This window comes from Nansenia antarctica (assembly GCF_963989245.1).
Source record: "Nansenia antarctica genome assembly, chromosome: 2".
Taxonomy (NCBI): Eukaryota; Metazoa; Chordata; class Actinopteri; order Argentiniformes; family Microstomatidae; genus Nansenia; species Nansenia antarctica.
Window position 1 is genome coordinate 63,615,615 of NC_137675.1, and position 117,500 is coordinate 63,733,114.

The 117,500-nt window shown below is 42.9% G+C and overlaps 9 protein-coding genes across 11 annotated transcripts; 4 read left to right on the forward strand and 5 right to left on the reverse strand.

The window, feature by feature from the left end:
* Positions 1 to 9,816: 9,816 nt before the first annotated feature.
* On the reverse strand, positions 9,817 to 11,611 carry LOC308151118 (uncharacterized protein). Its single transcript, XM_080523938.1, has 3 exons — positions 10,877 to 11,611; positions 10,615 to 10,732; positions 9,817 to 10,284 (listed from the first exon to the last, which is right to left on the reverse strand). The coding sequence occupies exons 1-3, from the start codon at positions 10,891 to 10,893 to the stop codon at positions 10,036 to 10,038; spliced, it is 384 nt and encodes a 127-aa protein (XP_080380064.1). The 5' UTR covers positions 10,894 to 11,611; the 3' UTR covers positions 9,817 to 10,035.
* An 873-nt stretch (positions 11,612 to 12,484) lies between these two features.
* Positions 12,485 to 20,132, forward strand: hid1a (HID1 domain containing a; the record flags this gene model as incomplete). 2 transcript variants are annotated; one of them, XM_080523885.1, is made up of 19 exons in its annotated part: positions 12,485 to 12,550; positions 13,450 to 13,599; positions 14,335 to 14,505; positions 15,070 to 15,228; positions 15,776 to 15,882; positions 16,070 to 16,183; positions 16,356 to 16,563; positions 16,693 to 16,749; positions 16,867 to 17,007; positions 17,110 to 17,200; positions 17,436 to 17,587; positions 17,811 to 17,889; positions 18,184 to 18,348; positions 18,577 to 18,804; positions 19,034 to 19,185; positions 19,312 to 19,398; positions 19,579 to 19,670; positions 19,800 to 19,958; positions 20,069 to 20,132. In XM_080523885.1, the coding sequence occupies 19 exons, from the start codon at positions 12,485 to 12,487 to the stop codon at positions 20,130 to 20,132; spliced, it is 2,442 nt and encodes an 813-aa protein (XP_080380011.1). The 2 variants fall into 2 exon arrangements, with proteins under 2 accessions (XP_080380011.1, XP_080380012.1); XM_080523886.1 differs by having other exon boundaries at positions 15,070 to 15,186.
* A 2,208-nt stretch (positions 20,133 to 22,340) lies between these two features.
* Positions 22,341 to 45,571, reverse strand: LOC308150419 (proton channel OTOP2-like; the record flags this gene model as incomplete). The annotated part of the gene is made up of 6 exons (XM_080523253.1): positions 22,341 to 22,511; positions 22,659 to 23,521; positions 23,815 to 23,939; positions 24,055 to 24,113; positions 24,237 to 24,373; positions 45,235 to 45,571. The coding sequence occupies 6 exons, from the start codon at positions 45,569 to 45,571 to the stop codon at positions 22,341 to 22,343; spliced, it is 1,692 nt and encodes a 563-aa protein (XP_080379379.1).
* Positions 45,572 to 54,689: 9,118 nt separating this feature from the next.
* Positions 54,690 to 57,249, reverse strand: LOC308150420 (proton channel OTOP2-like; the record flags this gene model as incomplete). Its single annotated transcript, XM_080523254.1, has 6 exons — positions 54,690 to 54,860; positions 55,016 to 55,857; positions 56,147 to 56,292; positions 56,405 to 56,463; positions 56,592 to 56,728; positions 56,901 to 57,249. 6 exons carry the CDS (start codon positions 57,247 to 57,249, stop codon positions 54,690 to 54,692), a joined length of 1,704 nt encoding a protein of 567 aa, XP_080379380.1.
* A 7,480-nt stretch (positions 57,250 to 64,729) lies between these two features.
* LOC308150421 (proton channel OTOP2-like) lies at positions 64,730 to 67,395 on the reverse strand (the record flags this gene model as incomplete). Its single annotated transcript, XM_080523255.1, has 6 exons — positions 64,730 to 64,900; positions 65,051 to 65,898; positions 66,275 to 66,444; positions 66,553 to 66,611; positions 66,739 to 66,875; positions 67,047 to 67,395. 6 exons carry the CDS (start codon positions 67,393 to 67,395, stop codon positions 64,730 to 64,732), a joined length of 1,734 nt encoding a protein of 577 aa, XP_080379381.1.
* An 18,192-nt stretch (positions 67,396 to 85,587) lies between these two features.
* On the forward strand, positions 85,588 to 93,510 carry ush1ga (Usher syndrome 1Ga (autosomal recessive); the record flags this gene model as incomplete). Its single annotated transcript, XM_080524592.1, has 3 exons — positions 85,588 to 85,751; positions 92,064 to 92,517; positions 92,704 to 93,510. The coding sequence occupies 3 exons, from the start codon at positions 85,588 to 85,590 to the stop codon at positions 93,508 to 93,510; spliced, it is 1,425 nt and encodes a 474-aa protein (XP_080380718.1).
* A 2,513-nt stretch (positions 93,511 to 96,023) lies between these two features.
* LOC308150423 (tripartite motif-containing protein 16-like protein) lies at positions 96,024 to 99,041 on the forward strand (the record flags this gene model as incomplete). The annotated part of the gene is made up of 6 exons (XM_080523257.1): positions 96,024 to 96,479; positions 96,900 to 96,995; positions 97,189 to 97,422; positions 97,788 to 97,959; positions 98,048 to 98,131; positions 98,277 to 99,041. 6 exons carry the CDS (start codon positions 96,024 to 96,026, stop codon positions 98,861 to 98,863), a joined length of 1,629 nt encoding a protein of 542 aa, XP_080379383.1. The 3' UTR covers positions 98,864 to 99,041.
* An 819-nt stretch (positions 99,042 to 99,860) lies between these two features.
* Positions 99,861 to 101,288, reverse strand: amn (amnion associated transmembrane protein; the record flags this gene model as incomplete). The annotated part of the gene is made up of 1 exon (XM_080523787.1): positions 99,861 to 101,288. One exon carries the CDS (start codon positions 101,286 to 101,288, stop codon positions 99,861 to 99,863), a length of 1,428 nt encoding a protein of 475 aa, XP_080379913.1.
* A 565-nt stretch (positions 101,289 to 101,853) lies between these two features.
* LOC308151026 (Golgi apparatus membrane protein TVP23 homolog B) lies at positions 101,854 to 104,188 on the forward strand. 2 transcript variants are annotated; one of them, XM_080523835.1, is made up of 7 exons: positions 101,854 to 101,891; positions 102,195 to 102,262; positions 102,386 to 102,530; positions 102,981 to 103,070; positions 103,185 to 103,310; positions 103,534 to 103,662; positions 103,835 to 104,188. In XM_080523835.1, exons 1-7 carry the CDS (start codon positions 101,880 to 101,882, stop codon positions 103,859 to 103,861), a joined length of 597 nt encoding a protein of 198 aa, XP_080379961.1. In that variant the 5' UTR covers positions 101,854 to 101,879; the 3' UTR covers positions 103,862 to 104,188. The 2 variants fall into 2 exon arrangements, with proteins under 2 accessions (XP_080379961.1, XP_080379962.1); XM_080523836.1 differs by lacking the exon at positions 101,854 to 101,891 and having other exon boundaries at positions 102,217 to 102,262; positions 102,439 to 102,530.
* The last annotated feature ends 13,312 nt before the right edge of the window (positions 104,189 to 117,500 follow it).

Sequence of the window (117,500 nt, forward strand, 5' to 3'; positions counted from 1 at the left end):
GAGCAAGATGGGAGAGGTAGAGAATTGAAAGAGTGGATCACAGTAGACATGAGGGAGGGGCAGCAGCAAGGGCAGAGGGAAAAGTTTCACTGCACTACCAGGGCAATATGAATTGACCAACAGCTGTGGTCTACATCTGCACTGTGAACAAACCCAATTCAGATCCATGTCATATCTGTGCTATGCTGTGGCCTGGGGTTGTCCACTCCATGCCAGAGTGTCATCCTAGTGGTCAGCAGAGTGACCACAAACCCACCCCTGTCATCAGAATGTTGGTGCGGTCTGGGAGAGGGCTCTTACAGCTGCTGCTGCTGCTGCTGCTGCTGCTGCTGTCTGCTCCTCACTGTAGGAAGGATATCTGGTCTGAGAACACATTCACCCCTCTCTCTGCTCTGGTAATAAGAGTGAGGGAGTGAGGAGTGGGGAGGGGGTGCGGCGGGGTGGGGTGGAGGTGGTGTGGGGTAGGGGGTCAGTGTGAAATAAATGTAAGGCAAAGCAGAGCAATAAAGGAAATCTGGACCTCAGGTCTGTAAATCACAAAACACAAAGAGGAGGCTGTGTAGGAGACCGTAAACGATTGATTTGGGAAGATATTTGTTCCCCTCGGTCAAGCACGATGGGACATTTTGTCTGGGTGGGGGAACTTCGGGGATCCCCTCGGGCGTGGGCTTTGGCTGGGGTAGATTCAAACATGGAAATGGAAATGGAAAAGGAGAAGGTCAGTATTAAAAAAGTGGTGGCTGGCTCTCCTACACCACCTGGGACTGAACAGATGTGTTCACAACTCCTGCTGTGCCAGATGTGGGTGTGGGACCATCTGTGCTGTGTGTGTGTGTGTGTGTGTGTGTGTGTGTGTGTGTGTGTGTGTGTGTGTGTGTGTGTGGGTGTGTGTGTGTGTGTGTGTGTGTGTGTGTGTGTGACTGTGTGTGTGTGTGTGTGTGTGTGTGTGTGTGTGTGTGTGCGTGTGCGTGAGCATGTGTGTGTGGGTGGGTGGGTGTGTGTGTGCGTGAGTATGTGTGTGTGTGTGTGTGTGTGTGTGTGTGTGTGTGTGTGTGTGTGTGCGTGAGTATGTGTGTGTGTGTGTGTGTGTGTGTGTGTGTGTGTGTGTGTGTGTGTGTGTGTGTGTGTGTGTGTGCGTGTGTGTGTGTGTGTGTGTGTGTGTGCGTGCGTGTGTGTGTGTGTGTGTGTGTGTGTGTGTGTGTGCGTGTGTGTGTGTGTGTGTGTGTGTGTGTGTGTGTGTGCGTGAGTATGTGTGTGTGGGTGGGTGTGTGCATTCCAAAATAACTTCTTCCTCACTTGAAGAAGGATGATAGGTTGCAGTGAATTCATAAAAATTCACTGAGAAAACTAATGTTGAAATTAACAGAAATGTAGTCCCTTGGTATTACCCGTTTTTTCAGGTCTGTTGTGAATGATAAACACAGCCAAAGCCTCATAATAATGAGGCAGCAGCAAAATATCCAAATGTCTTTTTAGGTTTCATGGAACATTGATTTCATATATGGACAACATTGAATGCACACAGTGATTTTAGATTTTCCATTTGAGTTCTGGGCAATTGGAACATTTTCATGCTAATACTCTTACATAGAAAAACAACATTAGCTATGTCTGATGTTCACAGCGGTGTATTCAGACATTTCTTTTCAAGGAGATATTTTCACACTTGACAATTTGGCCTGGGGTTGAATATTCCAGTGGTAAAACGCCTTCAGTTCATCCTTCAACTCCTTCATTATGAGTGTAATGATGATCTGACACTACATATTGGCCATGTGTTATAAGACTAAATACTTTCAGAGATTAAATATTTTGGAATGTGTCCACAACTATTCTACCATGTGCCTCATATTCGTTATAAATCACAGCTCATAAAAAAAATAGTTTTAAGAAAGATGCTTTGATCTCATGTGTAACCAATTATTTGAGAGTATTTCAAGAAGACTGACTCAGTGGCCATATCATTGTGGATTCACTGTGATATGGCTAAAGATGTATCTAAATTATTGTTGAATTTAGAATCCTTGTACATTGTGGCATGTCACCTTTAGTGTATTGATCTGTGTCTCCTCACTGATTGTTTTGCATGGAGGTCATTTTACGTAATTGAACAACATTTGTGAATGCTTCAAAAGAGATTGATAGATTCATAGAAAAATAGAGTGTAAAGAGGGTAAAACATTGTATGTGAAGAAAGAGAGGCTTTATCTTTTGTGGGATCATAAAAAAAGTGAAACCTGAGGATACATAATAAAAGCATAAACTGGGATATAAGACCATGGGGCATGTAAGATTAAATGTCTGAGGTCGATTTCCCGAAATCATGGTTCAGGCTAACTTCAACAGAAGCAGCTCCACCGCTGTGCAACACAAAGAGAAAGGCCTGAATAGACTTCTCTAACCTTCATAAAACCAGGACTACAGCTATGGCACAAAAGGGAGTGGAAACCAAGCCGATCAATTAATGCCCCCTCCAATGACAGTCATTGACAGGAAGAAATGCTTTCAGACCTGGTACACGTCTGAAACTCTCTGGGGCCTTGAGTGCTGAGGCATTGAACATGGGGAGTCAGGGTCTACTCACTCTGTGTTCACTGCTCCTATTCTTCATGTGTGTGTGTGTGTGTGTGTGTGTGTGTGTGTTTGTGTGTGTGTGTGTGTGTGTGTGTGTGTGTGTATGTGTGTGTGTGTGTGTGCTGAAACTGCTATTGAATGAGCACATTCAAGAGAGCGGTGCGTTCTTTAAATGCCAATGAAAATAAAGAGAGGGAAATTGTAGGCACTCGGAGCAACAGGGGAAAAAACCAACAGAGCGAGACAGAGGGAGCAAAACCCAACACTGCCAAGAGACTTCATAAGGTTTAGCAGCTCTCGCCTCTAATATATGGTGGCTGTAAATTCTCTAGTTAATGTTCTTTGGGCTCCACTTTTATGGGTAGCGACAATGACAGTGAGTGACTTTCCCTGAAAAATCCTATGTTAATCAACACAGCAAACTTTAGTGTGACTGTCTGGATCACCTCCAAGTTTTAGGAGGCGTTATGAGCTGGCTCACTGATAGAGAGAGAGGTCCTGCATGGGCCATCACAATGGGACAGATGTAGCACATGCTCAAATGACAGTATTAATGGACTGAAATCCTAGGGCAAACTTGTGAGGACTTTGTCTGAACCAGACACCTGAGAAGTTGATATCACTTGGCGTCCAACTTTCAGGACAAATGTGCGGAGTACAGTATGTATTTTAATCTGTAGCAAATCAAACACATCCCAGTTGTATTTCTATGAGGGCACCGTATTACCAGTAGATAAATCTAAATGCTGAATCTGTCATACAGAACTGCAAGTGGTTGAGTTCCAAGCCAGCTTCATCACACTTTCTCAGCCATTTACCGTGTTCCATAGGATCTATCCTCAACATCTAGGTCATCATGTGTATCATCTATAATGAGATCATTGCAGGGTTGTCACTCACAGTGATGTGAATCACTCACTCTGACATTCTTGGAGGATGTGTTACTGAGGGGTGGTTGTGAAAGCGTCAGATGAGAAAGCATGCCCTTGTTTGTACTGTGAAGGGACACAGGGATCTTATTTTCTCTTATATTACATTATTTCCCCACTTATCTCCTGCTGGTGGGGGTAAGTACTCATATTTTCAGTTTACTGACCTTGTAATTGATCGAAACAAGTGTACATTTTATACTGCATCTATACCAGCGTCTTTGAGCCTCGGAAAAGCGTTATATAAATGTAATGAATTATTATTATTATTACTTGCCTCAACGATCATGCAATACTGTCCAACACACCATTGCCATTAGGCCCACAGGTTCTTACCATGTTCTCAATCAATAATACAGTGTTTTGATAAGAAATGTCTTAAGCTTATAGTCTTCACAATACTGGTGTTCATATTCAGCCTCAACGGGCCATCCAGTTGTCATGGCGTTAGATGCTTTTACAGCATTCCTCTCTTTATGTTCTACAGGCTTTTTTTTTTTTTTTTACCAATGCATGCCGAGCTGTAAAATGGTGCCAATGAATGGCCATGAAAACTTTGTGGAGCACTCAAGGCTTTCTACCTTGTGTTGATCTTAGAGGAACCCGGCCTCCTTTTTCGCAAGACCAGTGGGGAGTCCAAATCTTCCAAACTCTGGTTTGCTTTTTGTTTAAGTGTCGGAAAACAATGGACCTCTACAGCATGGAAGAAAAAACACTGACAGAAAAACACTGTGATGGCCTTGAACAACAGGAGGACTTGAGTGACTGCTAACTGACATGATAAATGTGTTTAATAACTTCACTATGCTTAGTTAGCGTCCCTTCAGGATGTGCTGTTATTAAGACCCAGTTCTTATTATGATGACCAAACCTTTTCATCATCTCCCACACCGTGCTGGGCGGGGCCCAGACAGTCACAATAAACACAAGTCAAAAGCCCCTGTATTTCTGCTGATGTCGTAGAAATGTTGATGGTACCAGCATGTCTCATTCTGGAGACCACAGAACAGGAGTTACAGAACATGAGACCTGCATGTGGATGAGGACAGGATGAGGAATTAGCCCACTTCTTCAACACATAAAAACGGTGGACGAGTCCATTAGTACCTACGGTAAATTACATAATATTACATTAGCCAGCCTACGAGACAACAAGATCACATGTTTGTGTACTGTAGATAGTAGTGCCATGATAGTTTTAATGATCGGCTCTGTTCCCATTATCCACAATGCTAGAGGACGGGGAAAACTCTTCTCATTACATTTGGGACTGTGGGAGTCATAACAACCGTTGCTCTTCTCACCACCGATAGAGCAAATGAGAATATTTGATTGTACATCCTCCTCTTTGCAAGCAACAATCACCTACCCCTCTCCCCTTAGTATGTCTAAGTAGCCTTAAGCTTTTATACAGGCATGCATTTGGGTGTGCATGTTTTATTAATTTAGCGATGAGCTCAGCTATTGATGGTGTTGGCGGCCCATGGGTTCAATTAGGATAATACAGGGAGAGGAGAAGATTATGGGCGGCTATTTAAGTGAGGGTATATCTCTTCTTGACAGTTATGGTCCAAATGCAACAAATTGCACCTCGGTGGCAGGCCAGGCACTATGAGGCCTTACTGTGAGAGGCTCCATATGACTCCTGTCCTGATGAGACATACCAGGCAGGCGGGGTATTTGTATGGAGGAACGATGTCAGGCCATTGGAGCTGTTAGCCTGCCTTTACCGGCCTGCCTGACGCAGGCTTGAGTGCACTCTCTAACAGCAGCATATTCTCATTCATCTAATAGGCTCCATTTAGAAAACAACTGGGTATATGTTTGAGCCAGGCACTCCTTAACATTACCTCTCCGCATGTATCCGCCTCAAACACCACTTCCTTGCTCCTGCCTCTCTTTAGATGAAAGACCCCAGACGTCGAATGGCTCAAAAACTAATTAAACACCCAACCTTACAATTATGCTGTTGTGAAGGTGGGATCTGGCAAGTTGGTTTAGTAGGGGGGGACCATCTCACATGGCGCCATAAAAGGAGGAATTGTTGAACGTAGGGAAAACGAGAGACCTCTTTCAGCGTTCCGCTCTTTGAGGGTGAACTTTTATTGTGATTGATTAGGGCCTTGACTCTGGCTTTGCTGTGCTAAGAAAACAGTCTACTGTAGATTGTCTCTGCTGCACATTGTGTGAAATTGAATAGGGAGGCCATAAAGTGAAGGCAGCCGGAGACACTGACACAAGCACCCTGAAACCCGATGGTAACTCAGCACCCAGACCAGCTGAGAGCATTAGCAATGCAGACAGTAATGCTCTATAGAGAGTGGGGGGGGGCTGTTTGCTTTCTTTACTTTTCTATCAGGGGGAAATGGGGACTGCCTGGGCCACTTAGACAGCATGTAAAGCTTACAGTCTGTGAGATAACCCAACCCACCCCTTCTCTCCACTCCCTTAACACATGACGGGTCCAGTCGATGAACTTCCTGACTGCAGACAGGGAGAGGGTCCCATCACACAACATAGTTTTGGTATTAACATTAATAATACAACAAGAACAGGAGACCTGTTTGTTCAGGGATTGGGAGAATGGGTAGATATCTCATGCCAGCCAACAGCTGCCCAAATACTTTTTGCCCCAGTATGGCACAGGGAGAGATAGAGAGATAGACTAGATACACTTTATCCCACCACCACACCCAGTCCTCCTGTCCCCTTATCTCTAAATCCACCACTGGTCACTATGAGAGTAAAGGCATACTTGTCTCATTACACCCAGGTCTTGAAATTGGAGATCAAATCCTCTGAATTACAAAGAGAAAGAATAACAGTTTACCTGCCAAATCATACAAAATTAAATAAACTTTCACTGCACAGCTTTGATTTCGAATACTTTTGAGATTCTAGAAGAGATAGACATGGTAGCAGAAAGGACACAGGAGAAGCAAGGCATTGGCTGTAACCCAGATTTTTGCTGTTCATGGTAAAAATAAAACAATGTATGCGCATACATACACCTCAGAACAAGGACAGTTCATTTAACTCTCTCCTGCCTCTCTGCACGACTGATAGAAGCCATTCATCACAGACGCCCACCTTCATGTCTGTGTGCTGCACAGAGGACAATAGAAAGTATGTGTGTGTGTGTGTGTGTGTGTGTGTGTGTGTGTTTCTAAAAACAGCTTCAATTTGTATTCAGTGTTCCTCTACTTATGTAAGTGCATTTAAAACTGCACTCTGATCATGTGCTACAATTCTCCTGCATTCAGAGAGTTAGGATTGCTTTAATTCAGTGTATTCTCAAAGTCTGGCACCATCTTGTGGTATTTGGAGGTACATTTGTGCTGATAAAACAATGCATGTCCAAGACCGAAATACTGTATGGTGTGAAGCTTGTCTTAATATAACAGCAATTCACTGGCTTGCATTATAAACAGACCCAATGTGTGAACAATTAGCTATGTTTTTTTTGGTTCTGTTTATTACACTACACCCTGGTTGTTCTGTGCTTCTCCTCATCCCTTATATCAAGCAATGCCTCCATCTCATTCCCAAATTCTGTCACTTAACGCTGATCCCATGGTATAGTAGTGTGCCACTGTCCCTCACAAGTTTGGTATGCCACGCCTCATGACTGGACTGGGGTGACCAGACATTCCAGTGACAGACAGGAAATAAACTCAGCCTTGTCTAGCCAGCCAGTCTGAAGATAGAGTCTAGACTGAGCTTTCCTCTATGACTATTGAGCTTATCTCCGTCAATCACATGACTGCAGTGACCTGTTATTTACAAGACTGGCAATTAAACCAGAAGGTCCTTATCATTTTTTAACCAAATAAACAGCTCTGATTACTAAAATAAGGCCTGTATGTTTTACAAATTCAATTAGCTATTTAGAAATATGTATTCAAGCTGCTGGATGCAAGCCATTGTCACATGCCTAAATTAATTAGCACTTAAATATGAAAGCCTGAGCCTAAATGGAATGTAATGCTTGTTTATTAAATTAATGTGAGGTTTATTGCCAGGACAAAATTCTCCCTGAAAAAAGCTTGTATGGCGAACAAGAAGGCTGAAACATTTTCTTTTCTTGTGTTTGATCCTTTTGTTTTGCTGCACGGTTTGCTGTTATAAGAGCAGGGGTGCAAACTGGTGATGGCCCAAAAAGGTGACCCTTTTTTTGCGGGGGGGGGCTGAAAACTAAGAAAATGCGCGGCTTACCTTAGGGGGGGGAGATAGCACTAGTACTAATGGTGTTAAATGGATATCAGCACTAACGGTGGTCTAACAATGATGCGTGTGTAAGTAGCGGCAGCCCTGACCTTAACACCTGCAGAATTACTTCGAAAACAGTTTACTGTTACTGTGTTTCTCCACGCTGTCTGGAACTGTACCTAGTTGCCTGAAGCTAAAAGTTATTTCAACAGCAGCGAAATAGGAGTTTAGCAGACAGGGAGATTAGTTAGCTCGCACATCATGTGACTTGGATGAGACTAAGACCCCCCCCCTCCCACCCAAAATATTTTTTTTGCAGATCTACACGATTCACATGGATGACCTATTTTGAGATAAAAACGGCTAATTTAGCAGAAAGGTGACAAATTTGCACCCCTGAAGAGGGTACGAGGTGGTACCTCCAGAACAGGCAGAACAGGGCACCCACCTACTGTCATAATGCAGATACCTAATCATGGGTTATCATTGACACATCTATCATTTCTATCAGAGTACAGGGGAAGTATGTGGGATTCAAGGGAGGCTGGTAATGAGGACTCACAGTAGAAGGTAAGGTAGCTGTGGTTACGTGGGGTGCATTAATGTACGTAATCTGTTACAATGTGCCTGTGACAAGACAAGGACATGTAGTGTGCTAATTAAAGGGACCTTTCACTGCTCCTCCTTCAAACACAGGTCATATCTCATTAATGTTGGGCTCAGTGCAAGGGGAGTCATTCATTACTCTCCAAATGAGAGAAAATAGATATACCTTCAGTATATTACTTTGTAACAATAGTATTAAGATGACTTACAAAATGAACAAAGTAAGAGCAGGGGCTTTATTAGCAAGAATCATAATAATAATAATAATAATAATAATAATAATAATAATAATAGTTTCAACCACCATGGAGAATAGCAATAAACATACTACAGAAACAATGTATGAAACAAGGAAAATAACAAAACAGTGATTAAAACAGACTAAGTCTTATTTCATTTATTGGTTGATTAACACACAACACAAACATTTCTTCGAAAACATCTAATTTTATTTTCAAATGTAGGTGAATAAAAAATAATAAATCCAAAACTTCAATGGCAGGTAAAATGTAATGTACAATTCTAAATACAAAAAAAAAAATCTGTCATAAAAATAAACCACATCTTCATGATTTCTGATAGCACACCAAACACAGTCTTGAAAGAGGAAGAGTTGAGCTCGCTATCCAGGAGCAGAGCCAGTGAATCCCTCTTTAGGATAAGGGGGAGAAAATGGGACAGTCTTATGGTCAGTGCTCTTGATACCTGGATGTTGAGTGCAGTGCACAGAGACTGGATCAGACAGCAACCATGATAAGGTGTCGCTCCAGCCATAATCAAGTAGTTTGTTTGCAGTGAGGACAGTTTTTAGTGGCTTAAACCAAACTGCAAACAAGTCAGGGCTTAGGGAATGTACAGTACTATCCTCCCTGAAAAGAGATGTTTAGCTAGGGTGTGGAGCCCCAAACCCCACTCTTTTCTATAAGCAGGGCACACAACAGAGGGTACATTTCTTTGCATGCTCACTTGTCACACTTACAGTCCCTTCCTCATTACAAGGAGAGTTGAAACATCCTGGGCCAGTTTCACAGACAAGGCTTAAGCCTAATCCTGGACTAAAAAGCATCTTCAATGGAGATTTTACATTGAAAGTGTGATTTAGTCCAGGACTAGGCTTAAGCCTTGTCTGTGAAACCGGTCCCCTATTGATTAAGTTCCACTATGATGATCTGATTCTGGATAGCTGTTGCTAGACCCTGTAACAGTATGGAAGCAACAAGATAATCCAAGTGCAAATTCTCACCGAGACTGATCCATGTTCTCCGACATAGTGCCTCAGTAGCATAGCCAAACACCAGTAACCCCATAATAAGACTAAACAAGTCAAATAGACTGGCCTAAGATTATTTGGTTGCACTTCTGCAGCCCCACCCATATCTTTCAGCCATGAACTCACATTGGAGGACAAAACATATGGATTCATCAACAATCACTCACTATGAGGCTCTCTGAGAAGCATGTAAACCAGACTGATAAAAAAAAAGGGAAAAAAGGGAGTCACAAAAGCTTCAGTTTGATCAAACAGTTATTATTGCTAACGTTATGAATACTTTATTCTAATTAGCCAAGTTTAGGTACTACACCAGAGGCTGTGAGCTATTATGGAAATTGGAGATGAGGGGTAGAGCTGAGTGACGTGATCCACCATGTAATGCTCTGGCATGCCTAGGGCGTAGTTCTCTCATGCCCCTGAGAGAGGCATGCTTGGTGAGGGGAATCATGTGTCTCTGGACTGGCCTCGGCTCTGCAGGCTCTGGAAGTGGGCCTCTCGCAGGATGCGGTTGATCTGGTGGTAGGAGACCAGGTTCATGGGACCAGCTAGCTCTGAGGAGTGAGCTGAGCCGAGGGGACTGCAGGGGCCAGGGGCACAGGGGGCCCCCAGGCTGTCCACAGCACACTGACTGCTGCTGCTGCTTCCTACAGCATGCTCTGGACTACTGGTCCCACTGCTCCCACTACTGGATGACTAGAGGAGGACACAGCGGTATACAAACGTTAACAGCGCTCACCAACCATGGTAATAATATTTATTAAAGGTAACATGGTCCGTCAACCTCAGATAACCACACAGAATGCTCTTATTTTTTTTTACATTGAACCATCTCTAAGCAAACTGCTAGCTATGTGGTAGTTCCAGTGCCATTATCAGTTCTATTACAGGAGGAACTGTACCACTCTGACATTGCAATACTGTTGCCCCCTAACAACACAATGTTAACTTAAGAGACTAGAGATGGAATGGATTGACAATGGCAGGTAAAAGTAAAACACATCTCTTCTCCTTGGGTGCTGTTACCTCAGAGGTGTCCCAGGCATCCCGGCCCAGCTCAGGACAGAGGGGGTGAGCTCTGCTTGACCTTTTGGCCAGAGACACCAGCTGGCCATTCTCCTCATCAGGGCTGCGCTGGCGTTTCCTTTTTAAAGAGATACACACACTTAAGAAAATGTCTTTACACACAATGTGTTACTTACAAATTCGGAATGTCACACGTTGCAACCAATAATGGCTTAGGTTTAGGTCTAGACATAAGGATCATTGAGAATGACAGTCAACTCACCTGTTGTCAGTTAACATATGACAACGTCAAGTGTAGCTTGTCTGAGATGAATACCCTTCTTGTTTTTCCGAAACACCCAAGGCTTGAGCTGGGGCTGTGTCGTGGTCGATTGATATACCAATGACTTGGTTGTTTTTCCTGTCTTGGGCCTAATGTTACTCTGGCAATCAATAAATGATAGCTAGCTGAGGGCTGCGGCAATTAAACTAATGTCCCTGTCAAGAGATGGATTTGAACTACCCCTGGATGCAATTGACCAGTGCTAAAGATAATAGCGAACACAATGAAGCACATCCCTGGCAGAGACTAGCCGAAAATGACAGTTCAGCCACTTCAGATTCTAGTTAGCTTGCCAGCTACTGGTCACAGGGAATCGATAACTAAAATGCTAATGGTATACTAGCCATGTTCGCTCCAAAAGACAAATGGTGGTACTCGGCAACAATCAAGCAAAATCTGAATCAATCAAATGATGTCATAGTCTTATGACATCATAGTCATAACACTAGGATGTAAGTCAGCTATACAAGAAGGCCCCCCAGACTCAGTGCTAGCCAAATAGGTTAGCTTTTAGCGAGCTAGCTTTCCCGACTGAAAAACAACAAAAGGAGGAATTGTTGAGATAATATAGATAGCTGCCTCACATGCCAGATTGTCCAGATAGCTCTTAACTCGCAAAGGGAAAGAACAATGATAGACGGCTATACTTCAACAACGTTTTGCCGGTTTCCACGCCCAAACATCCCTATGCCTGGCTAGCTAGCTGCTGTAACCTTTGACTCTTTCAAGTGACAACCGCTGCTGTTTACATGACACTGCGGCTGCGCAGTAAAGACACCACTAAGAGTGACTAAAAAGAGCTTACCTACACACCTTTAATAAACCATCTCAATACAGTATCGGCCTAATACAAAACATATTTATATGATAGTCTTGAGCCTTAACTGAGTCTGCATGCCACAGAGAGTCGACTTCTTGTCAAGGCAACAGTTCCCATGCCTTGTGTTACATCTGCCACACGGTGTCGCTGTTTACCTGCCAAACACGATGGGACAGATCTCAATAGTCTCTCGTTCTCTGTGCTCGTCTCCTTCTCAACGCTCATTGGAGGAGTAGATCTGGGGTTCCTTCTCCTCCAATGGGCTTTGAGAAGGAGGTGAGGAGTGAGGACGCACGGAATTAAGGACAGACTTTGAAGATTTGACACTATCTTGTTACAATGATATATTGTAGCAAATTCAGTGATATCGCTACAATCAAGCACATAGATACACTTTTGATCAAGCATGAATGTGCTTAAATTAAAGCAGTAGTATGCCTACACATAACAATATATATATATAGTATTATTATACTTATTATAGTATTATTAAGTATTATATCAGTTGTAGAGTAGGCCTGTGCACAGTTCCATGCATATTTTATTCACCTTATAATTATTATACATGTAGATTGCCCGTTCAGAACCCGGAAGTTTACAGCCAAGTGCACTATCCAACCAATGATGTAAAAACGCCTCCGCGAATGACTCAAACGTAGGAGGAGGTGAATGAGATTAGGTTGGATTCACATTGGCAGCAACGCCGTACAGCAGAAAGGAATATCAAAATGGGTAACACCGACTCTAAACTGAATTTTAGGAAAGCAGTGATACAGCTGACAACCAAAACACAGGTAGGTTGGACATATTTAAATGGCATTGAGAAATATGAGGATAATAACAAGAGCGACGACTGAATAAAGCGCACTAGATGATCCAGGTCCAGCATCACTGAGGAGAGGAGATGGAGAGCTTGATCGAACAACAGAGCTTGCACAGACAGACAGTCGACCTTTTGCAATTGATGTTTGTAATGGGTGCCATATGACTGCACTAACATGTTGTTATTATTTGTTGTTATTTTTATTTGTATACTGTTTTAAGGTTGCTGTTGTTATTATGAAATCCTACTCTCCGGTAATTCAGTGGTTCCACCAATTGCATTATTCTGCCGCATTATTATGGGGGTATTCTGTCTTTCATTTTGTAAAAAAAAAAGTAATATTCTTCTAAACGTATATAATGTCCCATCGATGATGTAAACAATGAAGCTCACAGCAAAACATCATCAGCTGATAACAAAAGCCTGATCGTCGATTATGCTATTGCTTCTTAGTATGTTACTATTTTTGACTTGGTTTGATATATATATTCATTTATTGTTAGATGGCATATCTAATCTATCCATCTATGTTAGAATGACGTATTTGAAAACTACCACCGCCCCCAGATGCGGCAGGTGGACTGTGCAGAGATTACAGCGAGCAGTATCATATTTCCTGTTGTCTATGGGCAATTAGAAGACGTTTACATTGTCAATATTGTCCATCTGTTGTTACGGATCTGTGAACAACATAGAGCATATTATGTAATTCACATCACAGATTGAGCAAGTTGTTTAAAATGACCCCCCCCCCCCCCTTAATTCTCGATGTTTTCATAATGCTTTATTTGTTAATACTATAGTATGTTGCACAGTAATAATGGGAGATGGGAAATGTAGTCTCCAAGCAACTGTGTTTATTTCCCACAGCCAGTGGAGGCCACAGATGATGCCTTCTGGGACCAGTTCTGGGCAGACACTGCCACCACTGTGCAGGATGTATTTGCCCTGGTGCCAGCCGCAGAGATCCGAGCTGTTCGAGAGGAGTCCCCCTCAAATCTGGCAACCCTCTGCTATAAGGTATGAGACGAATAACTGCAGAGAATTGCATTAAAACAAACTGAGAAAACTCAGATAGCCTATTCATTATATATTCTGGGTTTGAGGTAGCTAACTACTACAAGCTGAATACTAAAAGCAAGTGTTTTGCATTACACAGTCATGCTATAACATTATTATGAAACAATGCACGTTTTTGTGAGTGCCTGGCAGAGGCTTCTGTCAGTTGAGTCAGTGCCCACTGCTCTCAGATGCAGGAAAGAAGCAAGGCGCCGCCTCCCTTCCCGTCTCCAACTCCCTGTTTCCTTTTGAAGCTGCCTATCAGAAACAAAACAGACAAACTAGGGGTTTAGTGGTCCCTAGTGGAACATGGAGGGGGGGAGCTTAAAGAAGGCCTGACATGTCTGACATATTCATTCACCAGACGTATAGGTCTCTGTCTGCTGTAGTGTATGCCTTTGGGAGGGTTTTCATCCTTATTAAAGACATTTAGATTTTATCCTTTCACTTGGGTTCATAAATGTTATTATACCATTCAGTAGCTGTGTATTGTTCTTGCAAAATATCACTGTTGTGTGTCATTTGTGCATGTGTGTGTGCGCATGTGACTGTGTGCATGTGCGTGTGTGTGTGTGTGTCTGTGCGTGTGTGTGTGTGTGTGTGTGTGTGTGTGTGTGCATACATGTGTGTCTGTATGTGTCTGCGCTTCTGTGTGAGTAGATGTCTCTGTAACATACACCCTTGTTTCCCCGTCAGGCAGTGGAGAAGCTGGTACAGGGGGCAGAGTCAGGGTGCCCCTCAGAGAAGGAGAAGCAGATCATCTTGAACTGTTCGCGCATGCTGACTCGCATCCTGCCCTACATCTTTGAGGACCAGGACTGGAGGGGCTTTTTCTGGTCCACTGTGCCTGGGGCTGGGCGGGCTGGGGTAAGTGGGCATCGAAGAGAGAAGGAATATTAGATTACGATTACGAATGCACTTTCCATCCATATAGCAGACCAGCCAATTCTAACCTCATATGACTGCAGATCAGGTTACAGTGTATGTTGACCACTTATTGACCAGATGACTTGTTTTTTGACATGTATTGGTCAGATTATAGCCATCCCTCCAATTTAGAAAATGCTGACTGGTGAACATCAGCAAAAAGGCTGCCTGTTTATTTAATAAGTGTTTTTGCCTAATTTGTGTGAAGGAATGGCTTCTGTTAATCAGTTAAAATCTTTCAACCACCGACCTAGATTTAGTGGGTAGATTTCAAAGAATGGCCACCATTGTTTCCAAAGTGTTTTCCCAGTGTTTTCCCTCCCTGGAAAGATAAGAGGAAACTTATCTTAAAGTGAAATGAGGCTACAGCTCTTGAAATTCTTGTAAAGGAAACATATGTATACACGTGTACTATAGGACTGTTCGTTTTTAGGTTATATCTATGCTACAGAGAAGCTAGAGGTTCATAGTCATCCCTCTGTATGTCGTCTCTCTCACTTCCAGACAGATGAGATGGACGATGATGAAGGAGCTCGTCCCCTGGCCGAGTCTTTGCTCCTGGCCGTTGCTGACCTGCTCTTCTGTCCTGACTTCACTGTGCATAGTCATAGAAGAGGCCCTGTGAGTATATTGTACGCCCTCTCACTCAGTAGATCCTTCTCAGTCCAGTTGAATAGATGATTTCACATTCACATAAAAACAAAAAACAAGTGGCAATTGCTCATCTGCTTTTGTCAAAGCTATTTTAGGCATCTTAATTACGTTTCCACTGCTCTTTCAAGGCTAAAGAAACTTAGAGGCAGTTTCCTTCTTCCTGGTGTTTGACAGCCTCATCTGACTTGTCAGACAAGTTTACAAAGATTTCAGATTCTAAAATGTGTCTTGACGCTCGCTCCAGGAAGAGTTATCTTGTCACTGATCAGCTGGAATGGAATTCTTAAAAAGACTTCCCTACTGCATGGGGAAACTTTCTATGAGGAAATACATTTCACATCTGTCTTGCATATCCTGCTTATGTCTACCTAAACACTCTACAACAAGAACCTGTTTGTGTTGTATAGTCACAGATAATACAGTTGGTTGTTTTTTGTATGGACTCAACATGTACAATGTTCAAGTACACACAAATACATGGTATATGTAGGAATAATAATTCTTTCCCCCAGTGGTTGTTGGGTTGAGATTGATAGTCTTTTGATGTCACACATAGGACTCAGTGGAGGTTATGCAGTCCTTAGACAGCTGTGAGTACATCTGGGAAGCAGGGGTGGGTTTTGCCCAATCCCCCCCACTCAACTACATCCATGACCTCAATAGGTGAGTGAGTGCTGCTGAGGGACCTTGTGTTTGTGTATGTGTCTGTAATTCTGTTATCTATGACTCTCTCTCTCTCTCTCTCTCTCTCTCTCTCTCTCTCTCTCTCTCTCTCTCTCTCTCTCTCTCTCTCTCTCTCGCTCGCTCCTTCCTTTTACTCAGCATTTACTATATTTTCTTGCACCTTCAGGACAGAGTTGTTGAGGCTGCTACTAACCTGCTTCTCAGAGGCCATGTACCTGCCCCCCTCAGACAACAACATCCTAAACCCTTGGGTGACCTTCTTCTGCTCCACAGAAAACAGGTGAGAGAGGTGTACACAGACACACACACACACACACACACACACACACACACACACACACACACACACACACACACACACACACACACACACACACACACACACACACAAACACATCCAGACTTCATATTTCCGAACAAGTGTCACACATTGTTGTTATCTCTGTCCCTAGGCATGCCTTACCTCTGTTCACCTCTCTGGTCAATGTGGTGTGTGCCTATGATCCTATTGGGTACGGCATCCCCTACAACCACCTGCTTTTCTCCGACTACCGCGAGCAGCTGGTGGAGCAGGCCGTGCAGATCCTCATCGTCACCCTGGAGCATGAGGGAGGGGTGGCCTACCGCTCTGCCTCCCCTTCCAGTATGGATGACCAGGAGGTAAGAGAACAGGACAGGACCTTGTCGTGGCCCTTAGGGATGGGTAGATGCCTACTGGTACCAAGAGAATGGGACATTCATGGGTTTTGTGTTTTGTTGAGAAAAATGTCCCTGTCTCTGTCTTTGTAGTCTGCTGGCCCTGAAAACCTGTTTGTGAATTACCTTTCACGAATTCACAGGGAGGAGGTAACGCGCTTTGCTTCATACATTTACATGTACATTTACACGTTATTACATTTCCTCCACTAGTGGTTCATTTCTAAAGGTTTTCTAAAGGTTGTCTTATGTCACTGTCCCCCCCAGGACTACGACTTTGTGTTGAAAGGCCTGGCTCGTCTGCTGACCAACCCTCTCACTCAAACCTACCTGCCAAACTCCACCAAGAAGATCCAGTTCCACCAGGAGCTGCTGGTGCTCTTCTGGAAGCTGTGTGACTTCAATAAGGTAGTTATTATACCAACTGCATAGGATTATTATTGTGTTGAATTGCTGCTGCCCTATGACAGTTTTAGGATCCATACCACTCCTCTCTTCCACCCATTACAGAAGTTCCTGTTTTTTGTGCTGAAGAGCAGTGATGTGCTGGACATCCTGGTACCTATACTGTTCTACCTGAATGATGCCAGGGCTGACCAGTGTGAGTACATGCTGAAGGGATTGGAGTGACTTTAAGGTCGTGCCTCTGGATGCCATGGTTGTATTTTTGGTTGATAGCGTGTGTTTCACATGTTTGTTAAAGTCTGTATGATGTGTGTGTGTGTGTGTGTGTGTGTATGTGTGTGTGTGTCTCTGTCTATGTGTATGTGTGCGTGTGCGTGTGTGTGTGTGTGTGTGTGTGTGTGTGTGTGTGTGTGTGTGTGTACCTACTGCAGCCCGCGTGGGTCTCATGCATATTGGTGTCTTCATTCTGCTGTTGCTGAGTGGGGAGAGGAACTTTGGTGTCCGTTTGAACAAGCCCTACTCTATCCATGTGCCTATGGACATCCCAGTGTTCACGGGGACCCATGCTGACCTGCTCATAGTGGTAAGACTCTGCCACAGAAAATAGAAATACAATACACGCTACAGTATGGCTGTATTTTACTAATTTAGACTATATTCTATTCTCTCTGCTGTAAGGTATAGTCATTGGAATATAGTCACTAGTCACTTAGTCACTTAGTCACTGGAATGACTACTGTATATGCTTCTATGAAGCCATTCCACTTATGGATTTATTGTGTGTATCTGACTCTGTGTATCCTCAGGTGTTCCACAAGATTATCACTAGTGGACACCAGCGTCTACAGCCTCTCTTTGACTGCCTGCTCACCATTGTAGTGAATGGTGAGTAGCACTTGCGCCATCTCCTGGTTAAAAATGCACACTCTTTTTTTTTTTTTTACATGGCTCTCACTAAAAGTGTTGTTGGAATTGTTTACTACACATGAAACCTCAACAAGTCCTTGGGTCTGTTTGCACTCCAAATAGATAATGATATTTTTGGATGAATGCCATGTGCTTTACATTACAACATGCAACTCCAAGCTGTGTCAGTGTGTAGATCAGTTCATTCTACATACACCTATATTATGTGACGTGTGTGTATCTCTAAACGATGATCCTTCCTCTCCTCCACAGTGTCTCCCTATCTGAAGAGCCTGTCCATGGTGGCAGCTAATAAACTGCTCCACCTCCTGGAGGCCTTCTCCACCAACTGGTTCCTGTTCTCCGCCAACCAGAACCACCACCTGGTCTTCTTCCTGCTGGAGGCCTTCAACAACATCATCCAGTACCAGTTTGACGGTGAGACTTCTCCTTTCAGCATGGATTGTAGTTCTGACACCAAAGCATAGACCTGTGTAGTCTTGTGCAGAACACTTTCTTTTTCTCCTCTGGGGTACTGAATGGGTCCGCATTATTGACACTGTCTTGCTATGAGACTATTAGGAGAGTATGTGTTTGTGTGACAATCTTGGTTTAGACATAGCTCTCTTGTTTTCTTTAACCTATACTGTTTTTCTCTGACTTCAGGAAACTGTAACCTAGTGTATGCCATCATTCGCAAGCGTAACGTGTTCCATCAGCTGGCCAACCTGCCCTCTGACCCCGCCACCATCCAGAAGGCCCTGCAGAGGAAGAGGAAGACACCCGATGCTATTTCCCGCACCAGCTCCCAGGAGACGGTCTCCATGGAGGGATCCCGTCCTGCCGTCCCCGCAGAGCCCGGAACGCTGAAGACCAGCCTGGTCGCTTTACCAGGTATACACACACACACACACACACACACACACACACACACACACACACACACACACACACACATGCCCTTTCCAACCATACTCACTGTAAATACTATGCTGAATGTAACCTCTGGGCTATCCTATAAAGATGGTTCCAAAGGCCCATCCATAGTTGTCAGCAGTTACCATCCAGGGGTGTTTCATTCAATATAAACTGATGTTATTGTCTCTCGTGACCCTGCCTACAGCCATTGATAAACTGACAGAGCAGTCCCAGGTGTCAGAAGATGGGACCATGGTCACATTGCCAAAGACAGATCTTCCACAGACCCCTCAGTCAGATCACAGTGCCATTGCAGGCGCCAGCGACACAGAGTCAAATTCAGGAAGGGATAATGAGGTAAGCGCTTTTTGAATGTGTCTCTTTGCGCACGCATGTGTGTATGTGTGTGTGTGTGGGGGGGGGTGGGTGTGTGTGTGTGTGTGGGTGGGTGTGGTGGAACTCATCCGTGTCCTTTTTCCCCAGGATGTTTTCTACACTGAGGCAGAGATGGAAAGAAGACGTTTGTCAAGTGTGTCTTCTGCTTCATACTGGACACCCACACCAGACTGGGTAAGTAGGTTTTAGGCAACCCTTATCAGCCTCAACCTGAGACTCTCTTGATCAGAAAGGCTAAACCGTTGATCTAAAACTCAAGTCAATGCCTTCTCCCACCTTTCGGAAAAGTCCTACCCCCTTCACAGCTGTCAGTGACGACTCACAGCCTGATCAGATGTGTCCACTGTCCCTCAGGTTCTCTCCTGGAAGTGTAAACTCCCCCTACAGACCATAATGCGCCTGCTGCAGGTGCTGGTACCTCAGGTGGAGAAGATCTGCATTGACAAGTAAGACCACACCACCATTCTTGTTAGTCTTGAAGGGTATAAAGGTTTCGGTCTAGGGTAAGATGCCTTTGACATAAAGCATCACCAGATGATCATGTGACGATGTCACGCTCTAATTTTCCCTCCCAGGGGCTTGACGGACGAGTCTGAGATCCTGAAGTTCCTGCAGCATGGCACCCTGGTGGGCCTCCTACCCGTCCCTCACCCCATCCTCATCAGGAAGTACCAGGCCAACGCAGGCACTGCCATGTGGTTCCGCACTTACATGTGGGGTGTAGTCTACCTGCGGTGAGTAGGGCATGGCAGCTGAGTTGTTTTCATTACCAGTAGGAACAGCATAGCAAGTATCAATATTGTTGTCAAGTGTATTTCCCTGAAACCTTCATTTGTCTTTATAGCAACGTGGACCCTCCTATCTGGTATGACACGGATGTCCGTCTCTTTGAGATCCAGAGAATGTAGATGGGAAGGAGATGTTGACTGATGATGGGACTGGGTGGTTCTGGGTGGTTCTTTTCCCTGCCATTCCTACTGGCACCCTCGCAAACCTCACCATGTTCTGGCTTCCTCATCGTCATGCTTTACCCCTCACACCTCCACATATCCTGGGCTGCAGAAGTGTCATGTGGAAGAGAGACGGGGAAGCTCACACTCCCAAAGCAGAGAGGGAGTTGGAATTGATTTGGCTGGCTGGACGGACAAATATCTCTACTGTCAAGTACACTCTCAGACCTCAAGACCACAGAATGTCTGTCTGTGAAAGCACTGAGATACAGGAGTGTTATCAACAGGTTTTCCCTTCTTCCTAATCATGGACTCGATGTAAAGGCTCTACGTGAAAATGCTGGTTTCATAGGGATTTTCACATATTTTGGTAAGTGAAAGTATGGGTAAGTATGGGAGACATCAACATACATGCTTATCTATAGAGTGCTGTGAGCTTTTTCTTGGATAGCATTGATATTTAACATTCATTGCTTTCATAAGAGAAAGGAAGACTGTGTCATGCTAGAAGTGAACTTGCACTCAAATGAGACGTTAGCTACTGTTATGTTCCTTGTAATGTGACAATGTATTTTGTCTGAAATTTAACTGGGACATTATTACCCATTCAAGACTGAGAGAACCCAATATCCAAACTGACTTTGTATTACTGCTTACAAGTATGCCTCATTGTCTAACTTCCATGTACTTTGTTATGTTGTCTGCATATCAAATCTGCAATTATCAACTGTATATACTGTGCTTGATGTTAAACGTAGTATTTTCTCTTAAATTATACTGAAAATAGTTCATAAATTATTCCAACAAAGACTTTTGAATTCCATCATTTATTTCATAATCATATACTGTATAGAGTTTGAAAATCATTCTAGACATGTCTTATAGATTATTTTCTGTGGAGCTGTCCATAGGTGGCAGTGTGATCTCTGTGTATTGTATGAGACAGCCAATAACACTGGTTTGTGAAGGGTAGAAGTTGTGGCTATTGTGAATCACTCATAGGGCTTTCACACCGGCAAAGAACCGTTCCGGTTCGCGTACCTCCGAACCTTGGTGCTGCTTGGCGAACCAGCCCGCGTTCATACCAGTATAACCAGAACCATCCGCGTCATCAACGATGGGTGATGAAGGGGCGTGATAAAAAAAAAAAAGTCACAACTAGATGGCAGCTACTTCACTGGAAATGAGGATAATATCTTCCACTACAGTATCTGAAATAAACTATTTTCTATGAAACAAAACAAAAGACACTTTCTACATGCGTTCTCTTACTAACCAGCTGCTCCATTGCTGGAATAGAAATGGCTTACGAAATTTGCGCTTGCGTGTGTGTGTTTGCTGAGCATGTGATGAAGATAGAGAGAATGATGAAACGTTTGATAATTGTTTTGATCACTAATGATTAGATTTAGATTAGATTACATTTTGTCTCCTTCCTTCTTACTGGTCTTTGCAGCCTAGAATATGACATCCACTGACGACATTACTTTTTCTACGTTTTGGTTCCCGCTTGAGAACCACTATTTTCTGGTTCCAGCTGCAAACCAACTTTTCAGTCTCCGAACCAATTGAAGGCGCCGGCCGGTTCCAGACTTGGTTCGCAAATGTGAACCGGAGCGGTACTTTGCCGTGAAAGCAATGACATGAGGCATTTGCATGTGCCATGTAGACAACTCACACAGTTTTACCATAGAGAAATACATTATAGAGTACATGTTTAGCTATCATCTGGTGAAATAAATCCCTCCAGCTATTCTGTGACTGTTGTGATTAGAGTGGGAACAACATACTGTAACTGGTTAAACATTGTTTTGGACGATGATGTATTGCACATCATGTTCCAAACCTCAAGAAATGATTGCTGTACAGTATGTCATGAAAGTGATTTATAACATAAGCCATCCCATTTATAATGTAATACACATACAATTCAATATTTAAAAAATAGAATGCCTTAAATACCACACAACTATCCATGATGCCACACCATTGTACATTAAAGTCACTGTATAAATCATCTTACAGTAAAAGTTCCAGGGCTTGTATGAAAAAAGATCATATCACTACTACAAAGCAAAACGATTGTATAAAGTTCAAACTGATTTCTTGAATACTATGTCAGAATAGTTATTGCACTTTGCTTGTTTTCCAGATTTTATGACGTTTTTATGAGGTCAGGAATACCTCACAGAGACTGGCAACTGAGTGCATGCGGTAAAAGATTGCGAAAGGGAGTCCTATATTCACAACTGCAGCCCACATGGTGATCTTGTAGAATTCTCCCCCGATCGGGTTGTCGAACTGGGGGCGGGCACCAAATGCTGGCATGATCCAGAGCTGCCAATGAAAACAGAGTAAAGATATAAATTCAATAATGTCTTCCTTTCTTTGTTTCAGCATGCTACAATCATTCCCTGGTTAAGAGTGTAAAATGAGAAGAGCAGTGGTGAACACACAAGTGAGGATAGGACAGGAGTTACTCACAATGATGTTGCACAGTAGCAGAAAGACGGAGATCTCCTTTAGGGCCTTTCTCTTCCAGTTGATCCTATGACAAGGGGCAGAACAGGGGGTAGAGATGCTGTCTGTACCCATTGGTATCGTGAGGTCTGGGCTGGACATGGTCTTCATATCTGGGAGGCTCTGCATATCACTGTTGGCCCCGTGGACATAATATGTGGTATATGGGTTCAAGAACACATTGTCTTGGTCGTTGTCATGGAAGTGCTCTCGACGGAGGCCCTCGATGATGAAGGCATTCTGCAGGCACAGCTGGACTATGGTCAGCAAGGAGCACACCAGGTTGAGAGCTTGGAGGTGGCCCTTAGCCCCGGTTGCCACAACAGCCACAATGGTAAAGTAGCAGATGGTGATCTTTCCCAAAGAGGCTCCCACCAGCAGCCCCACGTCCAGGCTCCGGGTTGGGTTCTTGTCCGACTTATGGTCCCTTTGGTCCATCTTATAGATGGCGCAGCCCGCCACTGTTGCCAGGGACATGAGGACCACAGCCACTATATTCATCACATAGTGAATCAGGAGTGCCATTTCTCTCATTTCTTTGTCATGCTTCGCCACGTCTATCTCGTATATGACAAAGGTGGCCAGGCCTGCCACCAGTATGATCATACCTACAGCAGGGCCTAGCAGCACATCCTTCACAGAGAAGCGGAGATGGTGGTGGTGGTTGTCCTCATCCACCAGCCTCCCCACGTTCTTCCACATCACATAGGCCATGGCAGAGGCGAACAGGCAGTACTCTGTGTAGATGGGGTACAGGTAGTAGTATCCCTCCTCAAAGACAGCACAGGAAGAGTGGCTGCACTGACAACTGCTGTCTCCATGAGCGGCTGAAATAAGAGAGAGAGAGAAGTTGCCTGTGAGTTGTATTTTGCGTGTGAGCTGTATTTTGTTCCTGCAATTCTTACACATTTTTCTTACACATTTCAAACCTTCTAAGAATGTTGTTTTAGGATACCAAAACTAGGGAAAGTTTCTGAGGAAGATTGCCTACCTCTTGCATGGTGCATGCCTTGTGTGGAGTGTATGGAGTGTGTGGAGGGTGTGGAGGGTGTGGTGTGTGTGGTGTGTATGGAGTTTGTGGAGTGTGTGGAGTGTGTGGAGTCTGTGGAGTGTGTGGAGTGTGTGGAGTCTGTGGAGTGTGTGGCGTTGGTATCCTCGTAGAAATGTGTCTGGTGGAGGGACTCCTCAGTGATAGTTGCCACCCATAACATCAGATTGGTGCACAGGATCAACATCAAGCCACAGCTTGAAAAAGGGAAATGCAATGAGTTACTGAGCAGCAATGGGAGACAAGATATCCACAAACAAAGTTTCCAATCAATAAATTACATGAAAAAAATAATAATCAGTTAACCCTTACCAAGTTATAGTCTTTTGTAACTGCACACAGTCCTTTGCATGGAGCCAGAGAAAGGCAGTCTGAAAAAGATCAAAGTCATTATGAAATGGTCATATATCCCAAACGCCAATACAATCATCCCTCACTTACAGTCCTATTGTGAGAGCCTGTGTTTATAGCATAGTCATCATTTGGGTACTCACCTGCACAGCTATGAATACAAACTGCACAACAGGAAAGGCCATCTTCACAGCGGATTCACAGTGCATGTAGCCTGCATAGTTAGCTATCTTGAAGACATCCATGATCAAACTGCAAATGCCGAACAGCACTAGTCCACCTAAAGAAAAAAAACATGAAACATTCAGAAACCTCAGAATGGTCGTACTATTCAAAACAATGAATTGGCAATAGACTATTTTTAGACATTATTTCTTCTAATGCTTATTCAAATTCAAAAGAGAGATTACTATCAAAAACCTGTCTTAACAATACATGTATGTATAAGAGGGCATCTTACTCCTGAGCCACACAGGTCCAGCATGACCATCCTTATAGAGAACAGCATGATTCGCTTTGAAAGTGAAAAGACTGTAGTAAACCATCCAGATGGTGGTCAAGATGAGGAAGACTATGAGGAAGATCAGCCCGTCGATGCTAGCGATGGCTACATCATTGAAGGCACTCCCACTGACCAGAGCACAGCCCAGGATTAGGATGTTGACAGCGATTATGGCAGACAGCAACCAGCCGCGGTTCTGGCTCTTTTCCTTCACTGGGCTTGGACTGGGAACGGGGTCCTGATGGGGCAGGTACTCGATGCTGGGCTGATAGGGCTCCTCAACGCACTTCTTATTTTTAACCGTCATCTTTCTGGGTTGAAAAAAAAAAAGCCTATGGTCAAATCATGATGTTTCAAGAGATTTATCCCGCAATAATGTAAGATGCTGTCAATTTATATCAAGCTATGTGACCCTCAGTCACCCAGCCGTCAGTGACCCAGCCCTCAGTGAGGTCACTGGGTTAAAAAGGGGATCAAAAATGGCAAAAGGGGCTTTGTTTACAATGTCTCAAATAAGAACAAAACATAAATTGAGTAAAAAAAAAAATCTGACCAACTGGCAGATGTTTTCACCGACATATGTCCATTTCCCAGTCTATAATTCCCACCTGCTTCAAGGCGGCCACCATCATTCGTCTCAACAACTACCGCCCTGTGACTCTCACATCAGTCATTACAAAGTGCTTTGAGAGGTTATTTACGGTAAGTCCCATTTACAGACGTGGACAAATGTATTGGTACCCTATGACGAAAAAATAAGAAACCACAATTTTCTCTGAAATAACTTAAAGTAATTGGCCTCCATCATTGCTTATTCCATATTTAATAGAAATCATAGATTTTTGATTCAACAGAATATTTTAAATAATAAAACAAATGGAAATGGCATGGACAAAAATTATGGGACCCGTCACATAATATTTTGTTGCACAAACTTTAGAGGCAATCACTGCAATCAAGTGATTACTGTAGCTCTCAATGAGACTTCTGCACCTGTCAACAGGTAGTTTGGCCCACACCTCCTGAGCAAACTGCTCCAGCTGTCTCAGGTTTGAAGGGTGCCTTCTCCAGACTGCATGAGTAACGGGGTTACCTTCAGTGGAAGCATTATTGAGAGGACTAAAAGAACTAAATTGAACTTTAAGTCTCGTGTTGAGAGGTTCTTTTGATTAAATATGTCGATACGGCTGAACTGCTCCCAGTTGTCGGTGTCTGTTTCTACCTTGGTTATAGATACGGCTGAACTGCTCCCAGTTGTCGGTGTCTGTTCCTACCTTGGTTGTGCTTGTTATACCCGGTCCTACATAGTGGGTACTACAATAGGCACTCCTTCCTTGTAATGTCAATATAACCATACTCTATTTGGCATAGAATGTTTTCAATTGAATTTCAATACACTAGCTAACTTTGACATTTGAAATAATATAAAAATGCACATAATCCTTTTTTCCCTTGGTAAACTTAACAATAATTGCAAGTCATGTTTGCAATGCTATAAACTGTATTGCTATTTAATTGATAAATGCTCTCAACACATTGTGCCAATATATTTTTTACATGTTAATCTTTTGTAAAATAAAAATATGCAGTAGAGCTGGCTCTTGTTGAATCAGGTTCATTAAACCTATCAAGGAAGCCTGAAAATAGCTCACACATAAGGCAAAATCTGATCAGACTTGCTATTATTCTGTCTTGTCACATAATTTGAAACATTACTTTAACATTACATTAACCATTATAACAGCACAAACAATTTGTTTTCTCTTAAAACGTCTTAAAAAATAACATTGATCATTGGTGTCAATATACAATGTCTCAGCCGCAGCTTACCTTGTGCTTCAGGTGTGTTGCAGGTCCTGAGTGGCGACCTGGTATAACTCCTTGTGTTATGTAATTACTTCTCATACAGCGGTTTCCCAGTAAGTCAGTGTTTATTGTATCAATCTGTTGGTCAAGATAACATGCAGGTCACGTAACACATCGCAGCCATACACGTGCATTCACGTTGGTGTGTTCCCACAGCCTGAGCCAGTTTTACGTCACACGTGGTCCCAAGTCGCAAGATACGCCAACCAATCAGCAATCATTTAACAGGCAAGAGGAATAGCCAATATTATCCCTGTTACACTGGACCATCATTGCTTTTATATCCATCCAAAAGCACACCTATAGCTATGTAAATATCTATGCACAATGATCAATTCCAAACAAATCTGATGTCTGTCAAAGAGGACACTTGTAGGGTCTTAATATTTTTCTTACTCTCGTGGTCTTCGCGGGTTTGGTGGACCCATAACATTATTGGGTTTTTAAAGCAATACAGCCATAACAATTGATGTAAAAATGATTATGGGGGTGGACGGGAGGTCACTGACCTGACGCCGACCGGCTCTGACCCGAGGGGGCGGAGTCTCGCCACCACGCTACTATCCACGCCACAAACCCCCGAACGCCACAACTCGGCCCCTGGGTTACGTAGAGAGATGTGGTCTTCACCGGAGCGTGGCCCAGAGGTCACTGACCTACCCATGACAGGCGCTGACCCAAGGGGGCGGAGTCTCACCACAATGCCACTATCCACGCCACGAACTCGGCCCCTGGGTGAGGTAGAGACACGTGGTCTTCACCAGGGGGTGCAGGGCAGTGGTCCAGAGGTCCAGTGGATCCGAGGACCCTGTAAGTAATGTAAATGTGTTGGGGGTGTGCACAGTGGGTACTCAATGAAAATGAGTTTGTTTACATGTTCTTCACAGGAAATTGAGTCTCAGGTTGAAAAAATTATTAATTGTATCATTTTTATTTTAGTAAACAATGAAAATGGGTCCCACAAACCCAAGGACCATACAAGGGTTAAGAAGCACATGATATAACTCAAAGTGAGTGTTGCTCTCTCAGGAATTATTATCAGAACTAAAACATTATTATATATAATACGTTTATATATATCAACATGATGACAGATACTGGCATGAGGTCCCGTTAATATTTGGCTAAATTACATCAATTGGCACCTCGTGAGAGAGTCACACTCTTATTATGCTCAAATGAAATTGCTCTTGATAAGAAGAGTTGCTATCTCTCGTACTGAACGATTGCAGTTTATAGTAATATAGTATTTTCCCAATATATGGCTAGTCTATTAGCCTAAGGGAGTCGAACTTGAAATTCGGCAATATGTTAAATAAATAAAAAAGAAGTGCATAGAGTTCTCCATAATCGGTGGGACTAGGTTTCTCACGCATACTCCAAATCAATTAGACAGTCCTATGTAGTCTAGGATTTTACACAAAATTGTCTAATAACAATGACCGATCGGTGCGCGTCTCAGGTGACCCTGGATACCGAATGCGCGCTGCGTCTGTCGCGCGACTCTCACCGCGCACCCGTGGCTAAGATGATGCCTTATCATTTTTATTAAATAATGTATGTAATCTGCGCGGTTCTTTTTTTCCATTCATAATTTGTATTATTTCCTTCTCAAACATCCAAAAAGGCAGTTCAATGCGTTTTACAGATGGGTGTTCAAAACAAAAAACACAGTGCCTATAAATGTAAACAGATAATAACTGAAAACACAACAGCAGGTAAAAATAACCAGCTGGTACAAATAAGAGGAATTGTAAGAGCTACAGTAACGTTAAGAAAAATAAAATAAGAAATACAATCAAACAAAATCTGCGTGCTTCTGAATACATATAGCCTACGGCATTTCATGGTGCGTCTTTACCCATGTAGATAGATAAACAAGGCTATTGTGTATATACAGTAACGGAGAGCGGAGAGCAGACTGCCGTGGATACGGGTTGAGTAAAGAAAAATACAGAGTTGAAATACCTTTCGACTCTAGACAGACCTTTAATGTAGACCTAGCGTCACAGTGACGATACACGTGTTTATACTGATATACCCTTGTTAATGGAAATGTAGTAGGACTTATTGTTCTATAAACTGAACTACAGGATACAGCAGTATATGAAGTATACTGTTGTATATTCAGCTATTTAATATTTAGCTATATAATATTGTGTTAATTTATTATGTGGGTCCACTGATGTTATTGTTTATTGTTTGACCACATAAGTATAGGTTTCATATGATCGAGAGAGCATAGCCTTAACCTGTTGTTTTGTAATATCACGGTAATAAAGTCAGTGTCATACTGTAAACATAGCAATGCTTGTGTGCAAAGAGGAGGGACGTACAGGCATCATTATAAAAGCTGTTGTAGGTACTCCCTCCTCAGCTTTGCACGAAGGTGAAGACCTCATGCTAACAGACATGCATCTGCCCCATACCTAAGGCCCCAAAAAAGAGAATGTCGTAAAGCAGAGCGAAGAACAAACCTTCACGTCCACTATGATCTATAAAGAGAATCTTCAAAACTATAACTTAGAAATAAGAAGCGCCAGACAATATTTTTTCATCCAACACCCATTGCTCAGGAATTTCACGCGACTAGTAAATGCAATGAGCTTGCATCCTTTTTTAAAGGAACCATTAGACAAGAAGACATTAGCTCTTCTGTGTCAGGCATGAAAAACATGTCTCCATGTCTCCCAAATAGGGCCGACATAACAACCATGTCACAATTTAACACCATCGACTACAAGATTCTAGATAAAATCATGTCACGTCTTAAACCATCCACCTGTGCATCTTTGTAATTGCATTGAACAAATGAACGCCTGGATGACACAAAACTTCCTCCAACTAAAGAAGGACGAAACTGAGATAATTGTATTCAGTGCACCTGACAAAAGATCGAAAGTCAATGCAAAACTTGATTCTCTCTCTCTTCAAACTAAAAAACAGGCAAGAAATCTTGGTGTAAATCGATATAGACTCCAATCTAAACTTCAACAGCCACATAAACTTGATTAGTAAATGAGCCTACTATCACCTGAGAAACATAACAAGAATGAGAGGTTTCATGTCCAAACAAGACCTTGAAAAACTCATCCATGCATTTGTTTCGAGTAGACTTGACTTGTAACGGTCTACTAACAGACCTCTAAAGGGGCTGTTCGTAAATTGCAGTTCATCCAAAACTCTGCTAGGGTCCTAACAAAAACAAAAACGTTTTAACACATTAGGCTACACCAATCTGTTTACTATGACCAAGCCTTTCTATATTCTAGTAAGAAGGCTCTGACCACCCACAATACTTTTTCAGTGATATGTAAGTTTCATTCTCTAAGACAAATAAAGTAGATGTCAATACACTGCTCAAAGAAATTAAGGGAACACTAAATTCCGCGAATTCTCACATCGCGGACGCGGACCATCACTGACCCACTGCCAAACCGGTCACGCTGGATGATGTTGCAGGCAGCATAACGTTCGCCACGGCGTCTCCAGACTCTTTCACGTCTGTCGTGCTCAGTGTGAACCTGCTCTCATCTGTGAAGAGAACGGGGCGCCAATGGCGAATGTGCTAATTCTGGTGTTCTCTTGGAAATGCCAATAGAGCTGCACAGTGCTGGGCCCTCATGCCACCTTCATAGAGTCTGTTTATGGCAGTTTACTCAGAAACATGCACACGTGTAGCCCGCTGGAGGTAATTTTGTAGGGCTCTGGCAGTGCTCAGTGTTTTTCCTCGCACAAAGGAGCAGGTGCCGGTCCTGCTGCTGGGTTGTTGCCCTTCTACGGCCCTGTCCAGCTCTCCTTGTGTAATGGCCCGTCTCCCGGTATCTCCTCCACGTTCTTGAGTCTGTGGTGGGAGACACAGCAAACCTTCTTGCGACGGCACGTATGGATGTGCCGTTCTGGAGGAGCTGGACTACCTGTGCAACCTGAATGGGCCGCAGGTACCGCCTCATGCTACCAGTAGTGACAGCAGCACTAGCAAAATGCTAAACTAGAGAAAAATCCATCAGGAAGGATAAGGAGACCGTTTACTTTTTGGGGGTTGTCTTGCTGTTGCCTCTCCTGTCCACCTGTTGTCACTTTCATTTGCAGCAAAGCAGGTGAAATTGATTGAATAATTTACGCTTCCAACTGGACAGATCAATATGCCACAAGTTTAATTGACTTGGTGTTATACTGTGATGATTAAGTGTTCCCTAATTTTTGAGCAGTGTATCTTTGAATTTCATCCTGAGCAGACTCTGTGCTAATGACCAATCCAGCTGTGCTGTTAACCCTTGTGTGGTGTTCGGGTCAACCTGACCCGTTTTCAATTTTTACTTAAAGAGAAATGGTACAAGAATACATTTTATCAATCTGAAACTCCATGGCCTTGGCTCATTTTATATGAAAAACAAAAAACAAAAATCTTTTTTTTTTTTACACATCCTACAATACCCCAACACATTTATGTCCTTCATAAGGTGTTCGGGTCATTTTGACCCGGATACACAGAGACACAGAAACATACACACACTCACACTGACACTCACTCACTCACTCACTCACTCACACACCTCTGCTCTGTCTTTTCCGTGCCGAGAAGCCGTCTGCTCTCGCACTCTTTACCCTTTGAAATGCAACATTGTATAATAATAATAAAGAATAATATTGTACTGGACTCCTCACACCTGCACAAGAAGCCGTCTGCTCTGGCTTTCCCGCGCCGAGAAGCTGTCTGCTCTCGCACTTTTTACCCTTTGAATTGCAATGTTGTAAAAAAAATGTATAATAACATTGTACTGCACCTGCACATCATGGGAGGGATAAAAGAGAGAAATAGCTCTCCATCCCAGTGTATAGGTCATTTCAACTACAATCCTCCACCAGCAACATGAAGAAAGGATTCAGTGTTCAGAGGGCCGTGGAGATACTATTTGAAGAGAGTGAGCAACATAGTGAAGTTGAAGGGGGGGAGGATGTTTCAGATGAGGATAATGTAGAAATTAATTCAGAGTATTCTGATTCTGAAAGTGAATTTGGAGATGAGTTTCACTCTGAGCATGCAGCAGAAGGATCCCCACAGCCAGCCACTGGAAGAGCCCCACAGCCAGCCACTGGAAGAGCCCCACAGCCAGCCACTGCAGGAGCCCCACAGCCAGCCACTGCAGGAGCCCCACAGCCAGCCACTGCAGGAGCCCCACAGCCAGCCACTGGAAGAGCCCCGCAGCCAGCCACTGGAAGAGCCCCGCAGCCAGCCACTGGAAGAGCCCCACAGCCAGCCACTGGAAGAGCCCCACAGCCAGCCACTGGAAGAGCCCCACTGCCAGCCACTGGAAGAGCCCCACAGCCAGCCACTGGAAGAGCCCCACAGCCAGCCACTGGAAGAGCCCCGCAGCCAGCCACTGCAGGAGCCCCACAGCCAGCCACTGCAGGAGCCCCACAGCCAGCCACTGCAGGAGTCCCACAGCCAGCCACTGCAGGAGCCCACACATATTTGTCCAAGAATGGCCAAATTGAATGGTCTTCATCCCCAATGAGAGAGCCCCCCCGCTCAGCTGCTAACATTATAAGGATGGTACCAGGGCCCACACGATTGGCAGTGACTCATGTTGACGATATCAAGTCATCCTTTGAGCTGCTGATTACTGATTCAATTCAGAAAATAATTCTTGATATGACCAACCTTGAGGGGAGACGTGTTTTCGGGGAGGAGTGGAAAGAAATGGACAACACACACTTACAGGCCTATTTTGGGATCCTCATCCTAGCAGGTGTCTATAGGTCAAGAGGGGAGTCGACTGAAAGTCTGTGGGATGTGGAGACAGGGAGAGCAATTTTTAGAGCCACAATGTCTCTGAAGAGCTTCCATATCTACTCGAGGGTCATCAGGTTTGATGACCGGGAATCAAGACCTGTTAGACGGCGTAGGGACAAGTTGGCTGCAATCCGCACGGTGTGGGACAAGTGGGTGGACCGGCTTCCACTTCTTTACAACCCTGGGCCCAATCTAACTGTGGATGAACGGCTTGTGGGGTTTAGAGGTCGTTGCCCCTTCAGGCAGTATATGCCCTCCAAACCAGCAAGGTACGGAATAAAAATCTGGGTTGCCTGTGATGCCGTTTCATCGTATGCATGGAACATGCAAATTTATACAGGGAAGCCAGAGGGAGGAGCCCCTGAGAGAAACCAGGGGACACGGGTGGTGTTGGATATGTCACAGGGCCTCAGTGGCCATAACATCACCTGTGATAATTTCTTTACATCCTACAGCCTGGGACAGGAACTTCTCAAACGAAAGGTGACAATGGTTGGAACAGTCCGAAAAAACAAGACAGAGCTCCCACCCCAGTTTCTAAATGTGAAGAACAGGCCAGTCCATTCCTCCAACTTTGTGTTTACAGCCAACACTACCCTGGTGTCTTACATACCAAAAAAGGGCAAGAATGTGATGCTCATGAGCACTCTACATAGGGATGGAAGAATCAGTGGCCGGGAGGACCGTAAGCCAGAGGTCATACTTGACTACAACGCCACCAAAGGTGGAGTAGACAACCTGGACAAGCTGCTGGCATGCTACAGCTGCCAAAGAAGAACTCTACGGTGGCCTCTCGTGATCTTCTTCAACATCCTGGATGTTTCAGCCTACAATGCATTTTCAATCTGGATGGCAGTCAACCCAGACTGGAACCAAAGGAAGCTCCAAAGACGACGTCTTTTCATTGAGGAGCTAGGTATGGCACTGGTGACACCGCATATCCAAAGGAGACAACATATGCCCAGGACCCCAACTTCTCTAGCCATAGTGAGGATGATTACAGATGCTCCACCTGCACAACCCACACAACCACAATCTCCAGTGCCTGAGGTAAGTGTCCTGTTGCGGTTGTTTGTGTGTGTGTGTGTGTGTCTGTGTTGATTCACTTGCTTAGTCAAATGTATTGATCGCTTTGGTAAATGTAAGTCGCTTTGAAATAAGGGGTCTGCTAAATGCCAACATTTTCAATGTAAATGTAAATATGTGTGTGTGTGTGTGTGTGTGTGTCTGTGTGTGCATGTGTGTGTGTGTGAGTGATTTAGAGTATTAGGAGACGTGGTGGAAAAAAAAATCCTGAACTAAGTCTTTTCATTATTCTAGACTGCAGCCGATGGCAAAAAGAGGAAGCGCTGCGAGGTGTGTGGACCCTCAAAGGACACAAAGACAGGGACCACATGCAGCAACTGCAAAAAGTACATTTGTGGTACACATACTGTCAAATGCTGTACTTCATGTGTTGTGTAGACAGACATGCCCATGCACACACAATTGTAATTGAAGTGTTATTTCAGTGACTAAAACAGTGTACCTTCCACATGTTTTGTGTTTCAGCATTTGTAGCATTATTCTTGTTCCTCACCTGTATTTTTTACAGCTTTGATTATAATGCTTTGAAAATCAATTGAGAATATAAGTTCAAAATAATAAACATCAATAAAAACATTGTTTCATTTACATTTTTCCTAGATAAGTATGATTTATGACAACCAAGTCTTTATTATAGTGGATTTTGTTTAGTGGAAGTTAGGAGCATCATGTGCGTAAAAACGCCTCTACTCATCATGCTGCCGTTCGGCCCCACCTATTCCCAGGGGTCTGACACTTTGAGGGTTATAATTAGGCACCCTCTGCTCCAGCCCCTCCAAAGGGCAGCCCCCTAGGTCCACCAGAACAAAATATACACTTTTGAATGTGAACACAGTACCTATTGTGCATTAATGGGTACAGTACCTGTTTGTGCCCACAGGAGGCGCTCTTTAATATTATGGGCTATTTTGGGGCTATCTTGCACCCTGAGCATACTCCCTTGTACGGGTCACCATTGGGACTAGGAGCACCGTGTCAGGAAAAGTGCTTTCAAAACCCCAATGATGTCCCGGGTCAACTTGACCCGAAGAGTACGAAAGGGTCCAAAAAGTGAACACCACACAAGGGTTAAGATCGGTTTGTTTCAGTTATGATGGAGCAGTAAAATGGAACACAAAAGCCCTCTTCAGTGGTTTTCTGCATGACCTGGTTTCCCTCCAAGTCAGAGAAAGATGCCCATTATCAAAGTGATTAATTGGCAATTGTTAGTCACATGAGAACTCTTTGCTACAGGCATTGACAAAGTCAGTAATGGGGGTAGCAGCAGTCCAGTCTGATGCTTGGTGTATTTGTTATGGACATAACACAATAGCATTCTTCTGTTTTTTTTATATGGAGATCACAACAAACAGAGGAGAGGGCAGGAGATTGGTGAATGTCCATCATTTATTATAATATAATAATTATTTGTAATAATATACATTGTCATAAGGTGTCCAGAGATAAGACAAAGATGTGTAAAATGTTACATAACATTATTGTAGAGTATGTTCTGATATAAAGCACTCTATGAATGGCTACATATTTGTTACTTCTTTATAACATACTGTATTAGATTATTTTCAATATAATCTACAGTGCTATATTATGCTTTAAATTGTCCCTGATATTACAGTACAGATTTCTCAGACGGTTTTCTCACCCCATTTTTAGTAAACGTTTGTAACTGCTTCATTCTTGTTTGTCTTGTTCTCACTGCAGCTCTACCTGTTCAGGATTCAGAACATCCCATTCCACTGACACATGCCTTCTCTATTTGAACGACCACATCAACCATGAGGTGGACTCGGGCAAGTACTGCGGCATGGTCATGCTGGACCTCCAGAAGGCCTTCGACACAGTAGATCACCACATATTGTTAGATAAACTGAAAGCAATTGGGTTCGATAGAACATCGGTGAGCTGGATGCAATCCTACTTAGAGGGGAGGGAACAGGTGGTTAGTGTGAACGGAACACTGTCCCCCCCCCTCCCAGTGACCTGCGGCGTTCCACAAGGAAGCATTTTGGGACCTTTACTGTTCCTAATATATGTGAATGACATGCCATCAGCATGTGATTGCAATTTGTTCCTGTTCGCGGATGACTCGGCTCTGCTGGTCTCTGACAGGGACATATTGCAGGTGGAAAAAGCGCTAAGCACTGAACTGAGTAGAATCTGCATCTGGCTAGCTGACAATAAACTATCAATACACCTAGGTAAAACTGAAACCATCCTATACGGATCCCCATCTAAACTCAGAAAGGCTGAAAATTTTAAAATAAAAGTGGGTAACATTAATATCACAAGAAAAGAGGATATTACATACCTGGGCTCCATCTTAGAGGCAAATCTTTCCGGAGATAAAATGGCAGCAAAAGTAATCAAAAAAGTTAACCATAGAACTAGATTCTTGTACAGGATATCCTCACTTGTCAGTAAAAACACACTGAGGACCCTATCAGGAGCTCTCATTCAATGTCACTTCGACTATGCCGTAACATCATGGTACTATAGAACCACAAAGGCCCATAAAACAAGACTCCAGACAGCCCAAAATAAACTGGTTAGGCTTCTGCTAGGCCTCAACCCTAGGACACATCTAACCGCTGCTCATTTTTTGAGCCTTGATTGGCTACGAGTAGTTGACAGAGTGCAGCAGCTTGCACTGGGCCTGGTCTTCAAGATACGCTACACCACAAAGACACCCAAGTACCTGTCAACATACTTCCAAAAAGTGAACAACGTCCACACATACAACACCAGAGGAAGCTCCACGAACCACGTTCAACCGCGTTGCACCACAAACAAGGGGTTAAACTCGTTTGCAAACTATGCAGTAAAAATGTGGAACGCCCTTCCTATAATCTTAAAGGAGTGCAAAACACTGCCCACCTTCAAAACCACTCTCAAAAAACATTTACAGGAGGCTGCAATCCGTAACTGGACCCTCTAAATCAAAAATCAGATTAAAAGACCCGAACTACCCACTGTACATACTTTGTGTTTTGTCCCCCGCCCCCACCTGTGGTGTATGTCCCCACCTGTCCTACCCGCTGTACATACCTTATGTTTTGTTGTATTGTTCTTCCCATGATGGATGTGTGTTTATCTTGTAGATAGTAATAGTTATTTGTCTGTATTATCTTGTAGATAGTACTAGCTTTTTTGTCTGTCTTACATGTAACGATGAATTGAGAATCAAGGACCCCAATTGAAATAAGCCAGTGGCTTTCTTGGGTTTTTATCCTGTTAGTTGACCTTGTATGTAATATGTACTTTCATGTACCTACTTCTGCAAATCTTCTAATAAAGTTTTCAATCAATCAATCAATACTGTAGCAATGACAATAAAGTCCATTCATTCATTCAGCTAACTATCACACTGACCTGTTGTTTTGTGCCTCCCTCTGGCGGCCCTTGGTGGCCCTGGGACTTTACTACACTCCCTGTTCCTCTCCTCGTTATGGACTAATGTGTGTCACTTGGTTATATTTGGCACTTGTGTCATGTCCTCACTTCCCGGCACTCCCTGACGGTTGATCTCTCTGTTAGGGCTTTCAAACCTCCAAGGCTCCGTGCCGGTTCCCATTCCCGAACCTAATCTGGAACCGGCCGGCACATTCAGACCAAAAATAAATTGGTCCATTTACATTTTTATATTTTTGCCATTTAGCAGATGGCTTATTCCAAAGCGACTTACAATCAATACATTTGACTAAGCACATGTACACAGAGCCCAATATATATCACTTAGTTCCCCTCATTTGCCAACACTCAACCCTTTTCAAAAGAGTCTTGTAACCATATTCTCTACACAAAGGCCACAAGACCAGTAACAGAGGGATAATCACACGTCCATGTTTTGAGTGTTTTTGATTGTTTGACATGTGCTTGTGTACAACAATGTGTTTTGAAACGTCTTTTGCATTTTTGTTTTTGGTGCTAACAGAGGTTTCTGGTATAGGACCAAAACGGCTTCATTCAGGGACGGCACGGATTTCACAATATTAGGAGAAGATTTACTGGTCCATCATAACTGAAACAAACCGATCTTAACAGGCCAGCTGGATTGTTCATTAGCACAGACTCTGCTCAGGATGAAATTCAAAGATACACTGCTCAAAAAAATAAGGGAACACTTAATCATCACAATACAACACCAAGTCAATTAAACTTCTGGGATATTGATCTGTCCAGTTAGGAAGCATAAACGATTGTTAATAAATTTCACCTGCTTTGGTGCAAATGAAAGCAACAACGGTTGGACAGGAGAGGCAACAGCAAGACAACCCCCAAAAAGTCAATGGTTTTGCAGGTGGTGGCCACAAACCATTTCTCTCTCCTTATCCTTCCTGACTGATTTTTCTCTAGTTTTGCATTTTGCTAGTGCCGTTGTCCAACTCCTCCAGGATGGCACATCCATACATGCCGTCACAAGAAGGTTTGCTGTGTCTCACAGTCTCAAGAGTGTGGAAGAGATATCGGGAGACAGGCCATTACACGAGGAGAGCTGGACAGGGCCGTAGAAGGGCATCAACTCAGCTCGATTGGCATTTCCCAGAGAACACCAGAATTGGCACATTCGCCATTGGCGCCCCGTTCTCTTCATAGATGAGAGCACACTGAGCACATGTCATCTATTGATGTTATGTGAAGAAGTAAAGTAAAGCTGAGGAGGGGGTACCTACAACAGCTTTTGATAATGCTGGCATGTCTCTCCTCTTTGCACATAAGCATTGCTATGTTTACAGTATGACGCTGACTTCATTATTGACTTCACTCACTGACTTCATTCATTGCCTCAAATGTATTTAGTTTGCTGTAGACAATACACACACACACTGTATCGTCTCTGTGATGCTATAGGTCTACATTAAAGGTCTGTCTAGAGTCGAAAGTATTTCAACTCTATTCAACTGTATTTTTCTATACTCAACCCGAATCCATGGCAGTATACTCTCCTCTTTCATGGTTATAACAGTCACCTAACTCACTAAACACAGTAAGAAGAGTGTAAATGTAAACGTGAATAATATAGTAACTGAAAACACAACAGCAAAAAAAATAACCAGTACAAATAAGAGGAATTGTAAAAGCTACAGTAAGGTTAAGAAAACCAAATGCAATTAATCAAACAAAATCTGCGTGCTTCTGAATACATTGGGGCATTTCACGGTGTGTCTTTATCCATGTAGATAACAAGGCTACTGTCTACAGTAACGGTAACACCTCCTCAGTAGCCTACGAAGCAGGTCAGTTAATATACCCATCTGTAAAACGCATTGAACTGCCTTTTTGGATGTTTGTGAAGTAAATAATAAAAATCATGAATGGAAAAAAAGAACCGCGCAGATTACATACTGTAACGATCCTGTATGAGGCCCCGTTAACAGCTCCTCCAAGGGAGTTAACTCTCTTGGTCTAATGGTTAGCGCGGCCGTCGGTTATGTGGGAGGTCGGGGTTCGACTCCCGCATGGGGCGAGTTACACTAGAAGATTCCCGTTCGCTACACTGGTGTCAGAAGTGGGATGGAAGGAAGGCCATCGGAGAGCGTGTCCACGTGAGGGACTTGACATAGTGAAGCGTGAGGGCACGCTTTCCCGAACGGTGAGGATAGTGTAACGATCCTGTATGAGGCCCCGTTAACAGCTCCTCCAAGGGAGTTAACTCTCTTGGTCTAATGGTTAGCGCGGCCGTCGGTTATGTGGGAGGTCGGGGTTCGACTCCCGCATGGGGCGAGTTACACTAGAAGATTCCCGTTCGCTACAATACATTATTTAATACAAATGATAAGACATCATCTTAGCCACGGGTGCGCGGTGAGAGTCGCGCAGGAGACGAAGCGCGCATTCGGTATCCAGGGTCACCTGAGATGCGCACCGATCGGTCATTGTTATTAGACAATGCTGTGTAAAATCATACATAGGACTATCTAATTTATTTGGAGTATGCGCGAGAAACGTAGTCCCACAGATTATGGAGAACTCTACCCAGCAAGCACCGACGGACCTGGACGAATTCGGACCAGCCCGATAACGGCCAGATCACGTAATATCACAACTAGTTAGTATCTGGCGCAGAATATCACCCTATTTCAACTAAAATATTTTTTTTACAGAAAAAGACGTTGCCACTGAAATAACTAAATGGTTGTAATCCATCTTAAAATAACTATTTTTCCGACCAGCACTTATTGTGTAACATCAGAAACATAATTGGCGCTGATTTACAAGCTGTTTGAAAACGTGTTAACAAAACTCATTTTGATAATTTGTTCAGCTTGAAAGAGAGCAGCACGGACAGACCCTGATAGTGGCCAGATCAAGTCATATCATGACTAGTCCGATCTGACCCAGAATATCACCCTATTTCAACTAAGAAAAATATTTTACCATACTTTACCATCGAGTGTCACAAAACTCATTTTGATAATTTGTTCACCTTGAGAGAGATCAGCACAGACGAATTCGGGCCAGCCCAATAACGGCCAGATTAAGTCATATCACAACTAGCTAGTATCTGGCCCAGAATATCATCCTATTTCAAAAATACATTTTACAGAAAAATACTTTGCCACTGAAATAACAAAATGGTTGTAATCAAGGTTAAAATAAAAACATTTCCAACCAGCACTTATTGTGTAACATCGGAAACATAATTTGTTACAAGCTGTTTGAAAATGTGTCATTTTGATCATTTCTTCAGCTTGAAAAAGAGCAGCATGGATGGACCCCAAAAGCGGCCAGATCAAGTCATATCATGACTAGTCAGATCTGGCCCAGAATGTCACCCTATTTCAACAAGAAAAATTCTTAGTGAAAAACACTTTGCCTGAAAGACTTTCTCACTAACGCTTTCACTAAGAATTTCTTTCATTGAAATAGGGTGATATTCTGGGCCAGATACTAACTAGTCGTGATATGACTTGATCTGGCCGCATTAATGGCAGATTTTTCCAACCAGCACTGTACAGCACTGTGTAATATCAATAACATAATTTGTGCTGATTTACAAGCTGTTTGAAAAAACGAATTTTGATAATTTGTTCAGCTTGAAAGAGAGCAGCACAGACAGACCCTGAGAGCAGCCAGATCAAGTCATATCACGACTAGTACTATCTGTCCCAGAATGTCACCCTATTTAAAAATATATATATAATTCTGATGAGACACGTCAATTGAAAATCATGTAGAACACAAGTCTTTTTCAAGTGTTTTTCTGTCAAATGTATGTTAGTTGAAATAGGGTGACATTCTGGGCCAGATCAACATTTGTTTTGTTAATGTAATCAACATTACAAGTTCAAGTATGAGTCAGGTTTTGTAAAAAGGCTGTGCAGGTTATATCCTATACTAGTGCTGTTTGGCATTTGCACTTTGATCATGGATGTCTTCAGGCCCGGCCACCTGTCATATACGAGGTAGACGTGGCGAAGCATGACAAAGAAATGAGAAAAATGGCACTCCTGATTCACTATGTGATGAATATAGTGGCTGTGGCCCTCATGTCCCTGGCAACAGTGGATGGCTGCGCCATCTATAAACTGGACCAAAGGGACCATGTGTCAGACAAGAACCCAACACGGAGCCTGGACGTGGGGCTGCTGGTGGGAACCTCTATAGGACAGCTCACCATCTGCTACTTTACCATTGTGGCTGTTGTGGAAACCGGGGCTAAGGGCCACCTCCAAGCTCTCAACCTGGTGTGCTCCTTGCTGACCATAGTCCAGCTGTGCCTGCAGAATGCCTTCATCATCGAGGACCTCCGTCGAGAGCCCTTCCATGACACCCCCCCAGCCAGTGTTTTCTCAAACCCATATGTCCACGGGGCCAACAGAGATATGCAGAGCCTCCCAGATATGAAGACCATGTCCAGCCCAGACCTCACGATACCAATTGGTATGGACAGCATCCATACCCCCTCTTCTGCCCCTCGTCAAAAGATCACCTGGAAGAGAAAGGCCCTAAAGGAGATCTCCATCTTTCTGCTACTCTGCAACATCATTGTGAGTAACTTGTGTTCACCACTGCTCTTCTCATTTTACACTCTTAATAAGGGAATGATTGTAGCATGCTAAAGCAAAGCAATAGATTATTATATTTCAATAATAATTTAATTCATATCTTGATATGACTGGTATAAAAACATGATATAAAAACATGACAATGATAGGTACAGTATGGCAATGTACTCCCTGATTTGCATGTGCCACGTAGACAGCTCACACAGTTTTACCATAGGGAAATACATTGAGTACATGTAACATGTTTAGCTATCGTCTGGTGCAGATATAACAGGGTATAAATCATCTCAGGTGTGTGGCATGTTATGTTAGGCAGTGAGATCATGAGTGGACAGACCAGAAAGAGGAAGAAATCCCTTCAGCTATTCTGTGACCGTTGTGTTAAGAGTGGGAACAATGTACTGTAACTGGTAAACATTGTTTTGGACGATGACAATGCACATCATGTTCCAAACCTCAAGAAAGTATTGCTGCACAGTATGTCATGAAAGTGAATAATAACAAAAGTCATCCCACTTATAATGTAATACACATACAATTCAATATTTAAAAAATAAATAATGTCACACAACTATTGCTAATGTAATACACATACAATTCAATATTTAAAAAATAAATAATGTACCACACAACTATCCATGATGCCACACCATGATACATAATAGTCACTGTAAAAAATCATCTTACAGTATACATTCCAGGGCTGGTATGAAGAAATCATATCACAACAACAAACAAAGAGATTGTATGAAGCTGATTTTGTCAATGTCAGAATAGTTACTGCACTTTGCTTATGAGGTCAGGAATACCTCAAAGAGACTGGCAACTGAGTGCATGCGGTAAAAGATTGCAAAAGGGAGTCCTATATTCACAACTGCAGCCCACATCTTGATCTTGTAGAATTCTCCCCCGATCGGGTTGTCGAACTCGGGGCGGGCACCAAATGATGGCATGATCCAGAGCTGCCAATGAAATCAGAGTAAAGATATGAATTAAATGATTATTGAAATATAATAATCTATTGCTTTGCTTTAGCATGCTACAATCATTCCCTTGTTAAGAGTGTAAAATGAGAAGAGCAGTGGTGAACACACAAGTGAGGACAGGACAGGAGTTACTCACAATGATGTTGCAGAGTAGCAGAAAGGCAGAGATCTCCTTTAGGGCCTTTCTCTTCCAGGTGATCCTATGACGAGGGGCAGAAGAGGGGGTATGGATGCTGTCCATACCAATTGGTATCGTGAGGTCTGGGCTGGAAATGGTGTTCATACCTGGGAGGCTCTGCATATCTCTGTTGGCCCCGTGGACATATGGGTTTGAGACAACACTGGCTGAGGGGGTGGCCCCGTGGACATGTGGGTTTAAGACAACACTGGCTGAAGGGGTGGCCCCGTGGACATGTGGGTTTAAGACAACACTGGCTGAGGGGGTGGCCCCGTGGACATGTGGGTTTAAGACAACACTGGCTGAGGGGGTGGCCCCGTGGACATGTGGGTTTGAGAAAACACTGGCTGGGGGGGTATGGATGCTGTCCGTACCAATTGGTATTGTGAGGTCTGGGCTGGACATGGTGTTCATACCTGGGAGGCTCTGCATATCTCTGTTGGCCCCGTGGACATGTGGGTTTGAGACAACACTGGCTGAAGGGGTGGCCCCGTGGACATGTGGGTTTGAGACAACACTGGCTGAAGGGGTGGCCCCGTGGACATGTGGGTTTGAGACAACACTGGCTGAAGGGGTGGCCCCGTGGACATGTGGGTCTGAGACAACACTGGCTGAAGGGGTGGCCCCGTGGACATGTGGGTTTGAGACAACACTGGCTGAAGGGGTGGCCCCGTGGACATGTGGGTTTAAGACAACACTGGCTGAAGGGGTGGCCCCGTGGACATGTGGGTTTGAGACAACACTGGCTGAGGGGGTGGCCCCGTGGACATGTGGGTCTGAGACAACACTGGCTGAAGGGGTGGCCCCGTGGACATGTGGGTTTGAGACAACACTGGCTGAAGGGGTGGCCCCGTGGACATGTGGGTTTAAGACAACACTGGCTGAAGGGGTGGCCCCGTGGACATGTGGGTTTAAGACAACACTGGCTGAAGGGGTGGCCCCGTGGACATGTGGGTTTAAGACAACACTGGCTGAAGGGGTGGCCCCGTGGATATGTGGGTTTAAGACAACACTGGCTGAGGGGGTGGCCCAGTGGACATGTGGGTTTAAGACAACACTGGCTGAGGGGGTGGCCCCGTGGACATGTGGGTTTGAGACAACACTGGCTGGGGGGGTGTCATGGAAGGGCTCTCGATGGAGGCCCTCGATGATGAAGGCATTCTGCAGGCACAGCTGGACTATGGTCAGCAAGGAGCACACCAGGTTGAGAGCTTGGAGGTGGTCCTCAGCCCAGGTTTCCACAACAGCCACAATGGTAAAGTAGTTGATGGTGAGCTGTCCTATAGAGGTTCCCACCAGCAGCCCCACGTCCAGGTTCCGGGTTGGATTCTTGTCCGACACATGGTCCCTTTTGTCCAGTTTATAGATGGCGCAGCCTGCCACTGTTGCCAGGGACATGAGGGCCACAGCCACTATATTCATCACATAGTGAATCAGGAGTGCCATTTCTCTCAGTTCTTTGTCATGCTTTGCCACGTCTACCTCGTATATGACAAAGGTGGCCAGGCCTGACACCAGTATGCCCATACCTAAAGCAGGGCCTAGCAGCACATCCTTCACAGAGAAGCGGAGATGGTGGTGGTTGTGCTCATCCACCAGCCTCCCCACGTTCTTCCACATCACATAGGCCATGGCAAAGGCGAACAGGCAGTACTCTATGTAGAAGGGGTACAGGTAGAAGTATGCCTCCTCAAAGACAGCACAGGAAGAGTGGCTGCACTGACAACTGCTGTCTCCATGAGCGGCTGAAATAGGAGAGAGAAGCGGGTGAGTTTGTTTCTGCAAGGTAATTCAATTCTTACACATTTCAAACCTTCTCAGTATGCTGTTTTAGGATACCAAAACGAGGGAAAGTTTCTGAGGAAGATTGCCTACCTCTTGCATGGTGCATGCCTTGTGTGGAGTGTATGGAGTGTGTGGCGTGTGTGGCGTTTGTGGCGTGTGTGACGTGAGTGGAGTGTGCGGCATCTGAGGAGTGTGTGGAGTGTGTGGTATCTGTGGAGTGTGTGGCATCTGTGGAGTGTGTGGCGTTGGTATTCCCAGGGAAATGTGTCTGGTGGAGGGACTCCTCAGTGACTGCTGCCACCCATAACATCAGATTGGTGCACAGGATCAACATCAGGCCACAGCTTGAAAAAGGGAAATGCAATGAATTATTGACCAACAATGGGAGACAAGAGATCCACAAACCAATTTTACAATCAATGAATTACATAATAATAAAATTCAGTTAACCCTTACCAAGTTATAGTCTTTTGTAACTGCACACAGTCCTTTGCATGGAGGCAGAGAAAGGAGGTCTGAAATAGATCAAAGTCATTATGAAATGGTCATATATCCCATATGCCAATACAATCGTCCCTCACTTAGTCCTATATTGAGAGACTGTGTTTACAGCAGATGTCATCATTTGGGTACTCACCTGCACAGCTATGAATACAAACTGCACAGCAGGAAAGGCTATCTTCACACCCGAGTCACAGTGCATGTAGCCTGCATAGTTAGCTATCTTGAAGACATCCATGATCAAAGCGAGAAAGCCAAACAGCACTAGTCCACCTAAGGAAAAAAACATTCAGAAACATCAGAATGGTCGTACTATTCTAAACAATGATTTGGCAATTTTTAGACATTATTTCTTAATGCTATTCAAATTCAAAAGAGATATTACTATCAAAACCTGTCTTAACAATACATGTATATATAAGAGGGCATCTTACTCCTGAGCCACACAGGTCCAGCATGACCATCCTTATAGAGAACAGCATGCTTCGCTTTGGAAGTGTAGACAGTGTAGTAAACCATCCAGATGGTGGTCAAGATGAGGAGGATGATGAGGAAGATCTGCCCGTCAACGCTACCGACGGCTACATCTTTGAAGGCACTCCCACTGATCAGAGCACAGCCCAGGATTAGGATGTTGATAGTGATGATGCCAGACAGCAACCGGCCGCGGTTCCGGCCCTTGTCCTTTACTGGGCTTGGACTGGGAGGGAGGGCCTGGTGGGGCAGGTACGCGATGGTGGACTGATGGGGCATCTGATCTTTAACCGCCATCTTGCTGGGTTGAAAGAAAAAGCCTATGGTCAAATCATGATGTTTCAAGAGATTTATCCATCATTATACTCATTATATTGTATTTATCCCTCATTTATACTCATGATATTGTATTCTTGATGTTGATTGATGTCATACAGCTGCTCTGCCTCAAGCATTTCATTACATTGTATATATTACATATACACATATGACAAATAAAGTTGAAACTTTGAGATTGTGCCATAAAACCAAAACCTTTGAGATCTAACTCACAGAATGTCTATGGGTGCCACTATAGGTCTGCTAGCTAAACTGAAGGTGTTAAACCTTGAACAGGTTTATTTAGATTACAATCAAAGTAGGTATGACTTAGCAATGCATATGCAACCAGCAACAGTCACACATATGCCTATAACTACTCAAGATTCCACAAGTGTTCAGTAGGCAAGCTCACTCGTAAACCATAGGTTAATGGCAAGCTCAAATCTTCCTTGTCTGGTTGAAGCTTAATTTACACCTAGCATCTAATAACCAGCTCATAACCCAATGTATAAGCAGTTGTCAAACTTCTCAGAGGCATCCTACAGTGACAAGACATGTTTCTTATCAACCACAAATGTGATTTTAGGGTTTGGTTCAATGGAAACTAACAAAGCAATCATCTCAATTTAATTAATCAACCGTATCAACAAGTAGTGATCTTATTTACTGGAGTCAACGTGCCTTGTATTCCAGAGGCATTCTATACCCTGTGAAATGTAGTCTATACTCTTCTGTCAAATGAAAAAAGAAGAAAAAACTAATGATGTCAGGAGACATGCACTCCTTCCTTGTAATGTCAACATACTCATACTCCATTTGCCATAGAATGCTTTCAATTGAATGTCAATACACTAGCTAACTTTAACATTTTAAATAATATAAAAATGCACACGTGTTTCCCCTGAAGCAATAACAATTTTAAACTATATTGCTATTTAATTGTTATTGATTAATTCATTGTTTAATTGAAAAATGTTTCTATTTAAAAAAAACAAAAAAATAAAAAAACATTATCATTGGTGTCAATGTACAATGTTTCAGCAGCAGCAGCTTACCTTGTGCTTCAGTGTGTTGCAGGTCCCAACTGGCGACCTGGCCGGTCATTGCTTTTATATAACCAATCGTTGTGTAATCTTGATGACCCTGATCATCAACACCTGTGTAGGCTTGTGGCCCTATAATAATAGCATGTCTGTCTGTTGCCCGGTGACACTGATGATGGTCGTATGACCGAAACGTTTGTCCCGCACCTTGCACCTGAGCACTTTTTGTAAAGAGCATGACAAAATAAAGAAAAACCACATTTTTCAAAATCTCTGTCTAAGGAGTTTTTCCTTAAAGTTTATGCAGAGTGCGAATTTCTCTACTCTCACTCACTGGCTGTGTTCGGAATTGTATACTAGCATACTGCATACTAGCATACTCAATGAGTAGCATACTGCATTCATCAGAGCAATTGCGCGTCATCTCCCTGTCATCAGAATGATCACGCCCCTTTTTGGGTGATAGAAGCGGAGAAGTTTGAATGGCGGTCAATGGGAATTTCTGGTCTTCGCTACTTTAATCCGATAAAATAAGAAAACCGTAGTGCTTTTTAGATATTAGGAGCACAAATCCGATGGCCAGTTAGGCAAACTATTATATAGTGTCGTTGCCGATCAATGATCGACGTCGTTATATAGAGAAAATTAATGAAATAGGGGTTGATTCATCAGATCAGTCATACGTCATCTCCCTGTCATCAGGGATTTGTAGTTCTTCATTTGATTTCCGTTTTGGTCCTTAGAGCAGGGGTCTTCAACCTTTTTCAACCCAAGGACCCCTTGGATGAGAGACAAAAAGAACAGGGACCCCCATGTAATATATATATATATATATATATAAGCCTATAATAACTTTTATATTTACTTTATTCAACTTTTATTTCACCATATTAACCTATTTATATACTGGGTTATTAGCCTGTATGTGTTTATGATTGATAAAACGTTCATGCATAATTATGATTGGTTATTATTATTATTATTATTATTGTTGTTTTTGTTGTTGTTGTTCTTGATGAGGCTTATATGTTCTATTATGATTATTTTTCAACAATGAAACTTTTAGCTTCAGGAAGCCAGGTATGCCTACCTCAGTGAGATGACTGGCCCTGGTTGGTGGTACACAGCTTGTCTATTCTGGGGGAGATGGAGGTTGTCAGGCAGAGCATCATGTCATCCTCAGGCTGCAGTCTGGAACTGTATTTGCTCTTCAGGTAGGTGAGGGAGGAGAATCCTCTTTCACAAAGATAAGTTGTTGCAAAAGGCAAGAGGCTCACCATGGCCTTTGCTGTCAGTTGGGGGAAGTATTTCTGGCAATGGATCCAGAACTGGGTGAGAGGCTGTGACTCGTACACATTATTGTGTGTACTGTCTGTGGTTAGGTCGATCAGCTGATCTTCCTCAGCGGCTGTCAGGTTTGAGCCGTCGGATGCATTGTCTTTGAATGATAACCGTATCCATGTCTTGTGCTTTCTCCAAGACTCAGTCTCAGAAAAGTACTTCTCAAATTGACTTTCGAGTGCCTCCAAGTGATCAACAATTGCGCATTTCACATCAGGCGAGGGCGCATTGAAATGCGCAGCCAGCTCCGCGCGGTTTTGGCCAACCAGAATCTCGAGTGCGTAATTCAAAGACACACGCCAATACTGATCCACGGGAAAGCCATCTGACCTCGGAATGGTAAAGGAGCGCGTTGTGTTCCTCTCCTATAGCGGCGCATAGAGAAGCAAAGAGGCGGGTTTGTTATTATCAAACTAGTAACTCAATTAGTAACGTTATGCTAGTTATTAATTAACGTTAATTTCGCAATGAAGACCGAACTGCAGCGTTTTAGCCAACACCTAGCTTGCTAGACAGGTGTGTTTTTTTTCCAGCTGACGTTATGTTAGACTCTAGATAGAATCATGGGCATCATTTATTTTGTAAATTGTTTTTGTCAAAAGTAGCTTATTATTGCCTATTAATGCTTGTACCTTACTCAATATCATTTTTGTTATATTTTTTAATTCTCACTGATTATTTTGGAGAAAGTTGTCAGGCTGCGGGGAAACGACTCAGGTCTCTCTGTCTCTCATACGACTTCTGCTATTACCAGACTTCCTCGGTACGAGTCTTCATCACCCCCCGTCGCCTGCTGGTCTATGCGATAACATCATTTATTATGAAACAACGACGATCAACAACAAACAAAAACAACAACCGAGTGGATAGACTCGCAGCTCTCTGGGATCGCGCCTGTGAATAGACGCTGTAGTGCAGCCTGAGCAATATAGCGGGACCTAATCTTTTCATCTTTTTTTTCTCCACCAAATAGCATTTCAATGTTGTACTCCATCAGCGATATTGTTTTCGACCATTTGCTTTCTAGTCTGCACATATCTTGCCAAACCGTAACTTCTCTGTAACTCAGGCACCATGAGTAGTCGCTTCCATCAGCGCACGGGCGCAACAGCGCGGATTATACCACATTTTCTTCTGTTCCTTCTATGGATTACGGATTTGTACATCAAATCACCACAGAACTTGCATCTTATGGAGAAGGAGTCAAACTTTGTTGGAAAAGGTGAGACACATAACGACTTTTATCTCCACGCCGCGAAGAAATGTTTGGGCTTCGGAGCAACAACCATTCACACGACGCTAACTGCGGACCGGACGAGAAGAAACAAACCCCCGACAGGTAGAATCGACAGAAGAACCGTGATATGGCTCTATCTACTGCTCTCGGGAGACATCCAGCAGAATCCCGGACCAGTCGCAACCAGGCGGGCTTCACGTTTAGCCAGACAACAACTATATCTTTCCCAGGCAAATGCTACGAGCATAAACATTGACGCCATTGTCGACAAACCGGTTTGTTTGCCGGCAACAGCAGACATCCAGGTTTCAGACGTGGCTAGCAAAACAATGGGTAGATATGCTAATAACATTACCCCCCCACCTATCTTCCACCACCTAGCCAGGGAACACAGAGGCCTCCCCCACCCGGTGACGAACCCCCCCCCACCACCCGGTGACGAACACAGAGGCCTCACCCACCCGGTGACGAACCCCCCCCTCCCCCCTCCCTCCCCCCCCCTCCCCCCTCCCTCCCCCACCCTCCCCCCTCCCTCCCCCACCCGACGACGACCCCCCCCTTCTCCACCCGGAGACTCTACGACGAAACCGTTGAACAATGGGCGCCCCCCACCCCCCAATCCTCAACATGACGATGACCAAAATGGTGGTGACTATTTCCAAGTCAAGGACATACACTCTCTATTTGGACACAGCAGTAAGGGCCTGCATATTGTTCACCTTAATGTGAACAGTCTTGTGCCTAAACTGGACCAAATCAGAGAAATGTTCCATGACAGCAAGGTTCATATTTTGAGCTTCTCTGAGACCAAGTTTGATGAATCCATCAAAGACCCAGAGATTGAAATAGTCAACTACACAGTCATCAGAAACGACAGAAACAGGTATGGGGGTGGTGTCTGTATGTACATTCACAACGATATTATCTTTAACACCCGTGATGACCTGAATCATGACAAATTAGAATCTGTTTGGGTTGAAATTATCTTTAACAAAGCAAAACCGGTGCTGGTTGGTTCTATCTACAGACCTCCCGATCAGAGTGATTTCTATGATATTCTTGAGGGGTGCTTGGATGACGTTGACTGTGTGGAAAAGATTCTTATTGGAGATTTGAACACGGACATGCTCAGAAATGAAGCATCCGTTTTCAAATCCTTCACTAGGTTTTCTGAATTACACGGTCTCCGTCAACAAATTACCAAACCCACTAGGGTGTGTATTTCTACTCAAACCACCATAGATCTCATTCTAACATCGGATGAGTCCAAAATCTCCAAGAGTGGGGTTATTGTATGTGGGCTAAGTGATCATTACATGATCTTTTGCACTCGTAAAAAACAAAAACCCAAGGCTGGCGGTCATAAAACTATAACTACTAGATCCCTTAAATCCTATTCTAGTGAGGCCTTAAACCATAAACTGGAGAATCAAGACTGGTTTGATGAACTAAAATGCACACAGGTTGAAGAGGCATGGCTAGGTTTCAAAACCAAATTCCTAAATATTATTGACAGTATAGCCCCCATGAGAACCACCAGGGTTAAAACCCGATCGGAACCATGGATGAATTCGGACATTCTAAATGCTATGAAAGTCAGAGACCTAAAATGCTCTGAAGTTCAAAAATGCAAATCAAAATTAGTGAAACACTTAAACGAAGATCACAAAACCCACTTTGAGAAAATTAAAAAACAATGCAACAAACTATGCAATCAGGTAATTACCATGACCAAATCTGCTAAGAAAGAATACCTCGATAACAAAATCGAAGAAAACTTAAACAAACCACGTGACCTTTGGAAGCTACTTAATAGCCAACTAGGTTGCAGTCAAAAACTCAAAACCAGGTCTACAAACATCAGCATCAAATCTGGTGATTCTCTCCTTACAGACAAGCTGGATGTGGCTAAGTGCTTAAACACTTTCTTTACAACCATAGCCACTAAATTAGTTAACAATCTACCACCCCACTCAGGGCGTTATGGTGTAGAGCACATCCGTGAGTTCTACAATAAACTGGGTGTACGCAATGATGATTTTAAACTCTCCATGGTGTCAAACGATGAGGTGTTTAAAAAGCTAGGCGCTCTACACTCAGAAAAGGCCACGGGCCATGACAATATTCCAGCCAGATTTCTAAAAGACTCAGCTGCCTCCATTACCCCAATCATCACCCACATAATAAACCTCTCCATCAAACAGGGACACGTCCCCCTTGACTTTAAAATAGCAAGGGTAACCCCACTGTATAAAAAAGGAAGCAAATTAGACCCAGGCAACTACCGACCTGTTTCTATTCTTAATTCCATCTCGAAACTTATGGAAAAAATAGTTTATGAACAGGTCGATAGGTACCTTACCGAAAAAAAGCTGATGTATGAATTTCAATCAGGATTCAGAACATCCCATTCCACTGACACATGCCTTCTCTATTTGAACGACCACATCAACCATGAGGTGGACTCGGGCAAGTACTGCGGCATGGTCATGCTGGACCTCCAGAAGGCCTTCGACACAGTAGATCACCACATATTGTTAGATAAACTGAAAGCAATTGGGTTCGATAGAACATCGGTGAGCTGGATGCAATCCTACTTAGAGGGGAGGGAACAGGTGGTTAGTGTGAACGGAACACTGTCCCCCCCCCTCCCAGTGACCTGCGGCGTTCCACAAGGAAGCATTTTGGGACCTTTACTGTTCCTAATATATGTGAATGACATGTCATCAGCATGTGATTGCAATTTGTTCCTGTTCGCGGATGACTCGGCTCTGCTGGTCTCTGACAGGGACATATTGCAGGTGGAAAAAGCGCTAAGCACTGAACTGAGTAGAATCTGCATCTGGCTAGCTGACAATAAACTATCAATACACCTAGGTAAAACTGAAACCATCCTATACGGATCCCCATCTAAACTCAGAAAGGCTGAAAATTTTAAAATAAAAGTGGGTAACATTAATATCACAAGAAAAGAGGATATTACATACCTGGGCTCCATCTTAGAGGCAAATCTTTCCGGAGATAAAATGGCAGCAAAAGTAATCAAAAAAGTTAACCATAGAACTAGATTCTTGTACAGGATATCCTCACTTGTCAGTAAAAACACACTGAGGACCCTATCAGGAGCTCTCATTCAATGTCACTTCGACTATGCCGTAACATCATGGTACTATAGAACCACAAAGGCCCATAAAACAAGACTCCAGACAGCCCAAAATAAACTGGTTAGGCTTCTGCTAGGCCTCAACCCTAGGACACATCTAACCGCTGCTCATTTTTTGAGCCTTGATTGGCTACGAGTAGTTGACAGAGTGCAGCAGCTTGCACTGGGCCTGGTCTTCAAGATACGCTACACCACAAAGACACCCAAGTACCTGTCAACATACTTCCAAAAAGTGAACAACGTCCACACATACAACACCAGAGGAAGCTCCACGAACCACGTTCAACCGCGTTGCACCACAAACAAGGGGTTAAACTCGTTTGCAAACTATGCAGTAAAAATGTGGAACGCCCTTCCTATAATCTTAAAGGAGTGCAAAACACTGCCCACCTTCAAAACCACTCTCAAAAAACATTTACAGGAGGCTGCAATCCGTAACTGGACCCTCTAAATCAAAAATCAGATTAAAAGACCCGAACTACCCACTGTACATACTTTGTGTTTTGTCCCCCGCCCCCACCTGTGGTGTATGTCCCCACCTGTCCTACCCGCTGTACATACCTTATGTTTTGTTGTATTGTTCTTCCCATGATGGATGTGTGTTTATCTTGTAGATAGTAATAGTTATTTGTCTGTATTATCTTGTAGATAGTACTAGCTTTTTTGTCTGTCTTACATGTAACGATGAATTGAGAATCAAGGACCCCAATTGAAATAAGCCAGTGGCTTTCTTGGGTTTTTATCCTGTTAGTTGACCTTGTATGTAATATGTACTTTCATGTACCTACTTCTGCAAATCTTCTAATAAAGTTTTCAATCAATCAATCAATTATGACAGAAATTGGCGGACCCCCTGCAGTACCTCTGCGGACCCCCTAGGGGTCAGGGACCCCCGGTTGAAGACCACTGCCTTAGAGCACATACCAGTAAATCTCTGTTAGCACCAAAAACAAAAATGCAAAAGACGTTTCAAAACACGTTATTGTACACAAGAACATGTCAAACTCTCAAAAACACTCAAATTACGGACGTGTGATTATCCCTCTGTTACAGGTCTTGGCCTTTGTGTAGAGAGTATGCAGCACTTATTTGCTTATTGATATTGCTTGTTCTGTATGAAGAACACTTTACAAATCCTGTAAACTGTCATTGCTGAGATGTGTACAGTATTTCTGAATTTAAAAAAAGTTATATTCTTGTATTTGTGTGCTTTATATTTGAGTATGAAAACATAACAGTTTATAACAGGCTACTGGACTTATGTAGTGTAACACTGAAAATGCAAAAGGCCTACTGATAATCTTATCATAGTACTGTTTTCCGCTGATCATAGTGTTTTCCATTGTGCAAGTGTCTATTCATTTGATGGTGTGTGTGTGCTATTTGACAACAACATTTCATTTTGAGAAGACATTATTTTGAATGCAGTGTTTGCTTTTGGAAGAGATTTGTGGAGTTTAGGGATTTGTGTGTGAGTTTTTGGATTTGTTTTAAGAGTTAAGAGAAAATGAGCTACGCTTTGAGAAAATCTGATAAAGCGATAGAGAAAAACTGTATTAGATTAGATTAAATTCAACTTTATTGTCATTGCAGAGTACAAGTAGCAGACAACAAAATGCAGGTTAGCATCTAACCAGAAGTGCAAATACTGATATAAAAACATGATATAAAAACATGACAATGATAGTGATAGGTACAGTATGGCAGTATGGCTATGTACAGAGCTATGTACTGCCTGAAAGGACCTGATTTGCATGTGCCACGTAGACAGCTCACAGTTTTACCATAGGGAAATACATTATAGAGTACCTGTAACATGTTTAGCTATCTTCTGGTGCAGATATAACAGGGTATAAATCATCTCAGGTGGGTGGCAAGTCATGTTAGGCAGTGAGATCATGAGTGGACAGAACAGAAAGAGGAAGAAATCCCTTCAGCTATTCTGTGACCATTGTGTTTAGAGTGGGAACAACATACTGTAACTGGTAAACATTGTTTTGGACAATGACGTAATGCAAATCATGTTCCAAACCTCAAGAAATTATTGCTGCACAGTATGTCATGAAAGTGATTCATAACATAAGTCATCCCATTTATAATGTAATTATACATACACAATTAAATATTTTAAAAATATGATGTCTTAAGTACCACACAACTATCCATGATGCCACACCATTATACATAATAGTCACTGTATAATCATCTTACAGTAAACATTCCAGGGCTGGTATGAAAAAAGATCATATCACAACAACAAACAAAGAGATTGTATGAAGCTGATTTTGCAGAATAGTTACTGCACTTTGCTTATGAGGTCAGGAATACCTCACAGAGACTGGCAACTGAGTGCATGCGGTAAAAGATTGCAAAAGGGAGTCCTATATTCACAACTGCAGCCCACATGTTGATCTTGTAGAATTCTCCCCCGATCGGGTCGTCGAACTGGGGGCGGGCACCAAATGATGGCATGATCCAGAGCTGCCAATGAAAACAGAGTAGAGATATTAATTCAATTATTATTGAAATATAATAATCTATTGCTTTGTTTCAGCATGCTACAATCATTCCCTTATTACGAGCGTAAAATGAGAAGAGTAGTGGTGAACACACAAGTGAGGACAGGAGCTACTCACAATGATGTTGCAGAGTAGCAGAAAGGCAGAGATCTCCTTTAGGGCCTTTCTCTTCCAGGTGATCTTATGACGAGGGGCAGAAGAGGGGGTATGGATGCTGTCCGTTGGTATTGTGAGGTCTGGGCTGGACATGGTCTTCATACCTGGGAGGCTCTGCATATCTCTGTTGGCCCCGTGGACATATGAGTTTGAGAAAACACTGGCTGGGGGGGGGTCATGGAAGGGCTCTCGATGGAGGCCCTCAATGATGAAGGCATTCTGCAGGCACAGCTGGACTATGGTCAGCAAGGAGCACACCAGGTTGAGAGCTTGGAGGTGGCCCGTAGCCCCGGTTTCCACAACAGCCACAATGGTAAAGTAGTTGATGGTGAGCTGTCCTATAGAGGTTCCCACCAGCAGCCCCACGTCCAGGTTCCGGGTTGGATTCTTGTCCGACACATGGTCCCTTTTGTCCAGTTTATAGATGGCGCAGCCTGCCACTGTTGCCAGGGACATGAGGGCCACAGCCACTATATTCATCACATAGTGAATCAGGAGTGCCTTTTCTCTCAGTTCTTTGTCATGCTTTTCCACGTCTATCTCGTATATGACAAAGGTGGCCAGGCCTGACACCAGTATGCCCATACCTAAAGCAGGGCCTAGCAGCACATCCTTCACAGAGAAGCGGAGATGGTGGTGGTTGTGCTCATCCACCAGCCTCCCCACGTTCCTCCACATCACATAGGCCAAGGCAGTGGCGAACAGGCAGTACTCTATGTAGAAGGGGTACAGGTAGTAGTATGCCACCTCAAAGACAGCACAGGAAGAGTGGCTGCACTGACAACTGCTGTCTCCATGAGCGGCTGAAATAAGAGAGAGAACCGTGTGAGTTGTAGTTTGTTTCTGCAAGGTAATTAAATTCTTACACATTTCAAACCTTCTCAGAATGCTGTTTTAGGATCCCAAAACGTGGGAAAGTTTCTGAGGAAGATTGCCTACCTCTTGCATGGTGCGTGCCTTGTGTGGAGTGTATGGAGTGTGTGTCGTGTGTGGAGGGTGTGGTGTGTATGGAGTGTGTGGTGTGTGTGTAGTTTGTGGAGTGTGTGGAGTGTGTGTAGTTTGTGGAGTGTGTGGAGTGTGTGGAGTTTGTGCCGTGTGTGTCATCTGTGGAGTGTGTGGAGTGTGTGGAGTGTGTGGAGTTGGTATTTCCAGGGAAATGTGTCTGGTGGAGGGACTCCTCAGTGATTGCTGCCACCCATAACATCAGATTGGTGCACAGGATCAACATCAGGCCACAGCTTGAAAAAGGAAAATGCAATGAATTATTGACCAACAATGGGAGACAAGAGATCCACAAACCAATTTTACAATCAATAAATTACCTAATAATAAAATTCAGTTAACCCTTACCAAGTTAATGTCTTTTGTAACTGCACACAATCCTTTGCATGGAGCCAGAGAAAGGAGGTCTGAAATAGATCAAAGTCATTATGAGATGGTCATATATCCCATATGCCAATACAATCGTCCCTCACTTACAGTCCTATTGTGAGAGCCTGTGTTTATAGCATACCGTAGTCATCATTTGGGTACTCACCTGCACAGCTATGAATACAAATTGCACAGCAGGAAAGGCTATCTTCACACCCGAGTCACAGTGCATGTAGCCTGCATAGTTAGCTATCTTGAAGACATCCATGATCAAAGCGAGAAGGCCAAACAGCACTAGTCCACCTATGGAAAAAAACATTCAGAAACATCAGAATGGTCGTACTATTCTAAACAATGATTTGGCAATAGACTATTTTTAGACATTATTTCTTATAATGCTTATTCAAATTCAAAAGAGAGATTACTATCAAAAACCTGTCTTAACAATACATGTATGTATAAGAGGGCATCTTACTCCTGAGCCACACAGGTCCAGCATGACCATCCTTATAGAGAACAGCATGATCCGCTTTGGAAGTGTAGACAGTGTAGTAAACCATCCAGATGGTGGTCAAGATGAGGAGGAAGATGAGGAAGATCTGCCCGTCAATGCTACCGACGGCTACATCTTTGAAGGCACTCCCACTGATCAGAGCACAGCCCAGGATTAGGACGTTGATAATGATGATGCCAGACAGCAACCGGCCGCGGTTCCGGCCCTTGTCCTTCACTGGGCTTGGACTGGGAGGGAGGGCCTGGTGGGGCAGGTACTCGATGGTGGACTGATGGGGCTCCTCAACACTCATCTCATCTTTAACCGTCATCTTGCTGGGTTTAAATAAAAAGCCTATGGTCAAATCATGATGTTTCAAGAGATTTATCCCTCAATAATGTAAGATGCTTTTTTTTTGTAAGATTTTATTTTCCATTTTCTTTTTACTTGACAAACATCACAATACATCACAGCTTGACAAACATCACAACACATCTCAACTTGACATACATCACAACGCATCACAGCTTGACATACATCACCACACATCACAGCTTGACATACATCACAACACATCACAACTTGACATACATCACAACACATCACAACTTGACATACATCACCACACATCACACCTTGATATACATCACAACACATCACACCTTGATATACATCACAACACATCACAACTTGACAAACATCACAACACATCACACCTTGACAAACATCACAACACATCCTAACATCCCAAAGCCCCACTTTTTTTAAACCGTCTAAAGTTTATCCCAGTTTACCCCCTATACTTATCTAACTAATATTTCTAATGCATAATCTAATTAATCTCTTAGTACTATGTTTCTTGCACTATCTTTACGTCTTAGCTAAAGCCTTCACTATCTCTCCCCATATCTTTTCAAACTGATCTTTCTTATTATTGTCTATGGCTAAATTCTTCTCTATATTGGTATAATAAAGAATTTCGTTTTTCCATTGTTGTAGTGTTGGAGGTTTACTTGATTTCCAACTTCCAAGTATTAGTTTTTTAAATATAATTTATGAGTACATAATTATCCACCCCCTAGGGTATCTTACTGTGGCTACATCCTGGAAAAGACAGATTGAAGGATCAAATTTGAATCTTTCCTTATGTACCCCTGAGAGCCAATGTTCTATGTCAATAATGTAAGATGCTATCAGTTTATATCAACCCTCATACACCCAGCTCTCAGTGAGGTCACTGGGTTAAAAAGGGGATCAAAAATGGCAAAAGGGGCTTCTGAGAAATTGTCATTAAGAGATCAACATGATATACAGAATATTTTTGTTTACAATATCTCAAATAAGAACAAAACATAAATTGAGTAAAAAAAAGCTGGCAGGCTGTTGAGAATGTTGCTTGTCGACTACAGATCAGCATTCAACAGCACGCCCCCATCCACATCGTAGTCAATAGCTTCAGGTGTCTTGGTATCACTAAGGATCTAACATGGTCACATCACACCCACACAGTCATCAAGTCAGCACGCCAGCGTCTGTTTTCCCTCAGTCGTGGGGAGGTCCCCGCTTTCTACGCCATCTACTCTGAGAGATGTAAGAGGCCAAGAAGATCATCAAGGACAACAGCCATCCCAGTCACACCCTGTTCTCCCTGCTTCCATCAGGAATTCAGACCCAGACCAACAGGTTCCGGAATAATTTCCACCAACAGGCCATCAGGTCATAGTATCTACCCTCAGGCTATCCCCCACCTCCTGCCCCAGGATTCCACCTCAGGCCCCTTCTCCCCCCTCCCCACTGTGGACAACCTACAACCCCCCCTCTGCTCAGTAACATTGCACCGACACTGCCCTCTGGCGCTATACACTTTACTTACCACCTACTGCTACAAATTCGGTATAATCTGTTTACTTTTTATACTCAATATATTGTATTGTTGATGTTGATTGATGTTGTACAGCTGCTCTGCCTCAAGCATTTCATTATATTGTATACTTGTATACCAAAACCTTTGAGATCTAACTCACAGAATGTCTATGGGTGCCACTATAGGTCTGATAGCTAAACTGAAGAGGTGTTAAACCTTGAACAGGTTTATTTAGATTAGAATCAAAGTAGGTATGACTTAGCAATGCATATGCAACCAGCAACAGTCACACATATGCCTATAACTACTCAAGATTCCACAAGTGTTCAGTAGGCAAGCTCACTCGTAAACCATAGGTTAATGGCAAGCTCAAATCTTCCTTGTCTGGTTGAAGCTTAATTTACACCTAGCATCTAATAACCAGCTCATAACCCAATGCATAAGCAGTTGTCAAACTTCTCAGAGGTATCCTACAGTATGACAAGACTTGTTTCTTATCAACCACTTGGTTAGTATGGGAGCCAACACATTTAGTAGACCAGATTAACAGGGTTTGGTTCAATGGAAACTAACAAAGCAATCATTGCAATTTAATTAATCAACCGTATCAACAAGTAGTGATCTTATTTACTGGAGTCAACGTGCCTTGTATTCCAGAGGCATTATACCCTGTGAAATGTAGTCTACATTTGACTTACTCTTCTGTCTAACGAAAAAATAAGAAAAAACGAATGATGTCAGGAGACATGCACTACTTCCTTGTAATGTCAATATAACCATACTCCATTTGGCATATAATGTTTTCAATTGAATGTCAATACACTAGCTAACTTTAACATTTTAAATAATATACAAATGCACACATGTGTTTCCCCTGAAGAAATAACTTGGTAAAAACAATTTTAAACTATATTGCTATTTAATTGAAAAATACTCTTAACACATTGTGCCAATATATTTTTAACATCTAATCACATTTAATCTTTTGTAAAAAAAATAAATAATTGCAGTAGAGCTGGCTCTTGTTGAATCAGGTTATTCAACCCTAACAAGGAAGCCTGAAAATAGCTCACACTAACCATCATAGGGCAAAATCAGATCAGACATGCTATTATTCTGTCTCGTCACATAAATGTAAATATTACTTTAACATTCCATTATAACACCACAAAAAATGTGTTTTTTTCGATTGAGTCTTTAAAAAAAAACATTCATCAATGTACAATGTCTCAGCAGCAGCTTACCTTGTGCTTCAGGTGTGTTGCAGGTCCTGACTGGTGACCTGGCCGGTCATTGCTTTTATATCCATCCAGAACCACTGTGGTCAACCGAAACCACACCTATAGCTATGTAAATATCTATGCACATTCATCAATTCCAAACAAATCTGATGTCTGTCAAAGAGGATTAAGAAGCACATGATAACACAAAGTTAGCGTTGCTCTCACACCGTGCAATTGACATGATTATCAGAACTAAAACATGATTATAATGTATATCATATTTTTAACATTATATAATACATTATATACAGGGTTGATATATATCAACATGATGACAGATAGGCTACTGGCATGAGGTCCCGTTAATCTTTGGCTTAATTACATCACTTGGCACCTCGTGAGAGAGTAATCGAAATTGCTCTTGATAAGAGGAGTTGCCATCTCTCGTAATGAATGATGGCAGTTTAGTAATACAGCATTTTCCAGAATTTGGCTAGTCTATTAGCCTAAGGTGGAACTTGAAATTCAGCAATATATGTTCAATTAATAAAAAGTGCATAGAGTTCTCCATAATCTGTGGGACTAGATTTCTCACGCGCTCCAAATCAATTAGACAGTCCTATGTAGGATTTTACACAGCATTGTCTAATAACAATGACCGATCGGTGCGCATCTCAGGTGACCCTGGATTCCGAATGCGCGCTTCGTCTCCTGCGCGACTCTCACCGCGCACCCGTGGCTAAGATGATGTCTTATCATTTGTATTAAATAATGTATGTAATCTGCACGGTTCTTTTTTTCCATTCATGATTTTTATTATTTACTTCACAAACATCCAAAAAGGCAGTTCAATGCGTTTTACAGATGGGTATTAACTGACCTGCTTCGTAGGCTACTGAGGAGGTGTACCGTTACTGTAGACAGTAGCCTTGTTATCTAAATGGATATTAAAGACACACCATGAAATGCCCCAATGTATTCAGAAGCACGCAGATTTTGTTTGATTGTAATGTATTTGTTTTTCTTAACCTTACTGTAGCTTTTACAATTCCTCTTTGTCGTTTTTTGTTTTTTTTGCTGTTGTGTTTTCAGTTACTATATATTCACGTTTACATGTAGGCTACTCTTCTTACTGTGTTTTTAGTTTTTAAGTGAATTAGGTGACTGTTATAACCATGAAAGACGAGAGTAGACTGCCATGGATTCGGGTTGAGTATAGAAAAATACAGTTGAATAGAGTTGAAATACCTTTCGACTCTAGACAGACCTTTAATGTAGACCTATAACATCACAGAGATGATACATGTAAGTGTGTGTGTATTGTCTACAGCTACAACTAAATACATTTGAGGCAATGAATGAAGTCACTGAATGAAGTCAATAATGAACTAGGTGTCAGACTGTAAACAATGCTTATGTACAAAGAGGAGAGACATGCCAGCATCATCAACATCTGTTGTAGGTACCCCCTCCTCTGCTTTACTTTACTTCTTCACATAACATCAATAGATGACATGTGCTCAATGTGAACCTGCTCTCATCTATGAAGAGAACGGGGCGCCAAAACTAGAGAAAAATCAGTCAGGAAGGATAAGGAGAGAGAAATGGTTTGTGGCCACCACCTGCAAAACCCTTGACTTTTTGGGGGTTGTCTTGCTGTTGCCTCACCTGTCCAACTGTTGTTGCTTTCATTTGCACCAAAGCAGGTGAAATTGATTAACAATCGTTTATGCTTCCTAACTGGACAGATCAATATCCCAGAAGTTTAATTGACTTGGTGTTGTATTGTGATGATTAAGTGTTCCCTTATTTTTTTTGAGCAGTGTATCTTTGAATTTCATCCTGAGCAGAGTCTGTTCTAATGACCAATCCAGCTGTGCTGTTAAGATCGGTTTGTTTCAGCTATGATGGAGCAGTAAAATGGAACACAAAAGCCCTCTTCAGTGGTTTTCTGCTTGACCTGGTTTCCCTCCAAGTCAGAGAAAGATGCCTATTATCAAAGTGATCAAAGTGATTAATTGGCAACTGTCACATGAGAACTCTTTGCTACAGGCATTGACAAAGTCATGGCCAACGACTTGGCTGCCTGATTCTGACTAACGACTTGATTGCCTGGCTATTGATAAACATTACCAGTGAGTTTCCTGGCTATTAATAGGCAGAACCAATGCATCTGATACAAACAATATACAATTATGGTCACAGTAGTGTCTCATAGACATGCCAACACCCATGATATCCAGTGAGATAATGGAGATAATTTCATGATGACAACTTAATGGGGGTAGCAGCAATACAGTCAGTGGTGGATTTATGATGGAGATAATACAAGAGCATTCACCTGTCTTTTTTATGGAGATGACAGAGGAGAGGACAAGAGATTAGTGAATGTCCATTATTTATTATATAATGTAATAATTATTTGTAGTAATATATATTGTCATCAGGTGTCCAGAGATAAGACAAAGATGTGTAAAATGTTACATAACATTATTGTATAGTATGTCCTGATATAAAGCTCTCTATGACTATTCATGGATACATTTTTGTTACTTCTTTATAACATACTGTATTAGATTATTTTCAATATCTATAGTAATAATCTATACTGCTGTATTATGCTTTAAATTGTCTTTTATATTACAGTATTTACCGATTTCTGTTTTCTCACCCCATTTTTAGTAAACGTTTGTAATTGCTTCATTCTTGTTTCCTGGGCACTAGGCCTTAGCCGTGCGTATATCATGGATATTTGCACGGCTGGAACTCAAACTGACCAATAGAGACATGAATGGACCGGATCTATCTGTTGTATATAACACCGTTACGTATCCTCGCACATTTTTAAGTGGGTATACGGAAATCCTTGGCCTTTCCTAGTGGGTATACGGCGTAGTCCCGCGTATCACATAGACTACACCACTGCTTCCACTCCCTGGAGCTTACTGCAGCTAACTATCACTATCATACTGGCCTATTGGCTTTCACCTGACCCTTAATGTTATGGTTGGGGTCGCCATTTCCATGGCCTCCCTTTGGCGGCCCCTTGTGGCCTGGGGACATTACTACACTCCCTGTTTCTCTCCTCGTTATGGATTAATGTGGATATGTTTGGCACTTGTGTATTTACATCCTCACTCCCGGCACTCCCTGCCTGTTAATGTTTCTGTCTGTTCTGTGTAAGTGTGTGTTCCTGCTTTGTTCTTTTTCAGCCTTGCACAGGGAGTTGCTCCAGCCGGTTGTTGCGAGTAGACCTTTGTACAGGAGTGGAGAGGTATCTCGCCTGTTGGTCGGGTCTATAGTTCCCACCGGTTTTGAGCTGTGTTTTCCCTCTGGGGTTCTGGCTTGTTTTAGCACTGGTAGAGGGTTTCTTCCTGTGGCTTTTCATTATAGCTTTCTGTCCAAGTAAAGTGTCCTTATTTGTGCCAACCGCTGCCTGCTGTCGCCACTTTATCCTGCACCGCACATGAGTCCGCAACACACACCATCCTGTTACACCTTAACTTCTCCTTCCCTCCCACACTTGCCATTAGTTACATTTTTATTAGCATTTTCTACATCAAATAACAAACACCCCACCCTCCCTTAACACCTGTTGTTAATCACTTTATCATGTATGTGTAATGGAATGAATTGAAAATAATTACAGTAGGATTCCCCAGAAATGAGAACACATACCATGGACCTATTGTATTATGAGACTGTATTTCTGCTGCAGGGTCCAAATGCCTGTCTCCCATATCAGCCAGTCAGATCCATGCTCTATGACTGGAGGAATTCAGCATGACATCATCATCCATGCAAGGTTGTGCTCAGGTGTAACCTAACCGGTCTCCCTTTGATACAGGACACTATAGTGTAGTTGCAGTGCTGGCAAGCTGGTATTACAGACCAACTGTAGCGGTGCAGCACTGGTGGAGGTGACCCTGGGTTTATTGGCTAATGATGATAGAGGAATAGTGTTATAGTTATATCATATAAAAACATGATAGAAAAACATGACAATGATAGTGATAGGTACAGTATGTGGCAAGTATGGTAGTTTGGGGGTATATACAGTTCTGAGCTACAGTATGTACAGAGACCTTATTTGCATGTGCCATGTAGACAACTCACACAGTTTTACCATAGGGAAATACATTATAGAGTACATGTAACATGTTTAGCTATCTTCTGGTGCAGATATAACAGGGTATAAATCATCTCAGGTGGGTGGCATGTTATGTTAGGCAGTGAGATCATGAGTGGACAGAACAGAAAGAGGAAGAAATCCCTCCAGCTATTCTGTGACCGTTGTGTTTAGAGTGGGAACAACATACTGTAACGGGTAAACATTGCTTTGGACATCATGTTCCAAACCTCAAGAAATTATTGCTGTACAGTATGTCATGAAAGTGATTTATAACATAAGTCATCCCATTTATAATGTAATACACATACAATTCAATATTTAAAAAATTTAGGGCTGGTTTCACAGACAAGGCTTAGGACTAATCCTAGACTAAAAAGCATCTTCAATGGAGATTTTACATTGAAAGTGTGATTTAGTCCAGGACTAGGCTTAAGCCTTGTCTGTGAAACCGGCCCTAATGTCTTAAGTACCACACAACTATCGATGATGCCTCAGCCACACCATTATACATATCTTGTTACAGTAAAAGTTCCAGGCCTTGTATGAAAAATAATTACTGCACTTTGCTTGTTTTCCAGATTTTATAATTTTTTTATGAGGTCAGGAATACCTCAAAGAGACTGGCAACTGAGTGCATGCGGTAAAAGATTGCGAAAGGGAGTCCTATATTCACAACTGTAGCCCACATGGTGATCTTGTAGAATTCTTGCCCAATCGGGTTGTCGAACTGGGGGCGGGCACCAAATGCTGACATGATCCAGAGCTGCCAATGAAAACAGAGTAAAGATATTAATTAAATGATTATTGAAATATAATAATCTATTGCTTTGTTTTAGTATGCTACAATCATTCCCATGAAAATGAGAAGAGCAGTGGTGAACACACAAGTGAGGACAGGACAGGAGCTACTCACAATGATGTTGCAGAGTAGCAGAAAGATGGAGATCTCCTTTAGGGCCTTTCTCTTCCAGGTGATCCTATGACGAGGGGCAGAAGAGGGGGTATGGATGCTGTCCATACCAATTGGTATCGTGAGGTCTGGGCTGGACATGGTCTTCATACCTGGGAGGCTCTGATCTCTATTGGCCCCGTGGACATATGGGTTTGAGAAAACACTGGCTGGGTGAGTGTCACAGAAGGGCTCTCGACGGAGGCCCTCAATGATGAAGACATTCTGCAGGCACAGCTGGACTATGGTCAGCAAGGAGCACACCAGGTTGAGAGCTTGGAGGTTGCCCTTAGCCCCGGTTGCCACAACAGCCACAATGGTAAAGTAGCAGATGGTGAGCTGTCCTATAGAGGCTCCCACCAGCAGCCCCACGTCCAGGCTCTGTGTTGGGTTCTTGTCCGACTTATGGTCCCTTTGGTCCAGCTTATAGATGGCGCAGCCCACCACTGTAGCCAGGGACATGAGGACCACAGCCACTATGTTCATCACATAGTGAATCAGGAGTGCCATTTCTCTCAGTTCTTTGTCATGCTTCGCCACGTCTATCTCGTATATGACAAAGGTGGCCAGGCCTGACACCAGTATGATCATACCTACAGCAGGGCCTAGCAGCACATCCTTCACAGAGAAGCGGAGATGGTGGTGGTGGTTGTCCTCATCCACCAGCCTCCCCACGTTCTTCCACATCACATAGGCCAAGGCAGAGGCGAACAGGCAGTACTCTATGTAGAAGGGGTACAGGTAGAAGTATGCCTCCTCAAAGACAGCACAGGAAGAGTGGCTGCACTGACAACTGCTGTCTCCATGAGCGGCTGAAATAAGAGAGAGAGAAGCGTATGAGTTGTAGTTTGTTTCTGTAAGGTAATTAATTTCTTATGTCACAGGCTGTACTCAAACTGTTTTATGTTTGTGTGATGTGACTTAGTTCGCTGTGAATCATATCTCTTATGTAGCAGTGGTTTGTAGATTGCTATTTTCTGTTTTGCTGTGTTTATTTGAGTTACAGGTGATACTATGTGTACTTTTGCTTAAGATGTAGTTGATTAGTTGAGTAGGTGTTTATGTACCTAGGTGGTTATGTACCTAGGTGGCGTTTTCGGACAACTGACAAATACAAATTTCAAACCTTCTCAGTATGCGGATTTAGTATACCAAAACAAGGGAAACTTTCTGAGGAAGATTGCCTACCTCTTACGTGCATGCCTCGTGTGGAGTGAATGGTGTGTGTGGAGGGTGTGGAGCGTGTGGAGTGTGTGGTGTTGGGATTCTCAGGGAAAACTGTCTGGTGGAGGGACTCCACAGTGACTGCTGCCACCCATAACATCAGATTGGTGCACAGGGTCAACATCAGGCCACAGCTTGAAAAAGGGAAATGCTATGAATTATTGACCAGCAATGGGAGATCCACAAACAAGAGAAATTTACAATCAATAAATTACCTAATAATAAAATGCAGTTACCCTTACCAAGTTATATTACTTTGTAACTGCACACAGTCCTTTGCATGGAGCCAGAGAAAGTAGGTCTGAAATAGATCAAAGTCATTATGAGATGGTCATAATATATCCCATACGCCAATACAATCATCCCTCACTTACAGTCCTATTGTGAGAGCCTGTGTTTACAGCAGATGTCATCATTTGGGTACTCACCTGCATAGATATGAATACAGCCTGCACAGCAGGAAAGGCTATCTGCACAGCGGAGTCACAGTGCATGTAGCCTGCATAGTTAGCTATCTTGAAGACATTCATGATAAAACTGCAAATGCCAAACAGCACTAGTCCACCTAAGGAAAAAAACATTCAGAAACTTCAGAATGGTCGTACTATTCTAAACACTGAATTGGCAATAGACTATTTTTAGACATTATTTCTTCTAATGCTTATTCAAATTCAAAAGAGAGATTACTATCAAAACCTGTCTTAACAATACATGTATGTATAAGAGGGCATCTTACTCCTGAGCCACACAGGTCCAGCATGACCATCCTTATAGAGAACAGCATGATCCGCTTTGGAAGTGTAGACAGTGTAGTAAACCATCCAAATGGTGGTCAGGATGAGGAGGATGATGAGGAAGATTTGCACGTCAATTCTACCGACGGCTACATAATTGAAGGCGCTCCCACTGGTCAGAGCACAGCCCAGGATTAGGACGTTGACAGCGATTATGCCAGACAGCAACCGGCCGCGGTTCCGGCCCTTGTCGTTCACTGGGCTTGGACTGGGAGGGAGGGCCTGGTGGGGCAGGTACTCGATGGTGGACTGATGGGGCTCCTCAACGCTCATCTCATTTTTAACCGGCATCTTGCTGGGTTGAAATAAAAAAGCCTATGGTCAAATCATGATGTTTGTATCAGGGATCTAGCCCTCAATAATGTAAGATGTGTCAATGGTTTTTTTAACATGTTAAATGTTTTTTATTTTGTAATTTTTAAATTATTATTATATATATATATATATATATAATACAGTAGAGCTGGCTGTATCAGCCTGGAAATAGCTCACCCTAACCATCATAGGACAAAATCAGATTAGCTATTATTCTTTCTCATAAAATATAATTTTAAACATTAGGCTACATTAACATTACATTAACCATCATAACAACACAAACAATTTGGTCTATTTATTTTCCTATGAAGTCTTAAAAAACAACATTCATCATTGGTGTCAATGTACAATGTCTCAGCAGCAGCTTACCTTGTGCTTCAGGTGTGTTGCAGTTCCTGACTGGTGACCTGGCCGGTCATTGCTTTTATATCCATCCAGAACTACTGTGGTCAACCAAAACTACACCACACCTATAGCTATATAAATGTCTATTTATATATAAATGTCTATTTATATAGCGAGATAAGAACATCAGAGTCACGCCAAGATTTCCCAGGCCTGGGAATCACGTGACTCCCCGGCCCCCCCCCGGTGACTCCCCGGCCCGCAGACACGAGCTCAAGGTCACCCCCTCCTTCTTCTACTTCTCTGTGTGACATGCAGCGGATGAAACAGACTTCACCTCCAAAAGATACTTTGTTGATTGGAGACTCGGCGATCAGAAACGTAAGAGGTAAAAAATTACATATCCACTGTCTTCCTAACCTAACGGTCTCAGAAATAACAAAAGATTTGGAAGAAACACTGTCTAAAAACCCAGACACAAAGCGTCTTGTATTACATGTGGAACAAACCGATTCACGTAAAATGGGCTCAGTAGACTTGAGACGTGATTTCATGGAACTTTTCAATAGACTTGACAAGCTTAAGATTGAGACATTCATCTGTGGACCGCTACCCACTGTTGACAGAGGTAACCTGGAATTCAGCCGGCTCCTAAGCCTTAACACGTGGCTGTCTGGTGCGTGCCAACTTAAAAGGCTGAAATTCATTGACCACTGGAACATATTCTGGAGGCAGAGAGACCTATTCAAAAGAGATGGCCTCCACTTAAACAGATCGGGAGAATACCATTTGATGAACAACATACTCTTCAACCTCATAAACTCTGCTCCCCCTTCCCTCGCTCTTGAACCAACTGAAAGGCCTACAGCGCAGGATTCTTCAGACTCAGCACAGGCAGCTGAACTGCTCACAGTGGATAAACTCTCCCCACAGTCCTGCGACTCATCACAGCCTACAGTAAAGGGCCCTCCAAACTCATCACAGCTGGCTGAACCCCCACTAAGGCGACGGTCCAGCCCCTTTTCTCCCCCCCCACCCTCCCTCCCTGCCCCCGACCCCCCAAACCACTCTGCCCCCGACCCCCCAAACCACTCTACCCCCAACTCCCAGAGACACTCATCCACTGAGTCCACTGAGCTCTCCTTCCTCCAACTCACGCCGTTCCTGCCTTTCTCAGCTAAGTTAGAGAAAATGGTGAAGACAGGAGTAGAGCTCACCCCGAAAGCTGCTCCATCTCAGGCAACTCTCCATTCTACAACACCTGGCCCCACACTCCCTGTGACGCCAGCCTCATCAACAATGCCAGCCTCATCAACAATACCCATCGCCCTACCCCGCCACAGGATGCTATCTACAACACCCATCCCCATCCCCCGGATGACACCCAGAATCAGTTGATGCTCTAACAGTCCCTGCTTCCATAGAGTTGATACCATTGACATTCCTGATATAAAGCTGGGACTCTCAACTCTTGCTATCCCTGTTCATATCAGTAACAGAACAGTTAATTGCAAGTCTGAATGCTTTATACACCCCTCAAATTTAATTTCTGTACCCTGCCACACACAGCCCACACAGAGACCAAACACAAAACCACTCAAGCTAGCACTTTTCAATGCCAGATCCTTAGCTAATTAGTCTCTCTTAATCAACGACTTGATTAGCTCCTATGAACTAGATTTCTTATTTATCACTGAGACCTGGTTAGATAAAGATAACAAGACACCAATTCTTATTGAGTCAGCACCCCCCAATTTTAGAACCTTAGATGTCGTTAGATCCCACAAAAAAGGTGGTGGAATCGCCTCTTTCTTCCGAGACAGTTTTAACTGCAAACAGAAATCCTTCGGGGAATTTTTATCATTTGAATATCTTTCAGTTGTTTTTAAATGTTCCACTCGAATTCTTTTTATAATTTTATACAGACCACCCCAATACTCTACTAGCTTCTTTAATGAACTTACAGAGCTTCTCTCCATCATTACTACTGAATTTAATGGTCTGATCATTGCTGGTGATTTCAATATTCATGTAGATAACTCAGAGGACAACAAAGCCAAAGAACTCTCTGTTCTGTTAGATGTTTTTGAACTTCAATGTGAACCTCCCTACTCATAATCGAGGTCACACTCTGGACCTTATCATCACCAAAGGCCTAGATATTTCAAATGTTGTTGTAACTGACATTGCCCTGTCTGACCACTGTTGCATATTCTTTGACGTATCTATCTTTCCTGTTATTCAAACTATGTCTAAAACTATTTCCAAACGATATATCAATGAAAAGACCAGTGCACTGTTCACACAGGCCTTTTCCCTAGCCCCCCCCCCCAAACTTCTATTCCAACCTCAGTAAATGACCTTCTACACGATTTCAACTTAAAAATCACAAAAACCATTGATGATATTGCACCCATTAGATCCAAATGCATCTCTGTTAAGCAAAAAGCTCCCTGGAGAACTGACCCATCCGTAAAGACCCAAAAAAGAGAATGTCGTAAAGCAGAGCGCAGATGGAGAAAAACAAACCTTCAAGTCCACTATGATATCTATAAAGAGAATCTTCAGAACTATAACTTAGAAATAAGAAGTGCCAGGCAATCATTTTTCTCTAAGATCATAAACAATAACATCAATAATGCCCGCATCCTTTTCAGAACTGTTGACAGACTAACAAATCCCCCAACACCCATTGCTCAGGAATTTCACTCAACTAGTAAATGCAATGAGCTTGCATCCTTTTTTAACAATAAAATAGAAACCATTAGACAAGGCATTAGGTCTTCTGTGTCAGGCATGAAAAACATGTCCCCATTAACAACCCCAAATAGGGCGGACATAACAACCATGTCACAATTTAACACCATTGATTACAAGACCCTAGATAAAATCATGTCACGTCTTAAACCATCCACCTGTGCCCTTGATGTCCTGCCAACAAGCTTTTTAAAAAACATATTTAGCTGCATGGCAGGCGAACTAATACAAATAATGAACACCTCCCTTTCATCAGGAATCTTCCCTGAAGCCCTGAAAACTGCAGTTATTAAGCCTCTACTAAAAAAGAACGGCCTAGACCCATTTGTACTAAACAACTACAGACCCATATCAAACCTTCCCTGTACAGGAAAAATTATTGAAATGGTTGCCCACGAACAACTTAGCAATTATTTGACCCTAAATGATCTCTTTGATGACTTTCAATCAGGCTTTCGCCCCCTACATAGCACTGAAACGGCCCTTAGTAAGGTCCTTAATGACATTCGCGTAAACACAGACTCACAACACAAAATCTCAGTTTTGGTACTACTAGATCTGCCTTTGACACTGTAGACCATGACATTCTAATAGATAGACTAAAAACCTGGGTAGGACTTTCGGGCACTGCCCTAAACTTGTTTAGATCCTACCTACAGGACAGAAGCTACTATGTCTCCATTGGCAACTTTGTATCTGACCAAATTAAAATGACATGTGGGGTTCCCCAAGGGTCATCCTTGGCCCCCTTCTATTCAATCTCTACATGCTTCCATTGGGACACATCATAAAAAAGAACAAAATTGCCTACCACAACTATGCGGATGACACTCAAATCTACATAGCCTTCTCACCGAACGACTATAGTCCCATTGACAATCTCTGTAATTGCATTGAGCAAATAAATGCCTGGATGACACAAAACTTCCTCCAACTAAACAAGGACAGAACAGAGATAATTGTATTCGGTGCACCTGACAAAAGATCGAAAGTCAGTGCAAAACTTGATTCTCTCTCTCTTCACACTAAAAAACAGGTCAGAAATCTTGGTGTAATTCTAGACTCCGATCTAAACTTCAACAGCCACATAAACTCAATAACTAAATCAGCCTACTATCACCTGAAAAACATAACAAGAATGAGAGGTTTCATGTCCAAGCAAGACCTTGAAAAACTCCATGCATTTGTTTCGAGTAGACTTGATTATTGTAATGGTCTACTAACAGGCCTATCTAAAGGAGCTGTTCGTAAATTGCAGCTCATCCAAAACGCCGCTGCTAGGGTCCTAACAAAAACAAAGAAATTTGAACACATTACACCAATCCTGAGATCCCTGCACTGGCTACCAGTCTCTCAGAGAATTGAATTCAAAATCCTCATAATTACATACAAATCACAAAATGGTCTTGGACCAAAATACATATCAGATCTCCTCCCACCCTATATTCCCGCAAGGTCCCTAAGGTCAGCTGAGACAAATCAGCTAATAATTCCAAGAGTAAAAACAAAACACGGTGCAGCCGCTTTCAGTCACGCTGCTGCATGCTCCTGGAACAAACTCCCTGAAGAAATCAAACAGGCCCAAACCCTTAAAATATTTAAATCTAAGCTAAAAACCTTCATGTTTTGCACCAGTTATGATTAAACACAAACACTTCTATCAATGTCTTTTTTCCTTTAACTATTGTCTTTTTAAATGTTTTATCTATTTACTTCTTATATTTGCTTTTATTCATTGTAATTTTTATTTTCTTATGCTCCTCTTGTGGAGGGATGTGGAGGGATATGGAATGGTGTAGAGGGATGTAGAGGGATGTAGAGGGATGTGGAGGGATGCAGAGGGATGTAGAGGGATGTGGAGGGATGTAGAGAGATGTGGAGGGATGTAGAGGGATGTGAAGGGATGTGGAGGGATGTAGAGGGATGTAGAGGAATGTAGAGGGATGTGGAGGGATGTAGAGGGATGTAGAGGGATGTGAAGGGATGTGGAGGGATGTAGAGGGATGTAGAGGGATGTGGAGGGATGTGGAGGAATGTAGAGGGTTGTAGAGGGATGTGGAGGGATGTAGAGGGATGTAGAGGGATGTGGAGGGATGTAGAGGGATGTAGAGGGATGTAGAGGGATGTGGAGGGATGTGGAGGGATGTGGAGGGATGTAGAGGGATGTAGAGGGATGTGGAGGGATGTAGAGGGATGTAGAGAGATGTAGAGGGATATGGAGGGATATGATTAAACACAAACACTTCTATCAATGTCTTTTTTCCATTAACTATTGTCTTTTTAAATGTTTTATCTATTTACTTCTTATATTTGCTTTTATTCATTGTAATTGTTATTTTCTTATGCTCCTCTTGCTGTATTTTTAAAAAATGTATGTAAAGCACTTTGAATTGCCCCTGTTGTATGAAATGTGCTATACAAATAAACTTGCCTTGCCTTGCCTTGCCTATGCACAATCATAAATAAATAAATCATAAATCTCTGTCTGTCAAAGAGGATTAAGAAGAACATGATATATAACTCAAAGTGAGTGTTTCTCTCACACAGTGCAATTACACATACAATTATACATATACTGGGTTGAGGAGTTGCTATCTTTCGTACTGAATGATTGCAGTTTACAGTAATACAGTATTTTTCATATATATGGCCTATTAGCCTAAGGGAGTGAAACTTGAAATTCAGCAATATATGTTAAATTAGAATGCATTAAAGGTGCACAGAGTTCTCCATAATCTGGGGGACTAGGTTTCTCATGCATACTCCAAATCAATTAGATAGCCCTATGTAGTCTCGGATTTTATAGCATTGTCTAATAAAGAGGCTACACGGAAGGATCTGAACCCGCCGGACCTCAACTTTATGGGCCGCTTAATTTGAAGGTTTTGCGACTAATCGGGTGCAGAGGGTAGGTTTACTTTAAGGAACTTTTACAATAGGAAATGATGTATTTTACTTTTTATTAAATAATGTAGCTATCTGCGCGGTTCGGAATAGGCTACAATGCGCCATTTTATGGTGTGTCTTTATCCATGTAGATAACAAGTCTATTGTCTATAGTAACGGTACACCTCCTGAGGAGCCTACGAAGCAGGTCAGTTAAGGTGAGTGTTATAACCATGAAAGAGGAGAGCAGACTGCCGTGGATTCGGGTTGATTAAAGAAAAATTCAGAGCTTAAATGCCTTTCAACTTTAGACAGACCTTTAATGTAGACCTATAGCGTCACAGTGATACATGGTAGTGTTTATTCCATTTAAATGAACTTTATTGGGAGAAAAGGTTACTCATATAGGCCTACCCTGATTTTGTTAATGAAAATGTAGTAGGACTTATTGTTCTATTGGAACTAAAGTTACAGGATACATCCTCAGCCTATATTGTGTATTGAGTTATGATATAGCAGCTCAGACCTTACCTCTGTCTGTTTAATCATCAATAAATGTCCACCTGTTATTCTAGTCTCGACCAATGTATTGTCTACAGCAAACTAATTACATTTGAAGCAAAATTTGTGTTGGTTATTTAATATTTTGCTTATGTTCTCCTGGTACTGGTATCATGTTAATTTATTCTGTGGATCCAAGTTTATTGTTTGAACAAATAAGTATAGGTTTCATATGATCGAGAGAGCATAGCCATAACCTGTTGTGTTGTTATATCACAGTAATAAAGTCAGTGTCATACTGTAAACATAGAAACGCTTAACCATCATACGCTATGTGTGCAAAGAGGAGAGACGTACCATTATCATCAAAGGCTGTTGTAGGTACCCCCCCCCCCCTCAGCTTTACTTCTTCACATAACATCAACAGATGAGAGTGTGTTGTGTTGGCTCTGCAAGTCACTGTTCTGTGATGCAACAATGACGTAGCCTTTATAGATTATAGATAGAAGGCTCTGACCAACTCATCAACCTCAATACTCAATCTCTTAGACAAATAAAGTTGATATGTAAATATGTTTGAATTTCATCCTGAGCAAAATCTGTGCTAATGACCAATCCAGCTGGCCTGTGATTGTTGTGATTGTCATGACAAAGGGGGGGGGGGGTGTCCCAGAGTCAATGAAAGGCAGGGGCTTGTTTGTGAGGCCCACCGGGTGAGGTGGTGAGGTTTTGTTCTTGATAGACCGGAACCTTTTTCCAGATCTGAGACTTTGGAAGAGGTGGTGACTGGGGTGGGAGGGATCAGTTATGATCTTTCCTGCTCTCTTTCTGGTCCTGGAGTGGAACAGGTCCAGGACAGATGGCAGGTTGCAGCCAATACCAGTGAGTTCCCTGGCTATTGATGGGCAGGACCAACATATCTGATACTAAATTATACAATTATGGTTACAGCAGTGTCTCATAGACATGCCAACACCCATGATATCTCGTGAGATAATGGAGATAATTTCATGATATTTGACAAAGCGACAGCAGGGTGCCTGGATGAAGTGGGAACAGGCGATGGAGCGGATTGTCACCTGGCAGGACATCTGGAGGTGGAACTCCCAGAGGATCAACTTCTTAATCCTGGGGTTCTATGATGTCCTCCCCAGCCCATCCAACCTGTTCACATGGGGCAGAGTAGAAACACCGACATGCCCTCTGTGTTCCAAGACAGGGACACTCGAACACATCCTGAGAAGATGCTCTAAGGCACTGGGTGAGGGGCGCTATCACTGGAGACGTGACCAAGTCCTCAAGTCTATTGCTGAGGCAATCAGCAAGGGGAACAGCAGTAGCAGGTATGCCCAGCCCCACTCTACAGCCAAGACAATCATGTTTGTCAAGGAGAGAGAATGGCCGAAGAGAAGACCTAAGAAGAGCTGCGCTGTTGGATTACACACATTACCCAGTCCTTGTTGAGACCAGACATCATCTTCCATAAGACAGCTCATCTTGCTGGAGTTGACTGTGCCTTGGGAGGAGAGGATGGAGGAGGCACAGGAGAGGAAGAGGACGAAGTACCAGGAATTGGTGGAGGACTGTCACAGGAGTGGGTGGAGGACCAGGTGCATGCCAGTGGAGGTTCGCAGGTCATTCCCTCAGCAAGGCCTACGGAACCCTGAGCATCACAGGAGCAAGCAGGAGAGCCATCAACACCAACGTGAAGGCAGAAGAGAGAGTGTCTAGATGGCTCTGGCTGAAAAAAGGGGTGACCAGTGGGCTCAGTAGTTAGCCATTTGGACACAGGCCAAGGTCTGATCAACCTCGGTCGGGTCGCCTGGATGAGTATGTCTGTTGCGAGACCCGAAATACCCTGTGAGTCCAGGATACAACACTGATGATGTGTCCAAGTGTGTGCATCAGAAGATGTATGAAAACTGACAACTTAATGGGGTTAGCAGCAATCCAGTCTGATGCTAATACAATAGCATTCATGTCTTTTTATATGGAGATGAAACAACAAACAGAGGAGAGGGCAGGAGATTGGTGAATGTCCATCCTTTATTATATAATATAATAATTATTTAGGTTTATTCAAGTTTATAGTAATATAAATATTGTCATAAGGTGTCCAGAGATAAGATACAGATGTGTAAAATGTTACATCTAGACAATTTAGACAATTTGATGTCAGCTACTAGATTGTAAACATAAGTGCAATATTGAAATACAACTGTGAACATTTCAAACCTGCAAACTGCGACACTTTAAATGAATGTGCAACAATACTATCTGCAATATGACAACCCTTGTGTACATAAGGTTCAGATATAGGAAATGTTAGGATATTTATAGCATAGCATAGAGTACAGCACAGTGTTTTATTGTTTAGTATAGTAGTATAGTATAGTGGATAGTGTACATAGCCTTTATTTATGTAAACCAGCTCTTTTCCCTTCTTATTTTTAGTCTTTTTTCCAAGCACCAGGGGAGCCCCCCCTCCTAAATTTCATTGTATGGTACCTGTACTGTATTAATGACAATAAAGACCATTCATTCATTCATTCATTCATAACATGATTGTATTATGTCCTGATATAAAGCACTCTATGACTGTTCATGGCTACATATTTGTTACTTCTTTAAAACGTACTCTATTAGATTATTTTCATATACAGTGCTGTATATGTTTTAAATTGTCCCTGATATTATAGTATTTACAGATTTCTCAGACTGTTTTCTCACCCCATTTTTTTCACCCCAACATTTGTAATTGCTTATTTGTTGTTTCCTTGGCACAAGGCCAAGTACCCAGGCCTTTATTGTTCCACTGCCTGGAGCCTACTACAGCTATCCCTATACCTGTTGGCTTTCCACCTGACCCTTAACTTCTCCTTCCCTCCCACACTTGCCACAGTTACCTCATAATATGTTAAATGTGTACAGGTGTGTTTGAGGCCAAAGGAAGAAATCAGGGTGCAGTGCAGTCTGGAAAAGGTGGTGAACCAGAATTGACCTATTTCACAAGTGTATTACCTAGGGAAAAAAGGAAATTGTAATACATTTTTATTAGCATTTCTACATCAAATAACAAACACCCCACCCTCCCTTAACACCTGTTGTTAATCACGTTATCATGTATGTGTAATGGAATGAATTGAAAATAATTACAGTAGGATCCCCTAGAAATGAGAACACATACCATGGACCTATTGTATTATGAGAATATATTTCTGCTGCGGGGTCAAAATGCCTGTGTCCACCATATCAGCCAGCCAGATCCATGCTCTATGATTGGAGGAATTCAGCATGACATCACCATACATGCAAGGTTGTGCTCAGGTGTAACCTAACCGGTCTCCCTTTGAAACAGGATACTAGTAGTGTAGTTGCAGTGCTGGCAAGCTGGTGGTCGTATTACGGTGCAGCACTGATGGAGGTGACCCTGGGTTCATTGGCTGATGATGATAGAGGAATTAGTGAGCATGGAGGAAGCCTATCATACAGGGGACATCCCTCCCATGAACAGGAGGGAGGTTTAAAACAAGGCTACAGTTTATCCAACCACATGTGTACATGATCAGTTTTGTGCTGTTGAAAATGTACAGAACTATGTCGGGGCTGTTCACTGATACAACGAGTTTGTGTTGTGTCAAGGCTTTAAATGATTTATGAAGACCCAAAGAACAATCCATGGATGAGAGATGTCATGCAGCTACTTCACAAGTATCTCATGAATCTCACTCATTAACTTACAGAAAGCCAACATTTTATGCATTATTGTAGTTTTCTCTTTGCTTCACTCCAATTGCAAAGATCATAAAATATTGTTTGTGATTGATTCCAGTGTTCATTCTGTCCCTGTAGGCTAGTCTTCATGCCACAACCCGAGGGCAGACTAAGATCCAGAAGAGACTGAAGAAAGCAAGGAGAGGGGACCTTTAAGATCATTCCATTGCCCTCACATTACATACTGCTCTCTCACCTGGACAAGAAGGGCAACTATGTGAGAAGGCTGTTTATCGACCACAGCTAAGCATTCAACACCATAGTCCCCTCCAAGCTTGTCACCAAGCACAGGGTCCTGGATCTCAACATCTCCCTGTGTAATTGGATCCTGAACTTCCTGACGGGCAGACCCCAGGACCCCAGACTTCCTCCACTCTGGCGCTCAACACGGGGGCCCCCGAGGGCAGTGTGATCAGTCCCCTACTGTACTCACGACTGTGTGGCCACACACAGCTCCAACCAACACCATCATCAAACTTGCTGATGATACCACCATGGTTAGCCTGGTTAGCCTGATCTCCAGCAACGATGAGTCGGCCTACAGAGATAAGATAAAAATCCTGGCTGACTGGTGTCGGAATAATAAATCTCTCTCTCAATGTCAACAAAAGCAAGGAGCTGATCGTGGACTTCAGGAAGGAACTTCACCTTGGAGGGGCTGTGGTGGAGAGAGTCAATAGAGAGTCAATAGCTTCAGGTTTCTTGATGTCCACATCACTAAGGAACTAACATGGTCACACCTCACCCACACAGTCATCAAGTCTACTCTGAGAGATGTAAGAGGCCAGGGGGTCAAATGACTAAGAGGCTTACTTAGTCAAATGTATTTGCTGTAAGTCGCTTTGGATAAAGGTGTCTGCTAAATGCCAAAAATGTAAGAGATCATCAAGGACAATAGCTTTCCCAGTCACACCCCTCCTTGCTTCCATTTGCCATTCAGACCAGGACCAACAGGTTCCAGAATAGTTTCCACCATCAGGCCATAGGTCATAGTGTCTACCCTCAGGCCACCCCCCCCCCCCCTCTCCCCCCAGCCCAGTATTCCACCTCAGGCCCCTTCTCCCCCACCCCGGACTACTTACAACCCCCCCTCTGCTCAGTGACATTGCACTGACACCTGCACTCTTGCACTATACACTTACATTTACATTTACATTTTTGGCATTTAGCAGACGCCTTTATCCAAAGCGACTTACAACAAATACATTAGACTAAGTAAGTGAATCATCTACCATTCATAGCAGGAAAAAATAAGCTATACTCAGGCCAGGGGTCATTGGTAGTCGTAGTGCTAGAAGAAGGAAGATTTTTAATTGTTATTATTTTCTTTTAATATTTATTTATTTTTAACAGCAGAGAAACTGTACAGTGGGGTGGAGAGGGGGACTTTATTTACTGCCTACTGGTACAAATTCTGTATTCAGTATATTTATATTTGACTGTATTACTGATATTACTGTATTATTGTTATTGTTATTGTTATTTACTGTCATTACTTTTAGTGCTTATATTTATGTTTACTTTTTATACTCATTATACTAATAGATGTTGATTGATGTTGTACAGCCTCAAGCATTTCATTACACTGTGTACTTGTATAGGATGTAATGACAAAACACCTTCTTTGTCTGTTTAAAGCTTCATTAACACTTAGTATCTAGTAACCCATCTCACAACACAATGTATAATCAGTTGTCAAACTTCTCAGAGGTATCCTACAGTATGACAAGACTGATTTCTTATCAACCACAATGTAATTTTATCTTGCTTGGTTTGCTTGGGGGCCACAAATGGAAATCTGGTAAACCAGATTAACAGGTTTTTACGTCCACCTCTGCATGCATGTGTGTACTTGTTGTCTTCTGTGTTTTCCTTTTGTGTCTCCCCTTGCACTATCATTCTACATCCGTATGGAATTGGTCGTTCAACTCAGTCATTCATCATCTGTTCCTGTCCAATCAGAAGCCTGTCCATCTGTCCGTCTGTTCAAAAACTCCACTTGACGTCCCGTTGTCAGTCGACCCGATATTCTGATTGGCTCGTTGTCGACTCGCAATATTGTTACGTGCAAACAACCCTAAAATCCCCCCCAAAATGTTGTTTACGAACACTAAAGTAGTGTTTTTTTTGTTAAATCATCCTGTCTCGTTTATTCGTCTTACATTCAACATCGTGTCTTTTGGAACGAGTTAGATCTTGGAGTCGTAGGGTTTTATTCAATGGAAACTAACAAAGCAATAATCTCAATTTAACAAATCAAATGTATCAACAAACATTGGTTTTATTCACTGGAGTCAATGTGCCTTGTGTCCCAGGAGACCCTTATCAGCAGATCTGAGGGCCCTGACGTTGGTATAGGGGGCGAGGAGGTCTGCTAGGTAGGAGGGGACCTTACCATTAAGAGCTTTATAGACAAAAATAACTTTAAAATCTATCCCATAACGTAATGGGAGCCAATAAGAGACAGAGAGGCAGTGGAAGTATGTCAAAGGAAAGGACACAAGGACACAGGTTGAGTGGTGCTTAAACCAATTTGGCTGCTAAAGACAACAACTAAACTCTGCTAGAGGAATATGGAAGGACTTCATTTCGATAACTTGAATCTGAGTCTCTGCCGTCACAGAGAGTTCAACCACGTCCTATCCCTCCCGGGTCCACAATTTGCTGCGCTCTTCTTCGTTGAAGATCATGCCAATCATCACCATTTCAGAGGAAGGACTGGAGCGCTGCACAGAGGGGGAGAGACTTCCTGTTAGCAGCAACCTACCTTCTGTTGACAATCCAAAATAATTGTGTGTGTGTGTGTGTGTGTATGTGTGTGTGTGTGTGTGTGTGTCCCACCTCAGCCTCCACCATAAGTAGGCGTCTGTATTTGTTCTGCATAGCCTGAGATCTCTTCAGCAATTGATTTGCCACAGACTCAAACTCCTCATCCACTGTTGACGACAAGACAAAGAGTTTAGACACAAATACAAACATACTCTCTCACACACACACACACACACACACACACGCACACACACACACACACACACACACACACACACACACAAGGGCACAAAGACGGTTTCCAGGGGCTGACCTCGAGAAACCTCTTCCTGGGTAGGCAGAGCCTCGTGGAACACGTGATAGGGGAGAAGTCTGTGCCGTGCATCTTCCAATGAGGAGAAACGCTTACAGTCTGGAGACAGCACCCTAGTATGGTCCATCCTCAAATGTTGCAGCATCCTGGACAGAAACAGAAAAAGAGAGTGAGGGAGAGATTGAGTGTGTTTATATACACAGGAAGGACCTTCGACTTTGCTCAACCTCAATGGAAATGAACACAGTCACAAACAGAGACACAATGGGAACGTTGCTTCAAAAGACGAAAAAGCTCTCACTCACATTCCTCCTCTGGTGAGCTGCTGAGGGGCCGGCCTCTTCTGAGCACAGACCTGCAGGAGAACAACATGTTATTATCCCCGACATCATCACCTTCAATGACATCATCATCATCATCTTCAATGACATCATCATCATCATCATCATCATCTTCAATGACATCATCATCATCATCATCATCATCATCATCTTCAATGACATCATCATCATCATCATCATCATCTTCAAGGACATCATCCTCATCATCATCATCTTCAATGACATCATCATCATCATCATCTTCAATGACATCATCATCAACACGATCACACACACACACACACACACACACACACACACACACACACACACACACAAACACACAAATATGTAGCGTGTGCCAATGCCAAACAAGCATATGTAGCGTGTGCTGTGTAGGCTACCTGTGCATTTAGCTGATCCTGGCTGATGCAGTTCACGGTGTTCAAAACTAGGAGAGAAACCAAACAGTCATTAGGATCAGAGAACAGGATAGAATAGAACGCCTGGCCTGGGATCTGAACAAGTAACCCTGCAGCTACTGGTCCGCCTCTCCCTACCCTCTAGGTCACCTACAGAGGAGAGGTCAATAATATTGAACCATTGAACCAAACACACACACACACACACACAGGGTTCGAGTTATGTGGGAGCCAATGGGAGCTGAGCTCCCATAAGGAAGGTCTGAGCTCCCATGAAAGCAATAAAATCATACATCTGTGGGGGTCGCTAATAATACATTACCACAACCATTATTTGATCAAAAATGTCAATGTAATGAGTATTATTGATATTTATTTATATGATAAATATTCTAAAATAAACACGTTTTCCAAAAGAACTACGCGCACCAGCATTAATCTCCTGTGAATGACAGTTTGCCTTTGACTGCCTGCACTTTACCACCAAGACACTATGGGGCGCAGTAGAATAATTGTGCAACAGCAGAATATGATCGTTGAGAGCTTGCGAACGTGATTATTGAGAAGAAAACATTCAGTAGCTAGCTATCATGCCGCCCCAAAAAAGGCCACTGCTGCCGACCGAGTCGACAAGCCTGGAAAGTTTCGGGTTTTCAACCAAGAAACCAAACTTGAATTCAGCTGCACCTGTTATGACACCCAACGTTGAAACTGTTGAAATAGCAGAGCTCAAACAAAAGCAAGTGCTTCCGAAGAAAGTAGCAGAACTCACCTCCAGTATGTATAAGGAGACAGCTAGTTCGTTCAGGGCAGCCTATACTGTCGCTAAAGAAAGGATGCCTTATACAAAACTGAATCCAATTATGAAACTTAATGAGATGAATGGCGCGACAGTTGGCCCCTGCTCACCGATCCGATCATTCATGTGCCCAGATTGTAGAGCACATTGCACAAGAGATTAAACAAATTAATTTCTAATGTTAAATCACTTGATTCCCGTAGTAGCATAACATTAGATGAAAGCACAATTCATGGACGAGCATACATGATTATTTATGTCAGGTGCGATGTCACTGGAAATGGAGATGTGGACAATGTGTCGTGCTAACAGGGAAAGTGAATGGACTGTATAGCAAAAACAACAAAATTATTGGCCGAGATACCTGTAACTATCGCTTATAGCTGTTGTTTCATGTGGTGCTTGTGATATCCTGGTTAGACTACCTGTAGTACCACCCCACGCCAGTAGGGGACCACCAGATGTATTGGGCTTGAGTTACCTGTTGAATAGCTTGGGTACCAGATTAAGCTAGCAAGTGACCAGAGTACCACGTTGTTACTTACCGTTCTACAATAAATGGTTAACTTGAATCCTGGATGGCATTCCCATTATTCATAAGTTAGGTTACCACAGTGCTGTTGACAGGGGCGCCGCTAGAGATTCTGGGCCCCATGACAGAATATCATTTTGGGCCCCCCCCACCTAAACCACCCATCAACCTAGACATTGGAGAGCTAAAAACTATATCTAGCCTAATGCACAAAGATTCAAGATAGGAGTAAAGAGACCAAATCAAAGCTAAACGCTGGGCCTTCTTAGTAGCAAATCTTTAATAAGATCCTTGAAATCTAGTGATGAAGCCAACTTGCTGTGCTGCTGTCATTGTCCTTTGTTACTTCTTGCTCTACATCATTCATAATATGTTCTATAATAGTATTAACATAGTAATAATACATACATTACACCAGATTAGCTAACTTAAATGTTATCTAGCTAGCTAACAATATTATTAAGATGCCAGTGGTCAATGTTATTGCAATTACTGGAAGAACTATTAACTAAATATGAATATTAGCTAAAGTTGTATTCAATGCTTGCATGGTAATGCAGCATACATTAAAATATTCAAAATCTGTTTGTTAACCCCAAACCTCCTACTGCTCACCTCCTTCTCCTTCTCCTGGGAGGTGGGTTGAGGGAAGGAGTCCTGATCCTGGAGCTGCATCTGTGCATGACGTCATTAGCATGTAACATTATACTAGCTAGCTAGCTAGCTATAGCAAGAGTGCATAGCTGCTGGATACACTGAGCTCTAATAACCTATATTTGGACCAAAATTGCCCTCATCTCATATATTTAACTGAAATTATTAATTATTACTTGAAGTTAATGTTAATTAGTTAATGTTAATTAGCTATAGCGAGCTAACTAGATCATCCACACAGTGATTAGCTAGAGCTAAACCACACAATGTTGGCTAGGTAGCCTACAAGTTATGGGCCCCAAAAGAAGGTCTGAATGAATACATTTCTTCTTTTTTTTGTCACTCTCCTCATTCTTTACTTTTACTTTTCTCTTTTGAGACACTGACTTTGTTACTTTTCTCTTTTGAGACCCTTACCTGACTTTGAGACCCTTACCTGACGTTGGCTTCGCCTGTGACATCATCTTCTCTCTCCTTGTCAGACTATTCGCGGTAACGTTCCTCGAGTCTAGCAGCTCGCGCGCGGTGGACTGAACCATGCAATGACTAAATAGAGGGGTAAATAATAAGGCTTAATTTTGTCAAACATAGAGAAACAAAACTCCACTTTTTTAAATACATATAATTATAATTTGAAGTCGGCTACATTAACTTCCTTATGATAATAATAATAATATTATTATAAATATAATATATTGTGCTGGGCCCTTAGAATCGTCCTAACTTACCCCCCCCAGCGGCGCCCCTGGCTGTTGATGTGGTGAAATGAGTAGCCTATGGCTAATTAAAACTTGTAAGTCCCATCGCTGTGTGGGCATGATTCGCGCGTTTGGACAACACATGCTGATGACAATAAATGCATTTTCACCACATGTAGCTTAACATGTTGTTAATTGCAAGTCTATTAATCTTCAATCATCTATCATGTTTCTAATGGTATTTATTGCCATTTATTTGAAAACGCTATTAACACATTCTGTTAATATGTATTTTACATGTTGATCTTTTGTAAAATAAATAAATAAAGTATATTAATTAGTTTATTAAAATAAAAAAGAATCCAGTAGAGCTGGCTGTTGGTGAATCAGGTTCTTCGTCTCTAGCAAGGAAGCCTGAAAATAGCTCACACCACAAAGATCACTTGCTTATACATTTTTCTGTGTCTCGTCATAATTTGAAACATTACTTTAACATTACATTAACCCTTATATCAGCACAAACAATGTGGTCTATTTTTTTCCCAATGAAGTCTTTAAAAAATAAGCACTACATTGATTATTGGTGTTAATGTACAATGTCTCAGCAGCTGCCTGTGAAGCGTGTGTTGCAGGTCCTAAGTGGCGACATGGCCCGTCATTGCTTTTATATCCATCTACCACTGTGGTTAACATAAACCACACCTATAACTAAGGGAATTATATGCACAATCATGAATTCCAAACAAATCTGATATATGTCAAAGAGCACATGATATATCACACAAGTGAGTGTTGCTCTCACACAGTACAATTGAAATGATTATCAGAACTAAAATCATTGGACTATATCAGACCAATCAGTCAGTCAACATGTTAACTAACACATACTGGCACGAGGTCCCGTTAATCCTTGGCTAAATTACATCACTTGGCACCTCGCGAGAGAGTCCCACTATTATTGTGCTCAATTAAAATTGCTCTTGATAAGAGGAGTTGCTATTTCTCGTAGCCTACTGTATGATTCCAGGTTCTAGTACAGTATTTTTCCAATGTGGCTGTCTATTGGAGTGGAACTTGAAATTCAACAATATATGTTCAATTAATAAAGTGTATAGCGTTCTCCATAATCTGTGGAACAAGTGTCCTCATGCATACTCCAAAGCAATTAGCATAGCCTGGATTTGACGCAGCACTGTTAATAACCACGCCCCGACCGATCTGTGCGCATCTCCGGTGACCCTGGATACCGAATGCGCGCTCCGTCTGTCGCGCGACTCTCACTCACAGCGCGTCCGTGGCTGCAATGGAAGACCATCAGCAGAGAATAACACTTCTAAAACGGCCAGATGATGATCGAGCGTAATGGAGTTGAGGGTCAGTTGATACTGTTGTACCATGAATGACAGGTACCATAAAGCGGCCCGGGATGGCTACCTGGACCTGCTGAAAGAGGCTACACGGAAGGATCTGAACGCGCCGGACGAAGATGGCATGACACCAACTTTATGGGCCGCTTATCACGGCAATTTGGAGGCTCTGCGACTAATCGTGGGCAGAGGGTAGGAACTTTTACCATACGAGTTTTGCCCTTTTTTTCTTTCTTTTCTGCCGTTTTACCATTATGCCTTTTGCTTTCGGCATTTCACGGTGTGTCTTTATCCATGTAGATAACAAGGCTACTGTGTAGAGTAACGGTACACCTCCTGAGTAGCCTACGAAGTAGGTCAGTTAAGGTGCCACAAAGTGGCGCAGAGTGAGTGTTATAACCATGAAAGAGGAGAGCAGGCTGCCTTGGAGTCAGGTTGAGTAAAGAAAAATACAGGTCTTGACCTTTCGACTCTAGACTTTAATGTAAGCCTAGCCTATAGCGTCACAGTGATACACAGTGTTTATTCCATTTAAATGAACTTTCTCTGGAGAAAAGGTTACTGATATATCATGCTTCTGTTAATGGAAATGTAGTAGGACTTATTGTTCTATAAACTGAACTAAAGTTATAGGATACATCCTCAGCCTATATTGTGTATTGAGTTATGACCTCTGTTTAATCATCATAATCAATAAATGTCCACCTGTTATTCTCTAGACCAATGTATTGTCTGTTGTGTTGTTATATCACAGTAATAAAGTCAGGGCGTGTTGTCACATGACTGTAATAAAGTCAGTGTCACACACTGTACACATAGCAACGCTTGTTTGCAAAGAGGAGAGACATACCATCACCATCCAAGGCTGTGGCTCGGTACCCCTTCCTCAGCTTTGCTTTAGCCTACTTCTTCACATAACATCAATAGATGACAGTGTGTTGTGTTGGCTCTGTATTTACTGAGCAAGTCACTGTTTTGTGATGCAACAATGACCTAGCCTTTGTTTCAGTTATGATGGAGCAGTAAAATGGTCACACACAAAAGCCCTCTTCAGTGGTTTTCTGCCTGACCTGGTTTCCCTCCAAGTCAGAGAAAGAGGCCCATTATCAAAGTGGTTAATTGTAAATTGTTAGTCACATGAGAACTCTCTGCTACAGGCATTGACTGACAAAGTCATGGCCAGTGACATGGCTGCCTGATATTGATTAACAAAAACCTGTTAAAGGACTTGATTGCCTGGCAATTGATAAACAATACCAATGAGTTTCGTAGCTACATTAAATATTTTTGGCATTTAGCAGACGTCTTTATCCAAAGCGACTTACAACAAGTATGTATCTAAGTAAGTGAATCATCTATCCATCAGTCGTCATAATAAAAAAATGATCTATGCTATGACCAGGGGCCAGTAGCAAGTCACTGTTTTGTGATGCAACAATGATTTAGCCTTTGTGTTGTCATGTGACAACACGCCCTGGCTTTATTACTTTGATACAGTAGACAATACATCGGTCTAGAGAATAACAGGTGGACATTTATTGATTATGATGATTAAACAGAGGTCATAACTCAATACACAATATAGGCTGAGGATGTATCCTATAATTTTAGTTCAGTTTATAGAACAATAAGTCCTACTACATTTCCATTAACAGAAGCATGATATATCAGTAACCTTTTCTCCAGAGAAAGTTAATTTAAATGGAATAAACACTGTGTATCACTGTGACGCTACAATGATAGACAATTATTCATTATTATTATTATTTATAGTAGAGAAACTGTACAGGGGGTTAGTGAGGATGAGGAGGTCTTTAGGAGGGACAGTTAAGATGTAGCCTGAAGAGATGGGTTTTCAGATAGGTAGATACAGTAGGTAGTGACTCTGCAGTCCTGACAGCAGTGGGCAGCTCGTTCCACCAGCGGGCCGCCAGGACAGTGAAACGTTGTGACCGAGTAGCACGACTGATGTATCCACTTGGAAGTGGCAGTGCCACGAGATGGAAGAGAGCAGAATGACCGGGCAGGGGTTTGGGGGCTGACCATCGCTTGCAAGTAGAGTGGGGCTGTTCCCTTTGCTGCCCGGTAGGCGACATGGGGGGTGACATGGGAGATTGGGGAGATTGAACACCAGACAGGCGGCAGCATTCTGGATGAGCTGCAGAGGTCTGATGACAGAGGCGTGGAACCCAGCCATGAGTGCGTTGCGGTAGTCAAGGCGGGAGATCACAAGTGTCTGGAACAAGAGTTGTCCTGCTTTTCTGCTTAGGAATGGATGTATCCTCCTGATGTTGTAGAAGAAGAATCTACGAGAGCGTGCTGTCGCTGTGATGCTCACCACACAGGATAAGTGGTTGTCAAGGAACACCCCAAGGTTCTTGGCTGTCTCGGAGGATGCTTTCCAAGGAAGGAAGAGCTTGAGGTGGTGGGTTCCAAGCAGAGATGCCTGCAAGACACGTAGAGACATGTGTCGCCACCTGTGAGATAGAGGGGGGAAAAGAGTTGAGTGTTATCTGCATAGAAATGGTAGGAGAAACCATGTGATGAAATTACAGAGCCAAGAGATCTTTGTTATAGAGGGAGAATAGTTTGGGCCCTAGGACGGAGCCCTGGGGGACCCCTGTGGTGCAGGCTTGCGGAGAGGACAGCAGTCCTCTGGAACCGCTGGTCTCCAGAAGAATGAGAACAGAGGAGAGGGATGAAGCTCAAGCAGAATGGAGGGCCTCTGCCGACAGCAAGAGAGCAGTCTCAGTAGAGTGCCCAACCTTAAAGCCAGATTGGTGAGGGTCAATGAGGTTGTTCTGAAGGAGATAGTGAGACAGTTGGTAAAAGACAGCACATTCAAGGGTTTTAGGAGGAGAGAAGGGATGTAGTTATGGCCGGCAGACAGGTCAAGAGTTGTTTTTTTGAGAAGACGCTGGACTCTGTCTCAAAGGCAGCTGGGAACGATCCTGTGGAAAGAGAGGAATTGATTATAGTGGTGGAAAGGAAAGGAGGAAATGGATTGGAGAAGGGGGGAGGGGATAGGATCAAGAGGGCAGGTGGTTGCCCGTTTGGATGTGTCCAGTTTTAGAATATCATCAGGGGAGAAGGGGGGGAAAGAGCAGATAAACCAGAGACAGAGAGTTTAGCGCAGTGGGTTTGGGAGGGATGGTAGCAGTGTCGGTGTGAGGTAGAGAGAAAGAGCTGCTATTGTCATCAACCTTCTTTTCAAAGTAGCTAACAAGGTCATCCACAGACAGGGAGGAGGGGGAGGAGGTGGCGTTGAGAAGTGAGGAAAATGTGGAGAAGGGTTTCCTTTGGTCAGAGAGGATTGAATTCTGGAATGGTAGTAAAAAGCTTTAGCTGATGCAGAGGAGATATAGTTGAGGAGAGAGAGATAACGTTTTATGTCATCAGGGGGGCCGGATTCAGGTGAGAGGTTAGGGATGATAAGACAGAGGAAGAGATAGCAGTGGGGGGAGAGGGTACGCAGGTTGCGATGAGAGGATACAAGATGGCTATTGATAGGCAGGACCAACAACTTGATTGCCTGATACAGACTGACAAAGCACTGTCTCCTCTCATTGACATGCATAGGCTACTATTAACCTTGCCCCCTATTATTGTTAACCTCTGCTCACCTCCAGGGTATCCACACCTTTGGGGTCTCTTGTACAGTATATAATGTGTGCCTCTCAAACATAATTGTACTGAGTTGCCTTTCTTTACCCAGTTGTATACTGTATGATACTATTTTGCTTGGACAATTACGTTGTTGCTTGATTAAATGCTTTTGGAGCTGCAAGACATCTTATTTTATAAGGGTGAAATTCCTACACACAGACTTGTGGGCTGTATTCATCACTATTGAAAGCACACAATATACTGTATTAGCAAAGGCTCAGTTAGGCCTGATGTGGTCCATTGGCCCTGTACGATTTTGATCAGGGAAAATGCACACAGGGTAAACAATGTAGTGTGCCATGGCACCATGTGGTGATACATTTGTTGATTATAAACCTTATCACAGGATTTCCCACGGTGCATAGTGTACATAAATGTTTTAGACATTTACTGCTCTGGAAAGGCACATTGTACAGATTTCTTACACACAATGAAATGACAAACAACAAACCCTCTAACCCCTCTACTAAAATGTTTGAGTGACATCTGATACTAAAAAAATACACATTTATGGTCACACTAGTGTCTCATAGACCAACACCCATGATATCCAGGGAGATAATAGAGATAATTTCAATGATATTTGACAACTTAATGGGGGTAGCAGCAATCCAGTGTGATGCTTGGTGGATTTATTATGGACATAATACAATAGCATTCATCTGTGTTGTTATAAAGACAAACAAACAGAGGAGAGTGCAGGAGATGTACGATATAATGGATTATTTTTAGTAATAGGCCTATATATTGTCATAAGGTGTCCAGAGATAAGATAAATATGTCTAAAATGTTACATAACATTATTGTATAGTACGTCCTGATATAAAGCACTCTATGACAATTCATGGCTACATATTTGTTACTTCTTTAAAACATACTGTATTATATTATTTTCAATGTAAGCTACAGAGCTGTATATGCTTTAAATTGTCCCTGATATTACAGTACAGATTTTCTCCCGCCCCATTTTAGTAAATGTTTGTAATTGCTTCATTGTTGCTTCCTGGACACAAGGCCAAGTACCCAGGTCTTTAGTGTTCCACTCCCTGGAGCCTACTGCAGCTAACTATCGCTATCACACTGACCTGTTGGCTTTCCACCTGATCCTTAACGTCTCCTTCCCTCCCACACTTGCCATTAGTTACCTCATACCTCATTTATTCCTTCAGCCATTCGGCTGTTAAATGAGTAGGCCCAGCAGGGAAAGATGGGGTCCTGCCATCTCCTATGCACTTTTATGCACTTTTATGCACTTTTTTCATCCCTTGAATCTGTTCTTAAGCTTGAACTGTTGGACTTGCACTTGTGAACCGTGGACTGGGTGCTGAGCTCCAGTGATGAGTGTTTTGTTGTGTGATCTTGCATTGTTTGTGGCCATGAACTGTGGGAACTGAATTGCCCTTTGGGGATAAATAAAGTATTCTGTATCTGTGTCTGTATCTGTACACTATGTTAGGTGTGTACAGGTGTGTTTGAGGCCAAAGGTAGAAATCAGGGTCAGGCAGATGAGACAGTGCTAATCCTTACTCTGCTTGGATCTAGGCACACAGCTTCTCTGCTACTTGTGTACAATTTGCAGCATTTGCCCATCAATAATACATCTCTGCTTCTGCCATGGCTTCACCTACAGGCAGCCCATCAAATATTAATCAAGCTACATTGGACAATGCAATGTAGGGATATTGCTGAGGTCAAATCCTGTCTGCAAGCATTTCAATTGAAAATAACTTGTGAGCAATATTTACATTATCTGAAAGTTAATTATGTGCATTGACATTGTTTGAGGGTTAAATGCAGTGGAGTCTGGAAAAGGTGCTGAACCAAAATTATTATTTCATCTGTCTGTTACCTAGATATACATTGTAATACATTTTTAGTAGTATTTTCTACATCAAATAACAAACACCCCACCCTCCCTCAACACCTGTTGTTAATCACTTTATCATGTATGTGTAATGGAATAAATGAAAAATAATTACAGTAGGATTCCCCAGAAATGAGAACACATACCATGGACCTATTGTATTATGAGACAGTATTTCTGCTGCAGGGTTCGAATGCCTGTCTCCCATATCAGCCAGCCAGATCCATGCTCTATGACTGGAGGAATTCAGCATGACATCACCATACATGCAAGGTTGTGCTCAGGTGTAACCTAACCGGTCTCCCTTTGAAACAGGATACTAGTAGTGTAGTTGCAGTGCTGGCAAGCTGGTGGTCGTATTACGGTGCAGCACTGATGGAGGTGACCCTGGGTTCATTGGCTGATGATGATAGAGGAATTAGTGAGCATGGAGGAAGCCTATCATACAGGGGACATCCCTCCCATGAACAGGAGGGAGGTTTAAAACAAGGCTACAGTTTATCCAACCACATGTGTACGTGATCAGTTTTGTGTTGTTGAGAATTAGTTAACATACAGAACTATGTTGGGGCTGTTCACTGATACAAAGAGTTTGTGTCGTGTTAAGGCTTTAAATGATTTATGAAGACCCAAAGAACAATCCATGGATGAGAGGTCAGTGCTGAAAACATGATAAAAAAATCATGTGCTTACACATGAGTGTGCTGCTATATTTAGGTTTACCTCGATGGAAGACAAAGGTGAGGGTAATCCTTATCCTGGGTCATATTGCAACTAGCTAAGATCTAGCCTTTGGAACAACAACTCTGTTAATAATTACTATCTGTTGGCACAATAAACTGTTTGAGATTTCTTCAAAATTGACTATTCAGAAGTAGAATAAGGATGAACACACTTCCACACTCTCTCAAGGCTCTGATTCAGATTAATATCTGTTAATATCTGTTATCTATTCTCCTGGTCCTGTCTTGTAGGGGCAACCCAGACAAGTGTGACATATGGGGGAACACACCGCTCCACCTGGCAGCTGCCAATGGCCACCATAACTGCCTCTCCTTCCTGGTGTGCTTCGGTGCCAACGTGTGGTGCCTGGACAACGACTACCACACCCCTCTGGACATGGCCGCCACCAAGAGCCACATGGACTGCGTGCGCTACCTGGACTCCATCGCTGCCAAGCAGACGGCCCTCAACCCCAAGCTGGTGAGCAAGCTGAGGGACCGGGCGTTCCGCGAGGCAGAGCGACGCATCAAGCAGTGTGTGAAGATGCAGAGGAAGCACCACAAGCGCATGGAGCGCAATTTCCACAAGGAGGCGTCGGAGGCCTCCGTGTCTGACGCCATGAGCTTCTCCAGCTACACCAGCAGCTCTGTGAGCCGCAAAGTGCACCACTTCAATGCAGCCAACGTCAGTGTGCCATACTCTCAGGTCAGCTGTAACACTGCCATGCAGCTACTCATGGAAAAGTATCTCATGAATCTCGCTCTTTAGCTTACAAAAAGCCAACATTTTATGCATTATTGCAGATGGATGTTTCTCCTTGCTTCACTACCAATTGCAAAGATCCCCAAATATTGTTTGTGGTTGATTCCAGTGTTCATTCTGTCCCTGTAGGCTACTCTTCATGCCACAACCCGAGGGAAGACTAAGATCCAGAAGAGACTGGAGAAGAGGAAGCAAGGAGAGGGGACCTTTAAGATCTATGAGGACGGGAGGAAGAGTGTCCGCTCCCTCTCAGGTCTGCAGCTGGGCAACGATGTCATGTTCCTCAAACAGGGCACCTACATGAGCCCCAGGGACCATGCCCGTCGCAACATCCGCGACATGTTCCCCAGAGACAACGACGATGCCATCTCGCGTGCCATCAGCGAGCCGGACCTCCACGGGCCTGACGTGGACTACTCTGAGATCAGTACCGATTCAGGCCACGACTCCCTATTCAACAGACCTGGCCTGGGCACCATGGTGTTCAGGAGGAACTACGTTAGTGGGGGACTGTTTGGCATCGGTGGGCGGGATGAGGGTAGCCTGACAGGCACAGAGCGGACGGGACCGAACGTACGTCTGCGCAGCCGACTACATCGCTCGCCCAGCCTGGACGACAGTATCGGCAGTGCCCACAGCCTGCAGGAGAGGAACAGGCAGGAGCTGCCCTGGGATGAGGTGGAGCTGGGGCTGGACGATGACGACGAGCCAGAGACCAGCCCTCTGGAGGTGTTCCTGGCCACGCAGACCATGAACGAGTTCATCCCCATCTTCAAAAGGGAGAAGATTGACCTAGAAGCACTGCTGCTGTGTTCTGACCACGACCTCAAGAGCATTCATATACCCCTGGGGCCTCGCAAGAAGATCCTGGACGCCTGTAAGAGGCGCCTGGAGACCATAGAAGACCCAGACTGTATAGAGGACACAGAGCTGTGAGTGAGTGCTGACTATCGCTATTGGTTCTGTGGCAGGAGCCAGACAGAAAGGACATTTTGAAGACAAATATCAGTGGACAAGTGGGGGATGAGCTATCAAAATCCTGAGTAGGATGCCTGTGTTTTCTTTACTCTTTGGATTTACCCTTGAACTGAAGATATCTAAAAGGTGTCTTGAATCCTAGCAGGATCAAGAGAGAGTGATAAGAGTCCAAGACTGCTTGGACCTGTATCTACAGAATACAGCGTATGGGGCCACAGTGTCCTTGTATGCCATTTGGTGGTGTGCAGAGAGCTGAAGGTGGGGTCTTCCTCTCCTCAACACTTCTCTTAGCCTATGTTTGCCCCTGTGGGGTATGTACTGTACAATACTACCTGTGCCTGTGCTCCTTGTGCCTGTGCATTTGTTACTAAATGTCTTTAAGACATGATTTTTTTTTACATGCGTTTTGTTATTTGTTTGTTAATCCATTAGACCAAGTCTCCAATCAATAAGTTGTATTTGCAGTTTTTGATCTCCCTGTTATCTGTGCATTAACAGCACTCTGTTGATAAGGATGTTTTTCACCTGTTGAGCGCTTTGGCCTGTATCATTCAACTGATGTGCATTTATATGTTTTATACCAATATATTTGTTTACATCCAGTATGCCAGATCAAACCAGTTTCAGCTTGTCTTGCTGTTAAAGGAGGCCAATTGTTATTTTTTATTATTCAGGCTATGAGAGAATAGTTTATCCTTATATATTATCCTAATATATTATTTGATCATTATCTTATTGAAGGGATAAAACCCCATTGTGTTTTTATAATGAAATAGTACATTAAACAGTACATTGTGTTGTTAGCTCTTTTCATGGTAGAGCTTTAAAGCCATTAACCTGCTTTTTATTTATTGACACTCAATTAGGTTTTACATTTCACATTTATCCTGAGGATATCTCTCACTGTATTGCTCATACAGCATTTATTGATGTCAAGGTCCTTGTACTGTTGATTTGACAGTCTTCCAGCTGTTCATGTCATTGTGTCAGTAGATATTGTTAGGTGCACCAGAAATCTAAATAGATGTCAACAGTGAATGCTTATTTTTTAAACAATTATTTTCCTTAATAAACAAATACACTAATGAGAGTGAGCATTTGCCTTCTTCAGCCGTTTGTGGAGAAGGCATGGGAGCTGTTTCCCATAGCCTCAGAAGAAAGGGTAAAGAGAACAACAATGAGGGAGTCAGAGGTTACAGAGCTTTAAAGTAAGATGATACTCATTTATTCATGCACCATTCTTATAATGTTGTTCCATGCAAGGAGGCCAATTAGTTGCCTTAGTTTACTGACTAGACTTCAAGCAGAGTCCATAAATCCAAGGACTTTTTTTTAAACCCTTCAATAAACCCTGATCATAGTATGAGCATGTATTATTGTTTTTTAGACTGGACGAACACTCATTGTACCTGGTGCACTCTCCCTGTTCACAGTGGCAGCTATCTACCCAGATGATCTACATCCTGTTTCTATTTCCTGCCCCTCCCTAATTGTGTATAAACAATTATTGTCTGTGTGAGTTTTCCACAAGGTCTTTAAGAGTCTTTTTTTCAGTTCAGTATCTTCCATATTTTAAGATAAACATTACAGCATGTGGTTGGTTAGAGAGAGTCTCGGGAAGTATGGGCGGATATGCTGCTATCCAGAAACATTCCTAACTGTGTAATCAAAAGGAAACACTGTCAGGCTGCTCCACAGTGATCCCCTTCAAACATGCAGTATTTCTGGACATTGCATGACTCATCTATGATAATGTCAAGACACCCTGAGGTCAAAGAATACAATGAATAAACACTTTTATCTGTTCAGTACAGTAGGTATATTATTAAAGCTATGGCACCCGTTTTGCTCAGGGTCATAGAGTCAGTTGAAGTGAACACAATGTACTGGTTTAGGTTATTTTGGGTAGAAGAGGTAGATAGCATTGTGTACATATTTGACTGTACAGCAAGTCTCTTATAATACACAATTGTATGATTCATCAAAACAGAAACCACATTCCTTATCCTCCCTGGCTGGATCAAAACACACTCAATGGTCATACTTCCTCATACATAACCTCCCGACAGTTATCCAGTTCAGCTGTGCTTTAGCCGAGAGAGGGAGGAGACACAAAAATGGGAGAGAGAAAGAGAGGGGAGGAGTGAAATTAGAGGAGTCTACTGCTGCTGACTCACTATAGCGTTGTCAAGGCGTGGTTATTTATTTTCTTGAGTGCTCACTGCGTTGTCTTGGGTATGGAGCTGGACAGAGAGAGAGAGAGAGAGAGAGAGAGAGAGAGAGAGAGAGAGAGAGAGAGAGAGAGAGAGAGAGAAGGTGTTAGAGCTCTGATATCTCAGAAGCCACGGTAGACTAACAAAGGCCACCAGCCCAGCTTCCTAGAGAGGGAAGGTTCTGAACCGGAAAAGGGCCCTCAAGGAGAGAAGCGAGAGCTTGATACAGGACAAAGAGCCTATCTGGACATGGAGGCAATGGAAGTCCCCATCATCAATGAAGAGGATGATAAGGAGAAGACCCATCCCTCCACTGTAAGCCAAGAGATCAAAACAACAGAGGAACCAGGGGACCCTGGGAGGACTGATGAGCCAGAAGATAACACCACCCTCACCTCTAACGTACTGAACCCAGAGGATGTTCTGTGCGACTCCTGCATCGAGAGCCCTTGCAGGGCACTCAAGTCCTGCCTCACCTGCCTAGTGTCCTACTGCGAGGCCCACCTCAGGCCCCACCTGGAGAAGAGTAAGTTCCAGAACCACCGTCTAGTGGAGCCCTTACAGGACATAGAGTGTTGCACGTGTGACGTACACCAGCTTCCCCTGGAGCTCTACTGCCAGACGGATGGCTGCTGTGTGTGCCGGGATTGTGAGGGACAGCAGCACCAGGGACACACCACTCTACCTGTAGGGGAAGCCCGCAGACAGATCGAGGTGCTGACGGTATTCACATACACACAGAAGCACAATACAACACAATGATATTTTATCGTAGGACCTAAGAATGAATTTGAACAGTGTGTCCATTCATTTTTGCCCCAACTCCGATACCTCTCTTTGCATCATGTAATGACACTCTTCCTCTGATTCAGAGAGAGGAAGGAAGGAAAATGTTTAGGCAGAGTCATCATTAGTTATCATTAGAGCCAGACTGTGTGACATGTGATACAGCCTGCTCATTGTGTAATAGCTGTTCAGAAAGATTACCCTCTCGCAGAGTCAGGAAAGAGGGAAACATTTTCCTATGGGCTATGCTGGTAATCTTTTATCCCTACACATGGAACTGTTTAAGAAACAGATCTCTTCCTCATATGTACTGTAAGAATATGTGTGTTTGTGTATGATTGTCTATAGACAGAGCTACAGAAGAAGCAAGGGGAGATTACAAAGACCATCTCAGCTGCAGAGAATGCAATTGACAAGCTACAGAGCAACAATGTGTCCATAGAGGTACACTGTTATCTACTATTGGCTCCTCTTAACACTGTACACCAACATAAATCATATATAAAACAGATGCAAGTTCACACAATATCCTTCCAATGCTTTTTTCTGCCATCTTTACCCCCTCATTTTCCCTAACACATCACCTCAATCACCTCTCTCTCCTCCATTCCTATGCCCCCCACCCTGCCCTCCTCAGAACTCTGTGGGAGATGTCCGGGCTGTGATCGAGCAGCGTTTCTCCCTGCTGCAGGCGGCCGTGGAGGAGGCCAGAAGGGGGGCTGCGGAGGTGCTGGAAGGGGAGCAGAGGCAAGCTCTGAGGCAGGTGGAGGGCATCCAGGCCCATCTGGAGCAGAGGAGAGTAGAGCTGAAGAAAACTCTGGCCCGGGTGGAGAAGCTCTCCAGGAACAAGACGGACGTTGACTTCCTGCAGGTCAGAGGCACACACAAAACAGCAGTGAGATCCACAATGTCAACCCGATTGCATGATGATGCATCTCCTATGTCACAGTGAATCTGTAAAGTACTGTACAGTACAGTCACTGAGGTATCACATGTTTATTTTGTATGTCAATATGTTGACAGTGTCTACGGTATTTGAGATCCTTTCATGTTTCAACACCTTTCAACAGTTTCATGATGTAGATGTCCATATGCTAGTATTATCAGATAGTGGAAAATGACATGTAAGCTGGCAATGTTATAACCATATAGACTTAGAATGCTTCTAATAACAGTCTGTGTGAGGCTTCAGCTCTTAGTTTCAGTGCACTGACTCCTCCTGGTGGGCGACTTTAGGAGTACTCTGAGTGGAAGAAGGGGGCAGTGGACATGTGTCTGCCTGGGGTGTACATCAGCCTCATCGACCACCTGGCCTCCTTCAGCCGAGTGGTCACCGAGTCCACACAGGAGCTGTGTGACCAGCTGCTCTCTACATACAGGGACAAGCTGAAAGAGATACGCAAGAGTGGTGAGTGTGCACAAACGCTGAGTCTCCTAAAGCAGTGGATGTACTGTACCTGCATTTACCTACAGGATAACTCCCCTCTCTCCAACAGAGAAACTGGGTATTAAAACCATGGTCCGTGCTGACATGTCAGAGGCTCAGCCTGACCCTGAGACTAGAGAGGATTTCCTAAAGTGTATGTGTTCCTCTTCACTAGCAACTACTTAATTTCAACCAACCTATCAATGAATTGTCTCATTCTATTTACATTTACACCACTTTTCACATTTAGATGTTGCAAATTGGGGCATTGGTTGACATATGTGTTATCTTCCCTGCAGATGGCAGCAATCTTAGTTTCGACCCAGACACCACTCACAAATTCCTGCGACTGACCGAAGACAACAGGAAGGTGACCAACACCAGCCCCTGGCAGCACACTTACCCAGACACACCCACACGGTTTGAATACTGGCGCCAGGTGATGACCTCAGAGAGCCTTTACCTGGGGCGGCACTACTTTGAGGTGGAGCTGAGTGGCGAGAAGGCACATGTAGGTCTCACCTACAAGAGCATCAATCGTAAAGGTGAGGAGAGCAGCAGCTGCATCACAGGGAATCACTTCTCCTGGTGTCTAGGAAGAAAGGGCCGGGGTTTCTCAGCTTGGCATGACAATGCAGAAGCCCTACTGGAAGCCAGTGCGGTCACAAGGATAGGGGTCTACATTGACTTTGAGAAGGGTTCAGTTGCTTTCTATGGTGTGACTGAGACTGTTACACTCCTGTATAAGTACCAGGCTGACTTCATGGAGCCCTTATATCCTACTGTCTGGCTCTCAAAGAAGGACAACGTGGTGTCACTGGTCAGCCCTAGCGATCTTCTACCACTGAAGAGCTCATCTATGAGGGATGGGGCTGGAGAAATGTAACCACTCTCAATTTCATAGATGGAACTATGGATGCTGAAGGACTGACTATCCATGAGATCAACATGATAATTTTGACAATGTTTTGAAGCTATAGAGTGTTTGTTTTCAATTACATTGACATTACGTTTACAAACAATGTAATACATTCTGAAGAGGTAAGACAGTTGAACTAAGCTCATGAGGCATTTATACATTATATTCTTTAAGAATAAATGGCTACATAGCATTAATTTAAAGGTCTATATGGTTATGCTACCATCTAGTGGTGAATATAGAACAAAGCGTCTTTTAAGGCTGTGGGACAACCAACAATGAGGAATAAAGTGAAAAGAAAAGTCCATTTAAGAATCTTTTATTTGTCCAAATGTTCTTTGACATTGTGTTTAACATTATTGAAGTCAAGGACTGTCCTCAACATTTGTGTCTGTAGTTTGAACAACAATGATTTAAAGGAGCAGGGCAGAAGTTTGTTGGAAATCTGCCACCTCTGGCCATGGCATAGACATTCAGTTAGAAGATCCAAACAACAACATCCTCCATAATAATATAATCCCACAAAATGGACATTGTCAGACATTAGCTGTTGTGTTTCCAGACAAGAAAAGCAAATTAAATACTGTTTTCCTTTCAATGAGTCTTATTCCCTGATCGGTACCTCTGTACATAGTCATAATAACAATTAGGACGCTTTTAGAAAGCTTAAATGTTAGTTTACATACTGGACCTTTAATCTAGTGGGAAATTATCATTAATTCAATGATTCATGCAGTAAAATCTCTTTATTTCCCAAGCAGGAAGATACTGAATCAGATGTAAAGATGTTTATGTGCTGGTACATTTTGTATGATCCTACTAAGATTGTTTTACAATTATGAAAATTATCTCAAGCATGAAACATACTCTTTATACATTTCCCAAATTACATTAGAACTCTATCTCTTAGAAGTTAAATTATAAAACTGTGCTCATTATATTGACAGATGCAGTACAATAAGCTTTAGGCATTGAAATCAGTTTCATTATCATCATATGCTGGGTTTACGAAATGCACACCTGACTGTGTGAGAGAGATAGAGTTGGTGGTTTCTTTCCCATACAGAACAGGTACAGCAGGCATCAAGCCAGGTTTGTCAAACATGGGGTTGTCATAGCCATGGTCCATGGGGCCACCCAGGTCCCCAATCTCTTCTTCTTCACTTTTCTTCAAGTCGCTCAGAGAGGGAATTCTTATGGTTGGCATTTGGACAATGCCTCTGTGAAAGAGGTAACCCATGAGGACTAGGCCTGCCACCAAAATCAGGACCCCAAACACAACTCCAACCACCATCCCTGTATTTCCCCCCTGGCTGTCACTGCTGTTACTCCCAGAGGAGGCCTTGAACTCCCCCCCAGAAATGCCCCAGAGTGAGCCTTGTGATTGGATATCCTTCAGTATGTCCCAAGCGAGACCCTCCGCCACCATACCAGACTGAGCTCCAGTCTCACCATCCAGGAGCACTATCTGGATCTCAGCTGTAGCCTCACTGAGGAACCACCGGGATTTGAACGTTTTGGACATGCCCAACTGGATGTTCTTGTATGATGGCAGACCAAGGAAGAGGTCATCCAGATGCTGACGGTAAGTCTCCAAGTTAAAGCCAGAGGAGTACTGGACGGTGACAATGGCACCACACACATCACAGCAGTGTCTCGCAGGGCGCAGTGGCTTCTTGCAAATCGGAGGATCACATGATACAGTTTCACAGATCCTGTTGTGGTTCACAGAGTTTCCACAGTCACAGCCAGAGGGATCACTGCAGCCTGAAGCCCCAGGGCTAAGGGACGAGGTTCCATGAAACTGCAGCCGGCCACTGTTTGACCCCAGATACTGGGAGTACTCTGAGCTGCTGCTGAACTTCTTCCCTAGCACAGATACACTTTGCACCGGGACACTGGCCTGGTTGGAGGTGGTGTCAACACGGAACGAGGAGCGGGTCCGGAAGACCACGTCATCGTACTGGCAGGGTACGCTCTCCTCATGCACTGAGAACAGGAACTGACTTTTCTCCAGGTCGTCTACTGTGGAGGCTGCCTGCCACAAAGCTGGGTTGAACCACTGCAGAGACTCAAAGTCCTTGAACTGGTTTGTGACACCGGCTCCACAGTCAGGATCCTGTCCGTCACTGGCAGAGAAGCCAGCCCCTGAAGACAGGATGAACTCCCCATCAACCGGCAGCCTCATCTCTAGAATAGAGTGGGCCATCTCCACGTATACAGCCACTTTCCTTTGTGCCAAAAACTGCACCTTGTCATTGCCACAAGGCACAGATCCTTTGTCCCAGTTGGTCTTATTCTCAAAGTTGGTGTCTGGGATCCATTGTTTGTACAGGGCGTTTGTTCCCCCGAGGAGACAGAGAAGGAAGAACACATCTGGAGTGTTAGACATCTTGATCGCTTGTGACAGAAGTGAAGGGACTTCAGGTGACCTTTGTTCCTGACAGTGTGACTGTCACATGAGTGCACATGTTCCTAGTTTATAAAGTTGATGAGCTCTGGTAAACATTCAGCTTTACAACCAGGTCACCAGGCAAATATTGACCGTTGAACTGCAAAACTGCAGTGTAGGCCTTTCATGAATTTTTATTTTATTTTAAAATGGTCAAAATGTACACATTTGTTTCTTGGCCTACTGTATGATGCTTTCACATTGTGTATCTTGAATGAGAAACCCCTGTTGTTGTAAAACATTTCACTATTGTGCTGTTTATCAAAACATTAAAAAATTATATTAAACTAAAATGGGACATTTTACAAAAAAGGACAAAATACATTTAAGGCATCTTCTCTACATGACATACAGAAGATAAATAAACATGTTATCACATTGTTTATCCTTCCTTCCTCTTTTATCAAGTTCAGGACAGCAACAGCCACTGGAATTTTAATCAGGCAACCTATTCAGACACCCATATATATGTAAGGTCCTAAACGTTTGTTTACCTACACGTCATCAGGAAGTGGGTACCGAGTGTCGAATATGTTGAGACAAGTGAGAACTTATATTATATAGTATTATAAAAGTCAATTAACAAATAATTCAATAGTATTTATTGATTGCGACATATGTCGGTATATGTAACTTGTTGTTGTTCTGTCGGTTGCTGAAGCTATAGCTAACCCTAAACGACTGTAATAACTTTACACAAATGTTTTTCATGTAATTATTTGCTTGACTTGTGTTGAATACATCTGACCCAGACTGTAGGAATGTGTACAGGCAGAGATGTTATATTGAGACATGGTGCAGCCTGTGATATAGCTAGCCGTCACCATTTCACTTTAATCATCTCAGGATTCGGCAGATGCTCCACTTTTTGGTGAGGACGACGATGCAGTCAGTCAGAGGAAATCAAATATCCAGTGAGTTTTACGAGTTATTTTCCTATTGTCACATATGAGACCTCAGATCATGAATTACAATGAACAAGAAACTGTTGTTTTTCAAGAGATGTTGACCTAATCATATCGTGCTCTGTGTTGTAGGCATCCTCTGGCCACCTTCTTCCATCTCTTCTTTCGCACAAGTGCCATATTAGTCTATCTACTCTGTGAAATACTGAGCAGTAGCTTCATTGCATGTATGGTGACCATCATTCTCCTTCTTTCATGTGACTTCTGGACAGTCAAGGTGAGTGGAATGTCACAGTGTTAGTTAGTTAGGCCTTTAAATTCCCTAGGGGGCATAGGCCATTGATGAACCCCCTCCATCCTCTCCGTTCTTGTGCTCTCCAATCCAGTTGTTGCCACCACAGCCCTTCCGCCATCATCTCCTGTTCTGCGGTTCTTCTCCAGGTGTTTCTAGGTTCTTCCTCTCTTCCTCCCGCCTTGTGGTTCCGTGTTAGAGCCTGCTTTGTGATTGATTTGTTTTGTCTTCTGAGTGTGTGACCTATCCAGTTCCATTTTCTTCTCCTGATTTGGATTTCTATTTTTTCTTGTTTGGTGAGTTCCCACAGGTTGGCGTTTGAGATGTGTTTGTCACAGTGTGATGGCATCCAATTGGATACAACTGGGCTTATATTGTGTCTCTGTGTGTTATGATGAATGCAGTTGGTGACAGATTCCCTTTGCTCTTTGTCAGAATGTAACTGGCAGGTTGTTGGTGGGCCTGAGGTGGTGGAATCAGGTGGATGACGATGGAAAGAGTCACTGGGTGTTTGAGTCCAGAAAGGTGGGCCACAGTTTTGTACAGTTCATGATTTAGTAATCTGTATATTCACCATCAAATCTCAAAAAGATTTCTGTGTAATGTTACTCTGTGCTTCTTTCTTCTTCTCGTCTGCAGGCAACTAATAGAAAGGTTCCCTCCAACTCTGAGTCAAGGATCTTCTGGTTAGGCCTAATTGTGTGTCCTATCCTCTGGGTTATCTTTGTGTTCAGCACTCTTTTCTCCTTCAAGTTTAAGTGGCTGGTGAGTTCAGCGCTTTTTATTTAAATTGAAATGGATAAATGAATACATAACTCTTCTAGCTCTATGATGTAAGACACTATGCATGTTGGGGATTCCCAGGACAAGAAATCTGAAGGTGTTGTATTGTTTCATCTCAATTTAATCCAATGGGAAAACACTAATGTCACTAACACTAACTAATGTCTAACTAACTAAACACTAACACTCTAATGTCTTCTTACAGGCAGTGGTGGTCATGGGTGTGGCTTTACAATGGGCCAACTTGTATGGGTATATGCGCTGCAAAGTAGGCGGGAAGACCAACCTGAGGAGCATGGCAACCAACTATCTTGGTGCTCAGCTCTTTAAACAGGTATGCATCCTAAATGTTGTGGTGTCAGCCATCATACGGTTTGACTTTTTTATTATTATTTAGACAGTCATTTTACCCACTAGAGAACAAGGTGCATGCATCATTTTGTATATTTACATCCATATTACTAGATCCTCTCCCATTTCATCATCACTTGCTATCTTTTTTTCAGGCAACCGGGAAACAAGAGGCACCATAGTGTTGTGGCAAGAAGAACCAAACCCTAGCATTTCTGCTATTAAATGAATATGCTATATCATATGTTATCAAGAGTATATTTCTTAATTCCTGTTGAACAGGTGGAAGGTATCTCCCTTTTCTGAGGGCACACGGTTGATTTCCTACAGTTATTTTCAATACATTAACATCTCAGTAAGCCTTGTAGCCTAGAATATGTTCCTTTTTAGTGTTGGTTTCATTTATTTTCCTTATTTCTCGAATCGGATTACGACTGTTTGTACAATGATTGCAAAAACATTTGTAAATATACAATAAAGTTATGTCTGAATGCAATGCCATCTAAGTCATCTATACTATATATACTATATATAATAAATAAATATATGAAAATATCTGAACGTGAAGATGAACGATATGGTGGCCTAACGGCGGTGATCCAACAACCAATCGCGTTTGGGCGCGTGAGCCCCAATCGATGATACATGTTTTTCAATGAAAACATTTTTAACATTTAAACATCTTGCAATTCAAGTCAACAGAAATGAATGTAACTGATGAGCGGGGAGAGGAACTGGAGGAAAAACTCAAGGAGGTTAGCAAACTTTCTAGCTAGCCAACCAGCTATGTAGATAATCTGTGTTACCTATTTTACCACTTTAAATGACTGCATTCACGGCTGTGCATTTCTGGACGAATATTGGCAACTGTAGCTAGCTTGAAGCCCACATTTGAATAGCCAGTTCCAAAAACGTTAGTCCTGAATATCAATCCCTCTCAAGGGTCAAGAACTGTTGTCCTTCATCAGTGACAGTCTGGAGAGAAGTGATCAGCTAACGAGAGGCTTGGTAAGCAAACTTTAAAAACCTATATTATTTCCGGAGTAACAACTATCCATCAAATTGAAAAATACTGGGTTCAGAACCGTGTTCCAAGTGTATGAAAACAAGCTTTTTTTCTTTTTTTACTTTTAGTCTTTAGTGCCAGTACACTTTAGCCGTTGTAATGGGTTCTGTTGTTTTGTGTAGGACCCGAACTAAACAAATCCACTATAGGCTATACAATAAAAGCAATCTAATCATACCGTTAGGTCCATATATATTTGGACACAGACATATTTAGCTGTTTTACCAAAACATCTTAAAGTTACAGTTATATCATGAATATGGGCTTTAAGTGCAGAATCTCAGCTTTAGGGTAAGGGTATTCACATCCATATTGAAGGAAGGGTTTAGGAATCACAGCTCTTTATGATTGATTATCCAATCAACTTTGTTGAATTTGTCTGAATCTGAGCAGACAGAATATCCCTAAACACTTCAGAATTCATCCGTCTGCTTCTGTCTTCTGTCACATCATCAATAAACACTAGTGCCATTGGAAGCCATGCATGCCCATGTCATCACAACTGCCTCCACCATTGTTTACAGATGATGTAGTATGCGTCGGATCATGAGCTGTTCCAAGCCTTCTCCATACTTTTTTCTTCCCATCATTCTGGTACAGGTTGATCTTAGTTTCATCTGTCCAAAGAATGCTCTTGCAGAACAGGGCTGGCGTTTTTGATGTTTTTTGCCAAAGTCTAATCTGGCCTTTCTATTCTTGAGGCTTATGAATGGCTTGCACCTTGTGGTGAACCCTCTGTTCATGTGAAGTCTTCCCTTTATGGTATACTTGGATAATGATATGCCTACCTCCTGGAGACTGTTCTTCACTTGGCTGGATGTTGTGAAGGGGTTTTTCTTTACCATGTAAAGGATCCTGTGATCATCCACCACTCTTGTCTTCCATGGACGTTCAGACCTTTTTGTGGTGCCGAGCTCACCAGTGCATTCTTTTTTTCTCAGAATGTACCAAACAGTTAATTTGGCCACTCCTAATGCTCCCGCTTGCATTGAGAGCTTCGTTGACTGCATGTTGTGCGTTTAAAAAGCAACAGCTTCCAAATGCAAATGCCACACTTGGAATCAACTCAGACCTTTTACCTGCTTAATTGATAAAGAAATAATGAAGGAATAGCCCACACTGGCCCATGAAACAGCTTTTGAGTCAATTGTCCAATTACTTTTGGTCCCTTGAAAAAGAGGAAGCTACATATTAAAGAGCTGTGATTCCTAAACCCTTCCTTCAATTTGGATGGAGCTTCACAATACAGATGGACAATGACCCAAAACATACTTCAGGCAGTCATTGGGTTCTCGACAAAGTATTAACATTTTTATTTATGATTATTATGTTCATTTGTCTTTTCATTTGAGCTCTAAAAATAGGGGACTGTGTATAAAAATGGTTGCAATTCCTAAACATTTCATATTTCAATATTTTTGTTCAACCCCTTGAATTAAAGCTGAAAGTCTGCACTTCAATTATATTTTCGTTGTTTCATTTCAAATCCATTGTGGTGGCATACAGAGCCAAAATTATGGAAATTGTATTACTGTCCAAATATTTCCGGACCTCACTGTATGTAGCCTATATGTAGGATATCATACACATTTGATGAAAAGCAATGTAGCTAAAGGTTTTGTCTTAGGTGTCCATACTATCGTCTTTTGAGAGCCGTCTTGCGCACCTGGAGAACTTTGTAATTCCAATGCGCAACAATACAGAGAGCCTAATGCAGCTGAAGGGGACTGTGAACAACACCTTATTCTACTTGGACGATGCCATCAACCACTACCAAGTCACTCGGAACACAGACAAGATCATCATGCAGGGGTGAGATCACACTAGAGCGAAAGTTAGAGAGTATGGAAAAACAGACATTAGTTTCAGTGTGTCACCATGCCCATCAGTGTCTTTGTTTCTTTATGAAGACCTACAGGTATACTACATGATTATATGGCCTGTCTTCGCCAGATCAAGAGTGCTGTTGAGTACTTTCAGCAGAACAACCCAGATGGGCCTGAGTTGAACATGCTGGTAAGTACTAACACTAACACTGTGCTAACACATTTCGGCTGCCCTCTTTCTTTTAGTCAAGCTAATTTATTCATCAGTGGTAACTTAAACATGGTCAAAAATAGATTCAACTCCCATTTGGAGCGCACGGTAGGGCAAGTAGTGTATCTAATCCTCAAAATTTATATTTTCAAAATATTTTTGCAGAAAGTGAGATTAGAGAGGGTTAAGCCACTGATGGAGTCTGAGTTCCGTACCCTGTTGGTGCGCTACAGCAGGCCTATGACTGCCACTTATGGCGCTTTTCCACTACGATGCAGACCTGGTGCCGACCTGGTGCTGACCTAGGTCTGCCCGCTTCGGTTCCCTTTTCCATTCGTCGGTCCGGGTCGCTTCAGTCCTAGGTCCCAGGTACCACATCCGAGCAGGGTCCCAGGGTCCCAGGTCCCACACCGTTGATTGGTCAATGGACAATCGTCATCCCATGTCCCATCCCATATTATTTCTTCACAACCGCCATCTTGAAAATACCACATTCACTAGGAAAATGTCACTACATTTTCTGTAATAGCTTATTAATAAAGATTCGGAAAATTATGCATGAACATTTAGGAGAGATGAGATGCGGGGTGAGGCAAGATTGGACGAGGCAGATGACTGACAGTTCCAATGTCCTCCTGCGACAATGAGGTTGTGGTCAGTTGAGCCTGGTGGATAGATTAGATTGGAAGGGTTGCAAGTGGAGGAGTAGTGTCTGTGTCCTCCTGAGGGAACAGGAATGGGGAGAAAGTGCATTGTGATATTAGTAGAGAGATAGAGGGTGTGTGGGCAATAAGTATGTAGGTGGCGCTCAATGTGCTCAGAGTAGTCAAAAAACATTGAAATAGTATAAAGACACTTACTCCCTTGTCGTAGTGTCGGGAGGCTGTCACTCTCTGACCGTCCGGATAGATTCTGTAATTGCTGAAGACTAGCAGGCCGCTCCCACCAATCAGTTAACGACTGGAGAGGTGTCCTCACTTAGTTCAATGTCAGAGCTGCAGGCATAAATAGCTAGAGAAAAGTTTAATCCAGGGGAATTGTCCTTTAGCGACATTGATGGAATACCCCCCAGGCCACACAGCCTCAATAACAAAATAACTCCTACTAGCAACACAGCTACCAATAACATTCCAGCAGTGCTTGTTTATCTTGTGTATCTTGTGTATGTTAACGTGTAAGATAAAACAGGTCTAACATCATCACAGCAGGAAGGAAGAATACACCTAAAATGTTAACCATCCTTGCAAGCTTATATAAGGAAATCAGCAACATAAATCATGCGGGAGAAAAGTCCCCCCTCGGTCCCTCCTGAGAACCCCTCAGATTCCTCCACTAGTCAGGGCCCGGTTGATTGAGTACCGACCCTCCCTGGAACTCTAACGGTAATTCATTGTCAAGGATGTAGAAACAACAGGTGGTTGATTCCCATTCACCAGATTCACCTAGGACCATATGTAAATATGTTTGTCAATGTTAATAATATGAGAAAGTACACATTACAGTTCTACTTTATAAAATGCTATAATTGTAAATATGTTTGTCAATGTTAATATGAGAAAGTACACATTAGTTCTACTTTTGTTTTGATGTGAAAAGTGATGCTGCATAAGATGACTGTACTTAGCGCTGACTGAGAAAGTACACATTACAGTTCTACTTTATAAAATGCTAATTGTAAATATGTTTGTCAATGTTAATAAGTAAGAATAATAATAAGTCAGTCAAGTGTCAAAATGTCAAGAATGTCAATTTGTTGTTGTTGGTTAACGTTACTATGAACAAAATGATTTTATCATACATTCCTCCATTCCATCATTCCATGCCTTTATTTTTTTGTGTTGTAATGAAATTACATAACTGAAGTTATGTACAATTCTTAAAGGAAGACAGCTGCCTGATATGCTAGATACAGTCTTTTTGTTTTTGTTGCATCAATTTTAATGTTGGACCAATGCATTGCATCTAATTAAAATACAGGCACATAAACGTCATTAAGTTTAAAGTACTATCTTGGCTGTCTTTTTCTCTCAAAGCTTCAATAGGTAGATCTTGCCTTCACCAAGGCCGAGGTCAGGGATCTTGGGCTTAAAAAGGTTGGTGACCACTGCTCTACAGAGACCTCCCTGTCTAGTCATTGCCAAATGCAACTGCTAGTTTCTCACCTCCTTGACCACAAGCTCGACCCCTACATTACTACTACACTACCTTACTAATTTAAACAAAAACAGCCTGATTAGTAGACATTGGTCAAAGGCCACTCCTGGTTCCTGAGTTTAGCCTACCCTGTCTAATATTTAATGCATACACCTTTACTGTAAAAAAGGGGATTGGCAATCTCATAACCATATTGTTTACGTCCTATTAACCTACACCAGATTCCCATTCACCAGATTCACCTAGGTGGAGGGAAGAAAGGTTAATACATATATTTTTTTCATGATACCCCAATGTTCAATATTCAATCTTTAGTCTTTCGAAGAGAGGCATTTCTCTTGTGAGGTGTGTGTCTCCCGTGGATCTCCCCCCCCCCTCTCCTGGTCCACAGGATCTCAGCTCCAATCAGCGCCCTTATCTGCTGGGCCGTGTGAGAACACGAGGAAATGGTTGTTATTCCCCCCTCGGTCTCATCAGCCCGCACTCTTCTGGAGGATATCTCCACAGCCTGGCCCCCCCTTACCTGACTGACCTCCTTCTCCCCCACCGCCCTACCCGTACCCTCCGATCCTCATCTATTGTTCCCACCCTCAAAACTCAAAGGCTTCGGTCACCGTGCCTTTTCACGAGCTGCACCCCGCCTCTGGAACTCTCTCCCTCAACCACTCAGAGACTCACCCTCACTCCTCACTTTTAAATCCCACCTCAAAACCTACCTGTTCTCCCATGCCTACAGCCTCCCCCAACTCCCCCATCCCGGCCACCCCCCCCCCTGGACACGCATACAACCTCCCCTACCCCTAACCTAGTAGTGATGGCAGTGACATGTGACAATTATGTGCCAATTATGGGATTGTGGTAGTAAACTGTAGTAAAACCAGTTTAAGATTAAAATCTTTTTTTTGCATGTGATGGCAAGGATGCCGAAGATGCCATACAAGAAGGAGAGAGAGAGAGATTGAAGGAGTGACGGGGAGCATTCAAACACTGGAAATAGTATAGCTAACATTCTCAGGACCCACTTCACAGTTTGCCCTGGATGAGAGAGCTGTGGTCAGTCACCTACATTAGAGGACATAAGAGGACAATGGCACAGTCAGACAATGGTGAGACAAACCTTATTCACATCATGTACACATCAATGATTACAGGCACTATGTCTTCTGCTTCTACATATACATTTGCATTTTTGCCATTTAGCAGACGCCTTATTCCAAAGCGACTTACAATCGCTACATTTGACTAAGCAAGTGAATCATCAATTCACCAGTCGTAGCTCAGGCCAGGGGCCATTGGCAGTTGTCATGATGGAAGAAGAAAGGAGAAACAGGAGAAACAGTACAAGAGGGGGGAAGTAGAACTCTTAGGAGACACAGTATAGGAGGAAGCAGGTGTCTCAGGAGGCACAATGCTGGGGGATAGTAGATGTCTCAAGAGAAGTAGTTAAGGTGTAACCTGAAGAGATGGGTCTTCAGTCTCCGGTGGAAGACGGAGTTCTGACAGCCATGGGAAGCTCATTCCACCAGCGGGGAGCCAGTATAGTGAAGAGACATTACCAGTATAGTGAAGAGACATTACCAGTATAGTGAAGAGACGTTACCAGGCAGTGTGACTGCCGTGGGCTTCTGCACAGTCCACTCCTGATGTGATGATGTTAGACCTGTTTTAATTTCCGCATTAATAATAATAATAATAATAATAATAATAATAATAATTCATTGTTTTTATATAGCGCTTTTCCGGGGCTCAAAGACACTGACAATATGGGAAAAACAGAAAACACAGAAACAACAAGCATAACATAACATGAGCACATAGAACACAGAGTTAACGAACGGGGAACAATTAACGCAGCAATGTCCAGGGGGCGGAGGGGGGTGGCAGGGTTAGGGGAGATTGTTAGGGGTAGGGGAGGTTGTATGCATGCGAGAACAGGTAGGTTTTGAGGTGGGATTTAAAAGTGGAGAGTGAGGGTGAGTCTCTGAGTGGTTGAGGGATGTGTTGATGTGTTGATGAGTCTCTGGTCCAGAGGCGGGGTGCAGCTCATGAGAAGGCACGGTCTCCGAAGCCTTTGAGGGTGGGATAGTGAGGGGAACAGTGGATGAGGATCGGAGGGTACTAATATATTAATATATACCAGAGGGCATTAATATATACCAGATGAACAAACACTGCTGGTTCAACCTGATGTTCTGGTTGATCCTGTGTGGAGAGGTACACCTGGATTGCGTGTCTTATGAGCTATAGTATCTCACATGCTTTCATCCTAACATACTTTTTTTGTATTTCAATATGTTTCTTATAATCAGTCTAACTCTCTCTCTCTATCTACCTCTCTCTCCTGGCTTATTTTCTAGATCAGAGGGAAGGGGGTGAAGAGATCATGCAAACTGCACTTTCAGTAGAAAAGGAGGGTTGGATCAAGAGTCAGTACTACAGTGAGTTAGCTAACCTTTGATATATTTTTGACATTTAGCAAGTGCTTTTATCCAAAGCGACTTACAGCAAGTACATTTGTAAATGTAATTACGTGAATCATCTATACATCAGTCATCATAAGAAAAGCACATCTATGCTAGGACCAGGGGCCATTGGCAGAAAGGTAGAAAGATAGTGAATCTAGGTAGTGTAGGTAGTGACTCTGCAGGCCTGACAGCAGCGGGAAGCTCGTTCCACCACAATCCTCATAGAGTATAGTACAAGGCATTACAACCTATGACAGTGAACAAAACAATGATAATATGTTCAGATTTTGTATGTACTGTCACGACCACAACAACTAATTGAGGAGATGTCGATAATAAAATGTTGAAGCACTCTGATACTGACACGAATATAAATGTATACAGTGAATTTCATGAGGTTGTTCATAAGATTAACATACTGTAAATATGATGTCATCCCTCTCTGTCACCAGGTCCAATATGTGTTGTCTTGGCAGTGGGCCAGCGGCTGGGGCTTGGACTGGCTGGAGGGTACCTCCTAGGCACCGTGGTGATGGAGGCGGTGGTTACTTTAACATTGGAGCCAAGGGCTCGTCTGTTGATTCTGGTGGAAGATAAGGACATGGGGATGGGGTCAGATGTAGCAGCCTATGTGGCAGCCATGGGGTGGACGGTGATGATGCTCACTTCTCTGATGGGGACAGCCCTGGGGGAAGAGGTCGGTGAGAGGATGTTGAGGAGGACTAAAGACACAATGAAGGAAATAGTACTGGGCACATCTGGCCTGGTGACTCTGTTGACTATCATAGTGTCAGGGGCGACCATGGGAACCTTCTTAGAGACAATGGTGTCCACTTATGGCTTTTCAAGACCTCTCACTGACCAGCTCTTGGTTGCGCTGGTTATTTCCATCCTGGTGTGGTCGATAAACAGCGTCATCCCAGGTGTCAGGGAGTTTTACCTGTTTCCCTCAACGCTGTTTTGCATACCCTTCGCAGCGCTGTGTTCAGGTTATTTGGGACTAGCTTTGGACTGTTGCACTGAAGGAATCCTTTTCCTTTTCATCCTATTTCTAATGCTGTACCTATTGTTTGCAGGATTTGGGCATATTGCTGTGCCACCATTTTTGTTATTGTCTTCTATGTTAACGACCATATATCTTCTGAATCCCAAATTAATACCCTACGTCTCCTTGGAGTCCCCAGACACAAGCTCTGTTTTGATAGAGGGTATCCTTATGGGTGTGCTAACAACTCTCCTGTTGGCGGCAGCCATAGGAGTGCTGATGCTATCCCACCTTGCCAGTGGTCAAACAGGTCAAATTTCTCTGGGTGCCTGGGTTGCTGGGTTTGTAATGGTAACAGCCGTCCAGAATAATTCACCCTGGCTGGGGACTGGGGGCTCTTTGGGGGCTCTCATAGGGGTAGCATGGGCAGCAGGGGTGTCTCTGTCTGCAGCAGGAATGGCAGGGAGTTGGTTTGGACAAGTTGCCGCAGCACTGGGAGCAGCAGTAGGAGCTAACCTGTCAGTCACAGCACTGGATGGGATGTTTGGAACATGTCTGGCACTGAGTGTTGCTGTGATACCAGGGTTTCTGTCCACTTTCACAGTGCGGTTTGAGAGCGGTGTGGTGTGAGGGCCCCAGTGGTGCTAATCCATCTACACTTGTCTTGATTGGCTGACTCTGTCATAAAAGCCACACTGCAGGACCTCACTCTCTCTCTCTGCTTCTCTCTGCTTCTGCTGCTGCCACTTTTGTTTTGATTCTTTCCTTTACAGGTATTCTTTGTTTGGGTTATGTTAAGGTTAATGTAGTTTGCTTTTAGCACCTTTCAACACCCATCCACCCATCCACTCACCCATCCAACATATATCACCACTGATCACTGACGTTCACACCTCATAGTACATTATTTTATTTAGTTAGTGTTCTGTTGCTTACACATTTGAGTTAATACATACTTTTGTTATACTTTAAAACTGGTGCGTCTCCCTTTTGTTGTGGCCTTTCAGCCAAGGTCATAACAAGAGGGAAAGGTTGGACTGTCCATGAAATGTGTATAAAATAGTTGCACTGTGTATACAATGATGCTATTCCTAATAGACTGATTATCCTAACTTGAGATCTATCTGTGTGTTCAGACTTTTTAATAAACGTGCATTAATGTCAATGGAAGAAAGGTTGATTCATGCCTGTAAAAAAATGCAGAGCTAATGTTTTCTGATGTATGGTATGGAATGTTGATATTTATGTTCAGCAATAAATGGTCGAAAGGAAACGCTTGACTATAGACTATCTTGTCTAATTTCATGTGTTTCATTATCATCTATGGCACAGGAACTAAAAGCAATAGAAGCAGATACAATATACAAAGAGAGAGAGAGCACCACAGACCAAGACAAAAAGACTGTTACATACTTAAAGGGTCTGGAAAGTCGACATTAAATGGTTCCAATTGTGTTTTGTATCAAAGTGTAGTATAATTTAAACCACCAAAATGTTAACCCAAAAATAACGTCAATAAGTATGATAAAACACAGCTTTGCATGCTGGTCCTGTGTGCTAAAGATGTGGAGGAGGAGATTGTGGATCTCTTGCCTAAGAGTGTGCTTCAGGACGTCATATCCATCTCTACCTGGCTGACAGAATACACAGGTAACTCATACCTGTAGTTTATGTATTTTACCCACAAGGGGGAGCTCTTAACCCTGTAAGATTTTTTTTTTGATAGCTAAATGATGTTGATGATGTTGTAATATGGACACTGGGGGCCTTACAGGGTTGAACTACAGCTGTAAGTAATGTGCAGTAATGTACACTCACTGAACACTTTATTAGGAACACCTGTACACCTTCTTATTTATTCAGGTGGTGTAATGGTTGGGGAATGTTTTCTTGGCACACATTGGGCCTGTGGGTACCAATTGATCATCACTTGAATGCCACAGCCTATTTGAGTATTGTTGCTGACCACAATTTACCCATCTTCTAAAGGCTACTTCCAGCATGATAATGCACCATCTCACAATGCAAAAATTATCTCAAACTGGTTTCATGAACATGACAATGAGTTGAGTGTTCTTCAGTGGCCTTCCGAGTCACCGGATCTGAATCCAATAGAACACCTTTGGGATGTGGTGGAACTGGAGATTCACAGCTCGAAAGTGCACCTGGAAAATCTGCAGGAATTGTGTGATGAATTGTGTGATGGAATGTTTCCAACATCTTGTGGACTCAGTGTCATGAAGAATTGAGCATGTTTTGAGAGCAAATCCAATATCCAATATCAGTATAGTGTTCCCAATAACATGTTCATTGAGTGTATGTATAAGGGAGAGCAGAGAAATGGCTAATTCTCTGTGTTATTCCAGATGATAAGAAGTGTAGCAAAGAGGATGTCATCATGACAGCTAAGAGAAGTGGGCCTTTGAGAGTAGTTGGCAAGCTCAAAACACTCTCTCTAGACAGAAGCCCATCACTAGACAAGAATCCACCACTGGACCCCAGCAGATCTCTCACCAAGATGTTCACCCTGAAGACGTGCCACAATCTCAAAACACTGCCCCTGGAGAGAACCCCATCCCAAGATAAGGAGCCAGCAATAGATTCCCCTGGAAAACTGAAACCAATCAGCCCTCTCACCAAGATGTCAGCCATGAAGCCATTCAGCCGACTGAAGTGCCTGTCACTAGATAGGCACCCATCTCTGGAGCCCCTCCCATGCTTCAGCAAACTCAAATCCCACCCACCTCTCAGTAAGTGAAAGTAGATTATGATGAATGGGATCTGTTCTATTTGTGGATGGGGGAATATGAATATTAAGTTAAATAAACATAATAATAATAAAATGTTATCCATGTTCCCTGACCGTGATGTTCATTTTTTAAATATCTCCACAGACCCCATGAGCTTTTACGCCGAGGTTCGGTCAACTCAGTTAGACCGTTCCATGAAGGGTTTTAAAGACCACTTTCGCAAGACTAATGTTTCTTCAGGAAACTACATGTATCTAAGCCCAGCCATGCATAGCAAGCACATGGATTCCCCCACCAAGAAGACAAAGAAAACAGGTAAGAGAGGTCACTCCACCTTAATGCACATCACCTGCACAATAACAATAGTATGATAATGTTATTGCCATTATCTGTCATAGATGAGAGGCCTGTATTGAAGGGTAGCTTGTCTGTCACCCATCGTCTTCTGTCATTTAGGGAGGGAAAGCATGTTGATTGTGGATCAGATTGAGATTGACACCTTCATTCGCTACATCACAGCCTTTGTGTTCCTTGCCACCAAAGAATACAATATGCTGTCCAAAGTCTTCCCTCCAGCCTCCTGCCTGAAGTTCTTTGATTCTCTCATCCAGGTTAGAGATACTGTACATCAAAGGTGAAGGAAGAGGGACACAACCCACTGTATTGAATCATATGCTAGTGTGTACTCGCAAAACAAACAGAAAGATATACCTTCCCTTCAGGAGGCACTGCACAACTTGATCCAGGATGGGGAGAGCATCATCTCCTCGACCAGGAGAGCATGTTCACGTCATGAATACTCTGCTGTCATCACCATGTTACCTGTCTTGTACACAGAGTTGTCACAGGATTTTGAAAACATGCTGAAGGTTCTATTCTGTAGATAGAGAACATTGAAAATGTGCATTTTGTCTTTGTGTTTACTGTATACTTGTATTACTTATACCTATACTTGAGAGATGTATTTTGTGTTTTATGTTGGCCTTCAGCTTACATCATCAGAGATCACCAAGGCCAAGGTCTCCAAATTCATCATGGCCATGAAGGCCACAGGAGCCAAAGCATTGGAATAATTTGCTGCTTACGTCAAGGTGCAACATTCTAAGCATTTACCCATTTTAGTTTGGATTTTAAGTATCTGCATTTAAGACCCCCTTTCATCCAGCAAGATCAGCTCTCGCTTAATAATTTTAAAGAATGTATTCTATGTCGTCAGACAGACCACAGACAGCCAAGTTCATATTCTCCTTCTTTCTCATACGGAGTCTTGATGAAGCAGTTGCAGAGGCAGACAAGGAGAAATGGCTCCTGCAGATTAACAGGTCAGAGGGAAACAAACTGCGTACTTACTGTTCTTTTAAAAATGTTTTTGAATCAGAACCCTATGTTCAATACATTATGCCCAGGCAGCATAGAAGTGCCCTTGCCAAGTTTAGGTGTGGAGTCGCTCCCTTAGCCCTGGAAACCGGCAGATACACTAACACCCCAGTGGAGAGTCGTTTCTGCACACTGTGCAACAGTGGTTCGATTGAATCCGAAGCCCACGTCTTATTACACTGTGAACTTTACAACGACATCCGTGCTGATCTTTTTATCTTTTTATCAAAACACTATGAGAATTTTAATGACTTTGATGACCATAATAAATTGTGTAAAATTTTAGCTGGTGAACACTGCATTAATGAATGTGCCTAGGACTGCCACCTCATCCAACAAAGAAGAGTAGCCTTCATGAGCAATAAACTGCCCCCTCCTTTTTCTTTTTACATATTTCATTGCCTTTACATATTGTATTTTATTGTAATGCCAATGGTATTTGTTGTGTAATAGTTCAAGTGTAATAGTACTTGAATGTACGTTTTTAATTTGTATTTCTATGAATTGTATTGTGTCTCACAACTCCATGTGAGTAGTCCTCAACTTTTTAATGCACCTTTTGTTGCTGTTCTTTATACCATACCTGTTTGTTGAGGAGTGACACATAAATAAAGATCTATCTATCTATCTATCTATCTACTAGACATTTTACACATTTCTGAATCTCTTCCTTGAGTCAGACGAAACTCTCAACTTCCTTGAGTAGTTTTTTTTGATAATGTTTCCCTCGCTTTCTCTCTCTTAACCATGATGTTGACCCCCTCTCTGTGTGTATGTGTGTGTGTGGTGCGTGTGGTGTGTGTGTGTGTGTGTGTGTGTGTGAGGTGTGTGAGGTGTTTACCAGTAGCGCTATCGTGCCCTCCCTCTCTCAACTTCCTTGAGTCATATAATAATAATAATAATAATAATAATGACTACCGATACTTATTTGTATAGTGCTTTTCCTGTAAACGTTGCAGCTCAAAGTGCTCCAATCATTATATAATC

Coding starts and splice junctions, on each gene's coding strand:
- LOC308151118 (XM_080523938.1), bottom strand. Junction 10,285..10,614: donor ATGCCTGGGACACCTCTGAG/GTAACAGCACCC, acceptor GTCCTCCTCTAG/TCATCCAGTAGTGGGAGCAG.
- LOC308151026 (XM_080523835.1), top strand. Junction 102,263..102,385: donor CAGAGGAAATCAAATATCCA/GTGAGTTTTACG, acceptor TCTGTGTTGTAG/GCATCCTCTGGCCACCTTCT. Junction 102,531..102,980: donor GTGACTTCTGGACAGTCAAG/GTGAGTGGAATG, acceptor GCTCTTTGTCAG/AATGTAACTGGCAGGTTGTT.